At 56.8% G+C, this 141,064-nt stretch overlaps 1 protein-coding gene and 1 long non-coding RNA gene across 2 annotated transcripts; both read right to left on the reverse strand.

The window, feature by feature from the left end:
* Positions 1 to 2,995: 2,995 nt before the first annotated feature.
* ITPKB (inositol-trisphosphate 3-kinase B) lies at positions 2,996 to 92,439 on the reverse strand. The gene is made up of 8 exons (XM_058701451.1): positions 92,300 to 92,439; positions 88,924 to 91,014; positions 17,506 to 17,605; positions 16,087 to 16,300; positions 11,263 to 11,467; positions 9,017 to 9,118; positions 7,471 to 7,542; positions 2,996 to 6,072 (listed from the first exon to the last, which is right to left on the reverse strand). The coding sequence occupies exons 2-8, from the start codon at positions 90,820 to 90,822 to the stop codon at positions 5,857 to 5,859; spliced, it is 2,808 nt and encodes a 935-aa protein (XP_058557434.1). The 5' UTR covers positions 90,823 to 91,014; positions 92,300 to 92,439; the 3' UTR covers positions 2,996 to 5,856.
* A 44,073-nt stretch (positions 92,440 to 136,512) lies between these two features.
* LOC131495658 (uncharacterized) lies at positions 136,513 to 139,509 on the reverse strand. The gene is made up of 2 exons (XR_009254049.1): positions 137,975 to 139,509; positions 136,513 to 136,751 (listed from the first exon to the last, which is right to left on the reverse strand). It is a non-coding gene; the product is annotated as an uncharacterized LOC131495658 (long non-coding RNA).
* Positions 139,510 to 141,064: the final 1,555 nt, after the last annotated feature.

Below are 141,064 nucleotides of genomic sequence, written 5' to 3' on the forward strand. Positions count from 1 at the left end.
TCTGCAGAGCCCCCCTCAAGAGACCTCGTCACCCTCCCGGGTCAGGCGCCCTGCTCTGCGCCCCTCCGACCCCCACAGGACATTCGCACGGTACACTGCCCTTGCCCGCTTACCTGTTCGCCCCCACGCCCGTCTTGCCCCTGGGTTCCAGTCCTGGCTTGGGTCCTGCCCTCACTTTTCCTAACCTACACAGCACAGGTGATCCACGGACATGCCTGCCCCCCCCCCACCCCGCCCCCCTCTGGTTGTTGCAGGGGTAAGGTGGTGCGGGCCACCAACCCGAATGGACGGCCGCCACGGCCCCTGCGTCCCCTCAGGACGGAGATGCAGCGAGCTGGGGCACCTGCGTGGCTCATGGGACGCCTGGGTGGCTCTGTGAGCATCCGACTCCTGATTTGGGCTCAGGTCGTGATGTCAGTTTGTAAGATCGAGCCCCGGGTCCAGCTCTGCGCTGACAGTGTGGAGCCTGCTTGGGATTCTCTCTCTCCCCGTCTCTGCGCCCTGCCCCCCCATCCCTTCACCGTGCCCTCTCTCTCTCTCTCTCTCTCTAAATAAATAAGTAAACTTAAAAAAAAAGCAGCTGGCTGGGAGAAGCCAGGAGGGGAAGGGATCTTAGGCCCCTGGCATTTGGGGGCGCCTGTCCTGCCCAGCACCGGCCAGAGGGGGGCGGCCTCCCCTGCGGGTGGGGCAGCAGGCCGTGGGCGGCGGTAACAGGACTAAAATTGGGCGCCTCTTTTCCACCGCGGGTAAACAGGGCTGCTGTGTCGCCAGCAGGTTGCCCCGGTGAGACACTGATTGCTCAGGACTTGCAGAAACTATTTTTAAAAGAACCCAAATGCGTGTTGCCTCATCGAAACCCACAGAACTTAGCGTGGCCCTCCCCCCCCTCCATCCCCCCGCGCCGCACCCCAAAACCGCTCTAACTCATTCACAAGTTTGGGAGGTGCGGGATGAAAGGTAGAGCGGGAAACAGCCTGTGATGTTAGCAACGGGGCTGGGGACCGACGTGTGTGTCCCCCAAATTCACACGTGGGAGCCCCAACCCTCCTCGCGACTGTATTTGGAGCAGCGCGGGCAAGAACCCCTCTCAGGCTAAGGCGGGGGGCACGGCGGCGGGCCCCGCCCAGGCAGGCGCAGGGGCGCGTGGAGCCCAGCACACGGTACCTCCCCGACTGATCCAGGCTGATCCAGGCTGATCCAGGCTGCCCAGCTACCCCTGGGCTCGCAGGATTCTGCGGCCCAGCCGGCACCCCCAGGACAGGGCCACGCTTGGGACCCACATCTGCAGCGCCTAATCAGCGTCATAGCCACCAAAAAACCAGGACTCCTGGCTTGGCCCCAGGCCGCCCCCCAAATTCTGTGACGTAGCCGCACGCCCAGCGACCCCCCCCCCCCCCCCCCGGCTCGGAAGGTAGACTCAGTCACGCAGCATCACGGAAATAGCTTGAGCTGTGGTTCAAAGCCGGGGTCCGAGTTGCTTACCAGCTGCGTGATCTCGAATAAGTCGCTCACCCCCTCTGTGCCCCTGCGTTCTCAGGTACAAAATGGGGGTGAACGGGGCTCATCCCGCAGGGTTTTCGTAAGGATTGTCCTGCTTAGTCGTCAACCACCCTGTATGGTGCCTGGCAGGTGGTAACTCTTCCTCAGTGGCCCCTGTTCCTTTGAGGCAGGGACTGGCGGACTTTTCTGTAAAGGGACAGATAGTATTTTAGGCTTTGCAGCCACTGCAGCACAGGAAAGGGTTGTGATTGGAGGAGGGACGGCCGCGGGGGGCGCAGGACCCAGGGGCCAGGGAGCCCACGCCACCTGTGAGTCATTCTCCTGCCTGAGGACGAGCGTTCGTGCACCCAACGGCCGTGGTCACCGAGGGCGCTCGGGGACCGTCGGCACACGTCCACTAAGCACCTGTCACGTGCCTGGCGCCGCTAGGGGGTGAGGAAACAGCAATGAACAGGGCAAGCCCCCGCCTTCGAGGGGACATCCCAATGGAGCGGACAGAGCCTAACTCCTAACCCTAAACCCCGTCGGTGGCCGCGAACACGGAGGCGGTGTGGGTAGGACGGTTGCTGGGAGACGGGGTCTGGGGGAGCCTCGCCTTCACCCAGCGTCCACATGCCTTTCCGAGGGGCCGACCCTGGAGCCAACTCGGCTGGCGGTTCTTCTGTTCAGACTCTCCGGGAAGCAGCCTGACGTTCTGGGAGACGGTGTAGCCCCAGCCTGCGGAAGCGGGGGGCCGAGGCCAGGAAGCGCCAGGCCCCTTGCTTCCGGCCGGGGACCCCGGGAAGACAGGACAAGGCCCTCCGCCCGCAGGTGCTCCCCGGGGAGGAGGAAGACAGCACTGGATCTGAAACCGGGCAAAGCCTGCTCTCCGAATCTCTGCTCCCCATTTATTTCCCAGGTCACGATGGATCCAAGCCTCAACTTCCCCGTCTCTAAAACGGAGACCACAGAGCCCTGTTTGTGGAGGCGTCTGGGGGCAAATGGGGGGCACAGAGGCGAGCAGCCCGCACCCGACCTTGCACAGAGCTGCGCTCCATACGTGAGGACCTCGCGGAGCTGCCCCAGACCCAGGGGTGCGGGACAAGCACTTTGTAGAACTGCTACGCAAACGTTTTGTGGAGAAGGTTGAAAGGCTTAGTGTTTTGTTTTGTTTTGTTTTAATTTTTAAATGTTTATTTATTTTTGAGAGAGAGAGAGAGAGACAGAATCGGAAGCAGGCTCCAGGCTCCGAGCTGTCCGCACAGAGCCCCGATGTGGGGCTCGAACCCACAAACAGTGGGATCGTGACCTGAGCCGAAGTCGGACGCTTCACCCACTGAGCCCCCGCCAGGCGGCTCTGAAGTGCCTAGTTTTGAAAGGTGTCTTCAGTCCTTTGCAGATCGAAACATCCAATCTGACCCCCACTCCCGGGGACCCCCGCAGTCCCAGCGCGAGCCCCTGGTTCCCAAAGAGCGTCAGGACCACCCATCCCGAGGCGGAAAGACCACACTGCAGACGGCACGGTGGTCTCCAGGGCCTTTATTCGGGAAGGTACAGAGCATTGCAGTCTGTTCGACAGGCACTGTGTGTGTGTCGGGGGGGGAGAGTCTGTAACAGTTCAGTTTCCTCCAAGGTGTCGTGTTGCGGCGAAAGGGGTGCAGAGAGAGGGGGAGCCCTCTGGGGGGGGGGGTCCTGTCCTCCGGAGGAAAAGCAACGGCAGAGGGTCTCTTCCCGAGCCAGGGGCCTGGGTTGTATACACACGGGGGTGGATGGGATGCAGGAGAAACTCAAAGCTAGATACAGCTCACAGAGGCAAGAGTCCGTGGGGGGGGGGGGGGGCAGGGGGGGCGGGGAGGGGGGGCAGGGCTGTGTCCAGGCTCTTTCCGCCAAGTGGGAAAGGGAATTCAGAAAGAAGGCACAGCTTTTAAGGACACACAGAATCCCCAGCCTCCCAGTCTTAGTGTTTTGTGCAATTAAAAAACCGGAAAAAATAAATATAACTTAAAAACTTCTTACATGGCGCTAAAGGCAAGTCTGCGGGCAAGCAGTTGAGAAACTTTCCTTGAACGCTAAGCACGCTGACCACCGAGGAGCCCCCCCCCCCTCCCCGGGGGACCCGGCAAGGACGGGGCGGGAAAGGACGTGGCTTGTCCCGCCGTCCCGGCACCTGCAGCCCGAGGAGTCCCTCGGAAGGGTTCTGGTTCGGGATCCACCTATCCCTCCAGGATGGGGGGGGGGGGACAGGGAAGAGGGGAGGGAAGGTTGCGAGAGCAGGTGCGGGAGAGGAGAGCTAGCGAGTAAATACAAACCCCCCCCCCAACCCCTAAGAGAATAATCCTAAGAAAAAAATGCCGCTTTATACCACCTTCGCGGACAGAATGTCACCCCAAGCAACTGGTCGCCAGGAAGAGGCCCCACGGACCTCCTCTAATAAACACGTCGCTTTGCCTTTTTTTTAGCACGCTGTCTGCAGACAACGGGTGCCTGTTTAAAGTGCTTGGAAAATGTGTTCTCTTAGGAGATCAAGCTGGTCCCCTGCACTTTTTTGTTCAGAGCGTTCATTTGCTTTAGCAAATTTCCTTCATCGATGGACTGAGGGTGACCTGTGGTCCACCCACAGCGGTGGAATCGGGACGTCCAACTGAGCAATGTCCCCTCCCCGCGGACTGCTGATGCCCCGGTCCCCCCTGAGCCACGAGCGACTCCAGCTGCGGCCACCCAGCGCTGGCTTTGGTGCTCCCGCCTTTACAGGGTCACATGCTGTCACGAGGTCTCTCGCGCTCGGCCGGGACGGGGTGTGACCTTTGGCGAGAGCCCCCCACACAAGCTCCCCACTGTTTTGAACCAGAGCCAGGAAGTTTCAGACTGATTTCCTTTTCTAAAATCTGTACTCAGATAGCCTCATGCGTCCCACCCTCCGCCCCCACCGACTGTCACTCACCCAGCACGAAAGGGGAAATGCCGGGGTCACGTGCTGGGGTCAGAGGTCTCCCAGAGTCCCCGGGGCGATGGGGGGGGACGGGAGGGGAGAGCCCCGGAAACCCTGACTCTTGGACCGGCCCCTCTGGGCTCACGCTCCGGGGTACACGGACCTCCACCATGTCCCCGACCCGGCTGTCTGCGGATTGCTACCCCGTCAGAGCTCGGCTCTGGGCACCGGTGCGCCTCTAACGGCCCCAAAGGGCCACGGAGCTGAGAGGTTTGTTCTTAAAAAGTCATGCCAGTTCCACATTCTTCCCCGTAATACAGACTTGCCTTGCTTTAAAATGAGAACACAGCCTACTTGGCTCCCCAGTCATCTTCAAGCAATTTAGAGGCCCCAGGACTCTTCCCCCTGCCGGGAGCACCCTCCTGACACCCGGCACCCACCACCCACCCTGGGAGCTGCCCACACCGCATCCGGGGAATGTGGGTCCAAGCCCTTTGGGCTGGAAGAGTTACTTCGCGGGAGAAAAATGAGGCCAGGAAGGCCAGAAATCTGCTTCTTCCCTGCCCAGCGCTGCCCCCCGAACGTGCTGGGGACCTGACCTCGTGAAACAAGCCCAGGGATGTGGGGGGTGGGGGTGAAGGGACGTGAGACAACCGATCTTCCTCCAGGGGCCGGCTGTGCCCCGGGCCGCCCCACCCGGTGCCGCGGACCTGGTCCCAACAAGGTTGGGAGCCGGAGGAGGCACAGGTGGTTCTGGGGGTAGGGGTGGGGACGGGGCCTCCCCCAAGGTCAGGTTTGCAGAGCGTCCCTCTGAAATCCTGGGTGATAATCAGATGGAAGAGGGGGGCTCCGGCCTGCCCCCTCCCGGGAAGGTCGAGGTCAGAGAGCACAGCCAGTGGACTCCAGCATTCTCCTGGCTCCTGGGTCCGGCCCCCAGCTGGAGGGTCTCGCTGCCAGCTGGGTGGGGTCCCTGCTTTAGCAGGCCACCACACGTCTGTGGGAGCCCCTGGGCCGCTAGGCGGAGAATGCTTTACTCGTGGCCAACGTGCTCTTGCCAGTGGCTTTGTGCCCCAACCCGGAGATGCTCCAGGCCGGAAGGATGGGACCAAGACAGGCTGAGCTCGGGGGCGGCCACCAGGGGGCGGCAGGCCCCCACTGGAAGGCTGGGGCCGGCTCCTGCGTTGGGGACCTCACTGCCACCTGAGCCTGGCTCCCCCCGCCCCCCACTCCTCTTCTGCCAGCACCTGTTTATAAAGAGAAGTGGGAGCCCGGCAAGCTCTCCTCTCCTCTCCTCTGCTCTCCTCTCCGATCTCCACCTGGTCTCTTACAAAGTGTCTCACAGTGCAGTTCGGGAGGGTCGGCTCTGGGGCGGCACCAAGGGGAAATTCAGAAGGAGAAAGGAAGGGGGCGGCAGGGGGGAGGGGTGGGGGGGAGAGGCGGGCCGGCCCTCAGGCCAGCGGGGCGGCCTGGCACATCTCCGTCAGGATGTCGATGAGGTTGTTCAGGCCCGAGAGGTAGCCGTCCTCCCGGTTCCCCTCCTGCCAGGGGACGTTGTGCCGCAGGGTCTGGCCCTCGGGCAGGGGCGTGGTTTTCCCAAAGTCGATCATCCACACCTTGGCCTGCTCCTTCTGGTCGTGGATGAAGAGAAGAGAGCTGCCGATGACCTGAAGGGGAGGGGGCAGCTGAGGAGGGGGAGTGCCGGGAGGGGGTGGGGGAGGCCCGCCCCAGGGTGGCCACCCAGGGGACAGAGGACACCGGCCACCAGGGCAGCAACTGCCTGCGGGGAGGGAGGCTGGGATGACAGACCCCTGGCCGCCAGCTGCGGCTGCACACCGTCCTCTAGTTCAGGCCACGGCTGAACCTCAGGGCCTCTCCCTCCCCCCTCCCCCCCTCCCCCCACCCCCGCCACACTCCACCCTGACTTCTCCTGTCCAGGAGCCCACACTGTACCCGTGGGGCAGAGGAAAGGACCTCCCCAAATGCGCACACGGCACCCCAGGGGGGTGAGAGCGAGGCCCAGACCGGCCTCGTTCCAGCAGCAGGACCCTGGGCAGACATCCCGGGCAGGACAGGAAAGACCCTGGAAATTACCCCTTGGAAACACGGAGCCCACACAGGGGCTCCCTCCGCCCGGGCGGAAAATACCAGAAGCCCCAGCTAATCTGGCCTCTTTCTAGGCCTGAAGCTTCTTGAGCGAGACTCCAGAAAGAGTACAGCAAAACCAATTTTCCAGAAATAACAGCAAAGCCTGGGTGCTGACGGGGGTGATGGGGTCCTTCCGCCCGGTGCGGCAGGTCCTGGGGCTCGAGGCCCCCAGCCCTTCCGGGCTCGGCCTGCAGGATCACAGCCCCGTCCTCTGGAGCAAGGAGGCTGGGGGGGAAGGGAGGCTCCAGCAGGCTGCACCAAGACCTTTTATCAAGCTGAGAACACATCCTGGCCCTGCACACCCTGGGCCCCAGGGAGGTGACCGAGGAAAGAACGTCCTGAGAGACCTGGGTGCCACTGCTCAGGGCAGAGACCACCCAGTCTGCCCTCTGGGCACCCCAGTCCCTCCTCATGGGCGGTCCTGCGGTCAGAGCCACCACGTGTGGTGGGACAGGCGCCCCCGGGCCGAGGGGCAAGTCGGGGATAAAATCCAAGGGCAAGCTGGGCTGCCTGCCTGGAGGAAGGGCCAGCCAGGTCACCTGCACAAAGATGCTGTGAGGCTTAGCAGGGCCTGGCCCACCTCCCTTTGGGGGCACTCCCTCTGCCCGGAGCCCCGGGACCACCTGTCTCCTGTTCCTCGCGCTGGACCCCCAGCCCTCTCTGTGGGCAGGGCTCGGGCTGAGGCTCCCTCCACACAAGACCTCGAGAGGGGCTGCCTTCGGGACAGAGCTTCAGGCTTACAGGGGGCGGGGGACCTGATCGGAGGGGTCTGCCCGCGGTTGCACCATCCGAAAAACGCCGCTCCGGCTTCCAGAACGGGCAGGTCTACCGGCGTGGGAGGCCAGCAGGCCCGAGGGTCACGGCTGACCACACAGAGCGTGGCTCTCTGCCCAAGAGGACAAAAGCCCAGTATGTACCTCGTGGCATTTGAAGAAGGGAGAAACTTCCAGGGTGGCCCGAATGTCCTTCAGCCGGTCCCGGTAGGCGATCTGGGAACAGAAAAAGGCCAGAGCTGTAAACACATGGGGGGCGAGGTGGCCTTTAAGCCCCGTGTGGCCCAGACTCTTCAGGTGTCAGAGCGGAAGGGAGGCTACACCCTGGGCATGTATTCCAACCTCCTCCTCTCGACACGAAGGAACGGAGGCCCAGACGGGGCTGTGCGCACCTGCCCTCCTTCGAGAGCGGGAGGCGCCGGAGGGCAGCCGCTCGGGGCTCCCCCCAAGGGTGGCGGGGGTTCTGGGACGCCGGCGCAAGTGCGGGGATAGCAGCGGAGCGGGCCCGTTGCCACGGTGGCCTCCGGAACACAAACCTCCGTGCCCCTGACCTTGCGACGGGCAGAGTAAGCGGGGGAGCCGCCAGCATCTCTCCAGAGGCCTCTCCGCGGACCAGGGGTGAGCTGTGCCGGCTCTGGGGGTGCCTGCCGTCCCCAGGGGCCCCGGGGTCGCTCGACACCATCCCGCGGCAACACGGTGGCCTGGGGCTCAGCACCTCGAACAGGCCCGTGCAGGCACGGGTGTGCGAACTCCGTGGCGGGCCCGGCTAAGGAGCAGGTGACCGGAAAGCAGAGGGCTCGGGCTGTGGAGAACTCGGGTGCGTGCCCCACGACCAAAGCCTCCTTGCGGGGGGCTAAGGGAAGCCCAGCCCAGCCTGAAAAGGAGGGAGGGAGACTCAGGGCCAGCGAGGAGTCTGCCCAGAGAAAAGGCGGTCCGGGCCCACCCTTCCCTGCTCCACACCCCGGGAGGCTGTTCGCAAGGCACCTCTCCCAGGGGGTCCAGGACCCATGTCCCCGGGGCCCCTGGGTCCGTCCCAGGGTGCCTTTCCTTAGGGACCTAGAGGCTCAGCACACCCTACCTCCGCCTGGGGGTGGGGGGGGCCCTCAAGGTCCTGACCCCACAGGTCAGGTGTCTGTCCAGCCTGTCTACCGTTGCAGTGGCAAACGTGAAGTCACTTTGTCACCAACTTGTGACACTCACAGCCCCGGGCTCGGAGAGGCTCCGACCCCCGCCCCAGGCACTTCCCTCAGGTGGCCTCAGCGCCTGGGAGAGGCCCGGGAGGCCTCGGGGAGCGCGGGGACCTGCGTGTGAGGTCCGGCTCTGTCCCTGCTGTGTCCTTGACCCCTCAGTGTCTCACCCGGAAAGTGGCACAAGAGCCTACCCACCCCAGAGGGCTGCCTGCGGCTCTGATGAGCACACCATTCTCGACGGGCAGCGAGGCTACAGAAATCCACCGAGGGAACCGTCCTCAGTGCGGAGAGGCAGGCGGCCAGGGAGAGGGAGGGCAAGCCCACCGAGTGTCCCCACATATCCAGTTGGAGGCTGGCCACCAACTCCCGCTTCATCTTTTGGGGCCAGCGTTTTCCATGCGGGCAGAGTGGCCCAGTGTGGTCCCAGGCTGGACAAGAATGTCTGCAGGGCACAGGTGTCCCTGCGCGGCCGGCCCCTTCCGGGGGGCGCCCCGACTCACCAGGATGTTGCGGTTTCCTTTAGTGAACTCTCTGAAGGCCTCGGTGACCTGCTCCCTCGTTTTGGTCTTCTTGAAGTCTCGGTTCACGGAGCCGTCTTCTTTCTGAGAACGATACGCGCCCCGGAGGGGTCAGGCACGGACCCCGCCCGCCAGCAGCTCTCGGGGGCAGTGGAGGCACCACGGTGCCCGCGGGCAGTCCGAGGAGACCCGCATCTGCACCGCCAGACACAGGGCGTAGTTGGGCGGCACCGTGGAGCCTGTCCTGAGCCCCGACTGAGAACAAGGAGGGTGGCCTCAGTGTGCCAGGCAGAGGAAGGCGGTCAGGGAAGGCCTGGGGGGTGCGGGCCAGGACTGGAGGAGGGGGCTGAGGGCAGCAGGGGCTGGAGGAGACACCTATGTCTCGGCTTCCCTCGGGGCCTGGCCCTGGGAACCCCCATGAGTGCCACACGGGTCCCTGCCATCTGGGGGCGACCTCCCTCGCCAGACAGAAGAGAGGTGCTCCCACCGCAAGTTCAGTGAGGTTCCTTTTGTAGCTTAAGATCTTTTACCATATGTTCCCTGAACATAGCCAAGATGTCACTGCCTGCCCATCTCTGCTCCCTGACCCGCCTGCTGCAAGAGACTACTCATCTTCTTAGCCTGGCGCTGTGTCTGTTCCAGGCTGTTCCCGGAAAGCACATGGAGCTTAGCTCCCCCAGGAGGACACGTGTTCTTTTTTTTTTTAATTTTTTTTTCAAGTTTTATTTATTTTAGGGGCGCCTGGGTGGCGCAGTCGGTTAAGCATCCGACTTCAGCCAGGTCACGATCTCGCGGTCCGTGAGTTCGAGCCCCGCGTCAGGCTCTGGGCTGATGGCTCGGAGCCTGGAGCCTGTTTCCGATTCTGTATCTCCCTCTCTCTCTGCCCCTCCCCTGTTCATGCTCTGTCTCTCTCTGTCCCAAAAATAAATAAAAAAAAAACGTTGAAAAAAAAAAAAATTCAAGTTTTATTTATTTTCAAGAGAGAGAGCCTGAGTTGGGGAGAGGCAGAGAGAGAGGGAGGCAAAGAATCCGAAGCAGGCTCCAGGCTCTGAGCTGTCAGCCCAGAGCCCGACGCGGGGCTCGAACTCACAGACCACGAGATCATGACCTGAGCTGAAGTCAGATGCTTAACCGACTGAGCCACCCCCCGAGATCTGTTCTTAGTTAAGGACAAAGGGTGAGGAAGCAGGGCTCCACAAGGAGCCCCCAGACTTGGGTCTGTGCATCAGCAGGCCGGAGACGAGGTAAGGCAATGTGGCTGCCTCTTGAAGATTAGGACGGACCCTGGGGCGGAGGGGGAACTTGCCCACAGGGGCTCGTCGCGGGGCGTTTGCCCAGAGCAGGGGAGGGGAGACGGGCTGCTGGCTGTTCCTGCAGCCGGACAACGAACGGAGGCTTGGGCACCCAGCCTGAGAGGGAGAGGTAAGGGGAAAGCGGACTGTTTCGGAGACATGAAGGAAAACGAGCATATGAGAGGGAAGCATGAAACTTGCAACCCGTACGAGGGCTGGATGCAAAAAAGGAAAAAAAAAACTGGTTTCAGATGACAGGGGAGGGACACATGGCTTTCTCAGCCCAGAGCTCACAAAGCAGTGCTGGGGAGGGGCGGATGCCCGGAGCGCCACCCTCGGCCCAAACCCAGACGCTAGGGCTGTTCGGTGACGACCCGGAGCAGGCAGAGGACAGAAACCCAGGAAGGCCGCAGGGACCGCTGTCTGCCCGGCCGGCGGGCACCTCGCAGCCCGCTCCCCGGGGTGAAGTGCGAGCCCGCACCTGCTCATCAGATCCAGGGCGGGGACACTTGGGGACGCGGAGGAGGGGCGTTTGGTCCGGCTGCCCGGGCAGAGGGAGGGTCCTGGCAGGGAAGTCACCGCAGCCGGCACGCCCCCGCCCCTATCTCGAGGCCCATCCCCAGCTCTCAAGCCACGGGCAGAGTGAGCGGCCCCCACACCGGCACGCGGGTTCCTAGGTGGGCTCCCGGTCAGGGCTGGGCATGGTCAGGGCTAAGCGTAGGGTCCTCGGCAGAGGGCTGACTCCTGGGGCCGGCTAGAAGCCACCGTGTTCCGGGGCCCCGGTCCCGGCTAAGGAGCAGGCGGATTTCCCCAAACACGCTGGGCCTGTGAGGAAGGAGGCTCGTGGCCTCGGAAGGCCGTGCGGGCCGCCGCCGCCCCCGGGGCGGATACGGGAGCCTCCGTCCCTTCCTTCCCCAGGCACCTGGCGGGCCTCACCTTGATGCCCTCGATCCTGAAGCCGAGGGTGGCGGTGGAACTGATGGTCTCCCTCCACTGCATGTACCGAGGCTTGGTCACAGCCCGCTGGGCTTTCTCCTCCTCGGTCGGGGCCTCGGGGTCCACCTCGATCATCTTCTGGTACATGTCCTTCCGGAGGCTGGGCTTCTTCCGGGCCTTGGTGAGCTCCTCCTCCAGGTAGGTCCTGCGTGGGAAGCGGGGCGGTGATGAGAGCCGCAGGCCGCTTACGCGGGATGCGCACACGCTCTGCTCAGGCCGGGGCCGGCTCCCGACCGGCAGAACTGGGGGCGGCCCTGCGCATGGGGCGACCTCGTGCCAACACCAAGCACTAAGGCCGAGCCAGAAGGTGGCCTCGGAAGGGGCCACGGTGGCGGAGAGGGAAGCCTGTACCTGGGGTGGGGGGGAAGCCCGAGGGGGGCCACACGGCCTGCCCCGCCCAGCCCGTGCCTCCTCACACCTGCTCCCCAGCCCGAAGGCCCGAGAAGGCACTGCCAGTGGAAGTCGCTCACTGTCCCGCCGTCGAACCGGCAGGGGTCCCCCGGAAACCGGAGTAGGGGCGGGACAGGACTTCAGCAGCCTGGGGCTGAATCCCTGGCCCGCGATGCCTCCCCTACCCCCATCGCCAAACAGAGATGGGGCGTCACCCCTGCCACACACACGGGCATCCTGCACGTTGCAGACGCACCCCTGCTCCCCAGTGAACCCCCCTCTTCTCCCCTGACCCCGGGCTCCACCGCTGCCCCGGACCCTTCCTGAAACAAATCACAGGACAGAGCTGTAGCGGAGGGAAGATTTCTGTGCTGGCCCATCGTGGGCGGCGGCCGTGACGGCGGCCCAGCCCCACCCTCCCCTCACACCTGCTGCTTGGGGACCCAGGACAGACTGCGCGTCAACTCATGATGCCTTCAGAGGCCGAGTTTTCACAAACCACCGTATCAAATATAAGGAAACAACAAGTCCTGGGTTGCAAATGTGGGCCTGGTCATTTAGAACCTCCCGCAGCCCTCGCCTGTACCAGTGCACACCTCCTCCACGGGCGTGCGCACCTCCCACGCACACGTGCACGCACACAGCCATGCACACACCCACACACACGTACGTGCAGGTACACCCCCATGCACGTGTGCACGCACGCACACCCCCATGCACACGTGCACACACAGCCATGTACACCCACACCCCCACGTGCACACCCCCACACAAGTGCGTGCACACACAGCCATGTACACCCACATACCCACACGTGCACACACCCACGCACGTGTGTGCACACACAGCCATGCACACCTCTATGCACAATTATTCACACCCACAACATGCACTCATGCACACGCGTGCACACTCATGCACATACACAGTGCATGCAAACCATGCACACACACGTTCATACCCCATGCACACATACACCCACACACCCATGCACACCCCCCACACACACTCATGCACATACACCCCACACGCACGCACATCCATGCACCCCCCCACACAACATGCACACACAGCCATGTACACACCCACACATGCACACCCCCATGCACGTGCATGCACACACAGCCATGCACACTGCTACGCACACACATTCACACCCACACTGTGCACTCATGCACACGCATGCACACTCATGCACGTACGCAGTGTGTGCAAGCCATGCACGCACACGTGCACACCCCGTGGACATGTACACCCACCCATGCACACCCCCCCCACACACTCATGCACACACACCCCACACGCACGCACACCCATGCATCCCCCCACACACACATGCACACACAGCCATGTACACCCACACACACGCACACTTGCACACCCCCACACGCGCACAGAGCCATGCACACCCACGCACGGGCTTGCGCACAGCCACGCACACCCTCCATGCACATGTGCACACAGCCATGCATACCCCAAGCACACGTGCATACACACACGCACACACGCACGTGCGCACACAGCCATTAACACACACGTGCACCCACACCCCCATGCACACACTCATCCCCCACGCACACACCCCCACGCACACGTGCGCGCACACTCATGCATGCACACAGCCATGCACACCCCCCCCCCACGCACACACGCACACACCACGGTGCCCGCCGAGCCAGGTCAGGGATGGCAGGAGCTTCAAGGCAGAGGCCGAGGGGCAGGATGCTTTTGCGTGGAGTCATGTCGGGCCGGCCCGGGTGCGGCTGTGTGTGCGTGCCACGTGGCCGGGGGTGGGCTGGCCGCCCCACATGCTCCGGGGCCCACTGTGGGGGCCTGCGGGGCGGGTGGGCGGCCGCACTTCCGCAGAGAGCTTTCAGTAGCTCCTTAAACAGGAAGCAGGCCTGGGGCTTTTTCCAGGAAGGGCCCCTGCAGCCAGTCTGGGTGGGGTCGCTCACCCTCCGTCCGGGGCACCGGTCAGCAGCGACACGGCGGGGCCTGAGCTCCCCAGTGCTGGCCTGGCCGGGCCTCCCGCCTCCATCCGGCAGCGGGATGGGGGAGCAGAGGCCTCTGCGGGGGACGGGGGTGGGGGGACGGCCACTCAGGGCGAAGGGTGGGTAGGCGGCAAGCCTGTGGGCACCCACAGCTCGCGCGCCAAAGCTGGGGACGGTCCTTGTCTCCACCCCCAGCCCCGACATCAGGAAGACTCGTGTGACACACAGCACACAGGCTTACGGGGGAGAATCTAAGAAAAGTCCCTGGAACACAAGCATACATCCACGTGGAACCGCCGTCCCCGATGCCCCCGATTTAGGACACTACAGGTGCCACGTCACCTTTTCCTGAGCGCCCCCCCACCCCTCCCCCCAGCTTGTGGCTGAAGCTGGCCTGGCTGGTCAGCCGTCTACTGCTTCCCCGTGACAGGTCTCAACCCCTCATGCCTGGGACTCAGTGATGGTGGTGGCCCTGGGCTCCGGCCTCCTCCCTCTGGCAAGCACTGGGCGTGGCCATGGACTGCTGGTCTTAGGACGGGTTCTGTCTGGGGTTAAGGGTTCTGGATCGACCCAGCATGGACTTGGGGCCCCACGGAGCCCCCTCGGGGCATGGTCTGCAGCTGGAAGCCTGGCACGGACCCGGGGCCCTGCTGAGTCCGAGTCCCCGCACCTCTGTGTTTGATGTCCCCCTGCTCGGACTGGACCACGCAGGACCCATGTCTCCCGGTGGCAGTGAGGAGCGGAGGAGGGCCCATCCCTTGCATCGTGAAGCGGAGGAGAAGCTGGGGCAGGACCAGTTCTTCCCTCCCCTCCACACAGACCTCTCTCTCACCCCACAGCCTCCGCCTCGAGGCCCCTCTCCCAAGTGAGCTAACGCTGTCCCAGCCTCGCCGGTCGCTCCGGGGCGCAGTGGGACAGAAGCTGAAGACACAGGCAGGGCCTAGGGGGCGCCAGTCCCCAGAAGCCTCCCAGGGAACAGACAGCTACACGGGGCAGCCTCGTGGGACGGACTTTCCACACATCCCTCCCGCAGCGCGTGCTTTTTTGGGCCACGGTCTGAGTGAACGCTAATCGGAATATTTCTGTGTCTTCCCTTGAGAGGGCCCATCCTGGTGCACCGGGGAGGGCCTTCCGGGGACAGAAATAAGACTCTGGGGAAGGGCAGCGGCCAAGCGGTGGCTGGAGGGACATTCTGTTTCCTCCCTGTGGGCTGGAGCGGAGGGAGGGAGGAAGGGTGCGGGGGAGGGAGGTCAAGGACAGCGAGAGAGCAAATAGAAGGGCCTGTACTTCCCCATCTCCGGTCCCTGCCTGGGGGCCTCGCGACGAACATGGCCTGCAGGGTCTGACTTGAAGACACAGTCCCAGGAATGAGGAGGGAAGGAAGGGGGCTGTCGGGCCCTCTTGTCTCCTGGCCCCTGCCTGCCTTGCACACGTGTGCGCATACACACACACACACACACACACACACACACGCTTTCTCATTCTCGTAAGAATAAAAACCATCCAAAGCAAACCCAGGCCCCAGCTCTGAGCCGCTCCCCGAAGCCCGGTCTCCCCAGCGAGCCGTGGGCGGATGGACGAGCCAGGCGTCTGGCTGTGTAGCCTGGGCGGCTTCCCCCCCGAGGGGAGCACAGCACCCCAATACCACGTGGCCAACAGCCCGGGAGGACTTCACGAGCCCTGCCCGCAGCAGGAGAGAGGGAGCCGCTCGGTGACTCCTTGGGACGGAGCGGCCCAAGGCCGAGATGGAGGAGAAAACCACGCCGCCAAAGCAGGGCCCAGAGCTGCGGGCGGAGGGGTCTCGGGTCCCCTCGGCTCTGCGCATCACCCGGTCTCCTCCTGGCCATGCTGCTGGTCTCCTTCCCTCCGAGTCCTCTCCAAGCTCGGGCTTATCTCCCGGGGCAGGCGCCAGGAGTCGGATCCGAGTCCGTGCACAGGCCCGAGCACCCCCTTCCGGCCTCTGTGCCCTCTCCGGGCGCCCTGGAGCACCCCGGCCCGTCCCCCGTGAAAGCAGCTCCCGGGCTCCCCCCTCCACCGCACTCGTAGGGCAGGGGCGAACCTTCGTGGGCACCCCAACATATTCCACTGACCAGCTCCCCCTTCCCACGGGTGGGGGCGCGGGGGGGCGCTAAGACCCTCTACCCCAGTCTCCCCGTGCGGCCACCACCTTGCTGCCCGGCAATCCCACCTGCCCAGAAAGGCAGTTCTCTCTGCCCCACCCCTCCCAGGGAGGCTCAGCACGGAGCCCCTCTTCCGGCCCCACAGCTGCTGGCTCTGGAAAAGGGGGGAGGCCGTGAGGGGCAAAGCCGGGGTCCCGTCCCCTCTGCGGGATGGCGTCACCCACGCCCCGAGCCTGCCCTGCCGCACCCCAGGCCCAGCTCACCTGATGCCCATCTTGCAGTCCATCACGCAGGGCGAGTCGAAGGCGGCCAGTAGGTCGTCCATCTGGTTGTAGCGCTCTCCGTCTTTCACCACGTCGCCGTGGTAGGCAGGGACAAAGGGCTTCAGCACATCGGCCATCAGCCGGTCGAGGCAGCGCTGCTCCGACTCACAGTGCTTCTTCAGGATCCTGCCGTTGGCAGCCGCCTTGAAACTCCCTGCAGAGCAAGGTCGGGGGAGACCCTGGGTCCGTGTCCGAGACCCTCCCCGCTCTCACCTCCCCCCACCTGCCCGCCAGCCCCCGCGGTAGGTCTCCCGGGGCTGCTCGCCCAATAAGCACCGGGGCTGAAGGTGCCCCCAGGTCCCCACTCGTGGACCGAGCACTGTAAGGGGAGTGGAGGCAAGTCCTGGCTGCAAACCGGGCTGGGTCCCCAGCTTCCCTGACCCCAGGCTCTTCTTCTGCAGATGGAGGGGCACCAGCGCTCACTGCAGGGTTCACACACGCGAGACCCAGCCACTCCTCTTCCTGTGTCACTGTCACCACCCCCACCCCCTCATCGGTCCAGTCCTCGGGCAGTGACGGCGCCTCCGGTCTCAGGGCAGAAGCTCTGATGGGGCAGGTTCAGTCCCAGGGCAGGGACGCTGGCTGAGAAGCGGGGGTCCGAGGCCCGGCACAGGCCACCCGCGACGTGACCCTGAGTCACGCCGTCGGGGACGTATTTATTTAGGAAGGGTGTCCACCCAAGTGCCTTGGGCCCACGTGCGGGGGATATAAAAGAGGTGTCGGACCCTGGGCTGGTCTGTGGTCGTGAAGGTCAAGTCCGGGGCAGCCACGGAAACCTCCCAGGGGATGAGGCCCACCAAGGGGCCCCCGCACGTGGACCAGCCAGCGCTCAGGCTCTGGCTACAGATGTCCCCTCGTCCCCCGCGGGCGACGGGCGCCCTGGCCGCCTGCACCCAGGACTCTACACTGTCCTTCGCTTGTGGGGTGATCTGCCTGCACCTTCCGCCTCCTACAAGCTCCGTCGGGGCAGACCCCCACATCTCCACGAATGCCGTGACCCCTAAGACCATGGCGACGTGGGGATGCAGTGGGCGCCCAATGGCACGCTGAGCCTTGCCTCTCTGTCCAAGATGGCAGACGGTGGGCGAGCTGGAAGATGATGGTTTCGCGTATTTTGCTGAGGCGAAGCGGGAGAGAGACAGAAGGGGGAGACGGAGACACCGAAAGAGACAGAGACGAGGAAGGGGGGCTGCGTGTGCGTCTGGGGACGGGACAGGCTCCGCAGGGGGTGCTGTCCTCCCGTGTTCTCAGGGCAGTGCTCGGGCCGCAGCCGGGGAGCACGCCACTGTCCCCGAGAGATCCCGTTCCAGATGCTTCCACCTGGGTCCCGGGGGAGCTTCCACGAGGGCCTCCAGCTACCTGCGTGTCCTGCCAGCTGGATCCAGGGGTATTTCTTCTTGAAGGACATGACGAAGGGGGACCAGTGCACCATGTTTTTTATTTTCCGCCATGATTTGCTCTAGAAACAAGCGAATGAGAAAACTCTCTGTTAGCAAGGAAACCACAGGGGCGCCCGGGCGGCTCAGTCGGTTGAGCGTCCGACTCTTGGTTTCGGCTCAGATCACGATCTCGCGGTTCGTGGGCTCGAGCCCCGGGTCGGGCTCTGCGCTGACAGGGCGGAGCCTGCTTGAGGTTCTCTCTCTTCCTGTCTCTCCACCCCTCCCCCACTCACATGCCCAATTTTCTCCCCACCCCCCACATAAATAAATACACATTTTAAAAAAGGGAACTACTGCTTTCGGGCTAGGACAAATCCAAAGCCAGCGGACTCGCTGCCTGTGGCCCCAGGATGACAAATGTCAAGCCCACAGGGCTCCAAGGACGTCACCTCCGTCATCTACGCAGCAGACGGCCAGCGAGAGCTCGACAAAGTGCCCAGGTGCAAGGGGACCTTCGGGGGGACGAGGGTCTGGCAGGTGCACGTGACCCCATCCCGGGCCACTGCCCCGTCAGGGAACAATAAACCCACGCTCCCCTTCTACACGCCCCTCTCGGGCCTCAGTTTCCTCCTCTGCCTCGTGAGGGAGGGACAGCTGGGCCACCGGGCTCCTTGCACTGACTGCTGGACCCTCAGGGGCCCGGGGACACGCATCCCAACTGCAAAGCCCCTCGGAGGAAGACTAGAGCTGTCACCCGGCTGCGGTGTGTCACCTCACACTGTGTCTGCAGACGTTGCTGCACAGAGGCCCTTCTTGCCTGCGGGCGGTTTGAAGAGAGACCTTGCAGGGAGTTCCCCGGGGACAGCACCCTCCACCCCGTGGCTCGGGTGCACACAGGGGTGAGTGGGCCCGCAGTTCCCTCCTCTTCAAGGTACTTCTCCTTCTGAGGGTGTTTCTCAAGTAAGGAGAGTGTTTGTGTGTGTGTGTGTGTGTGTGTGTGTGTGTGCGTGTGTGTGCAGGAGGGCGCCCTGGCAGAAAGGAGAACGGACACTTATTTCGCACCCGACTTTATCGTCCCAACAGGCACACAGGACAGTCGCCGTCCCGTCGGCGGGGAGAGCCCGAGCCTCAGGGACACGAGCGACGGGGACGGTTCTGGAACCTTCACCCACACCACTGCTTTACAAAAATCCCCTCCTCCCCCAGCAGTCAACGTTTCTGCAGAAGCGCACAGGCCCGAGAACCCGAGCTGCAAGTCAGAGCCAGGGGACCACCACCGGTTCCTGAGAAGGCGGGTCCCTGACTGGCAAAACACAGAGCAAAGCCACGAGGCTCAGCGCCGGGAGAAGAGGCTAGAAGCTGTGCGGGAGGGGGGGGCATGAGGAGGGGCCCGCTTCGACCGGGGACCCCGAAGACCCGGGGGGCTCGCTCCCTGCCCCACGGCCGCGTCGCTGCGGAGGCTGCGGGTGCCCAAGGTGAAACCAAGGTCACATCAGCCGCCGCTGTCACCCGGCTCTCAAGTGAAAATCTGTTTAAGGAGAAGCGTCTGCTGGAACCTGGCAATCCTCCTCCGGTGCCAGAAACCCTCACCCCGCCACCGAGACCTGGTCTATTCTTGCACGAGGCCAGCCCTCGCCAGCCCACGTGACGGGAGGGCCGGGCCTCTGCTGGCAAGGTTGTTTTTCTAGATCCTTCCGATGGAGATCACCAAAGAAGGCTAAGGAAGGCCGAGGAGTTTCTTATCTAAGCCCCCAGAAGGGCGCACAAACAATGTAGGGGGAGGCACAACGGGAAAACCTCACTGCACGAGATGAGCCGGGAGGGGGGAGTGGGGAGACGTCAAGGTGGGTCCAGAGGAAACGTGCACAGCTGGCCACCACTTGCCAGCCACGTCCTGCCAGCAGAGCTCGGGGGGGGGGGGGGGGGGGGAGGGGGACGAGGGTCTGGCAGGTGCATGTGACCCCATCCCGGGCCACTGCCCCGTCAGGGAACAATAAACCCACGCTCCCCTTCTACACGCCCCTCTCGGGCCCCAGTTTCCTCCTCTGCCTCGTGAGGGAGGGACAGCTGGGCCACCGGGCTCCTTGCACTGACTGCTGGACCCTCAGGGGCCCGGGGACACGCATCCCAACTGCAAAGCCCCTCGGAGGAAGACTAGAGCTGTCACCCGGCTGCGGTGTGTGACCTCACACTGTGTCTGCAGACGCGGTGGTCCCTCGGCCAGGGAGGGGCGTGCAAAGACGGGGGAATGCTAGGAAGGAAGGCCTTCGTGTTGGCTGCGCCCGGCAGAGGCAGGGTGGGGGCAGGGGGAAGACTGTCACAGGCAGGGGCCTGTGTGACAGAGCCCCGGCCCGGGTCTGGAACGGTTGGGTCCAGGCCTGCTGGGAAGGGCAGCTGGAGGCGGTGGGGGACGAGGGTGAGCAGGTGAGGCCAGGAGGCCCGGGGCAGGGCAGCATACGCAGTGGGAAGAGGCGGGTCGGCCTGGGCCGGAGTCCTGGCTCCAGCCCCTCCTCACTGACTGACCCTGGACAGGCTCCTGACCCTCCCGGTGGCCTTATTGTCTTGCCTGTAGGATGACAGCAACCCTCGGTCCCCCCCGCCCCTATCCCAGGAGGTAAAGCCATTCAGCGATCACAGGGTACGTGGGGGAGGGTCTCAGCTCTGCGTTCAAGGAAGGGGGGGGTCTCTGAAGTTACCCCGGGGAGCAGCCCGTCTGGAGCTAAGCGCAGGCGTCACCGTGGTTACTAAGGAGTAAAGACCACCGAGCCCGGGGCTGGTCAGACCCACTCAGTGTGGTCGCGGCTCCCGGAGACGCGTTCCTTCCTCACCTCCCAGGACACCCGGGGTGGCCGCTGCCCCCAGTTATCCCATTCTCCGCTCCCGCCCACAGGCGCCGGCAGCTGCTGGCTCACCCCCGGGGACCGGGCCCCAATCCTACAGCGGCTGCGCCTGACGCCAGGCGAGGGCCCTGACCCACGGTCTCCGCCAGCCCTGAGGACGCCGCGCCAGGTAACGGCAGACGGGCTGGGAAGGGCAACAAGGAGGTTTCTTCGAGGCGGGTCCCCTGGGCAGTGGGGCTGGCAGCCTGCTCTGGGGAGTCTCCTGAATGCCCCTTTAGCAGCAGGGTCCTGAGCCCTTGGGAGACGCTCCGAGGCTGGCCACCAAAACCCCGAAAGGTCCCACCTTGGGGCTGGGCAGGGGCAACTACGGGATCACACAGGCCTCTCCCAGCAGGCAGATCTGCCCGTGGCTGGAGTCGTGCACTTGGGATGTTCTCGGGAGCACGTCAAGGGGAAGGAAAGGACCAGAAGCCAGCAGGACGGGACAGGTGAGCGGCCTGGAGATGCCGGATGTTTGGAAACCGCTCCAGGCAGCCCCCGCCCCTGACCTGACAGGAGCGGAGAGAATGTGGGCAGGGCTGTAGGGGGAGAACACCACCTGGCCGCAAGCCCCGACCCTCCTCAAGGGGACAGAAGAATCTCGGTGGGACGGGCAAACCCCAGACTGGGCTCCTCCGGCCTTGGCCAGCCAGTGACGCTCCCGAACCTGCCAGCAGGGACCGGAGGCTCAGGACACAGCACCTTCCGGCTCCCCTTGCCTCTTCAGTCTAGAGGTGCCCGGCCTCACAGCAGAAGCGACTCTGGGGGCCAGGACCCGTGTGGGGCGGACGCCTTCACTCAACGCCCAGAACCTCAGAGCGCACGGCTCCGGCCTGTGGTTCTCGGCCGCATCTCTCATCTTGGACTCAGAGATGCCAGAGGCCCTGAGAGCCTGGGCAGAAAGTATTCACTGGCCAGCGGGCTGCGGGGCCCAGGCTGAGCCCCAGGGAGGGGGCCCAGGGGGCAGGGGGTGTCTGATTGTGTGTGTGTGTGTGTGTGTGTGTGTGTGTGTGTGTTTTAAAGGTTTTATTTATTTTTGAGAGAGAGAGAGAGAGAGAGAATAAGCAGGGCAGGCGCAGAGAGAGGAGACAGAATCCCAAGCAGGCTCCAGGCCCCAAGCTGTCGGCACAGAGCCCGACGCGGGGCTCGAACTCGCAAACCGTGAGATCGTGACCTGAGCTGAAGTCTGACGCTCAACCGACTGAGCCCCCCAGGCACCCATCTGTGTGTTTTTCTAAACCAGACCCCAAGCCTCCCCGTGATGCTTGTGGCTCCTGGGAAAACGCCATCCTCCGGCTGGGTCCCCCAGACACCCTACGTCTGTTGCAGGGAAACCCCGCCTCCAATGAATGAAAGGGCTAATGACTAGGATCACCTCAGTCTTCCATAAACAGACAAGGAGAGTGGCGCGGGAAGGAGGGGGAGGAGGAGGAGGGGGAGGAGGGAATGGCGCAGGGAAGAGGGGAGGATGGTCACGAGTCAGCCCTCCCCTCGTTCACCTTCTGCCTGTTCCTTGGGTCTGGACTTGCTCTGTCTTCCCTGGTGGCCTCCTTCTTGCACATGGAGAGGACACTAGACCCCCAGGGGGGTGTCAGAGCCTAGTGCCCATTCCCCGCCCCTGCAGGAGCTGCCCAGGGCTGGCACTCTCTCTCCTCAGCTCAGCCCTCAGGGCCCTCTGGGGTCTGCCTCCTGCCTTCCTTCCAGCCACCGCCTGCCCCTCGCAGCCAATAAAAAGGGTAGTGATGCCGGGGACAGAGATCCCTCTGGTTCCAGGGCTGCCTCACGCACTATGGGACGTTTAGCCGCCTGGTGCCCCCTACCCCCATCCACAGGCGGCCGCGCGGCCGTTCACCAAACATGGTGTCCCAGGCCCGTGAGCCTGGCCCCACACACCTCCCCGCACCCACCCTGAGACACCTGCCAGGTGCCTGTCTCTGCCGTCAGGGATCTCTCCCCAGAACGGCTGCAGAGAACTTCGCTAACCCTGCGCAGCCCGGTGCCCCTTTCCCTGGAAGCCCTTCCTCTGCTTCAGCTGCCCCCTTCCCCCCGGGTGTTTCTAGAATGCTCTGGGCACGAGACACCTGCACGCCAGCTCCTACCCGGGCAAGCGTGAGCCCCCTGAGAGCCGGGCCCCCAGGACCTGGCCCCACCGCGCACTCCCTTGCAGGGGGTCCCCGAGAGGCCACCACGGCCCTCCAGGCCTGCAGGCTGAGCACAGCCCCAGCGGTTCAGGAAGAGGGAGACCAAAGCCAAGAGGCATGCGAGGGAGGCTGCATCTGCCCATTGGGACCCACTGGGAGCCTCCTGGCACAAGCTGAGGTTTCCGGACAGGTGCGGGCTCTTCGGGGCCCTGCACCCCCCACCCCACCCCCCCACTCCCATCGGCCACGGCACTGCCTGCACCGTCTGGAGAAGCAGGCCTCCTGAAGACAGCTACTCACGGCCCCATGTTTACCCCAGCGCGGCCAGCCCCTTCCTCCAGCCTCCCTTCCCTCGACGTCGCCAGGCCCGGGCTGGAAAGGCTGGCCTTCATGCTGGATTTCGCTGCCTTCTGGAAGGCAGCACAATGAAACAGAGCGCGATCATGTTTGGGAGGCAGAGGGACCCCTTGGTCTACCTCCTCTCGGCTGCAGCTGCGAGCAAGCCTTTGCACCTGTCGGTCAGCGTTGGCAACTGTAAACTGGGCTCGAGAACATCGCACATGCCCGGCCCATAAGGTCGCGGGGAGGACTGCGGAGGAAAGAATACATATGTACAGGGGCTCCGTACACGGTCACGGGGCAGGCGAACCTTAGGTGTTCAGTTTGCTTTGACTTCTGTGACTTTTTTTTTTTTTTCCTTTTTAGTTGAAACAGTTTTCACCTCCAACGCACGGAAGCCTGGCAAGGATCCATCTGGGCACTTCCAGAGGATCGGATCGTGGCTAAGTGGCAAGCAGATGAGCTCATTGTGTGGTCAGCCGCTTGCAAAGCCTCCCCGTGGGTGCTCATGTGGTGGGAGCCCGCACAGCACCTCCCGAGGCCCCAGATGCGGGGAGAGTCCGAGCCGGCCGGGCCAGGCCAGGCCAGGCACTGGCAAAATTTTCGGGTTCAGAGAATCCGTAAAGCTGCCCAAGAGAGAAAAGTTTCCCAAATAACCCCATCTGCCAAGCACCGCAGAACACGGCTATTTTGGGGGGCAAAGAGATTACGGAGCAAGTTTCATTTTATAAAGGGGATTTTATATCCTTTCCTTAACTTCTCCCCACCTAACTTTTCCCCCAATCTTCCACTTTTTCCTCCAGCACGTCCCTTTTATCTAAACAGTCTGACTACTTGGCTACCTGGTCTTTGCAGAAAATCACGAGAGTCTCCATTTTTTTCTTTTAAGTCTGAAAGAGACGAGGGCAAATCTCGAAGACATCAGAAAAGGGGAATTTTCTCTGGACCCCGCGACTCTCGAAAACACGCTGGGAACCTGGGCTCCGCTGCTCCCGTGCGCGTACGCACGAGCGTGTGTGCACGCTGGTGAGTGGCGGTGACTGGCTTGTGGGGGAGACGGGCGAAGACATCGCCCGTCACACGTCTGGCGTGTTGCCGGGCATATCAGTAACACCTCACGGTCACCCTCACGCACGACGCTGCTTCTGCGAATGATGACATGCGTCCTTCTGCGAATGATGACATGCGTCCGGAGAGGTTAAGTCACTTGCCCGAGGTCACACAGCTTCCTGGTTCACACCATTTAACTCCGAGGATGTTGTTGTATTTCAGCCAACAGGGTAACTAGCCCCCCCCAACCCCATCCTCTCTCCCCGTGCTGGGGAGACCGGCCTCGCCCCCAGTTAAAAAACAGCCTCAGGCCAACAGCAAGGGCTTTGTCCAAAGAGTGACCTTTCAGATGGGGGAGGCCTCAGTAGAGGCCTGCCCTGCCTCCTTCCAAGTCTGTTCCCAGCACTGCCTCCCCAACACACCCTTAACAAAGCCCTGCAAGTGGATGGAAAAGGTCCCGGCCGGCGGATGGCCCGCGCCGCGTCAGCGCCTTTGTTCCGATCTTGCAAAAGTCTGAACGCGACTCCTTGACTTGTCCATGTTTGGAAAAAACGCTTTTTTTCTTCCTTCTTCTTTCGGTCTAAAACAGCAGCAAGGGTTTCCCCGGTGATGGTTCTGTCTCCGGCGCTGGGGGAAAGCCTGCGCTTCTCTGAGTCCCGGGGCCGGCCAACTTTGTTCATTGTGTTCCCCCTGGCAGAGCGCTCCCGTGGGGCCAGCTAGGCGAGCCCAGGCAGGTAGGGCTCCCCACCCCCCACCCCCCCAGGCCCAGTGGTTCCCTCCTGCAACCCCGGTTAGAAACCTCGCTGGGGCCAAAATCGAAACCCGCCCCTGCCAACAGTGAGCTGTGAGCTTGGAGGGGGCGGGGGGGGGGGGGCCGCCGGGGGGTGGGAGGAGGTGAGGGAAGGCCTTTCAAAACCGAGACCCCGAGGATCGGAAAAATTAAGCCCGAGGACTTGGCAGGGCAGGTGGCTGCGGCTAGGAACAAGAGCCTGGCTTTGGAGACTAACTGTCCTCCCCCCCCCCCGCCCCCCGCTTTAACAAATAAGAACAGTCCCCTGAAAACCAAATGCAGAAACACTTTTTTTCGAGAAAGACCCGAGGAAGGTTTTCTGTCATTCCCGCCTCCCCCACGTGACGGCCCCAAAGCTGGAGGGGGTGGGGGGTTCAGAACACTTTCCACAGAGGTTAGGGCTGGGCGCGGGTCCCCTGCATTGCCCCGCACCTGTCCTCCTGGAGAGCCCAGCGACGGAGGGAGCCCCACTCTGGATCAACGGCTGGGCTAGGGCAGTGCAGCAAGGATGGGCCTTCCTCTCGAGCCTCTTGGCCACTGTGGGTGCGAGAGGCGGGCACTGCCCGGGGTCCTGGGCTTGGCGCTCTGTCCTCTCTCTCCGAAGAGGGCTGCTGCGCCCCCAGGTCCCTGCTCACACAGGTGCAGGCGCCCTGCCTGCAGTGGCCCCCTCCTCCCTCCCGCTGATCTGCGTCCTATCTGTCTCCGAAGCTGGGACCCGCAAGCCGGCCCTTCTGCTCTGAGGGGTCTCGACACCAATCCAGCCACGCGCCCGGTTCCGGGGCCCTCCGCGAGGCAGGGGAAGGTGCGAGTGCTTCTTAACTGTGTGTTCGGTGCGGTGTCTGCCCATGAAGGGTGAGCTCCTCCCGGCACCGCCGTGGGCCCCCCAGCTGCACACGCAGTGGAGGACCGCCCGCCGGCCGTCCCAGGCCCCGCACAAAGCAAGGGCTCGGGCCCTGCCACATCCCTCCTCCTGCACGACGAAATCCACCCAAGCTGGCTCACGCCTCCGTGGACTCACCTGCCGGGGCCTGGACTTTTCCAGAGACCTCTCCAGGGAGGCGGGGGGGGGAGTGGGGGGTGGCATATTCGCAGGAACTTCCTGCTCAGTCTGCCTGGTTCTCTACACCCACTAACCACCCACTGTGGTTCCTGGACAGTTGACAGCCTGGCTGGCCCCAGGGGTCTTTGACACACACGCGTGAGGGCTTGGCGGCCACCCCCCCCTCAAACTGGTCAACCGAGCAAAGAAAGCTCTCCTAGTCATGCATACTCCAGACCTCCCCCCGCCCCAATTCCTAGCTTCACAGGAGCTGGCATCCGTGGACCCACAGTCTTGCCAAATCAGCCTTTGTTTGGCTACCCAGGAACGGAGGGAGCCTTCACTCATGGAGATGTTCCCAACCCTCCCTACCAGGCGGGGCCCCACAAAGCTCCGTCTCTGGTCTAGAAGGTCCCCAAGTTGGCTCCTCCTTCCTCCTCCCTCCTGGGTTCCATCCTCTTAAGAACTAAAAATAATGGAAGGCTGGAGGAAACACAGAGGGGTGGGGGGAGGAGGGAGGGAGGGGGAGGGCAAGGAAAGCCAGAAAGAGGGGCACAGAGAGGGAGGGAGGGAGGGAGGGAGGGAGGGAAAAGTTGGTACAGGCAGAGGCCCAGTGCCTCTCCTTCCAGGAGCCAGGGGGCCTCCAGGCTGTGCCCTGCAGGCTGGAATCAACAATAGGAGGAAACCGGGGAGAGGCCAGAGGCGGGAAGAGCTGGGGCTGGGGGAGGGCAGTCTCCAGCAGCTGACTTCCCAGTGGACAAAGCTCACGGGACAGAAGGGCCCGGCTCTTCCTCTGGGAAAGGGCACCCGGGGCTCTGCCCAGCTGGAAGGGGTGGTGGGAGGGGGGGGTCCACCCCTGCAACGCACACCGGGTCCCTTCCCACCCTTCCCCAGAGACCTTATTTTCACTTTGGTAAGATGCAAAAAAAAAACACAAACCAAAGCCGAGTTACAGAGGGTGGAAATTTACTGAAGGTCCTCACTGGTCAGCGGACACGGGTGCCAAAGGGCTGGGGCCACTCGGTGCCCCCAGAGCCCCCCACCCTGGCCAGTTCCTCAGGGGGCCAGCCCTGCCCCAGCCCCGCCCCACACACCTGCTCCCCTAGCTTGGGGGAGGGGGGCCGGAGGCGCTGGACCCCTCCTTCCCAGCTCCCGGACACTAAGGGCGAGGCCGCGCAGGCAGTGTGGTGACGCCGGCAGCCCGTGGGCCATGCCAGTAACAGAAGCACCTAACCCGTATGGACGACTAGAGCCAGACACGGTGCTTGGCTAAGTACTACGTATCATGTAGGTGCCGCACGAGTGTCTCAGCCTACCCCGCGGGGGCTCTCACTGTCGCGCGTGGCAGATGGGGACACAGAGGCACAGAAGACTGGATCGCCGGCCCAAGGTTCGATAGCTGGTAAGTGGCAAAGGCAGGATTCGAACCCGGGCCGTTTGGCTCCAGGGGTGCAGACGCTTCGTCACTCTGCTGGGCTGCCCCGTTGTCATCTGAGGCAAATAAGCTCACGGCCAGATAAAAGCGGGTTTCGATCCTGTTACTCCTGGCTGGCGGTGTAGTCAAGTTATTAGCAGCCTGTCCGAGCCCCACCTTACTTGCATAAGGTGAATGCCACCCCACCGCCTACCCGGCAGGGACTGAATCCCCTTCCCGCAGCGCCTGCTGGCGGACAGAAGCATCCAGTGCGGTGAACATACCTCCTAGGGGTCCTGTCTTGCTCTGAGCCCCGAAGGGGGTGCCTCTTTGGGGGGTGAAACAATGGCAGAGGTTCCGCCTGCCACATCTCAGCAGATGTGAGCCGCAGGGTCTGGGGGCCCCCTCCTCTATCCCCGGGGCGCTGGCCTTGGGATCCCTCCTCCCAATGAGGCAAGTGCAGGGGGTGAAGCCCACAGCCTTCAGGAAGCGTGTCCCCACAAGGGTCCCATTCCTCGCCATGAAATGAACCCCGGTGGAGCCTGGGCTCACCTTAAAGAGTCTTTCTGGAAATCCAGAAGGCCCCGGAGCCGCGTTCAAGTGCGAGAGACAGCAGGTGAGAGGCAGAGGCAGCCTGGCACTCGAGCCACCGGCCTGTGTCACCAGCTGCCCGCACGACCTCCTTCCCACCCCCGTCCCGTCCTCCCCTGGGGACCTACGGTCTGAAAGAAGCCGTTCCCGGAGGCTCGACCAGGTGACGGGGCCGGGCCGGGCCGCGCACCTTGGTCCCACGCAGGGACGTGACATTGACACCGCCAGGAAAACGGAAGGCAGTTTTCTGCAAAACGGCTGAAGGATCTAAAACGTCACGGCAGAGCACAGCCCTGCTACCCAAACAAACTTCCGTGTTAGAGTTTTCACGGCCCCCCCCCCGCCCGTGTATTTCTCCCAAGATAGCCCGGGATGGAGAGTCTTGGGGTTGGTTATAAATCAGGAAGCTTAAGGACACGACTGCACACGGCAAAGGCTTCCTCGACCTCTAGCTTGCTGAAAGTTTACTTCTCCAGGCCAAGAATGTCCACGGACACAGCCCCGCCTCCTAAGTGGCTTCTGAGAACCCAGAAAGTGCTCTTAAGACATTGGCCAAGGGGGTTGCTCTGGGCGAACTCCAAAGCCAGATTTTTGGGAACTCCCACGTAAGGAATTTCCAACAAGGAAACTTTTCAGGAAGAGCCTTGCATACCCGCATGAGAACTTACAAGCAGTATCGACCACGGAGCTATATTTAGAAAATTATTTCCCAGCAAGATACGTTGGTGCAATTCGGACTTCTGACAGATTCCTCGGGCTCGCCCCTGGCTAGCTGGCACCGAGCAGAGGGCAGAGACGGTCAGAAACCCCGAGCTCGTTTCCAAAGAAGTGCCACAGCCCTGCCCCCGAGAGGCTGCCGATGCCTGGCTCTGGGTTTCGCCCGTGAGTCACCCGGCCTCCTTGTCCCGACCAGAGCCGCCCGGGACAGGGCCCGTCTCTGCTCACGTGCAGACGGCCGGGGCACAGGAAACGGGCCGCTAAGAAGACACACCCGTGGTCCCCCAAGTAGGAGCCAGACTCGGCAGCTGTCCCCCGGGTCATCCTGACGTCTGCCTCCTCGGTAACGTGTGATTTTCATAAACAGATTGACTCATCGAGCTTCCCCCAAGCATCTCTGTCAACTGGGCCCTGAGTGCTTACTTAGCACTTTCCCACGGCTCACGAGCCTCTAGGCCAGGAGGCAGGCTTGCCTCGCCTCCCAGGGGAGCGAACAGGGGCGAAGGGACTCCCCATCAGAGGACAGGCGTGGGGGCTGCACCTCCACGTACCCCTGGCATCTGTCGGGGGGTGGGGGAGGGAGGGGGCGTCCCCACCCACCGCGAGCAGAGACACCACACCTGTTGGCTTCACTTTTCGCTTTAGGCTACAATGAGTTCACACTCCGTTCATCCGTTCACCCGGAGACCCCTTCCAGAGGCTCCCGGGATGGCTCCAGGCGGGGTGGGCTTCGACAAAGCAGCACCGGCCGTCCTTCCTTAGACGGGGCGCACAGGGGCTCCACCCAGCCCCGCCGGTCTGCTCCCTCAGAAGCACCGAGAAGCCGGCCAACGGACACGCATCTCCGTACGGCAGCCGGGCTTTCTGTCCACCTGAGACACAACGCCCTCTGCCCCGAAGCCTGAGCCCCACAAAAGTCCCCTGTCGCCTGCACGGCCTGCCCGCTTGTTCTGTCCGACGCAGTTCGCCTCCTTCCCACTGAGTGAAGGGAAATAAAACACTAGTAAGAGACATGAGCGGGTTATCTGAAACATGGCAGAGGCTGAGGACCGGGCTTAATGACCTCGGGAAGTCCTCCCCGCCAAGGGCTTGGATCCTGGACAGAAGGAACTAGAGAGACACTGGGAGGTCGGGGCTGCTCCAGGCCGGCGGGGTCTCCCCACGCTCCAGCCTGCCTCCGGGCACAGGGAAGAGGCGATGACCGTCCACATGCCTCGAGCCGGGCAGTACACGTGTCCTGGAGGAAGTCACCGAGAGAGAGCCCTGAGGACGCGGTCCCGCAGAGAGGGATCCGGGATCTCACAGCGGCCGCAGCCCCCTCGCAGGCTCGGTCCCTCTGAGGCCTCTGGGGACGGCCCACATGTAGGAACTTTCTGACATCACTTCTCGGGAACAGAAACAGCTGGCTGATTTATTCCTCTTAACTTTCAATGCTATTATTAGGGCACATCTGTCTCCGAGTGAAGTCACCAAAGAAAAACCCAACTGAAGAAAACATTTTCTTTTTTTTTTTTTACGTTTCTTTATTTTTGATAAAGACAGAGCACAAGCGGGGGAGGGGCAGACAGAGAAGGAGACACAGAATCGGAAGCGGGCTCCAGGCTCTGAGCTGTCAGCACAGAGCCCGACGCGGGGCTCGAACCCACGAACCGCGAGATCGTGACCCGAGCCGAAGTCGGACGCTTAACCGACTGAGCCCCCCAGGCGCCCCCGAAGAAAACATTTTCAAGCCGCTGTCATTTCAATTTTTCGAAAAGGAAGCAAGGCGATAAACCTCCAGGGACCCCCAGATTCCAGGCTGATGGAGGGAGATGGGAGCGTATTTGCCCCGGAACGCAGGCGGCCGACCGACTCACACAGCACTTGGCCCCCAGGTCGTGACCTGACCGGCAGCTTCTCAGAGTTTCCTCTTCTCTGCCCCGAAGTAGGCTCTCTCCTTCCCCCTCCCAGCAAAGTCTGGTAAAGGTCCCCCTCGACGCTAAATCAGGCCCAGAGGAGGGCCACTTCGTGACAAGCGACCAGATAATTCAACGCACACACACTCCAGCCAGTGGCCAGCTGACTTTATTTTCTTTGTCAGAATTTTTCCTTTTTTCTAAACCAGCGGCCGACATTTACAAATCAGGGCATTTCACACAAAACTCCAGATCTCCAGCTGTCTTTGAAATAACCTGGCCCACGCTCCCGCGTGGCGTCCATCCACGGGCTGGAGCTGAGGAACTTACCTGGAGACGGGGCTTCCCTTCCGGTCACCAGGCCCTGTTCCTACACTGTCACCGGCCCAGCCGCTGACAGCATGTGGGTCCCACCCCTGGACTTAAAGAGGGCCGAACGCGAGGATGGCCTCAGGACCTCTACTGCTCTTAAGTAGTCTACTCAACTGGCCACGTGAGCGTGGACAGACTTGTCGCCCTTTTCTCGCAGCTTCTCCATCTGCGCGAGATGCCGGCCCCGCCTCGAAGACCGGAGGAAAGATTACACGGGGAGATGAGGGGGTACTCTGAACACCTGACTGGATCACACGCCGCGCGCGACACCGGCCCTTCAGGTCTGAAGGAAAAAAAATCAAATGCCCCAAGAAAGCTGGCCTCTCTGGTTAGATTCGCAGCCGGGCAGGGGGGCGCGGGGGTAGGGCACAGCCGGGCATAGAACCTGAAATAGAACCTGGGACTTCTGAACCGCCCAACCATGCGGCCGCGGCTGGCGCTCCATTGTCTGCGCCCCGGAGACGTGGGACACGGCTCGGTCACGGCCGAGCAGACAGAGCTCAGCAGATTCTAGAACCGGGGCACCTGCTATGGGGCCGCTGCCAGCGGCGGCCCAGCCTGGGGGAGGGGACACGACGGCATCCGAGGTCAGCCCGGAGGAGGCCCGACACGGGTGCTAGGGGAAAGCCAGGGGACTTCAGAGCACAGACCCCTTGCTGTTTTATTTACGTTTAATCAATCCCGAAGAAATACAGGGAAAGACAGAGTTACAATTTTTGGATTTCCTGTGAAAGGGGAAATTTGTGAATTTCTGCCAAATTTATCTTTAAGATTTTTTTTTTCCTGTTTGTATTTCTGTTGCTTCGGTTGAAAGAGACTTTTCGGGGCGCCTGGGTGGCTCAGTCGGGTAAGCGTTCGACTTCGATCTCACCGTTCGTGGGGTCAAGCCCCGCGTCAGGCTCTGTGCTGACAGCTGGGAGCTTGGAGCCTGCTTCGGATTCTGTGTCTCCCTCTCTCTCTGCGCACCCCCCGCCCCCAGGTGCGCTCTGTCTCTATCAAAAATGAATACACATGAAAAAGATTTTAAAAAAGAGACTTTTCAAAATTAAAATAAGAAGTACTCTGCAGGCCAACCAAAAAGGAAGAGAGCCAGCCAAATCTGGCTCAGCCCACGAATGTGAATAGGCAGGGACCAGTTTTTATGAAGTCTGACAAATCCATACAAGACTCAAAATAGAAACTATGATGTTATAATTCATTACCACCACCGGCAGATAGAGAAGTGTAATTTCCCCCCTTTCCCAAGCATGCATTAATGTATCCACAGGCATGACACTGGGTGACGTACAGAAGTGTTGAATCATTATATTTCATGCCAGAAAATAATATAACACTGTGTGTTAAGTATACTGAAATTAAAATTGAGTTAAAAAAATACAAAGTATTAAATCCTTTACTAACCGCCCCCGCCCCCCCCCCCCCCCCCCCACCGTTTTGTTATTGGCATGATCACATACACGAAGTTCAACAGGAGAAACTAAGTTTCACCATCTGCGATGATTTTCCGGCCATTTTCATTATTTGTTTTATTTCTTGATCATTACTGAAAATAATTTTTTCATCCAGGAGAGAGGAGTGCTAGAAAAATCATCCACACCCAGTGCCTAGTTCGGCTTCCAGACGAGGGTTCAAGCAGGGAACGGAAGGTGAGGTTTCTGGAAAGGAGAACCAGGCGATGTCCCAGGCTGACCGCAGGGCTAATGCCCTGGGGCCAGATCTCCAGGTAGGTGGGCAGACAGGGAGGACAGCACCAGAACTTTCTTGGACCCTCTAAAATGCAACACTATAAGGATCAAAGGCAAAGAAATCCCCAAACCCAAGGCCAAGTCAAATAAACTGGAGAAAATATTTTATAAAATACATTATTGTGGAAGGGTTAATTAATTTAGTGCATAAAGAACTCAACAAACAGGTAAAAAAAACAAAACAAAACAAAAGAAAACTCTAAGCGTCTGACTCTTAATTTTGGCTCAGGTCATGATCTCATAAGATCGAGCCCCACAGAGGGCTCTGCTTAGGATTCTCTCTCTCTCTCTCTCTCTCTCTGCCCCTCTCCGACTCGCTCACGCGCGCTTTCTCTCCTCTCTCAAAATAAATAAATTAACATTAAAAAAAAACAAACCTCTCAGATCCCAAGAGATAAACTTGGCACCGGGCATATAATTCAACGGACACGTAGTGAAAACAACAATGTGCTATTTCCCTATGAAATTAGCGAAAAACCAGAAAACCAGAAAAATACGAGCACAAGGGCTCATGGCGGGGAGGACCCAGAGGAACACCCAGCGACGTGGGCCTGGCGGTGCCCCAAAAGCACCCAACCCGTGGGGTGAGCAGCCCAGGGCTATGTGTCAAGGGCTGTAAAAAAACGTCTGAAACTTTCCTTAGTTATTTTACCTCTGGAAATCTACTTAAGGAAATATGGAAAAAGTTACCAGCCCAAAGATGTTAATGATGCCATTGTTTACTTAACAATAGCATTGAAAATAGCCTAACATCCAACAATAGAGGAATGATCAAGTAAATCAGAGGCACATCCTTAGGACTGATCATTAAGTCCTCAGCGGCAGAAAGACACATGGAACTTTCTGGATACTATGAAGTGGGGGGGCGGGGGCGGGGAGGAAGCAGGATAGGCTGTAAAACATGTACATACTTTATTAGTTTTTTTAATGTTTACTTTTGAGAGGGGGGTAGGGGCAGAGAGAGAGAGAGAGAGGAGGACAGATCCAAAGCGGGCTCTGGGCTGTCAGCACAGAGCCCGACGCGGGGCTCAAACTCACAAACCCGAGATCATGACCTGAGCCGAAGTCGGACGCTTAACTGACTGAACCACCCAGGCGCCCTGCCCTCCTCTTAGCTAGTTCTTACACTGCCCCGTACTGCGTGTAAGTTCCTAAGCACTCTCGAGTCCTTTCTGAAATCAGATGGAATGCCATTAGCCAGTGAACAACCAACAGAATCGTCAGGTTTAGTGACGATGACAGGGTTACGATGATGACATGCATCCTTGTCCTTTATTTTCAAAATGTCTCTCATGTGGTCAGTTTGCCGTTACAATTTAAAAAGTGTCCAGCTCCCCGCAACGCCAGGGAACGTGAACCCACCGCGGCCGTCTTTTACCCAGCACCTCCTCCCTGCTTTTGATCTGAGAACACAGTCCCCTCCCTCCAAGATGTCCCTTCATCCGAGGGAGGAACAGGGCTTCCTTCCCCTTTGTGCACGTTCCGTGAGGTCAGGACTGGACACTGGTCCCTGAAGGGGACCCCGTAGAGGTCCAGGAGCCCGAGTAACAATCGGCTAGAATCTTCCGGTGCCGGGATTCCCACTATTTGAAAAGCACCCGCAGAACAGGAGCGGTGAACGGGATGGGCAGAACCCTCCCGCCGGGAAGACAAAACCGAGCGCCCCCAGGACGGGGACTGTGGGATTCCTCTTTGTACCCTTGCTGCAAACACGAAGCCCAAGCACAAGGTCTAGAAGCCCCCTGTGCTAACGGATTCCCGTATCCCTTCACTGCTGGACCGATGCTTCCGGGGCACCCACCGTGCGCCACTGTCCTGGGCTCAGAGGACGGAGCAGCGGACACAGCAAAGTCCCCGACGGTTCTACGCGGAGAGACGCAGACGATGAACAAACATACGGTCCATCCGGAGGCAGCAAGTGCTTCGAAGAGCCTCTGCTCTTGCCTCGCAAGGAACCTTCCTGAACTCTCTGCGTGTGTGGACATCTCTGACGGGGCCTTCCAGAAGCTCAACACAGAGACACAGGGTGGCACCCCATACACGTCACACACATTAGGCACGGTGTATATTTCTATTTCTTGTTCTTTCGGCTGCGTTATCTCTCTCGGCACAAAGCAGGAGCCATGACGGGCCCGTGCGCAATTTTCGTTTCCGTCTCTGGGCTAGGCAACTGTGCCGGAGTTTTACCTTTTGATTTCTTTAGGATCCCCGTTCGCTCCCTTTCCCTCCATCCCTGCCCACCAAGCCGTGCTCTGCTCCCCCTACCGCTTCCAGAACAACTGCAGGGTCTGCTGCTTATCACTCCGGGTGACCCACCCAGTCGGTGACTCTGCTGCTCACCCACACGCCTCTGGCTGACCCCGTGGTCCCTCCCGCATTGAACGGCCTCGACAGTCCTACTGTGTGGACCCCAATCCGGTTCTCCCCAAAACGAAGCAGGAGGAGACAGCATCTCAGTTTAAACTGCACCTGACCTAGGTGGGGGTTTTCTGTTCCCAGGGGAAAAGTAAATCAGAGGGACAGGAGACGGGTCCTTCAGAACCAGGCATGTGTGTGTGTGTGTGTGTGTGTGTGTGTGTGTGTGTAGACGCGCGCAGAAGACAAGACAAAAAAAGAAAAAAAAAGAAAAAGGAACCCAGCGCAGCTCTCAGAAGGGAATACTCTGCTGTCACCGGTGTTTACCATGCACCACTGGGTGCTGAGGAGGAAGTGGTTACTCTAACCCCAGGGGGGAAATGCTCGCTTGAAACAGGAAAATGGAACTCTTACAATTTTCCACTAGCGACGCACACCGAGCCGCCACGCTTGGAAACCCTTGCACAAGCACTCTCCAGAGCTGAGTGCCTCAGACCCGGTGCTATTGCCCCAAACCCTATAAAAGCACAGATGCTCGTGCCCAGAGGCATCTCAGCCCTGGAAAAATTCCCGTGGTTGCTTCCCTTATCCTGAGCAGGTGGACCAGCTGGGAGCCCCTGGGAGCTCGGGGGAGGAGGAAGGAAGGGTCCGCAGACCTCGACTGGGGTCCCAGCCCCGCCATTTACTAGCTGTGGAAATTTGGGCAAATTACTCAACCTTCCTGCTTCTCAGTTTCTACTTCCTCTCTACGAACTGGCGATATTATTAACTGCTCTGCTCACATCCTTGCTTGTTGAGAGACTCGGGCGCCAGAAGGCCTCAAGCCGGAGGCTCCCGGGGAGCCCTAAAGCGCGTGCAAATGCAGGGGGTCACCCTCAAAGGTTGAAGTTCAGCAAGCTTTCTGCAGCGTCGACCCCCAGCGCTCCACCTGAGCACCTGAGGACGTACGTCCCCGAGCCACCCTTCTGAGCCTCAGTTATAACGCCGCCCCCAGTTCTGCGGAATCGTCCAACATCCCACGGGGTGTGTGGTCGGACCGGCTAGAAGCGGGGAGGAGTCCACGCCACGGGCTTCCCGCTCCCACAGCGCCCGACCATCCAAAGACCCAGCCTTCGCCCTCGCTGACTAATTTGCCTGCTTGGAGGGCAAGGCTGGCTCCAGTTCTGAGTCATATTTTCCATGTATTAAAATGAACATCTGGCCGCCGCCTGACGCCTCCCGTGCACGGTCTCAAGGCTCGCTCACTGCTCACTTGCAGAGGCAATCTGAGGCCTAAGGCAAGGCGGACAGAATCATCTCGGCCACCCCGTGCGTGCTGATCCGTGCCGCGTGGCCCGGCGCGGGAACCTCCAGGCAGCCACCTGGGTGGCAATCTCACAGGCACATCCTAACGAAGAGAAGCCACGGCCTGCAGGAGCACGCGCACGCGTGGAGAACCGGAGAACTGCTCTCACCCGAGCGTTCCACGGGGGCTCGGGTCTCAGGAGTCACGTGCTGCGTCAGCTCAGGGCCACACAGCACCCTCTCCGTCCCTGCTCCCGTCCCCGTGTGACCTTGAACGGGCCACCCACCCTTCCGGAACCCTGGCTTCCTCATCTGTAAAAAGGGGATAAGAGCGGGACAGGCCCTGCCCAGCTCCCAAGGTTACTGTGACAAGCGCGAGTGGAGACGGCTGGGAAAGTGCTCTGGAAACCACCGACGTGGTCTGAGTGCAGGGTACCCGCCAGAGTGCCTTGAGAATAACCCTTGAACCCGGAGATGTTTTATTTGAATCCATTAAGGGACGTAGGTCCTCCCTAGATTTGGAAAGAATTTAAGCTAGCCGCCCCGAGGCATTCACAAACAATTTCTAAGTTTGTCCAAGCGAGTCACAAAAACAACTCGCTGGAGTGGTAAGCCGGCTTTAGGTTTTGTGTGGTTGTTGTTGTTTTACGTGGGAGAACTACAATTCTCCCACTTTTCTTCCCTGGCTCTGACTTCAGCTGAAGAGCCGCGAAAGGGACAATCTTAGTGTACCGTGTTGCCTTGTAGCTACAGCCGGAACGAGGTCCCCTTGGACTCCACCCTCCGCCCTCTCTGTTCCAACCTCTTTGCCTGGAACACCTTGGCCGCTCCTGAGCCAAACCTACAAGCCCTCCCAGCCCGCCCCCCTCCCACCCCCCAGGCTGGGTTGGAAGCCCAGAGCTAAGTTTTCCTAAGGTCTCCAGGCCAAAGGCAACCCCATCAGCCTTCCAGGAGGGTGTTAACCCTCGGGGGGGGGGGGGGGGGAGAGAACAGAAGTTTCCAGGACGCACAAAAGCTTATTCTGCTCACAAAGGATATTTACCAAGTCAGCCCCACTAGAGTTTGCCAGGATCCCGGCGAAAGAGCAGAACTGGGTCGGCCTTCTGATTCACTGCCTAGCAGAGCCACCCTTGTCTATTATTAGCACCCCAGGCAAGATGCCACGGGGCTGGGGAGACCTTTGTGTCAAGGTAGAGAAGGCAGGAAGAGGTGCGTGTGCAGGAGGCAAGCAGGAGTAGCTAGCTGTTTGAGGTTTCCTCCAGGGAGGGAGGGAGGGAGGAGGAGGAGGAGGAGGAGGAGGAGGAGAAGGAGGGAGGGGAGAGAGAGCCAGAGGGGGGGGGGGGGGAGAGGTGGGGCTTCAAACAGTCTCTCCTTCCTCCTTCCTTCTCTAACCTCATTTGACCCTCAGGCAAGCCCAGCCCCAGGATCAGAAGCCCTGGACCTCAGACCCACCTTGGCTGGGGCCCCAGGTGGCCGAGGTGTGTTCCCCTTGTGCCTTCGGGGCCTGGCCCGTCACCCAGCAGCGGGCCTACTCACCCTGCTGGGCTCTGGGCTGTCCCCGAGGCTGCAAAATGGAGGCGCTCAGAGAATCGGAGCGGGAAAGTTCGAGAACCCCTCCGTCCAGAGCAAAACCCAACGTACTGCAGGCCCGATGCACAGGTGGCCTCCACGGAGCCACTGCCATTTAAAGAGCAGCTTACAGGGGCGCCTGGGTGGCTCAGTCGGTTAAGCGTCCGACTTCAGCTCAGGTCACGATCTCGCAGTCTGTGAGTTCGAGCCCCGCGTCGGGCTCTGGGCTGACGGCTCAGAGCCTGGAGCCTGCTTCCGATTCTGTGTCACCCTCTCACTCTGTCCCTCCCCCATTCATGCTCTGTCTCTCTCTGTCTCAAAAATAAACGTTAAAAAAAAAAAATTTAAAGAGCAGCTTACAGGTACACCGCCCTTGGTCCTTCATACAGGGGGGCACCATCCTTGCATTACAGACGAGACACCGGCCTTGGGGACGCTCAGCTGCCCAGGAGCTAACGCAGACTGAGGGGACAGGGTTGAGGCGATGGCTAGCATCACCCTCATACATCCACGAATGCATCATTCCACGCGTGCAGGCATTTACTTGAAATTCTAGACCAAGCCTGTGCAGGCATTACTTCTTAAATACTTTGAAGAACATAAAAAAAAAAAAATAATAATAGTGATAATAAGACGTGCTGCCAGTCGCTGGTGCTGTCTATGTTTGATCAGAGTCCTCCAATTCCAGAAGAGGCTCTCTGGCCACACCTCTACACTTGTCCCAACCCAAAGCGGGGCATGGAAGCTGACAAAGATGACTTTCCTCACATGACTCACACGAAAAATCCTTGCAAGAGCACCGACCGCTAAATGCCAGTTATTAAGAATGACAACGATGGCCAACGGAAAACAAAATGAAACGCCAGGCAGGGGCGCCGGAGTGGCTCTGTCGGTTAAGCGGCCGACTTCGGCTCAGGTCACGATCTCGCGGTCCGTGAGTTCGAGCCCCGCGTCGGGCTCTGTGCTGACAGCTCAGAGCCCAGAGCCTGCTTCGGATTCTGTGTCTCCCTTTCTCTCTCTGCCCCTCCCCCGTTCATGCTCTGTCTCTCTCTGTCTCAAAAATAAATAAACATTAAAAAAATAATAATAAAAAAAATAAATGCCATGCAGACTTAGGGCAGTGCAGAGAAATCAACCCGGTGTTGTTGCAAGACCTCAGAACTCTCACTCAGAAGGGGAGAAAGGACAAGGCCGACGCGGATGGCTGGGGATGTCACAGCCCGCTGCCACAGGGCAAGGGCCGGGTCCCCGCGGGGAACCAGCTAGCCTCGCCTCCTGGTTAGAAACACGGCGACTTTAGGCGAGCTGGTCTGTGCCCCGTATGTCTCCCCATCTGTAAAACGAGCTGGGGACACGTGCTTTCTAGATGTGCCTTTTTAAAAAAAATCAACTATCTGTCCCGGGCAGGGAGAAAAAGGAGGAGTTACCTATTCCAAAAGGAGCAAGGCTGGGCCGAGGCTTCGGTCAGGTTTTTACAAGGTCTGGACACCATAGACTTATTCCAGAAGGAGACGTCCCTGTGTGACGAGGGAGGCCTCCCGGGAAGTGACAACAAAGGAGTCAATGCTCCCAGCAAGAGAGAGAGGGCAGGTTCAGAGTGGGTGCTGGAAGGAGGCACCTCCTCGGGGGCAGGTCCCAGGCAGGTGCCATTGACAGACCAAAAGCGAAAGGTGGCTGGCCAGACGGACAGGGCACGCAGCTGTCAGGACGCGGGGCTCCCAGAGTGTCTGGGCCCACCTCTGCAAGGGCTGCTCCATGCGTCCCAGAGAAGTGGGCGCCTCTCCAAGACAGAGCCCCCGCCTCTCCACGCAGCTCCTTGCTGCTTTCTCCCAAGGGGGGGGGGGGCAGCGTCTATTTAGAATTTTACGAGATGACGCTTTGTTTCCATTTGTAAGAAGAAAACAGAAGGAAATGCTCCCTTTCTAATGTAACTGCCTGTATCCTTTGCCCTCCTCGGCCTTTCTTATCAGAAGCCTCCACCCAGAAAGGCCTGTCCCAGTCAGCAGTCCGGGAGTTTGGGGAGGAGCCCGACTCTGGACACAGAACGCCCAGGGCCTGCTGGGTCCCAGGTCCACGGCTAATTCCACCACCCCTGGCGGGTCAGGCCACTTCTGAGTGTCGGTCCACAAAACGGAAGGATTAACCACATAAGCGCAAAAATAATGGCTGGCCCTGACATCCCGTGGTTTGGGACAGTCTCAGAAAAGGCTGAACTGTGAGGACTGACCGGCCTGAACATTCTGCTTCCCTTCTGAAGTGGTTTTTAAGGGAGAAAGCACCTAAAAGAATGGAAGTTTTCTTCCTTCTCAGAACAACACAGAAGAGCATACTGAAAATTGCATTTTGACAACACGAAACAATTTTCGTCGGTGTTCAGGAAGAAGTGTAACAGGGTGCGAACAGGTGACTTTCGTGCCTTTGCAGTTTTCTGGGCGTATCCAACGGACGCACAACGTGCGTTAAATAATCAAGGGTTACTGTCTGCAGTTCTGTGTCGCGGGGCAGACGTTGAAGGGTCTCACTTCTGAAGTCCGGGTCTTCCCCAGTGTGACGAGACGCGGGAGGGGAGGAGAGAGGAGGGAGGATGCGGGAAGCACCCCACCCCCACCCGATCCCCGACCCAGATGGATGCTTCCCACTCAGATTGACACCTGGGCCCCGGGTCTGCGCCTGGGACGTGCTGGCGGGAACCAACCCCCTCCGGGCCTCACACAGGTGGCCGGGGCCGCAGGGACCGAGCCCCAGGCCGGGTCCCCAACAGCCAGCGCGGGGCGCGGAGCGCCTTTCACAGACGCGGGACCGAGCCTAGGGCAGGAGGGCGGAGGCGGAACTCAACGGGGCGGGGCGATGGGCGTGGCTCAGGGCAAGGGGGCGGAGCAGGGGCGGGGAGGAGCGCAGGGGGCGGGGCGGAAGACTAGACTAAAGGCGAAGGGCGGGGGACCCTGGGACCCTCGCACCCTCGCTCCCCCCCCCCCCCCCGTTTGGGCCCAGATCAGCTGAGACCCCCTGAGAGGCCGCTCCGCTTCTTGAGATCTAATTCGCATTTCTTATTTTTTTAATTAAAAAAATTTTTTTTCGATGTTTATTTTTGAGACAGAGAGAGAGACAGCGTAAGCAGGGGAGGGGCAGAGAGAGAGGGAGACACAGAATCCGAAGCAGGCTCCAGTCCCTGAGCTGTCAGCACAGAGGCCGACGCGGGGCTCGAAGCCACAAAGTGTGAGATCATGACCTGAGCCGAAGTCGGACGCTTAACGGACTGAGCCGCTCGGGGGCCCCAGCAAGCTCGGCTTTGTTGAGACCCAAGTCAAGCCCAAGAAAAGGCAGATGGAGGGAAGTACCGTCCAAGAGGCATCTTCCATGCCTTCCCTCACCTGAGGATTCATGCTGCCCTCTCAACTTGAAACCCACTGGGCACAAGAGCTAGCCTGTCCCTGGGAGAAACAATGTTGGGTGAATGCAAGGCCTCACCTCACCCCCAGCAGACAGAGAGACCGACACCCCTTGGGAGTAAGCTAAGTGCACGTGCTCCTTCCTTGCTCTACGAAAAAGTCCCCAAATAGAAAGTGTCTACCTGTGATTGAAGTCACGGCACCTGAGAGGCACCGCCCTCCGAAACCCAAATTCACCCAGGGTGGCCCGAACGACGCACGCCACGCCCACCTGACCCCCGGCAGCCTTTCAGCTGAGCACCTTGGTCAGACAACTGACCGTGGGCCTCCTGTCACTGTGTCACACGTAGTGGTCCAGCGAGAAGGTCTAATACTGGGCACTGCCCAGCCCAGTGGGCCGTTGTCACTTCCCCCGGGAGAAGCCACGTGGCTTTCTTCCCAGCCCGAGGATCACACTCTGGCCCAGGCCCACCCTTCTGCTCTTCGGCAGTGTCAGTGTAGTCCCCCCGGAGCTGGCTGGCAAGGGGACTGTCACAGAGCAGACGTGCCCATCTGTGAAATGGGGCAGAGAAGGAAGGGGAAAGAATTCACGAGTGCCAGGTGCACACGGGGTGCCGGCACGCTGCCGGAGCCCGTATCCGTCCTGGGTCCTCACCAGCCATGCTGGCAAGAACGCGGGGTGGAAGCGTAGAAACTGATCCCAGCGAGGCCCAGAGACATCAGGCGGCAGACCCCCGACTGCCTGCGGGCGCACAGAGGACCGCCTACCTCAAGGTCAAAGAGTTGATTTCAAAATTACAGTCTTTTCTTTTAAAGGCCAATTTGCATAGTTTTGCATCGTGCAGATGTGGATCCGGGTTTTATCCCTTGCCACCTGCAGCAATATTTAAGTGCCTCAACCCGGGCCCCCGAAAGAGGCAGACCATCCTCCTGGCGCCCGCCCCCCCGCAGAACACAGCTCTCCTGGCCACACCTCATTTCCCCCTTCAAAACAAGTGTCTGTAGTCTAGCGTCTGTCCCCGACAGGCCCGGGCTGGGAGTCCAGGTGCCGCTCGTGAGCCTCGAAGAAGAATTATAGGAAGGACGACACCATTATATAAACAGTTGGTAACCGATGTATCGGGGGGCCACCCGGAAGGCTGGCTGAAGAATCTCTCGGCCTCCTGAAGGATCCCAGCAGGTGCACGTAGCCGTCCTTGACCTCACTGTGAGCTTTGCCTGGGTCCCTCACCACCCCCCCCCCCCCCCCACCGGCTCAGGGATGCTGACTTAATCGGCTTGGAGTGCACTCTAGCACAGGCCTGGCTACGACCCCCACATTTCCACCCTCCCAAAGTTCCCACACGTTTCCTGGGCGAGCACCACGGGGCCGGTGCTGGGTCACGGTGGCCCGAAAGAACTAGGAAGAAGTGAGTAACCACACTGAGCAAGGCACGCGGGGCTCGTGAGAACAGAGAAAGCCCCGAGGGACTTCTGTGTACTGGCGGTGACAGTGAAGGCGCGGTGACAAGGTAGAGCACAGGCTGGGATCCTGGCTCTGGCACTTTGGCCAGGGTGTGACTGTGACCGAGGCCGAGCCACTCAGGGGTTCCGAGACGTAGTCTGCTCATCTGTAAAATGGGGGCAATCAGACTTCCCTCACAGGACTGTCTTAAGAACTAGCCGTACTAGGACACTGCCTGGCCCACAGTAGATCCTCAGTGGATGATGTCAATGACCGTGAACCACCAAACTGCACGGGAGCTTAGCCTGTTTGGTATGAAGAGAAGAGATGCCGTGGCCGACAGCACCCTTTGGAGGGCACCCCTGGCGAGAGTGACGTTCACGCCTCCTCGGGGAGGCCCGGCACCAACAAGACGCTGAACGTGCTGGTGTGGGAGACAGGCAGGACAGCGACAGGCTGCCCAACACTCCAGCGGTCGTTCCCCACCTCCAGCCCGCTTCCTCCACCTTCTCCGCTTCCAAGTTCAGCCTCAGGGGGCAGGTCTATTTACGGGGAGAGCCTGGGCCGCAGCTCTGCCTCCCCCAGTGGGTGGCAGGGAGACTGGATTGTGTCACCCCAAGCAGCTCTGCCCAAGACAGGTCGGTCCGCTCCAGGACCCACGCCCGTGCGCTCCCTCCTCTGAGCCTGTCACCTGTTCTGTACAAACTCGGGCAAGCCTGGTGGGAGGGCTACACTTTGGGAATCTGTGTGACAGGTGTCCCCGGGCACAGAGCACGGGGGAGCCCAGCTCTGGAGCGACAGTCCCCCAGTTGTGCTCCAAGGAGCCCCTGGAGCCCGATTTCTCCTTTTCCTTTCTCCTTTCACATACGGTATTCTCACGACGCTCAAAACAGCCCGGTGAGGCAGGGGACAGCAGGGGCTGAGATGGCCCTGACTCGCCAAACGAGAAGACAGAGGCTCAGCAGATCCTAGGACTCGCTCAGAGTCCCAGAAGTCCTCAGAAGCAAGCCCAGGACTTGAATCCAGGTCTGGGCACCTTGCTCTCTGGGTGGTATCCAAACGGGAAATGGGGGTGTGGGGCTGGCTTCTCAGTTCTAAGACCGTGCACTTGGGCCACACATCACCCCCTTTTTTCTACGCCTCTCTTATCCTGATCTGAGAAGCGGCAGAGCCACCTGTCCGGGGCCATGGTAAAGAAAATCCCACCGTCACACACCCTGCAAAGTCTGTTCCAGAGAACAGCGCTCCTCTTACATTCGTGCCGAGGCGTCTCTAAGTTGCTGGTCCAAAGTGGAAAATGTCCGATTCCGGCCAAAGAAGGCAGGTCTACCCTGCTAACGCCCTGGGGCATGGCCCGGGCAACTTGGGAGACTGCCCCGCCAGCCTGGGGACCCCACCGTCCTCTCTCCGAAGCCTGCGTGGCCTCTGCCTACATTTGGACTCACAAAACAGTCTTTATGTCCGCGCGCAGGGGAGGGGAGAACAAGAAAGAGCTGGTTTGGGTTTTTTTTTTTGTTTTTTTTTTTCCTGAGCGGGGCACCCAGATTCGGCCCATACGAACCCGAAATCATTCCGGTCCCAGGACCGGGATCTCAAAGATCAAAGAGCCCACGTCCTTGGGCAGAAAGTCCCTCCCACCATGGAGGAGGCTGGCCAGCAAGCCCCTGGGAACATGTGAGGATATCAGGCCTCGTGCTCTTCAAGTGACATCCACGGGCCCTTCGTGGGGACTCCCCACGGCAGGCAGTCGCGCACGTGTGACCGGGGATAAGAAGACCCAGGCACAGGGGGTCTAAAGGACTTGCGTGGGGACGCACAGGTGGGCTCAGAGTCCAGAGGCACCAGGGCCATCGCGCTGCCCAGCAGGGCACGCTGCCCCCCTCCCCCAACCCCGACCCTCCACAGGCAAAGGCCGGCATTGGTGGGGGCGGAAGACGGAGCTCAGGATCGGGCCGGTCCACTGGTCCTACCCAGGGACGGCATGACAGGGTCAGGAAAAACCGATTTCTGTTTCCCTCTTGAAGCCTGAGCAGACACCGACACCGAGGCGTTGGATGAAGGGGGCTGCCTTCCACGGGGCAGGGGGGAAGCAGTCCCTGGATGGCACAACGCAGCTTGAGGCGTCCCCAGGTCCCTGTGCTCAGAGGTCCTACCGTTCTCCACCTGGCTTCGCTGATGCCCCTTTCAGAACCAAACGTGTCCTCCGGTCACCCCCGGGGTCTTTTTGTTCCCCGAGGGCACGCACCCCCAAACCCAGCCCGCGCCGTGCTCCATATCCAGGACGCTTGGGACACGAGCCCAAGCGCCTCACCCCCTGCTCCCCGGGGGATCCCACTCACCATCTCCCGGTCCCGCCACATCGTCTCGGGTTTGGGCTGCGGGATCTTTCAACCCGGAATCTTTCCTCCCTCCCCGTCCCGCCACGGGAGCCCAACTGGGCGCTGACAATCTGGCCTGACCGTCCCCGCTTCTGGGAAGCCTTCCCAGCTCGTGCTGGGGAGCCTCCCCGCACGCCCAGGGCAGAGGACACCCCTCCCTGGCTGTGCCCCACCGCCCTGCCCCTGGCGCTCCCGGGCCCCGCCATCGGATGGCACATCCCTGTGACCAGCTACCCCTCCTGCGGGGCAGGTCCTGGACGGTACCAAGCATCTGGTTCAGTGTCTCCAAGACGAACTATGTAGCAGACGGGGAAAAAAAAAAAAATCCCCTTCTGGTCATGAGACTGCGGATCCGGGGAAGCCAGGGGCTCGCTTCGGAGCGTGAGGAGTGGGGGGAGAGGTTCTCCCCTGGGGCGCCAGGGAGCCGAGGACCGTGTGGGCAGCGGGCGCAGAGGCGGGGAGGAGAAAGATTAACCAAGCGGCTGCCGTGGGCGAGAGAACAGCCTGTCCGGCCTGCCGGGGAGGCCCACGTGCAGAACTCAGCAGAGAACCCTGGGAGGACCCATGGGGAAGCCAAGCGAGCAGGCCTCCTAACCGGTCTGTCTGCCATGACAGGAGGCGGCGGAGGTGGGCGGGGAGGGGCCAGATCAGCAGCAAGGCTCTGACGGTGCCCCAACCTCCTAGGGAGCCTAATTTCATTTCTGGCCCGGACGGAAAGGAGGTGATGGTTAGTTACCAAAGGACGTGGAAAAATTCCTTTCGGTCCACGACCGGCCTCGGATCCCCTTCGGGCTTGGGGGAAATGAGGACACATTCTCAAGGATCGGGCCGTTGAAGCCTCCCGAGCTCCCGCCCTGCCCCTCCTTATCCTGAGAGGCCCGAAGCCCATCCAGCTTGCCGTGTGATGCGCCCTCCACCCCAGCACTGACCGACACCAGCAGGAAACCTCATTAAAGCCACGGGCCAGTGTGCTCTCCAAACCCAGCCAGGGCTGACGGGGGATCTCTAGGCGCGTACCTCCTAACTGGGATTCCTTTCCGGAAGGTACTATGTAGCTGTGCGCGGTGTTGGACAAGAGCTTGGGTGTGTGTCCGGCCCTCCTAAGGCTTGTCCTGGGTGAGAAGTGTGCACCTGCCAGGGTGTCCTGGGGGCTCCGGGTGGGGACGGTGACCAGAGGGGCACATAGGGCAACGCTTGGCTACTCCCCGAGGCCTGGCTGTGTGCAACCCAGCCCCCTGGGGCAGCCAGCCTCGGCCGGGGGGACCCGAGTCCGAGCCTCCGGGGAGCCGCGACGGCCTGGACCGCACCTGCCTCACCGATGTGAGGCGCGGGACATTTATCGCCTTGGGTTCCTAGCACTGCAGCCAGTGAGCAAACAGAATTGGCTAAAGAAGGGATCTCTCTACGGCATCACTTACACTGGGGCTGAAGGGAGTTCAGCGCAGAGCAAACTACCCTCTGGTCAAGCCGACAGGGCAGAAACGGGGCGGGATGCTGCTGAACCACAGGCCGTCTGTGAACGCTGCTCTTTCAGAGCCACGAGGCTACGGCTCCCATCCTTGGATGAAAACGAAAAATCTCACCCACCGCCCACGCCGGGCTGTCCACGACGGGTCTAAAAGAGGGGGGCCGACGGGATGCCAGGGCCGCGTCGCCCCCAGACGCCGGGTGTCTGTTCTCCAGCTCAGGGGCCGGCCTGGGGAGCAGACCGCGTTGCGTTCCGGGAACGGCGTTCTGCACGGAGACAGGTGCACGAGGCGAGCTCAGATCTGCTCAGCGGGGGCCCGGCCTGGTGCAGAGATGGGGCCACAGTGGCCGCTCTGCTTCAAGGGCCCCCTGCGTGCGGCCCTCTGCTCAAGGCAACGCAGACCGAGGTCACAAGACACCATCCTCGAGGACCTCACCAACTGCCACAGGCCTTTGGGGAGAGGGCAGAGCTGGTCCCGCGGGCCAGGAGTCTGCAGGGCCAGCAGGCGAGTTCCTGCAGCAACTTTTCCTCCCACAACAAGAAACAGGACAGAGCCCCCAAGCTCCCTCAGCCTTCCGTAAGTGGAAGCCGATACCAAGTCTGGCCCAAGTCCAAGTCTCAATGCTTCCGACAGTCTTAACCCTCCTGACAGGGCCGAGCTAGGATTCTGAGTCCGTCTGAGAATGACACATCGGGCTGGGGACGTTCCTATAAAAGAGATCCCTGCAGGCCTCCAGGGTCCCGGGAAAGACAAACACCCCTTTGGAAGCCACGAGGGGAAGAGAGGACGGTCTCCATCACAGAAGCGAGCCCGAGAGCGTCTCACTCAGCCCGTCCAACCCAGGGCAGAGCTTTTACGCAGGAACCTGTGTTTCTCCACCGGGCGTGCAGAAACCCACCCACGACCCCTGTATTGGTCCTTCTCCCTGCCCGAGCCACAAACTACCCACGGAGGCTGGCTGGTAGGATTCACTGACCAAACCAAAGACCCATGCCCCCAGTGGGGTGGGCATGGGGTCCAGAAGGAATGGCTCGAACGCTCTCTGCTCCCATGAGCAGCCCTTTGGTGTCCCCCCCCCCCCCCCCCGATACACAAGTGCTCCCCACTCCACTGACAACCACATGCCAGGCCACCGGCTTGGGACCGGGTGAGTTCGCGCTCTGACCTCCTCGGGGTATTGTTTGGTGACTCGACCAAAACAGCCCTCTCTGAGATGTTCAGCTTTATGAAAATTCCTCAAGACATCGGGATATGCCTTCCTGCCAAGACAGCTGACAACTGGCCTATTTCTGAAGTCCCAACCAATAATCTTTTTAAAAGCACTCTACGCGCGGCCAAGGAGGCGATGACCAAAAAAGTAATGGGGCCGAAAATTAGGTTTGTGTTTCTCAAACAAGTCAGGATCTACCCCTCCAAATAAATAATGGTCCCTTTAGAAGGTCCTGCTCTCAGTCCATGGTGCTGTGTTTGCTCAGAATGTTTCTGGAAAGTCCTGCTGTGGGACAGCCTTCGTTTCAGAGCGTTGAGGACAACGTTCATAAGCATTCAGGTGGAAGCCTTACTATGTGTGGGGTTCTGTTGAGGCCCTGGGGGCCCTCGAGGTAAGTCAAGCAAGATCCTTCCTGGCAAGGGGCTCAGGGTAGAGAAGGGAGGAGAATGGAAACCAAAGATTTTCTGAACACGCACCACAAAGCAGTACTGGGCCGACAGCATCGGAGAGATTGTCTTCCTTTATTTTTTAATGTTTATTTATTTTTGAGAGGCAGAGACAGCGTGCGAACCGGGGAGGGGCAGGGAGAGAGGGAAACACAGAATCCGAACCTGGTTCCAGGTCCCGAGCTGTCAGCACAGAGCCCGACGCAGGGCTCGAACTCACAAACCGTGAGATCATGCCATGAGCCGAAGTCAGACGCTCAACTGACTGAGCCACCCAGGTGGCCCTGGGTTGTTGCCCTTAACACACACAGAGGAATTCTTTAATTCTTTTAACATTTATTTTTGAGAGTGAGCAAGTGAGCACGAGTGGGGGAGGGGAGACAGAGGGAGACACAGAATCCGAAGCAGGCTCCAGGCTCTGAGCTGTCAGCACAGAGCCCCACGCGGGGCTCGAACTCACGGACCGTGAGATCATGACCCGAGCTGAAGCCTGACGCTTAACCGACTGAGCCACCCAGGGGCTCGGAGAAATTCTCTTAAACGCAAAGGGTGAGATTGAGGGAAGCCAGGTCCTAAGCCAATGTCAGCCAACCCCCGGCTGCCTGCGGGGAACGGCTCATCCCCGTGCAGAAGGCACTGGCTGAGGCTGGGGGGGAGCAGCTGCCCCCAGTGGGGGAACTCCACCTGCGTCATCCGGGACCCGGGGCAGGAGCCCGCCACGCGTCTCTGAGACACCGAGTCCGGCCTCCGAGCACCTCTTGTTTACCCTTTCATCTAGAGTCTGTCACAAGCCAGGTGGTGGGGAGAGCTCATCCAGATAGAAAACAGGACTTGTTCTGCCCCGTTTACGCAAACACAGACAGGCACTCAAACGCGCCCGCACATACCACACTTAGTCATACGGAGGACGGGCAATTCAATTCCCTGTCGACCTCACGGGGAGGCAGGGAAAGCAGGACTTCATCTCAGCACGTCAAAACGAGCTTCTTAGGGGCGCCTGGGTGGCTCAGTCGTTGAGCGTCCAACTCTCGATTCCAGCTCAGGGCGTGGTCTTCCGTCCGGTTCATGAGTTCGAGCCCTGCACTAATAGGAAGGAGCCTGCTTGGGACTCTCTCTCGCTCTCGCTCTCTCTCGCAAAATAAACAAACTTAAAAAAAAAAAAAATGAGCTTCTTATAAGAGCCACAAGGTAGGAACAACCCAAGTGCCCGTGGATGGACGAACAGGTGAACAAAGATGGTGTATACACAGAGCAGAATATTACTCAGCCTTAAAAAAGGAGGGACACAGGGACGCCTGCTACGTCACGGACGAACCCTGCGGGCGCTGCGCTGGAAGACTCCGTGAGGAGGCGGGGGCTGTACGATTCCACCCATAGGAAGCGCGTCGAGCAGTCAGGGTCGTAGGGACAGGAAGCAGAACGGTGGCTACCAGGGCTGGGGGACGGCGGGGGCTCACGGGGACAGGGTTTCGGTTGGGGAAGAGGAAACGAGGGTCACCCAACAGTGGTGCACAGAAATGCGGTTTCTAATGGTTAAAGTGGTCAACTTTAGATTATGTGTATTTTACCACAAACTCAACACGAGCTTGTTCTCTTTCGGGGCCAGGACGCACATTCTTTCCCCCACACTAACTGTAGACGCTTGGCTAAGATCAGTGTGTTCTCATCTCTTCCCAATCTCGGGCTGTAAGGCCTCGCATGCCAGTGGGGGGCCAGGCTGTGGTGCCGAGCAGCCCCGGGGAGGGCTCTGTGCTGATGGCTCAGAGCCTGGAGCCGGTTTCAGATTCTATGTCTCCCTCTCTCTCTGCCCCTCCCCCGCTCGTGCTCTGTCTCTGTCAAAAATAAACATTAAAAAAAAGAAAAGAAAAGAAAAGAAAACTTGGTTCTCTGACCCGTTTCAGCCTTCCCGACACGTAATAATGCTGTAAGGCCAAGCATCCGTGTACGCTGCCTCTCCCCTCACGTCATTGTACTGGACAGGTTCAAGTTTAAAGGCCCCCAAACCAAAACCCAAGCCCTGGAGAGTGCTGGAATAGCACTAGATTTAACGGACCCTCATCCTGAAGGCTGGTGTGCCCAGGTCCCTGGAGGCCTCCCCGCCCCCTCCGGGCCCACCTGGCGTGCACAGCACCCTTTGTTCTGGGCTCCCAGGTACCTGTCGAAATCCCGATGGGTGATCTACCAAGAGCCAGTGATGGAAAATAAGTCTCAGGAAGAAAAAGATACAAGGCCTGGGAGCATTTGTCAAGGGCCTACTGTGCACAAGGGCCTATGCCTTCATTTTTCACTGAGCTTTTGCAATCCTATAATTATCATGTTTTTTAAATAATGTTTTAATGTTTATTTTATTTCTGAGAGAGACAGAGAGAGAGAGACAGAGACAGAGCATAAGCAGGGGAGGGGCAGAGAGAGAGGGAGACACGATCCGAAGCAGGCTCCAGGCTCTGAGCTGTCAGCACAGAGCGCGACATGGGGCTCGAACCCACAAACTGTGAGATCATGCCCTGAGCCGATGTCGGATACCTAACTGAGGCACCCAGGCAGCCCTGTCGCGGTTTTAAGAAGAAATTCAGCAATATGACCAATATGACTCCCATCATGAGTCACCTGACCCGAAGTTTACATTCTTTCTATCACACTGGACTGCCTCTCAGAATGAGGTGTTTTGTGTTTTTGTTTTGTTGTTTTGTTTGTTTGGGTTTTCTGGTGGGGGGAGGGGAATCTCGCCTGCCTGGCTTCCAAAGTTCTCCGTGTTTTCCGTAGGCCCGGCCCAGCCCAATTTTCCATTTGGGTAAAAAGAGCCTCGTCCCAGTGCTCGTCCCAAGTCACGTGAAGTGGCGAGAAGAGACTTGATAAACACAAGCCCCAAAGCCTCTTTAAATAAATAAGAAAGTGGAAATCACTTTTACAGGGTGAGCTTCCCCAGAAAGCGCTCCTGTTCTGCAGCCCTGGAATCCTTAACATAAACCAGGGCCGCTCCTCCCCCGCCCTGCACGGAGCAGCTGAGGCTGAACTCGGCCTCCTCTGAGGCCTCCTTCCTCCTTCAGAGAGCCTGGGGGTCCGGGCAGTACCTGGGCAGGCCGTCTCTGAGCAGGCCCCGGTCAGGCAGAGCCACATCAAACCACCATGGGTCCTGCTGTCGGGAAGAGAGCCTGAGGGTGCGTGTCCTTTGAGGGATTTACCCTTCGAATGCAGAATTATTAATGCCCGAAGTAGAAATACTGATCATCGAGCTTGAGGAGGATGCCAACTTCTTTTTTTTTTTTTTTTTTTTTTTTCAATGTTTTTTATTTATTTTTGGGACAGAGAGAGACAGGGCATGAACGGGGGAGGGGCAGAGAGAGAGGGAGACACAGAATCGGAAACAGGCTCCAGGCTCCGAGCCATCAGCCCGGAGCCCAACGCGGGGCTCGAACTCACGGACCGCAAGATCGTGACCTGGCTGAAGTCGGACGCTTAACCGACTGCGCCACCCAGGCGCCCCAACCAACTTCTTTAACATGAAAGGGGAGGGAGAGAGGGAGGAAGGGAGGAGAGAGACAGGGAGGGAGGAAGGAGGCAGGAGTGAGGGAGGGAGGAAGGGCGGAGAGAGAGAGAGGGAGAGAGGGAGGGAGGGAGGAAGGAAGGGAAGAGGGGAAGGAGGGAGGAAGGAAAGGAGGAAGGAGGGAAGGAGGAAGAAGGGAGATAGGGAGGAGGGAAGGAGGGAGGGAGGGAGGAAGGAGGGAAGGAGGGAAGGAGGGGGGAGGAAGGGAGGAGGGAAGGAGGGAGGAAGGGAGGAGGGAAGGAGGGAGGAAGGGAGGAGGGAGGGAGGAAGAAGAAGAAGAAAGAAAGAAAGAAAGAAAGAAAGAAAGAAAGAAAGAAAGAAAGAAAAGGAAAAACAGAGAGGGAGGGAGGAAGAAAGGAGGGAGAAAAGGAGGAGGAAGGAGGGAAGGAGGAGGAGGGAGGGAGGGAGGATGAGGGAGGAAGGGAGGAAGGGAGGAGGGAGGAAGGGAGAAGGGAGGGAGGAAGGGAGGAGGGAGGGAAGGGGGGTGGGAGGGAGACAGTCCCCACACAACACTGTTCCATGTATTTTTACCAAGGCGAACACTGTCGTTCATTCCTCCTTTTCCTCTTTTCCTAACAAGCACCAACAACCAGCAGACGACACAATCTCAACATGTGGCTCCTGAGTCCTTGGCTGTGGCCCAGTCCTGGACCTGAGGGTGCGGGCCTCGGCTGAAATCCCTGACAAGCAGACGTCTGGTCCCTGTGTGGGCGCCGCTCTCGTCCAGGGACCCGGGAGCCCCCCGAGGCAGCAGCATTGGGACAGACTCTTCTGGTGACCTCCTGTGAGCAGACGGCACCGGGCTAGCCGGCTTTCTCAGGAGGATGGAGGCGGCTGCTGGGAGGGGAGGGGGGAGGGCAGGAGCCTCCCCCCTCCCCCCAGCAGAGCTGGGGAGCCCCGGAGGCTCTGGAGGTGCGCAGGCCCCTGCAGCAACCCTTCCCCGGCTTGGTCTAAACTGATCACCTGCCAGGCAAGGCCGACAGCCACATGCAGAGATCACACAGGCTGACAGGGTGGCGGGAGAGCTTATTCTAGACCCTAGACCCACTTCCTACGTGGGTCCAGAGACCACCGCCGGCTCCCACCCAGCCTTGTCCTGTGACCCTTCGGAAGCAATCACATTTGCAGCGTGCCCCATACATTCCTCTCTCTCTCTCTCATGCACCACTGGTAACAGAACTTACACTGCTTTGAGCGATGCACTCGGAGAGGTGTTTTCTCCTCTAACTCATTAAAACTGACTGGCTGTGACCTCGACCCCCACTGGAGGTGGTTGTAAAACCGCCGTGGCTCCTGCAGCCAGCATCCTACCTTCCCGGGCAAACATCGTGGGCTGACGTCATAGGTCAGGCAGAAATTCTACACCAGGGGCTTGGTTTCTGTCTCATTGCCCTTTTCTGGAAATTTCCCCGTAGAGCCCCGCGCCGGTGCTCTGAACAGAATTCAGATAAGCCCACGGCCCCGCCCCCGCGGGTTCTCAAGGCACACCTTGCTTGCTTTCCTGGTCTTTCCAAGGAGAATCCTGTAAGATCTCCACTCCACCTTTAAGACAGCACGGAGAATGGGAGAAGGGTCAGAAGACTAAAGACGGGTAAATATTTGTCTAACGTTTTTGCCAAATTGGACTCTGGAGGCTTCTGACTGGCCGGGTGACAGAACAAGTGATTTGTGAACATTTACAGGGAAAAGCAGAAATCACTAACTGTCTAAATGGGTTCAGTAAGAAAAAAAATCTCAACAAACCAACCTCATTTCTTCTTCTAGCGCAGGCTATAAAACCCAAAAGAGTGCCACAGAGAATACGTTTGGATCTCCTTGAGTTGCATGAAAAAAAAAAAACACAAAAAAAACAAACAGAAATAAATCTGCTTCGGGGAGGGGGTGGACAATTTTGGAGGCTACTGATAACAGACCCTTAGGAACCCTGAGGAATGCTTCCAGGAAGACCCAAGTCCCTGGAGTCTGGGGACTCAGACTGGTCGAGCTGGCCGTCAACGACTTCTCTAATCTGTGAACCAATGGTAATGGCGTGGCATGCCTCTGATCGTAACTGATAAATGCATGAACCGGCCCCACACCTAGAACTTCACAGTTTTACCAAGTATGTTCACATGCCTTACCTCATTCCGGCCTCTCAAGGCAGAGGGCCAGGCATCATCAGGCTCGGCCGTCGGGGTTTCTCAAGCCCGGCCGTGCGGACACTTTGGGCGGATGGATTCCCTGCAAGGATGCCAGGAGCACTCGCCCTACAGCGGCAATGGAAAAACGTCTCCAGACCTTGTCACACGTCCCCCGGGGACCAAATTCACCCTGGTGGAAACCCACTGGCTTCAGTGGCTTGATCACGGTCCAGAATTAAGAGGGCGCTGGGTCAGCATTTGCCTTCAAGTCTCCTCAATTTAATTCCTCCTATGCTCTCTGAAAGCTGGGAGGGAGAGCGGAGATGATGGATGGTGGAGACCAAGAACCAAAACTATCCTGACTGAAGTGCTAGGCCAAAATCAATACTAGAGGAGCTCAAAGGTCCGTAATCTGGCTTTAAAGGGGTCCGTCTTTGTTCCTCCTCTGCTCCTCCCGCTCCTCACCCAGGGCACCTGCCGACCCCCAATACTCATCCACGAACGTCCCCATCTGGGAGTCTTGGGGATCCAGTACATTTGGTTAAAATCCTGGCTCTACCCATTAGTGTGATTGGGGGCCAATTAGTCAATGTCTCGAAGCCCCCCGGTTTCTGTCGCTAGGAAAGGATTACTAATATCAGCCTCCTGGTTTTGCTTCTGGGATTCAGAGAGAATCCACTCGGCACACGGCAAGTTCGCTGGGAGCCGGCGTCAGCGATGGCCGGTAAACAGGCAAACAGCGAGCACGTCTTATACCCCAAACGTCAGCCCCCACCTCGGACAAGGTGAAGGTCAGAGAAGAAACGACGGCAGGCCTGGGCCTGGACTTTCTCTCCCATTTCCTGAGAACACCGTCTTGTCCTCGGAGCGTCAATGGCTACCATTTCTCAGGGTCCCTCTGGTGACAAAGTGACCACGAAGAGGACGGACTCTCTCCAGAGAATTCGCTGCTGGCTTCGGCAACGAGAAAGGCCAACAACGCAAAGGTTAACATGCGGTGAGGGCTCTGAATAGTTTCTAAGTGTTTCATCACACTTACTAAGGTCACAGGCTCTCAGAGCTGAGACACGGCAGAGGTGGTGTGGTCTGGGCCTCCCCGGCGAGGCCGGAGTGCCACCTGCAGCCCCCTACCAGCTTCAGGGGGGCCGGTCACCACCCGTCCCCCACTCCCAGGAAAATATCCGGGCCCAGATCACCCTCAGGGATGCCAGCTTCCTACAGAAAGGACAGGCACGATATCCCGCATTAAAAAGAGGGCATATCCTGATGTTCACTCGTCCAGGCCTCCCGGGAACAAACCATACCAGCACCCACTGAGCAAACTGGCTCAATCGAATTTGGAGGTGTTATCATCTGAGAGTAACAAAATACAGTTCATTGAACCAGAACACGTGCGCAAGCATCAACGAAAAGCCGGTAGGTCCAGGAAGAAATCCACGGATTCAGGCTACGTGCCTGTCACAACTCGGTTAACCTTCTGGAATCTGTTTCCTCGTCTGAAAGGTGACGGAAATGGACGTAAGGTGTGATGCGCTCAAGGGCACGGTACAGCGTTTGGCTAACAGTCAACAAATGCAAGTTTCTTTCCCCTTCCTCCGCCAACAGGCGCATCTGAGACTATCACAAACACGCAGTGCAGAAAGTACAAGAAACAGAATTTCCCCCTTTCAGACAAGCAAGCGTCGCCAAGTCGAGCCTGGGCACAAGCAATGGGGTGGGGGTGGGGGGGCTTGTTTCCTCCTCTCGTCACCCCTGTCGTCTGGAGTCACGTGGGGGATCTCTCTGCATCCGAGCCTCCAACTCAGCAAACTGTAGCTGGAGCACTCTGAGGGAGAAGCTGAGATCGAACACTGGGTTTGCGGGGGGAGAGCTGGGCTTTCTGCAGTGGCCAGTGCGCGGATCGGCACGGCACAGAGACACAGTCAGAGAGGGGAGGCGGCGGGAGTCAGAGAGGGGAGGCGGCGGGAGTCAGAGAGGGGAGGCGGCGGGAGTCAGAGAGGGGAGGCGGTGGGAGTCAGAGAGGGGAGGCGGCGGGAGTCAGGGAGGGGAGGCGGCGGGAGTCAGCGAGGGGAGGCGGCGGGAGTCAGAGAGGGGAGGCGGCGGGAGTCAGAGAGGGGAGGCGGCGGGAGTCAGCGAGGGGAGGCGGCGGGAGTCAGGGAGCAGAGGTGGCAGGAGTCAGGGGAGTGGTGGGTGTCTCCTGGAAGACCTCACACACATGGGTGCAGGTCTGTGGGGCAACAGGCTCCGGAGCCTTCCCTCCCCATGCTGAGCGCACAACGGGGAGAGTAACGGCCAAAGCCCAGTCCTAAAGGGAAGGTGGAATCTGGCAATGCGGCCAGTCCCCTGCTACACGGTACCCCCCAGAGGGCCTTTTGCACGCCCATGAGAGCCGAATCGTCTCTTCAGAGATCACTCCGGGAGGGCGAACAAGAGCAGCAGGCAAAACGGGTGCCTTCACCCCTGTGCGGGAAGGGGTCTCAGAGAGGAGCTCACACCCTCTTGGGGCAGCCCGGGTCACAGCCACCAGACCCCAAGGCAGGGTCTCGCGCAGACACCGGGAGCACGATGCCACCCCCGGGGAAGGCCAGCATTGTGGGCTGGAAGGCGGCTCCGGGTTTGCCGGTCTGCCCGACCGGTTCAAACCTTGTTTTCTGTCCCCTAAATGTCACGGGTGTAACTGTCAAGGAGCCAGAGGGCTCGCCCACATTGGACAGTTCCTTTAAGGGCAGAAGCTTGGCTGGATTTCTGTTTCCACAGCACGCAGCGAGGTGCCTGGCATAGGGCGGATGCCTGGGAAATAAATGTCGTGTGAAGATTTCCTCCGGGGCCCTCAAGGGGCAGGTGCAGGGCACGGGGCTCCAGGGCGGGCCTTGATGCTGAGGCACAGGGGACGGGAGCCTCTCCCCAAGGAGGGTACCGGTGCCCGTGACCGCCAGGCTGGAAAGCGTGTGCCCTTCCCCTTCCTTTTGTCTCTCCTGGACGCAGTGTGGGGCCTAGCTCAACCACACCTGGAAAAGACAGAGAGGCCCAGGGGACAGGCAGTGTTCACTCACAAGTGAACGGGTCACGACCCAACCCACCAGCAGCTGGAGGATGGAAAGGAAACTCTTCTCCTGGGCGGCCAATCCCGAAGCGAAGGCGCTGACGACTGAGGTCAGAGCAGGAAGAGGGAAGGCATCATCCGCAGGAGGTTCTGGAAGGCAGCCCCCCCCCCCCCCCCCGACGAGGCAACCTCTCCCCGCTCAGCTCAGGCCCTGGCTTCTCCTCCTGCTGACTCAGGACTCACTCGGATGCCGACGGGTCTCCAGCGAGAGCCCTGAGAGGCGCCGGCTCTGTCACCCTGCTCGGATCTCAGGCTGCGGCACGGATGTGCTTAAAATTAAGAAGTCCGACCTTGGCGCCAATCTGGAGTCGGCTGCACCCTGCGACAACCGCCGGGGAGGGCTCAGGGAAGAGCCGCGGGGAAGGAAGAGTGCCCTCAATCCTCCTCGAGCTTCTCTCCCTCCTTCCATCCCCCCCCCCCCCCCCCCCCCCCCGTGAAGACCGGCCTTGGCTTTCTAACAAGCAGATGATAAGGGCCCATCAGGCCAGGAGGGCGGGAAGGTCTCAGCCGAAAGGAAAGCACTCGGTGGCCCATTTGCCCAGAAGGAAATCTAACAGCCTGCACGGAGAGGGCCCAGATGCCTGCCGGGCTGCCTGCGTTCACGTCCTGGAATTTTCTCTGACGCCTGAGAAGTTACGCAGCCGCTCTGGGCCTCAGGTGACCCGCCTGCAGAAGAGCCACATTAACGGAGCTTCCCTCAGAGGGCCACCGCAAGGACTGCGTGGGCCAAAGTATTTAAAGCACTGCAGCGCCAGACCTGGCCTGTAACAGAGTTCAACAGTTAGCCATTAACATCGTCACTGCCGGGGGGCTCTCGGAGTGCCGCCCTTGCTGGGATCCTTCCCCCCCGCCCCCCGCAGCCCCCCGCCACCGCCCAGCCTCAGTAACTGAAAATCAGGACAATCAGTAGCACTTACTGTGCAGAACGGGGGGCCCAGACGACAGTCAAGCGAGAAGAGGAAGAGAGCGACAAAGGGAAAAGCTGGAGATGTCAGAAGCCATTCACTATCTCGTAGAGATCCGTGTCTCGTCTCCTGGATCTCGGTTGGCCATCACCTAACAGCTTTTCCTTGGCCTCTGGGTGTTTAGATTACACGGGGCATTCATTGCACGGTAGCACGTAGCGCCTTGGGTAAGAAACCGAGGCGGGCAGTGTGGAAACAGGCTGTGTGGACGCAGATGGGGACAAGAGCTCTCGACAGGACCCAGCTGCTCAATCACACGGATTCTCCATGGAAATGCGGATCCTGCACGAATCTCACGTGCTCCTAATAACCCTCTTGCTCCGAAGCCAGCCACGCGGGGTCTGGGAGCTGCAGGCGAGGCGCCCTGTTAGATAAGCCCGAGCTCCTGCTTTTGGAGGAACAGAACAGAATGCACAGACCCAAGAGAATTCCTACAGGAACTGTGCAGGCTCGCACATCTTACTGACAATGGCTGTGCTTCAAGAAGTTGATTTTCGGGGCCCCTGGGTGGCTCAGTCGGTTAAGCGGCCGACTTCGGCTCAGGTCATGATCTCACAGTCTGTGAGTTCGAGCCCCGCGTCGGGCTCTGTGCTGACAGCTCGGAGCCTGGAGCCTGCTTCGGATTCTGTGTCTCCCTCTCTCTCTCTCTTCCCCTCCCCCACCTGCACCCTGTCTCTTTCTCAAGAAAAGTAAATAAAGAAAAATTTTAAATAGGAGGTATGGGGAGCCTTCCCCAAGCCTGCTGCTGATTGGGCCCAGAATGAACACACCTCAGGGGGTCCTTGCTAACCCACCCGGTCGGGATGACAGGGCTCAGTGTCACCACCATCCACTGAACAGCTTCGGCACCGAAACACTCCCCAGTTCTGTAGACCGGTCAGTACCAAGAGCCATTCCGCTCACTGAGCGCTCCTTTATCAGAAACCCTCCTCTACCACTCCCTGCACACAGGGAGAGTCAGAAAAGGCAGCAAATGCTTCCCTAAACCCAGAGGACACGGACAGACAAGAACGGTGCATCAGCTATGCCGGACAGCGCAACTTCTTCCCCCACAGAAAGATCCACGCACGGCCCCCCTGTTTCACCCTGGCGAGGCCCCTCCAAGGACCACCTTCAGCTGGCCGCCTGTGTGCTTCCCGGGGCCTCGCTGGATCCGCCTGTCCGGGTCCCGGAGCCCAGCGGCGCTGGCTACACTCGCACCGAGAACACAAGACACTCATGAACCCACGCGCGCGCCCGGCAGCGGTTGCAAAGACCCCGGAGCCGGGCCCCGCTCTCTGAGCCTGGACAGGATGGGCCCGGACGGGGAAGGTCGGTCCCAGCGGCCGCTGCGGCACTTTTCTGGGACTGTCCCTGACCCCAGCCTCAAAGGAACGCTTTTACTCCTTCCGAATCTCACACCTCCCCCTCCGGTGCACGATCCACACGGACGCTGTCGAGGGAAACACCTCAGCTGGTGCCCCTGCGGGAGGTGACTTATTTTTACAGCAGTTAAGATACCGCAGCCAAACATGCCCTGTGTTTCTGCGAGAAGAGACAGAGGTCCGGGCAAGGGAGGGAGGCAGGTGCGCGCACTGCGCGAGGACACGCTGCGCGCGGAGCCTGAACTGTGCGCCGGGTCCCCAGCCCCACAGCGGCGGCCCTCAGCACTCCCGGTGGCCGGGAACTGCAGGTCCGGGACCGCCGGCGTCCGGAAGGGCCTCTTCCCCGCGCGGCCACCGCCCGCGCCCACGCGTCTTAGACCCGCGCGCGGGGGGCCGCCTCCCGGCATGCTCGGCGGCAGCGCGCGCGCCCGCGCTGTCACGTGACGAGCGGCGGGGGCGGGGCGGTCACGTGACGGGGCGGGCCGCCACCGCCCGCCCGGAGGGGTCCCCGAGTCTCAGCCCCGGCCTGGCCTGTGCACCCGGCGGCGCGGCTCCCCGCGGGGGGCTCACCGAGGGCGCGCGACGGGGGTGGTGGCCGGCGGCGAGGGCCCCGCGTGTCACCCCGCCACGTGGGCTGCCCGCCTGGGGCCCAGGGCTGACCTCTCAACCCGTCAGCTTGGGGGTCTTTCTCGGACCCCGCGGCTGCAGGCGCTGCTGCGCCCTAGCGTACGGCCCGATGCGCGCGCGCACCCCAGTGCCCGGTCCCTTCGGCTCGCACTGCCCTGCAGAGGGGGCCGGGTCTGCGCCCCAGTGTCAGGCTGCAGACCCGGAGGGGCCCAGGCCCCATGCTGTCTGTCCAGATCCCAGGCTGCAGACGGTCCGTCCAGACCCCAGACTGCGGACCATGGAAGGGCCAGGCCCCATACTGTCTGTCCAGACCCCAGGCTGCAAACTGCGGGAGGGCCAAGCCCTAGGCTGTCTGTCCAGACTCAGTGCTGCACTCTGTCCGTCTAGATCCCAGACTGCAGACCACGGGAGGCCCAGGCCCGCAGGCTGTCTGTCCAGACCCCAGGCTGCAGACCAGGGAGGGCTAGGCCACATGCTGTCTGTCCAGACCCTGCTGTCTGTCCAGACTCCTGGCTGCAGACTGTGGGAAGGCCGGACTCCAGTGCTGTCTGTCCAGACCACTGGGAACAGGAATGTCTGATAATTCAGGCTTAGCCTGAAGTCAGCATTGTTTGCAGTATAATAAAAAGGGCGTGCTCAATGAATGAATAGAATAAACATGAACAGGGGCACCTGGGTGGCTCGGTTGGCTGAGTGTCTGGCTCTTGATTTCGGCTCAGGTTACGATCTCAGTTTGTGGGACTGAACCCCAAGTTGGGCTGTGGGCTGACAGCATGGAGCCTGCTTGGGATTGTCTCTTCCTCTCTCTTGGTGCCCTTCCCCTGCTCACGTGTGCGCGTGCACACGTGCGCACTCTCTCTCTCTGAAAATAAACGTTTTTTAAAAAGCGTCTAATGTTCTGAGAAGCAGAACAGCTCCAGTGACTCCGGTAAAATCAGACCCAGAGGTTCCCTGCGCTCAGGTCACTGTCCACACGGCAGAATCATCCCAGAATCTCATAGAAGATTGAGGAGCTAATTCATTGATCGCTCACTCACCTCACATTTTACAGAAACACTCTGGCGGCGAGGAGGGAAGAGATTGGGGAAACGTAAAACTGGGGTTCACGACGCTGGTTCTCTCCCTCCCGCCTCCCGTGTCCTGCCACCTTCCTGGGTCACGTCGCTATTCAGAAGCACCTGAGTGCACATGGGCACCCATTCCTTCAGCCACCAACTAGAAGGACTTGGGTCTGTGACGGCCTCCACCCCATCCCACGAGGCTGGGCTGGACGACGCTGGAGGCTGCGGGCATCTCCCCGCCAGCTACCGTGAAACCACGCTGGGAGCGTTCTCCTGCCCCTGAGAACAGATCTTGGAGCAGCTCCCTCTCAAACAGGTCACTTGAGGCTTTGAGGCACACCTGGGGGGCTCAGTCAGTCGAGCGTCTGACTCTTGATTTCGGCTCAGGACGTGATCTTGCAGTTCATGGGATCGAGTCCCGCGTCGGGCTCTGCACTGATGGCACAGAGACTGCTTGGGATTCGCTCACTCTCTTCACTCTCTGCCCCTCCCCAGCTTGTGCACGCATGCTCTCTATCTCTCTCTGTCTCTCAGAATAAATAAACATTTAAAAAAAAACAAAAAAACAGGTCATTTGAGGAATTTGAAAAGTCCCTGGGACTGAAGCAAATCGTCTTAAGCAAGCGCAGAGGTGCTGGGAAGGCACTGTGATCAACCAGAAGAGATCTTCCGCCCTGTCTCCCAACTCCAGGAGCCCACCGACTCGCAAAACATCACCCCACCAGCCCGCTCTCTCTCCTTCCAAGCAGCTGAGGGCTAAGGGTGCCACCCGCGGGGAGTTGCCGGGAACATCTGGGCAGATGGTCCCCCTTGCCCTTCCTGGGCTGTGAAGGTCAAATGCATTCAGAAGCCCCCCACCCCACTAACCAGAAAGATTTCAAGAGTTTCAGGCAGAGGCAAGTACAAATATTTTTTAGCTTTATTTCCAGAAAGAGAGAGAGAGAGAGAGAGAGAGAGAGAGAGAATCCCAAGCAGGCTCTGTGCCATCAGCCCAGAGCCCGATGCGGGGCTTGAACTCATGAACGGTGAGATCATGACCTGAGCCCCGAAGCTGGATGGTCAACCAGCTGAGCCCCCCAGGTGCCCCAAGGCAGTATAAAATTTCTACCGAGTCAGGTGAAGGGGACGAACAGGGTGTCCGGAAATTGAATTCAACCCCGCAAAATAACAAATAATAGAAAACAAGTAACAAATACCTGACAGTGAACCATTTGGGGCTGGACAGCTGTTTCCTCCGAGTAACTACATAGGCAGCTTCCTTTCGCAGCTCCCTTTCGCCTACTTCCATCCCCAGCTTCCTTGACGGGGAACTTTCTAGAACTTGCTGAAAGGGAGCTCAGGAGATCAACAAGGCTTTGGGTTCTAAACCTCCAGACTGCAGCTGAGGCTGGCTTCCAGCCATGGATGTTCTAAAGGGGCGTGCACAAGGGTTTGGGAAGTATGCATTTCCCCAGCGGGGAAGGAACACCACTTTCGACCGCTTTCCAAAATGACACGAGACTCCAAAGGGGTTAAAATCCACCGGTCTGGCCTAGCTCACAGAGGAGCCCCAGAAAACTCAACTGAGTGCTCCAGGTGACAGAGCAAATTATATGTCACCTTCTAAAGCTGGTTGGGGTCCGTGGGAGGAGGAAGGCACCACATGAGCTAACAGGCCTTTTCCCTTACTAATTACAAGGATTCCGTGAAGTTTCCAGCCGCCACTCTGTCTGGCTTTCTGGGCCTGGGTGTGTCGGTCGCCACTCTGTTGCCAAGGTGTGCAGATGGCCAGGAGACTGGGGGTGGCTGGGTCTGGCCAGGGGCCAGCTAGCTAACACCCAGGCACCTGCTCTCAGCCGAATGCTATCTGGGAATTCAAAAAGGGGTTTAAAAAAAAAACCCCTTCTTAGGGCGAGGCACAGTTCAGTCCTCTAAGAACCCATCACAAAGGTCGGCCGCGTAAGAAAAATTAGTGAAAAACCATCTCCCGCGAGGACCGGATTGTCCCCGTGTTCAGGCCAGGATGATTACGAACAATCTCGAAAAGGGGAAAAGGAAAATTCTACCAGGATAAGTCAGAAGGGCAGCATGGCTGCAAATAAAGTCGGATTTGAAGAGCAAACCACAGAAGAGAAAAATATTTGTAAATAGCCACTGAGAGCTCACCATATAAAAACGCTATCAACACGGGCCATCACTTCTGCAGGGCATTTATACACTTGCTCCGTGGGGATAAAGCAGGAGTTTACAGAGGAGTAATTAAGGGCCATCATCACAAGGAAACATGGAGAGCCCCACTTGAAAACTAAAGGATCACAAATTTCAAACTTTAAGGCACGAGCCGTACCAAAAACAAAGCAAACCCAGTGGTGGCGGAGAAACCCAAGCACTCAGGCTTTGCGGGTGGCTCTGTAATGGGTTCTGCTTACGCTCCTGGACCCCCGTCCGCCTCATCTGAAGAGGGATTGCTCAGCCCGAAGAGAAATCATTCACAGAAAACACCCAGAGCTGTGCCCGGTTCAGTGAGCGGCTATTACTATTACGTAATACTGTACCCACTGAAAATCACAAGCAGAGGACCTAGGTCAACTCACGAAACAGAATATGTGAGAGGTCATCACCACGATGAAATCAAAAGGTAAAAACGAGCACGATCGGATTGCAGTTAATGCGAAACAAAATGACGCAGCTTATCAAAGACCCGAGTACACTTGGAAGGAGTTAAATCGGCCCCTTGGCCGTGGGTATCGTTAGATTCTTTCTCAGTAATATTTAAGTTTACGTTAAAAAAAAAATCACAAAGAACAGGGGCGCCTGGGAGGCTCAGTTGGTTAAGTGTCCGACTCCGGCTCAGGTCGTGATCTCACGGTTGGTGAGTTCGAGCCCCGCGTGGGGCTGTGGGTCGACGGCGCGAGCCTGCTTGGGATTCTCTCTGTTTCCCATTTTGTGCAGCTGAGGGCTCCTTAACTAACAAGGCAAGGGTCCCAGGCAGGCCCCTCGGGTCTCTGAGCCTTATGGGTTGTGCCAGGACGTGTCACCGTGTCCCAGCCGTGGAGAGAGCCCAGGGGCGGGGGCACAGGCCTAAGGACGGCTCCAGGTGACACGGCGAGCCGGTGACAGCACTGGGCAGCAGGGCGCCAGACGTCTAGCCCCTTAATAGGGGACCCCCTGGCCACCAGCACTCCCATTTCCGGAGTGCCACGTCTCACAAAGGCTGTGACAGAACTGCCCTCTGGAGCAGGCTTCCAGAAGAGGTACAGGACAGCAGGCTCAGTCTGAGTTGCAGATAAACAACGAGTCACGTTTTGGTATAGACATGTCCCATACAGGAGGCTTTCTGTGCTTCTGGTCCAGCTGTCTCTCCTCTCTGCCAGGTACCAGACCAGGGACAAGGGCCTCTCTGCCCCCTCGGCATCCAGGCTGCCCTGGGTGTGTCTGGCCCCACGAGGTCTCCGAGGATTCTGGAAAGGTCTAGCATGAGTTTTACAGCCATAAACAGGATGTGGCCGATACTGGAAATGCAGAGGGGGAGTGGGCATCCCTGGGGCCCTGGGAGGGTTGGGAACGATTCACGGTGGCCCCTGACATCCAGTGTCCCCCAAGGAATGTCTCAGATGGAGCAGAGGATATGATGTCTACCCTGTCTCGGAATGAAACCCCCAAGACCGTCAACAAGCCATAGAAAGCAGCAGTGAGGGACGGGCCCTAGCCCTCGTCTGTCCACCGTCTACAGCCACCTTATGTGAGGTCACGCTGGGCTCAGTCTTCCTCCAGCAGGCCACGCATGGTCCCCCAGACTGAGACCAAGGCCAAGGCCAAGGCCAAGGTCTGTTGAAGGTGCTTGGTGTGGCACCATCCACCTGCTCACAAACGACCCTTTAGTGAGCTTGGCCCGTGATATGGGTCTCATTTCCTGGAAATGTCCCATCTGCTGTCCCTCCAGTGTCCTGCCCAGAGCTGGTCCCTGTGAAGAAACAGCTCACCGACCGTGGAAGACTCATGACCGACCGGCCACAACCTTCAGCCAAGTCCCAGCGAAAGACAGACTTCCCTCCCCCTCTCACCCCCGTCTGCTGCCTCCTGTCAAAGGTGCTGTGCTAACAGGTGATGCTAGAAAAGCAGCTTGGGTTGGGTGGGGGGAGGGGGGTGGGCTGGTGACCTCGGTCCTCCTGGGAGGACCGCAGGGAGGGGACACACAGAAACTCCGATGGCGGCTGTGATCCCTTTTGGTCAGTTGCCTTTGTTCTTTGCAGAGACGCGGAGAAAACTAACCAGAAGCAGCAGGAAAGAAGGAAGCGAGCAGAGCCCACGACACGATCCACAGGGCTTTGTGTGAAAGCGACACAGTGCGGCACCCCAAAAAGGAGGGGGAAAACAAGGCGAGAGGGCCACGAAAGGTAATGAAATATAAATCTCTCTTCTGCAGTCGCTCTCCCAACCTGATCTACTCGCTTCTTTACTCTCTGATGTCTCTGGGGGAATCAGACCCTCCGGGGACCCAGGGGCCTCCTCCCTGCGACTCTGGCCAGGGGTGGGGCGTCTCCCCTTTCCCTCTCAGAACCGGCTCATTGTGTGGCTCCGCCAGCCTGGGGTGTGGACGGAAGTCACATCCCGGCTGGGGACACCAGCACACCAGCAGCAGGGACTCTGGGCCCACGTGAGCAGTTGCTGGGGGGCAGGGAGAGGGAGGCCGGCTGGGGCCTGATCCCCCAGGGGACTCAGGCACCATTGTGTCACTGGGCTTCATTTACAAAACACACACTCAAAGAGAGAATGATTAAGAATTTCAAGAGGGGAGGGTGGGGGGAGCCTGGGTGGCTCAGTAGGTTAAGCATCTGACTTGGGCTCAGGTCATGATCTCCCGGCTCATGAGTTCGAGCCCTGCACGGGTCTCAGTGCTGACAGCTCGGAGCCTGGAGCCTGCCTCCTATCCGCTGTCCCCCTCTCTCACTGCCCCTCCTCTGCTCATTCTCTCTCTCTCTCTCTCAAAAATAAACATAAAAAAAAGAATTTCAAGACCATGGTTTCAGAGCATTAAATCCCAAGGGCACGACCCAAGGGCACGACTGTGGGAGCGAAGGGCCCCGGGCTGTGCTGGTCACATGCCCAGGACACAGTCCTGAGGTAACTAACGGTGCTCATTAAGAGAGAAGGAGGAATGAAAAAAAAAAAAAAGCACAAAAGTTCCTCCTGTTAAGTGAGGGTGCCCGGGGGCTCATTAACATAGGATGAAATATTTAACTTTTGTCACTTAAAAAAATTAGGCCCAGGGGCGCCTGAGTGGCTCAGTCAGTTAAAGCTTCCGACTTCAGCTCAGGTCACGATCTCGTGGTCCGTGAGTTCGAGCCCCGCGTCGGTCTCTGGGCTGACGGCTCAGAGCCTGGAGCCTGCTTCCGATTCTGTGTCTCCCTCTCTCTCTGCCCCTGCCCCGTTCATGCTCTGTCTCTCTCTGTGTCAAAAATAAATAAAACGTTAAAAAAAATTAAAAAAAAAAAAATTAGGCCCACACTCTCTCCGAGCTGACAAGACAGTTCTCAGTGGGACATGCACCGTCTGCCCCCCCAGTACCCCCCCAGAATCCCTGAACTCGGCTTGACATCCTCTCGAGATTCTGCCAAAGTAAAACGTTTCTCGCAGCGGTTCCCCAACCGGAAACAGTCACCTGCTCGGACCCTGGAGTGTGTCTGGAAGTGGGGGGAGGGGGCCGCACAGTGGCGGCAGGGGGCGGGGGGTTCCCACTGGCAAAGGACACCCCAGGGCCAGAGAGGCTGAATGACCTGAGGGCACTGGGCAGCCCCAAATAAAGAAGGTAAAGCCCCAAATGCCAATCATGCCACTTGGAAAAACTGCACAGCGAAGTTACCAGTAACCAGATTAAATGGAAACCTACCATCTAGACCCACTCTCACTTGTCACGTCCCTCAACAACAGAAATCCCTCGTGACTGCTGTCCGTGGTCCCTTCGAGGTCTGAGCCGAACCTACTAGGGTATCTGCCCCACCACCATTTCCCCCTCACCCAGAGGCGAGAAGGGGAAGGAGGGGCTTTCCCTGCATTCTGGGACACCGCTGTTCCCCCCACCGTCGGTTAGGGCGACCCCACTTATGGGAGGGGGATGTCTGTCGAGACATCCTTATTTCTCCTCCCTCTGCCCAAGCGGGCCTACAACAGACTTTCCTGCGGGGGGGGGGGGGGGGGGATGTTCAGTCTCCCACAGAGAGTCGTCGTCTTCCCCCCGGCCCCCCCCCCCATCGGCCTGGCCCCAGGGGTCTGGGAGGAGGGCTCCAGGAAATCTCACGGTGGCACGCAGTGAAGCTGCCAGGGTGGAAACTTAGCAAGAGTGAGATAATGGCCTTGGTTTTATATATAGCACCTGTGTCTTCCGGAGACCTCAGAGCACAGGGTAAGACCAGGGTGAACCTTCTACCGCCCCGAGGGGTAGGCCGCCCTTCTGGGAGCCCGGGGCCTCTTGCGGGGAACTGTCCGGTCGCGGTGAGGTCCACACCAGTCTGGAGTCCTGCCCTCCCGGCCACCGTGGGCACGGACCCGAAGCCGGGGCGAGCGAGGGGGAAGCAGGTGTTTAGGGCAGCCCCACGCTCGGGGTGCGGTGGGGAAAGGCAGCGGAGAGGGCCCGGCCACAATGCCACCGCTGGGGCCTCCTTTACCGAAACAAATTCCCAGAGCGGGCACATGTGCGAGGCTTCCTGCTCAGCTGAATGCAGCATGCCCATTCTGCAGCTGAGAAAGTAAAGGTGTTGCAGGCACCGGGGTCACGGTCAAGGGAGCGCTGGGCTGGGGGGGAAGGGCAGCTGGCCTTCTGGTCTTACGTGCGCTGGTCCTGCACGGCCTGCCGAAGCTTCTAGAAGGACCACATCGCTTTGTTGCCCTCAGAGTGAGAAGAGAACAACGGCACGGGCTGGGGCGGGGGGGGGGGGGGGGGGGGGGGCGGTGAAAAATGTTAAAGAGCCACCGGTGCATCACAGGTGCCCCTGAGAACCCGACGGAGGAGGGGGACATACACACAACCGGCTGAGGCGCCCGGCAGCAAACCGCGGGCTGCTGGTGACACTCCCCTGTCTGCACACCCTTCGGCGGCAGCCCCCCCCGGGGGGGGGGGCACATGCGTGCACACTCCACCCACCACACGTATGCACACACTCACACACGTGCATGCACACTCATGCACATGACCGCACACACACCCATGCACACCTACACCCACACCTGTGCACACACTCATACACGCGCGCGTGAACACACACACGCCCACACCCATACACACACGCACACACTCATACACATGTGTGCATACCCCATACACATGCGGGTGCACATATTCATACATCCGTGCATGCACACACATGTGTGCATGTACACACACCCACACACATGCATGCACACTCACACATGGACGCACACACCTACACCCACTCATACATGCACACACACGAATGCACACCATGCACACACTCATACACACACATATACACCCATGCACACGCACACACCTACACCCACACACATGCATACGTTCATACACACATGCATGCACACACGCATGAACGCACACACCTGCACACCCTCATACACATGCGGATACACACACCTACACCCACCCATCCCATGTGCACACATTCATACACATGTACATGTACACACACACATACACACCCACACACGCATGCACACTCATACACACGTGTGCACACACGCATGAGCACGGACATATGCACGCTCACACCTACATCCACACCCATACACAGACCCACACACACCCATACACACCCACACCCACGTGTGCACACACTCATACACGTGCGCACACACACCCACGTACATGCAGGCATATGCCTACACCCACACCCATACATACGCGTGTGTGCTCCAGCAAGACCCCAGGGGTGATGGGACTCTGGACTTAGCCGGCTGTACTGGGCTCTTCCCGTCTCTGGAATGCCCCCTACCTCCCCGTTCCCAGACGGTGACTAATCTTGTCTCCCTTTGAGTCCACCCGTACCCTCCCCCCGACACACACTTCTGTCCACCTCACTTGCCCCGGCTCCCTACACACCAGGGCGAAAAACAATTCAGAAATAGAGTGGAAACCAGGTTTGGAGAGAGCACGTCACCGGAGAGGGACGTGGCCACCGGCTGCTATTTTTATTTCTATTTTTCCAAGACCTCTGTGCCCCCTGTCGAGGGGTGACAAGGGCTGAATCCTCCCCACAGGTTTCCGGTTTTCTCCCAGTTTAGAGTCACCGCAGCCAGGCTCTGTGTCTATCTCCCCTCTCCAGGGCCTGGGACACAGTCGCGGTCTGAATGAGTTCCTAACAAGGAAAACACTCCTGGTTTTATCGAGCATTTGTTCAGGCTTTTGGAGAGCACCCGGGACGCCCTCGGTCAGGACTGCTCACACCCAGCGTGATCACACTCTTCCATCTCAAAAATCTATGGTTCGCAAAGGCTATCATCTTGCTCGACACTTGACTTGGGCTCGAAAGCTGTTCTGTTTCCTCCAGTAACGGTGGGAGAAAGCCTCCCGGGGTCCAGATAAACACCCGTATCCCGATCAACCGCTCCCCCCTCACGGACGCTAGCCACTGGATCCAGGTCGTGTCGACACGAACGCTCTCTCCCACGCCCAACGTTGTAACTCTAAAAATGAGGGCCCGTGACCCGATCCTAACCCGATGAGGGCCTCCTTGACTTTTTCGGGCAACTAAAATTTTGTGGCATCCTGATGGTCAAATTCTCTCTTTTCGTTCAACGGTCTCTCACTGAGCTTGGCAATAGGCCATTCCCTGAAGCCAAGCTAGGAGGCCGTCAGAGACACGGCAAGGTGCCCACGCTCACACGGCTCAGGTACCCGTCTTGGACATCAGCACCGTCCCCCAGGTCTTTCCAGTTCTTGTCCTGGACCCGTGGTAGGACTCGATGCCCTGCCCCCTTCACATTAGGGGAGGACACCACACTTGCTTGGCCAACGAAGTATGAGCAAAAGTGACGCGTGCTACTGCTCTGAGCCAGAACGTGACTCGCCATAGTCTCGTTCTCTCTGCCGCGGTGACTGGCCACGCTCCGGAGAGTGGCTGCGCCAATGGCCTGGGGCTCAGAGTGAGGACACCACGCAGCAGAGCCCACGGCTGACCCAGACCGGGTGTGCAGGAGGCACAAGAAAGAAACCTTGGCGGTTTCACACTGCAGCTTGTGGGGCTGTTTGTTACGCCCGCAGAGCCTCACCCGTCCTGACCGATGCAAACCGGTGCTTGAAAACGTTCCATAGCTGCTGTGAACCTGCTTGCTGCTTGACAGGAAGGAACGAGAAAACAGCAAGAGGGACGGAAGCGGAGGGTCCACAGCAAACTAACTATCTGTCCGTCATTCCTTAAATCTGCCTTGTCTTCTCACGCTCTCCTGCTTGTAGGCCTGTGTCCTGCTCCGGAGATGGTTCCCTTTCTCTGCCTGGGTGAACTCCCTCAAACTGCCACCAAATCCCAGAGCGCCGTCTCTGGGGGTTCTCTTCCCGACAAACTCTGCTTCCAGCAGGACTGTGGATGGACTCGCCCTCGGCGCACAAGGACACAGTAAGGCGGCACGTAGCGTCGGGAAGGCGCCTCGAAGGACAACCTCTAGAGCACCGACTTTCCCCCCGACGGAGCACATCCGTCAGATGCGCACAACAGCTCCCCCCAAACCAAAACTTATCGGGCCCCAGACAGCAGGGGTGCCGCATCTGAGACACCCTTTTCCACAGCTCGAAGGCCTGGCTTCACATCCTGAGGCTTCTATGACTGTGATCTGGGGCACGTTCAATGCGTAGCCATAGCAAATACAGGCCCCAGCCGCTGCCACTTAACTAAGGTTCCCAGAAGGTAGGATCTACGCTTGACGTACACACAGATCCCTCCCTGTCAGCACAACGTGGATACACTCAGCACCCAGTAAGTGTCTGTGGGCTGTGTCAGGAAAGAGCGGACCCTTTCTGGAAACCCACCCGTTTATAAGTAGTGCACAAAGCCCTCTGCCTGGTCCCCCAAGGACCAGGGTCTGTGCGTGTAGCCAACCTTCGCGGGTTTGCGCGTCGGGTATCCTATCACTTCCAGTTGACCGCAAAGTACGAGCACCGTTACGGTAACTCTCAGTGAACCAGACTATTTCAGCAACGAGACCAACGCGCAGCACCCTGGAAGAATGCAGGTTCACGGGAAATAAATGTTATGACCGCGACGCTATCTGGAGAAGCGACTTGAAGCCGAATGAACCAGTCACCGAGAGCCATAACACATTTTATTTATTCAACCTCAACCCGAGCACAGATAGCAAGTTTTAACTGGAACCAGGAGTGTAACAAGAGGGTTCCCCCCCCTTCTTTCCTCGCCTCTATTGAACAAGTTCAAACGGGAATCAAACCTATTGGTTTATTTTAAGTTTATTTATTTAATTTTGAAAGAGAGAGAGGCGAGGAGGGGCAGAGAGAGACGGGGAGAGAGAAGCCCGAGCAGGCTCCGCACCGTCAGTGCAGAGCTCTCCGCGGGGCTCGAACTCACGAACCGTGAGATCGTGACCTGGGCCGAAATCAAGAGGCGGGCGCTCGACCAACTGAGCCACCCAGGAGCCCACCCCCACCCTCTCAAACGGAGGCTTTGAAAAAGTACCAAACCAGAAAAATATTCTGAACCAAACCGTCATGTGATTCAGCTACCTCTTTGATCTTGGGCCTCATCAAATGACGGCTGAGAGGGGCCGGAATATTCTAGTAGGGCCACAGGGACTGTGTGGAAAGTCTGCGATCGTCCACCCCCATGACACTATCTCCACTAGCCGGGCTCAGGGGACTCCTGTCAGAGTGCTCTGTTCATTCTCCGAGAACCCCCTGAGCCACACAGAAAACAATCCCTTCTTTGTGGGAGACTGTTTGTACAAATTCACCAAAGGAGGTTTGGCAAATATTATACTTCATTATACCGAGGAAGAAACAGTCACGCCTTTTCATTTCTTATGACTCATTGAAACAGACGAAGGATGCGTATTTCACACGCACTGTGAAGTCCCAGGTACATCACGAGGCGGAAAAACAAAAGTAAACACATTCTTTTTTTTTTTTTTTTTTTTCTTCAACGTTTTTTATTTATTTTTTTGGGACAGAGAGAGACACAGCATGAACGGGGGAGGGGCAGAGAGAGAGGGAGACACAGAATCGGAAACAGGCTCCAGGCTCCGAGCCGTCAGCCCAGAGCCCGACGCGGGGCTCGAACTCACGGACCGCGAGATCGTGACCTGAGCCGAAGTCGGACGCTTAACCAACTGAGCCACCCAGGCGCCCCTTAACGTTTTTATTTTTGAGACAGAGAGAGACAGAGCATGAACGGGGGAGGGGCAGAGAGAGAGGGAGACACAGAATCGGAAACAGGCTCCAGGCTCCGAGCCGTCAGCCCAGAGCCCGACGCGGGGCTCGAACTCACGGACCGTGAGATCGCGACCTGGCTGAAGTCGGACGCTTAACCGACTGCGCCACCCAGGCGCCCCAAAAGTAAACACATTCTTAAGCCGAGGACATCCGCGGGACCTCACCCCATTAACACCCAAGGCCACTTCCTGCTGCCCCTCCTGGGACAGGGGGCAAGAGGCAAAAAACCATCAACAACGCGGCCCACCGGCCCGCCATGCGAGGTGCCACCTCGGTGCTGCTTTTCGAGAGAAAAAAAGGACCCCGGTCGCCACTGCTTCGAGCAGTTTTAAATTCTACGCTCGCTTTTTCTTTCGTGTGTAACCAACACAAAAAGGGAAGCGTTTCTGGGACCTTCAGCACGACCCTGTTGCAAAACTAAACCCCAAAGCGCAGGCCGGGCTGAAGAGGTGCAAAGGGAAGCTGGCTGGGGGGCCTGCTCCTTAGCCGGGGTCCTCAGGGAGGCCTGGAGGGAGGCCCACTGAGGGGCCAAGGAGACACTACGGGCTCGTGCCTTTGGTTTTCTCCTTATTTCCGGGCCCAACAATCAATAGACAACTTGCCTTAACTACAGCCCCCCCCCCTCCCCCCCCCCCACCGCATGAGTCAGCCTTGATGGGATCCCATGGCCACAGATGGGTGGGTGATGGTGTGGGTGGGGGCCACGTCAGCGGGGAGGCTGCTCTGGGTCACGGTCACCACTCTATTTGGGAGTCAGAGAAGGTAGGGGCGGGACGGGACCTCAGGGGTGACCAAGTACCCTCCCTGGAGCGCAGAGAGGCACAGCCCCGCGATGGGACACACGGCGGGTAGGGGGACCAATGCACAAGGCTTTTGACACCCTGCCCGCATCTTCCAGCACCCCTGGGGAATGTTTTTTTAAAGCCAGATCGGGGGCGCCTGGGTGGCTCAGTGGGTTAAGCGTCCGACTTCGGCTCAGGTCATGATCTCACCGTCTGTGAGTCCAAGCCCCGTGTCGGGCTCTGTGCTGACAGCTCAGAGCCTGGAGCCTGCTTCGGAGTCTGTGTCCCCTCTCTCTCTTCTCCTCCCTGCCCGTGCTCCATCTCTCTCTCTCTCTCTCTCTCTCTCTCTCTCTCTCTCTCTCTCTGTGTCTCTCAAAAAATAAATAAACATTACAAAAAATTTTTAAGCCAGATCACTTCACCAAAAAGGATATACCGATGGCCAAGAAGCACATGAAAAGATGTTGAACGCCATGAGCCATTCAGGAAAAAGAGATTCGAACCGCAGTGAGCCAGCCCCGAACAGCTAGAGAGTGGCTAACGTAAAAAACAGTATCCACACCACAGGCTGGCAAGGATGCGGAAAAACCGGATCACTCACACACTGCTGGTGCGGTCACTCTGGAAGACAGCGTGGCAACTTCTCAAAAACCGACACGAGTGTGGGACTCCCCTAGGACCCGGCACGGGCCCGGGGCACTTCTCACAGACAAGGGAAAGCTCCCGGGCACACAGAAAAAACCTGTACTTGAGTGTTCACGGCAGCTTCCTTCGTCACCGCCTAACGCTGCCCACGTGGATGTCCCCTTCCTCGAGGGACAGTGCAATCGCATCTCAGATGGAGGCGAGGCCAGGCCGAGGAGGCCCTCGTCCTCGGGTGGAACGAACCCTCTCCCTTGACCGTGCGCAGTCTCCTAACTCAACCCAAGTCTGCAGGAGGCAGTGCGATACGATGCGTTCAATTCCGGCTTCGGCCCACCCCGTACGTCTGAAAACACAAACACACGACAGGTTTCCACCCGTGTCACTGGACAGGATCCGCAACGTCTGGGTGCCGCGCCCGACAGCCAGCGAGCCCCGGGACACGCGTGGACGTGAGCTCCGAACGTGTGAAGGTGTTCCTGCAGGAGGCGGCGGGCTGGGTCCCTGGGGAGCAGGCCCGTCGGGCATGCGTTCCTTGTCCTCACAGTCCGGGGCTCACCGCCCGGCCTCGTGGGCGGCGGCGAGGGGCTCGGACTTCTCTGCTTCCCTCCCCACCGGGCCTGGGAGCTTCGACGCCGCGCCGGCAGCTCCCTTTTCGCTGCGGCTGCACCGACTGAGTCTGCGCGTTCGTACAAAGGCCCATTCATTTCCAGGGGAAAGAATCCTCTCCCGGGTGCACCTTGGAGAGTCGAAAATTGATCTCGAACCAGACTGAAGCGTGACTCCAGGGCAAGTAGATGATAGGCGACTCTCCGACCCCCCACCCCGACCCCCAGATGACAGAGCATGTCCAAGGCACGGCGACCCGGATGCCCTCGACCATCTGTCTCCACGGCTTCTGCTCAGACCCTTTCGCCAGCAAACCCCTTTCTCACTGCCCTCAGTACAGCCAGCCCCCAGCCCCCTGAAGCCCAGGGCCCAGAACTGAAGCGAGCGCTCCCTGCGCAGAGGACCACCTTCCTCCCAGGTGACATACTACGGACGGCCGTTTACAGGCTGTGCAGCTGGACGACAACCTCGTCCATCAGATCCTCAGTCCGTTTGCTGTGGAAGAAGGAAAACACACACCTCGCAAAAGTTAAAACGAAGTCGTTCAGGGAACGCGCCTGGCACACAACAGACACGCCAGAAATCGTAGCTGCTCTCGTTTCATTACTGCTGTTTATCGTTTATTCATATTGCTGCACCCCACGGTTAACTCGTGTTTAATTTTTAGTAACGTAACCCCCGGGGAATGTCAGAAGAAGCACTGATGAGCCAGGTCCTCTCCATCCTATCCTTCGTGCCCCTGCGTGTTCGAAACCTCTATTCAGGACTCACGTTCTCTTCTAGAATACTGGGTCGTGCGGTCACAGTGAACTGTTTCCTTTTTTTTTTTTTTTAAGTTTATCATTTTTTTTTAAACTTATTTTGAGAGAGAAGGCGTGCACGCGATCGGGGGAGAAGCAGAGAGAGGGAGAGAGAGAATCCCAAGCAGGCTCCGTGCTGTCAGTGCAGAACCCGACGCGGGGCTCGAACTCACGAACCGTGAGATCCTGACCCGAGTTGAAACCAAGACTCGAGACGCGCAGGCCGACTGAGCCACCCGGGGCCCCGCACGGTGAACTGTTTTCTGAAGTTCTTGAAATCTTCTTTCCAAAGGCAGTGTCACATGTCCCCAAAGTACAGTGGGGGGCCAGGCTGACAGTCCCCAGTGATGCGCCATCTGGGACGCTCAGGACCCTTCCTGTAGGCCCCAGGGCTCCCGGCCACTGCAGCTCCTGGGTGAGACTCTCCTGGGGATGTGGTATCTGAGGCCCGTGGCTGAAAATGGGAAACCCAGGCCAGGCCAGAAGGGACGCCACGGAGAGCCTCGGGACCTGCAGGACGGTGTTCAGCTTCTCCGTGCGGACCGGCAGCCTTCAGTGAGGCGGGAGCGGCTCTCCCCAGGGAGCAGGATGATTTTTGAATGTATAGTGTGATGCCGCAAGGCAAACAGTGTCCCAGACGCTGCTCCTATGGCTTTGGCCTGGGCTCGAAATTAATTACGGTGCTGTGTGTATTTCCAGACTGGGGCAAAATAAGGCAGCCTCTGTCCAGCTCGGCCTCTCACACCGCCCCTGAGGTCAAGGCTGCCACAGACTAACGAGCTCTTTTAGTGGTTTTGTTCCTCCCAGACGCCAGCCTCTGGGTCCCTGCAAATGGCAGGAGTCTGGGGCTCAGGGAAGACGTACCCCCAGGCCGGGCCGGGGACACATCTCTCCGGAAAGGGGCACGGCCCACAAACGTCAGACGAAGGAGCCGACCGTTCAGGGCCTGGACACTCTGCCCAGAGGTCTCGCCGCCGTCCTGGGACACACGTGGGCTCATGTGGACCAGCCGCAGGCAGGAAAGGTGGGGAGCCCGAGGGTTAAGGCAGCAGGCCGCCCGCCCCACTTTACAGCCAGGAGGAAAGAAGGGTTTCCACACCCGTGTTAAAGGGGTGGTGATGCAGACGCCGGGATTCGGCAGGCGGGGGCCCGGGGCTATGTCGACGTCAGCCCTGGTGGGGACCAGTCACCCCACAGCTCCAGCTCCCGCCGGCGTCTGCACAGGGTCCCATGGGCCTTGCTGGGGCTCCGACGCTCACCATCCACCTGACTGGGTCTTCCCTTCACACCCCCGGCTACCATCCCGGCCCTGAGGAACAGTCCAGCAGCCAGGTCTGGACAATGGCAAAGAGCAGCCATGCGACCAGGAGGTGCTGGGAAGGCTCCCCTCTGCTCGCGTCGGAGGAGGAGCCGGGGGGTGGGGGGGGGACGTGCAAAGCGGCCCGCGGAGACCCCCCAGCCTGGTCCCCAAGGCCTCCGTGGGGCCTGCAGTGAAAGCAAGCATCTCTTGAAGCGGAGAAAGAGCCTGCTTTAGTAAGCATGCGCCCAGCCCGCCAGCAGCTAGGGCCCAGGGAAGGCCAATGAAGTCACACATCCGAGGCGTCCCTGGTCCCAGATGATCCACAGCTAGACAAAGTGGTGGGGTTTCTTAGATACACGCATGTACCCCTCCTGTCTCCCGTGAGCCGCGCTGAGCGGGCAGCGGGGGGGAGGGGCGAGAAGGGATGGGGCCTTCCACCCCTCTGCCTGGATGACCCGGGCCGGTTTCCACCTCCAAAACATTATCAGGAGGGACTGGTCTCAGGTGAGTAACCAGACACCCCCTGGCCGGCAACTGAATACAGCGCATTGTTTTCGACACTTCAGGGCTGTGCCCTGGTACCAGAGTGAGGCCCTCTCCTGCAACAGAGAAACCTCTTTGAGAAAGTCAGTCCTCCCTGGTTTGTCATCCTGGGCCACGAGCTGCACTTGGCATGGGGACCTCTCCCCACGCCCGTCCTGGGCTGCACGGCCCACTTCGTCTCCCCAACGGCCCAGGAGGGCGAGACGAGGAAACCGAGGCACAGAGGAGTGCAGTCCCCACAAGGGACAGACTCCGGGACAGAATGTGGGTGCGAATTCGGGCCCGAAGGCCTGAGCCCCCCACTCTCCAGTGCCCGTCTTACTTCCGTGCTCCCCGGGAGCAGCACAGCCCCTCCTCCAAAGCCCCTGTGCCTCCTTCCAGGGGAAAAAGGGTCCCTCGGGAACCTGCTTCTCACCCAAGCAGACAACGATGACCAGGGACCCCACAGCCGCATCCAAGGCACGTGGTTACGGTCTGCTGTGCATTTCGAGAGCACGAGCCGCTCCAGACCCGGTACGAGGCACCGCAAAATGTACGAGGCCTCACCTAAGGCCCACGACCTGAAGGCGGAGTTATCAGTCCCGTTTGACAGATGTTGAAACGGAGGGGCAGAAAGGAAAAGGAGGGGCGCCTGGGTGGCTCAGCCGGTTGAGCTTTATGATCTCGCGATTCATGATCTCGCGGTCTTCGACTTCGACTCATGATCTCGCGGTCTGTGAGTTCGAGCCCCGTGTTGGGCTCTGTGCTGACAGCTGGGAGCCCGGAGGCTGCTTCGTATTCCGTATTCTGTGTCTCCCTCTCTCCACGCCCCCTGCCCCTGCCCCGCTGCCCCAGGGCCCTTACTCAGCAAACACTTACTGAACAGAAGTCCATCCCAGCTTTCCCGACCACGTTCCTCTGGTCAACCGGGGTGGGGGGGGGTGGGGGATCTCCCGAGGCCCCGTTTTGGCCTCTCACTCACGCACCGCTCACTCACGGCATCTTTTATCAGCTGACCGTCAATCTGCATGGAGTCCGGTGCGTGGCGTTAAGGCGAGGGGAGGGGGTGCAGGGGACGAGCTGTGCTGCCCCCTTTCTTTCCAACCTCCTGGAGCCTTCGGATCCAGAACAGTCCCTCTGGCTTGGCCACCTCTAGCAGAAGTAGCAACCTCAAGGCCTCACCCAGACTCCCTTCCCAGGGGCCAGTGCCCAAATTCAGTCCCGCGTCACCTGTTTGTTGTTCTACAACACGCACTGGGGCTGCCTGTGTTTCGCCCGCCAACTCGCTACTTATTAGCTCCCGTCTAAGGGGCATGCCTGTCCTCACGGCCACACAACCTGTTCTTGAGTTTCGCAAATCTCAAGCATGTCTGTTGGCACCGGCTCTGCCTTCAGAGGGCAGATGTCCAAGGACGGGCATCAGTTAAGACGTTGTCTTCCGCACAGGTATCTGCAGACACGGCCGGCAGGTACACGCCAGCTGTCTGGGCAGCCACTGGGCCGCAACGTCCGCCCGTCACCGTGGGCGGCCACCAGATGGGAGGTCCAGCTCTGTGCCGAGGTTTCCGGGTCCAGCCCAGGGCCCAGACACGCTTAGGAAGTGCCCAGTTGATAGCTGCTGCATGTAACGTCCGCTCTAAACATTCAAGACCTTGCTGGAGTCTCCTCTTGCACAGTGCGGGACCCAGGAGAGAAAATCACGACGTGGTATTGGAAAAATCAATGCTCCCGTTAGATATCCTCAAACCCTAGACGGAGCACGGTCTCCTTCTCAATTATGCACGAGCCCACAGGCCTGTTCCAGGAACACCGGACCCCTGCCTCGTGGCCCCCTCCTTGTCCTTCGCAGCTGCCCGAATGTCCATCACATCTGCTTCCCGACCTATGCACAGAGGCAGCAAAGCACAGGGCAGGAAGCTTCGTCCACGGTCCACACGGGCCGAGGGGGTGGCTCAGGCAGGGGGCGGCTGTACTGACAGCAGGATGCGGACCCCAGAATCGCCTACTCACCGCCGCTCCCTGCCCGCGCGGCAATGTCCCCAGCAGGAGCTGCTCTGCTGTGCGTGTGACGGCTGCTTTTGACACCGTCCTCGGCCCATTCTCTTCCAGCAACACAGGCGTGGGACCACCTTGCACGAGCACAGCGACTGTCTTTGTCCGTCTTCTTTTAGGAAAGCTTTCAAAGCAGTGTCACGGTGCTCGTAAATAAGACGTTTAGGCAGGTGCCCGGGTGGCTCAGTGGGTTAAGCGTCTGACTCCGGCTCAGGTTATGATTTCGCAATTTGTGGGTTCGAGCCCCACATCGGACTCTCTGCTGTCAGCGGACCTTGGGATTCTCTGTCTCCCTCTCTCTCTCTGCCCCTCCCCTGCTTTTGTGCTGGTGATCTCTCTCTCTCTCTCTCAAAAATAAATAAACATTAAAAAAAAAAAAACAAACTAGTGGGGCGCCTGGGTGGCTCAGTTGGTTGGGTGACCGACTTCGGCTCAGGGCACGATCTCGCAGTTTGTGAGTTCGAGCCTCGCGTCGGGCTCTGTGCTGACTGCTCAGAGCCTGGAGCCTGCTTCGGATTCTACCCCTCTCTACCCCTCCCCTGCTCACGCTCTGTGTCTCTCTGTATCTCAATAATAAATAAATGTTAAAAAAAAAATTAAAAAAAAAAACTAGTTTAGGCAGGAAAGACTCACACTCTCTCAAAAGGACTCTACAGACGCGATCTCACTAGAGACTCACAAAGACCACACGAAGTAGAAAGGCTTTATCAATATACCCATTTCACAGATGAGGATCCCACGGCCCAAAGATGCCAGGTGCGGATCCAAGAGGCACTGGCCTTTCCAGCACACTGCACTCTGGGAGTACGCCCAGCAGAGTCCCCAGAGGACTCCTAAATGACTTGAAAATAGCAAGATGCTCCATGCTATGGGTCCTTAATGCTGGAGCCACAGTGATGATGGTCGGGCGACAGGGCAGGGCGAAGAGGTTTCCAAGAACCTCATTTTGACTCAAATATCCACTACAAGGCGTGTGAAATGCCCCCCGCCGCCCCCCCCCCCATTAGCCGATTCTGCATCTGTAAGGATTTTTCAGCACTTTCTCAGACCCAGACAGTGTCTCCCAACCTCCCAGCTTGAACACTCAGCAACCTGGAATTTGCCGCCCCTACAAAACGTCCCAGCCATTTCTTGCGCTACTGGCTGCGGCTGGATTTTCCACTTGACGTCGTTAAGAGATTCAACTGTTTATGTCATTGTCATACACAGGCCTTTTCAGTTTCCTGCTGCCAGATTCAGGTTAGATAAGGATGACAGAAGTGATACACTCCCAAGTTCCCCTCGACACCCCAGCCAGTACGAGCTCCCCGGAGTGGAGAGGCGAACTGTATTATGTATCGCATCTACCCTTCAGGTCCCTCACTTGTAAAAACCAGTACGCACCCCTGCACCGCGGGGGACTAGCCACACACCAGCTCCTATATTAACTCTGGAAGCAGCCCTCGCAGGAGATTATGCAGAATCATACACTTTATGACCCAGTCATCAATTGCCATAGAGAAGAGGAAAACAAATTGAGCTGAGCCTGGAAAGAATGTCAGGGAAATTGGAAAAACACGTGCTGGAAACGGCCTGGGGGCGCAGTGACCTCCCCTGTAACCACCCAGGCCCCGCCAGCTTGCAGCATTACCAAGAGAGATTGCAGACTGAGCTGGTGGATGGCCCGTCCCCAAATCCCTCCGTCCCGCGGAGTCAAGCCTGGTAATATACAATCTATTACAGCTTCTTCTTGCAAAACAGTCCAGTTTATTCATTCTGATTACATGGCGGGGGGGGGGGGGGGGGGGGGGGGAGGCGGGACGCAGAGGCCCCTTGAGCCGGGTGTCTGTGCTCTCAGTGCCCCAAAAGCCCAAGGCCAAAGTCCCTCATTCTTGCCCTCGGATGCCCACAGGGTCGCTTTGTGACCGGGGCCAAGAAAGGGTTCCTTTGGGGAGAGCCCGCTGGCGGAGGGGGGATCCTCAGCCGGCGTCAGCACCTTCTGAGTTAGGCAAACCCGAACTGAATCGTTACCACAAAAGTACAAAATGCTGGATTCACAGGATGAACCGCGAGCTTCATGAGGGAGGATCTTCTTTAGATGAAAAGTCACCACCACCCCCCTGCCCCGCCTCAAGGTGGAGTGAGAATTTTTCCTGCTTATTCCGAGGTGGGGAGTAAAAACGTATCCCCCCAATTACATTATACGTGAATATGAACGGCAGAGACAGTCTGCTCGCTTACCGGCTGTATGAAGCTCCTGCTTTTTGGTTAACTCATAAAACTGAGCCGGTTTGGTGCAAAAGAGAAGTAAAAATTCCTGGGGGGGGGGGGGCGGGGAGGGAGTATTGACTGCAGACGCGGCAAAGTTACCTTCCATTGAATGGGTTTCCATTAAGTGATAACAAGTCAATAAAATGCCTAAGTAAAGCTCAACGGAGGGGAAAGATCTGATTTCTAACAGGGAATTCTTAACGCAGTTGTTGAGAAACATGCCGGACCAGTTAGTCAAAGCCGGTGTGTTGACTTAGCCCAAGCCACTCCTCACCAGAGAAGGCCTGCAAGGTCCCGCCAGCACACCAGCGTGGTCGCCCTGTACGCACTCTGCCCCGAGGGTCTCCTGGACGCCCCGTCCCAACGGAATCCCATCCCCGAGACCACACAAAAGGAAACCACTCTAGGAAAACGGCAACAGAAGGGCCGGCCGCCCTTGCTCTCGACGTCCCGCGACCACCGCAGCACGAAACGCCTGTGTTTCCACGACGGCCTGCGAACTGTGGTCTCTGAGAAATTCATTTCATCCCAGCCCTTGTGGCGGAGGGAGATTCACCACGAGGAAACGCCATCCCAGGATTGCCACAGGGCATTTCTTGCAAGGGGCCCAAGGAATTTTCCAGATGCGGCCCCGACACTCAGAATGTCTCCCGACCCCACCTCGACTGACACCCGCTGGAGCCTCTCCTGGGAGCCAGGCGCGGCGCTAGGCACTCTCACAAACCCACCTTCACTCAGCTCGCAGCAGCCCGGGGGGTCACCCCTGCTCTCGCCATGTTCCGCAGGGCCAGGGGCACACTGGGATCTCACCAAGTCGCCTACACCCCGGTCGGGCACCCTGAACCGTGTGGCCGTAAGGTCACAGAAGAAGAAGTGAGCTGGTCTTCATTGTTCTTTTTTCCCCTTTCATCGTTCTCCATCTTCTAGAAGATTCTATATTTCCTTCATGCGCAGATAACACAGCAGAGATACTGTCTCTCATTCATTCATTCATTCATTCATTCATTCATTCCCCCAACCGTTTCACAAAGGTTTTGAAAACATGCACTATATTTATTTATTTATTTATTTATTTTTATTTTTGGGACAGAGAGAGACAGAGCATGAACGGGGGAGGGGCAGAGAGAGAGGGAGACACAGAATCGGAAACAGGCTCCAGGCTCCGAGCCGTCAGCCCAGAGCCTGACGCGGGGCTCGAACTCATGGACCGCAAGATCGTGACCTGGCTGAAGTCGGACGCTTAACCGACTGCGCCACCCAGGCGCCCCAAAAACATGCACTATATTTAAAGCCAAGGAGGATCTCCCAGGGGGAATAAGGAGCTTATCCACTAGCCACGTTTTTAAAGCAAAAAGAAGAATGTAAAGGTAGGTCTGGCCACTGTACTGAATATTCTTCGGCTTTGCTGTTCTCACCAGTAAAATGTGGGTATTGGAGGAATCGAGCTCTAGGATTTATATTATGCTAACTACATACACTATAGTAAAGTCCTTCTTCTTCTTTTTTTTTAATGTTTATTTATTTTTGAGAGAGAGACAGAGCGCGAGCAGGGGAGGGGCAGAGAGAGCCGGAGACACAGAATCCGAAGCAGGCTCCAGGCTCTGAGCTGTCCGCACAGAGCCCGATGCGGGGCTCAAACTCATGAGCTGTGAGAGCATGACCTGAGCCAAAATCAAGAGTCGGACGCTTAACCGATGGAGCCACCCGGGCGCCCCAGTGTGGTTGCTATTTTGTTAATATCAAGAACAGAGGCTCAACATCCTCGTGAGATCAAACACATTTAGGGTGCCTTCCAGCCACGGAGACCCGCACCGTCTTTAAAATAATAGCTCCCTCCTGGAAAAATGAACCACCAGATGTCTGGCAGGACCGCAGTGAGACTCAGGCTGGTGGCAGAACCCCCGCAAGCTGACTGTGACTGCAGGGTCACGGGACCAGGACAGCGGGTTCCTCCAGACCTCCACGGTGGCCTCCACGGCCAGGTGCGCCGGACCCGCCGGTCGGAGGGAGTGCCACAATGCTGGGTGTTCCTGCTCCAGGTGTTGAGACCGCCTATAGCGCCAATGACCTCAAGTCACCAAGCTCACGGCATGCCGGCCGTCACAGGAAGGCCGCACGGTCTCGGGAGAATCGGACATACAAAATCCCAAACGTCCACATGTTAAAATGGCAGTCGGGCAGGTGCCTGGGCGGCTCAGTCAGTGAAGCGTCCGACTCTTGATTTCGGCTCAGGTCATGATCTCACGGTTCGTGAGTTCGAGCCCCGCATGGGGCTCTGAGCTGACAGTGCGGAGCCTGCTTGGGATTCTCTCTCTCCCCCTGTCTGCCCCTCCCCCCATCGCACGCACACTCTCTCTCTCTCTCTCTCTCTCTCTCGCTCACTCTCAAAATAAATATACTTTACAAAAATGGCAGTTGGACCTCTAAATGGCTTTTCATATTATGAAAGAGTCCACATTTGCATTTGGTTTGATTTCCTAAACAGTGTGCTCCCGGATTCGTGAAAAAGCCATCTTTTCCAGGGTCAATTCTACCTGGTCAGGAGAAAAAAAATATCACTGCAAATCATGGATGTGAGGGCCTGGAACGCAGAACTTCGCTGCCCCTCAAAACCCGTAGCACTTTCCATGCTGGAGGTGCGACGACGACACCACGCAGGACGTCCCGAATTAATCTCGAGTCACCGGCGGAGGACCTCAAAGTCTTTTCCACCAAGATAGAAAATTCTTCCCATTAAGTACTTTCACATTCTGCCTTCGGGTAAGTTAAGTCGCAACCCGGCAGAATAGAATAAGCCTCGGCGATGTTACCAATCCTCCTAGGAGCTTGCACAGAACTACATCGCATCTGTAACTACACTTGGCAGGCGTGTGCCAACAAAAATCAGAAAAGTGACGGCAGCGCGTAAAGAACAAAAGTTCTGGAAATGATTCACGGGACACCTGAAAGGCCTTTCTCTAAAAGCAGCAACTGACTAGTGCAATACGTTTTTCTTGTCAAACCTGAAGGCCAGGTACAGCTTGAGCTGCGTTTCTGCAACGCCTCACCGTTCGGCTCGCTTTTTCTCGATACCTCGTCGCCTCTGGTAACATGATCGTCGGAAGGGATGTTCTGGCTCTGTGCAGTCCAAGTCTGTTTCCAAACTCAAATATCTGCGGGAGTCAAAGCCCTCAGATAACAGAATGTCTCTTTGACTTCTCAGGTTCACGTTCTGGCCTCCGATCAGAACTGCCTCTAAATAGCAGTCTGATTATTAATGAGAATCTTGGGTATGGTACTGACGACGTGTGACGCTTTTTCAATGCGATATTACAAAGAACCAGTCTTCCGGTAAAGAGAGGAAGAGAGGCGGATCAACTGATGGGTCTTCAGCAAAAGCACGAAATTAAACGTGCCCGGTTTGGGCCTCGGCATCCGAGGGCCACGCTTCCAGACACACTGACGCATTCTTCGCCTATGCCAGGTTTGCTGCAAAAGTCTAGAATTATATCGTCACAGAGACAGCCCTAGACGGAGATCGAGTATCTCCACGAGAGCATCTTCACACAATACGTACATTTCAAAAGGAGGAAACTGAGTCAGGGAGGTGGACCTTGGGCCTCCTTCTCTCTCTGAGTCTCGGTTTCCTCATCCCTAAACAGATCAGGCTAACACCTGAGCCTTACATAAATGACTCGGGGGGCTGAGGCCTCACCAGAAAGATCTTCCCCGAGAGAAAAAAGGGGGGCCCCATCTCCAGAAAATAGCACGTGCAGCCTGGACCCCGAACCCCACAGATCTGAGACTTCAGTATTCTCATCCAGAAAAGAAGTTTCTCTCTAAGAGTACTCACCATTAGATTGATTTTTTTCTAAGTACCCCTGGAAACGTTTCTAAATTTTAACTTGGTTTACCCAAAATAAAGGTTTTACATTTTTCAAAACCACAAAAAACCATTTTAAACAGTTTGAATTTTTACCGCATGTCAGAGTTAGTTTTTCACTAAAAAACAAAAACAAAAACACAGAACTACTCAATATTAAAAAAGAAAAAGAAACAAATTTCCAGTGGCCCTTAAAAAACAGTAAGCACAAAGAAGGCAAGGATTTTGGAAGGATTTTAGAAGATACTTCTTTATGTATTCCCCGGGTCTGTAGCCAGTGTTTTGTTTTGTTTCAGGCACACGTCACTGATAATACAATTTTGGAATAAATCAATAAAATCCACTTTTTAAAGTCAGCCGCGTGTATGGTTTTTTTTTTAATTTTTAAAAAATCTTTATTGATTTTTGAGAGAGAGACAGAGTGTGAGCCGGGGAGGAGCAGAGAGAGAGGGAGACACAGAATCCGAAGCAGGCTCCAGGCCCCGAGCTGTCAGCACAGAGCCCGACGCGGGGCGCGAACCCACAAACCGCAAGATCATGACCTGAGCCGAAGTTGGATGCTCAACCGCCTGAGCCACCCAGGCGCCCCAAGCTGCATGCATATTTTAACATACCCTTTAAGCCTGGCGTTTCAATGGCCCAGATACTTTTAATGTAAAGACAGAGGAAAGTAAGGAATTGCTGATTAATTTGTAGTCGTCTCACAGGACAAGAGCAAGGACACCATCCTCGCTGGTGCAATTCGCTTCCCTTCAGATGGCAGAGAACAGTAGTGGGGATGGGCCTGAATGCAAGCCCTCGGAACACGAGGCAGGCGATGCTGTCACCTCTGAGCACATTTCAAGCCTCTGATCTTTCACGAACAGACAGGCAGGTGCAAAACCTTGGAACCTTCCAGGGCAGGGGCAGGCACCTGTCAGGTTCATCAGAAGCAAAGCCCACGCTGCAGGAAAGGCCTGAGGCACTCTGCACGTTTCTGAGGATGTCTGCGCAGCTCCCACCCCCGGAAGCAAAGGAGAGACCGGCCTGCTGCCCACATTCCCTTCCAGTAAAAAGGCCCCTGCCATCGTGCGTCATCTGAATGGCCACGCAACTTTCAGAGCGTGCTTCCAAACAACCTGCTCTTCGCTTTGTTTTGAACCACAGGGAGGGCTCGTGGATTTCGTGCACTGGCCCCAGGGTGGCGGGAGACGCCGCGGGAGCTAACAAAGCCACCAGCTTCAGCATCCCCCCCCCCCCGCCCCGCCACCGCCCGCACAGCGTCACAAACCCACTCCTCCGCACAAGTAAGGCACCTGCTGCACGAGGCTGAAAAGGCTTCACTCCGGGGAGAGGCAGAGCAGCATAAAACATTCTCAGTGTGGGTCCGAGGGCCGGCTGAACGTGCAATTTTAAGCCTGTGTGTACGGGTGGGTGTGAGCGAGCAGGTGTGAGGGTGTGTGTGAGGGTGAACATGAGAGGGCAAGGGTGAGCATGCGTGGGTGTGAGCAGGGGTGAGTGTGAACGTGCGAGGGTGTGTGCACCGGGGGGGCAGGGCAGCCCTACAGACAGGAGCAGCGGAGCCGGGAGGGGAGAGAGGACCCCGGTCCTTGGCCCCTCAGAAGACGGCGACACGCAGGTTTCCCCGCAAAGCCCTGAGGGCCCCGCCAGAAGGCCCAGCCCATCAAGCCGTCTGGCCTCCTGTGGACAAAATATCAATCTCGGATAATCAAGTGATGTTTGACCCAAGAAGGTGTTTTGGGGCCCCAGATGAGGCTCCACCAAAAGTCTGTACAAGAGAAAGAAAACTTGGCTTAGCGCGCAAGCACTCAACCAGAAGCTGAAAAGTCCCTAGGATCCCATAATTTCCAGTTGGTTACCCGCCCTGCCCCCTCCCCCACGCACGCCCCGTCGGCCCCACGTGACTCAGAGTGAAGCCGGCAGGGGATTTTTCCCTGGCTCCGCTCCGTGGGTGTCTGAAAACCTTGCAGAGGTGGGAGGCAGGCTGGCCCACCCAACCCTAACCCACCCGCAGGCCTCACTCCCGCCTCTGGACCTGTGAGCTCACGCAACGCCACTCAAACGTCCGCTCCCTCGGTTGGCAAATGAACAAAAAGAGTCAGCACCTGTCGTGCCTCATCTCGCCTTTAACTCGCTTCCCGGACGAGAGTCCTCCGCAGACACTGGGACACGGAGGCTGTTTTGAGAACTAGCCAACAGGAGCCGCTAATCCATCACGAGAGAGGCCGAATGCAAGGCTGGAGAAGAAGTCGAAGCAGCTCTGGACGTGCGGGGAGGGTGGCGGTGGGGGGGGGGGTTGAAAAGCAAATGGCAAAAGAACCGAGGACCGTCTCTCCTCCACCAGGCCTGCGACTGTGGGCAGGAAGGCAGAGAAATGCGAACTGCGCCCGCAGTGAGAGGCAGTCCCTTCACCCGCCTGTCTCGCTCCTTCCAGGCACACCATGCCTCCCCTCCAAAATGGTACGGGTGTGCCCCGTGCCCGCAGCCCCCTCCCGCCACAAAACGCCAGGCTGATCGGGGCCAGACTTTGCACAGACATTTGCCCCCGCCTCATCAGCAGAAAGTGGAACTTCAAGAAAAGAAATGCCCACAACTGTGATTTCTCCAGCGGGAGTCACAGAGGAACGTGCGTTAAGGTCCAAAATGCCTTAGAGAAGGATGCGAGGTGCAAATCCGCGGTTCTCGGTAGCCGTGGCCGAAGTGAACTGCGGTACAATGAACGGTCCATGCTATTTAAAATGAAATCGGGGGGCGCCTGGATGGCGCAGTCGGTTAAGCGTCCGACTTCAGCCAGGTCACGATCTCGCGGTCCGTGAGTTCGAGCCCCGCGTCAGGCTCTGGGCTGATGGCTCGGAGCCTGGAGCCTGTTTCCGATTCTGTGTCTCCCTCTCTCTCTGCCCCTCCCCCGTTCATGCTCTGTCCCTCTCTGTCCCAAAAATAAAATAAAAAAAAAAAAAATAAAAAAAATAAAAAAAAAAAAAAAAATAAAATGAAATCGGAAAGCTACCTGCTACAAGAAAATGCAGACTTCCTTCCCCCCCCCCCCCCCCGGGGTTGCACAAGACCTAGGAAATTCCCCATACTCTGGAAAAGCTAAGAGAAAGTCCAGACCTTTTCAGAAGTGCTAGCGTCGACTCTTAACATCTTCTGTGAGATGCTCTGATCCTAAGAGTGAAAACAGCCTAGGCCTGAGATTCACTATGTCATAGAAATAAAACTCCCGTCTGTCCACCGCCACAGCCAGAACAGGATGTCAGTATGATGAAACGCAGTTGAAAACGGATCTGAAATGCACCTACACCAGCCACCAGGCACATCTATTAGGAGTTATCAACCCCAGAGGTAACACCCAGTGCCTGTCTCGGGCAGTTCAACCGAACATAACATTCTGGTATTTTAAAAACTGTCTGCTTAGCTCAAAGCATGGTTTTGTTTTTAATTCACACACCAAACCTGTATCTCAGTTACACTGGTCCCACCAACACTGCAGTGTCCTGACTTTACTACCTGAGGCTAGGTCGTTCTGCACCCAACAGACCGGTCACAAGCACACCCACAGCTTTCGGGGCCCCAGCAGAGAATCCCATCGCTCATTTGCCTTGGCCTGTCCCTAGAAGCTGGGTTAATTCCATGACCTGCTCAGTCTCCCTCCGCCGAAAGGTATCGCAGAATTAAGTGGTTCACCCATTCACTGTCCAAGCTGCAAAGTGCACAGTCAGTGCCTAGCACTCCGCGCCCCCCCCCACCCGCCCCCAGCAAATGCACCTGCAGAGGACTGTAAGTTGTGACTGCCCCAGGGCATGGATCAAGAGTCTCCAAGAGAGACTCAGTAGAAAGGAAGAAAAACAGGGGGGTAAAAACTAGTTAAAGGAAAATCTCTGAACAAGACTTACCACTCTGGGCTTCTGCTGGTCCAGGGTATGCAGGAAGGCGGAGTTGGGGTCCAGGCAGCGCTCAGGGTCACTGGAGATGTCCTCCTCCGAGTCCTCATAGGAAGAGGAGAAGCCAGTGGAGGAGGCAGACGAAGAGGACAGTTTCCTCAGGGGCAAGGTGCCCCGGGGACTTCCCTGCACCTCCTCCACGGTCTGGTCCTCCTGGGCACCCATGTCAGTAATGATGACGGCAGGTATATTGCTGGGGCTGCGGGCCTCTCTCGGGGAGGGCTTGTCCTTCGGATCCGGGGACAGCAGCTCTGGGCTGGGGTGGGCGTCTCCGTCAGGCGGCTGGCTTCCCCAAGTCCCCTGTGGCTGTACTCCTGTGCCACACGTCCAGGCCCGGGCTTCCTCCATGGGGCCCAGCCAAGCCCTGGAGCTCCCAGGCTGCACACCCACCCTGTCTCCAGGAAGGCACTGAGGTTTCTTCAGATCTTTCGCGGCTGTCCAGCAGGGCAAAGGCTCCAGCATCGCGCCAGAGGGAATTCCTGCCTCCACCTCCCGGGTCGCTGGCTGGGCTGAGCGGCTGCCCCCAAGCAGGCCGGGCATCAGAGACCCTTCATCCACTCCGCTGGAGCGCCGCCGAGGCTCCCCGACCACCGGGGCCCCACCCTGGGTCGCAGCAGGGCCTACTGAACCCAGGTCTGGAGATGGCTTGACCCGGCTCGGGGATTCAGAAAGCTCCGAGCTTTGCGCGTTCACAGTCCCGTCCTCTGGCCTTCGGGGTTCAGGCGCCCCAGAGCCCCGCACGCTGCCACCGGGCGGATCTCCGTCCTCCACCTTCCCAGGGGGCTCTCGGCTGCAGGGCCCACCCCTCTCTGGGGCTGGGCTCTTCTCTCCGCTCAGAGGCTGCCCGAGACATTGCGCCAGAGACCCCCGGGGGCGCACACCCCCAAGCTCGCGGGGCCTCTCAGCCGGCTCAGTGAGGCCAGGGTCGTGTGGCTGGTGGGGCCCACTGGATGTGGTTCTCGCTGCCACTTCTGTGGAGGTCACCACGTTCACGCGGATCAGCCCCGCCGGGGGAACTTGGCCGCTGCGCGCTCCCAAAGGCGGAGAGACCCTCTGGTCAGTTTGCATAGCTCTGGGTGAGCCACAGTGGGGTCTGGCAGGGATCCCCTTCTCCACCGCAGAAGCCGCTGGGCCCTGAGCCCCTGATCCTGGGGGGACGGCCGCGCCGGGGAAGGGCGCCACCCACTCCTCGCCCTCGGAGAGGCACTGGCCCGGCGCCCTTCCTCTCCGGCCGGAGGCGGCCTCCGCCGTCTCTGGACATTGCTCCCCCAACGACTTTGTCCTCCGTTCCTCGCTCTGAGCCGGCACCCTTCCCGGGGGCTGGCTGCTGCTGCGGAAGGGGCACGGCGAGGGCGAGCGAGCCCTGCCCAAACGCGGGCTGCGGGGCGCTTGACCGGCGGAGCTCTGCGCCTGGATGTGCGCCTCGAACAGGCCCACTTTCTGGTTCACCTGCACGTTCTGCAACTCGCGCTGCAGGATTCGCGGCTTCCTCTTGGCCTCCTCCGGCCCGGGAGGGGAGAGGGAGCCGGCGCTCACCACCTGCCGCCCGTCCCCTCTGGGGCGGCCCGCCCAACTCGGGCTGCCCACGCCGCCGCCACCGCCGCCGCTCAGCCTGCGCCGGCCGCCCCGCCAGCCCCCGGGGCTCCCGGGCTCCTCGGGCGACAGCGGCTCGGCTGGGGGGAAGAGGAAGGAGGCGCCTCTCCCGGGGCTGAAGACGCTGCCGGGGCTCAGCGCCGCCCTGCCCGGCGGCGGGGGCGTCTCGCTGCTGCTGGGCCCGGGGCCGCCGCTCTTCACCTGGTCGGCGCTATTCATGATCACCAGGCTGTTGAGTGCATAGCAGTATACAGCCATAGTACTGGGGCCGCCGCGGCTCCGGCCCGGGCTCCGCCGCCGGCGCCTCCTCCTCGCGCGGCCCCCGGCTCAGCCCCGCAGGCCCGGCGGCCGCGGCTCGGCGCGCGCAGGCGGGGGCATGGCCCGGGCTGCGGGCGGGGGGCAACACCGAGGGCTCAGCCCCCGCCCAGAGCTCCATACACGACCGCGCCGCTGTGGAGACACAAGGAAGAGAGTCAGACCCCGGAGGGCAGGGGCCGGGGGAGGGGGAGGGGGTTCGCGATCGCCACCGCGGAAGCCCAGTCTGTCGGGGATGGGGTGCCACCGGACGTGTCAGCTCCCGGGAGTGCGCGGCGCGGCGCGGACTAGAGCCCGGCCGCGGGCGTGGGTCTCCCGAGGGCGCTTCCACCTCTCCCCCCACCCCTTGCTGCGACGCGCTCGGGGGTCGCTACAAATTCCACCTTCTAAGATTCCTCCCCGGAGCCACGCGGACCGGCGGCCACTGGGTCCCCAAGCGAACTGCGAGCGGGGCGCGGCTGGCTCGGATCTCCCCGAGGGTGCGGACGCCCCGTCCGCGTCCGCGGGGCTCCTCGCCCCCAGCAAACGCGGCTCAGGTCGGGTGGAAGGGAAGCCCGCCCCTGGGCTGCAGCCTCCGCCGCTCCACCCTCTCTGGCCTCGGGGACCCGCTCGGGAGGGAACCTGCCTCCCCAGCCGCTACCTGCTCGGGGCTCGGGGTGGGGGTGGGGAGAACTCCCGCGCGCCGGCCGCTCGCCTCCCGGACCCCGGGCTTGGGGCCGGATCCCTCGGCCTACGAAGGCCCGGGCGCGCGGCGGGGCCGCAGCCGAGGCATTTTCCAGCACCGGCCTTGTCGCCGGTCCCCCAAACAAGTGTGTTTTGTGAGTGTGGGCGCGCCTGCGCGCGCCCGGGGCCGAGGCGCTGCCGGTCCCCTGTACCGGAACCACTACTCGCCGCCCCCTGTCGTCGCCCCCTGCGGAGGGGTGTGTGTGTGTCTGTGTGTGTGTGTGTGTGTGTGCAGCCCTCCGCACGCCCTGTGCCGCAGGACGCGGCTACCTCTGCGGCTCCGGGACCCGCGCCCACTCGGAGGAACCCCGGGGCCCGCGCGCCTGCAGCCCGGAGGGAGCCCCGGCTCCGCTCCCCACGCCGCGCCGCGCGGCCGAGGGCCGGGCTCGTCCGCATCCTGGGCAGCCGCGCCCGGCGCCGGCCCAGCGGCCCGGCCGCCCAGTGCAGAGGACGCCCCGAGCGCGCGGGGAGGGCGGCGAGGGGCCAGCGGCCCGGAAGGCGAGCGCGAGACACGGCCCGACCCCGTCCCGCCTCCCCTGCCCGCGCCCCTGCCCCTGCCCCCGCCGCCCTCCCAGTCCGCGCCCCCCGCAGCCCATCTCTGCGCCTTCTTCCAGAACGCCCGGGCTCGCTCGCTCCGGGGCAGGGGAGGGGAGAGAGGGCTCGGAGGCGAGAGCCGGGAAAAAGCCGCCAAACTTACCTGCGATTCCTCAGCTGCCCGGGCCCGTGCGGGCGGTATGGCCCAGGGACGCAGACCTCGTAGGAACAAGATGGCTCGAAAAGTGAAAAAGCTGAGGATCGACGTCCGCGGCTGGCTACGGAAGACAAACACCGGGAGCCCGAGCGCGGGGAGAGAGAGCTTCTGGGCAGGGGCCGGCGATGGCGCGGAGGATCCGCCGGGCCGGCCCCGCACGCCCTTCTCGGCCGTGCAGATACTAGCCCTGTCAGTGTTTGCTAGGCTACTTCAGTGTTTGTTCAATGTGCGATTTAAAAAAAAAAAAAAAAAATGTGGGGGGGAGTGGGGAGGAGGCAGGGAGGAGGAGGGAGGGGGAGGAGGGAGAAAGGCGGGGGCTTGGGGGAGGAAAGCAGGAAGGAAGTTGTGAGCCCGTCTGGGGTTGAACTCAGCGGAACAAGTTTTTCTTTTCTTCTTCTTTTTTTTTTTTTTTTCTATTGCTTGGCAAGACCGAGGGAGGGAAACACTTAAAAAAAAAAAAAAAGTTTCCATTGTTAGCTGACAACAAAAAAAATAAAAGCCTTTTAACTTCTGCGGGTTAAAGATATACGATCCATTTTCCACCCCTCCACCGAGCCTTACTGATGCATTGCTTATTTTTGAAAAATGTTTTTAATAAAGTTTTGAGTGTGCATTTGAGCAAAGCAACTCAGGGGGACCTTTTGAGCACTTAAAACTAGTTAGATCCTCTATCAACGGTGTGTGTTCTCTACACAAATATGCAAATTCAAAGAAGGTACTTTGTGGGCGCCTCCTTGCAAAGCTGCAGATCTTTTAAATGCATCGCATCGTGTTTTGGAAGATTGTTGGGCTGTGAGCTGTTCATGGTTTTGCAGAGCGCTTGCTGGCTGTATAAACATGCCTGGACGCTGCACACTTATCTGTCACAGTAGATGTGACATGGGCATAGTTTTGCACTTCATTCTCAAAGTTATTTTAAGAAAAAGGATAGTCCTGAAAGGAAGAAACCTGAGACCGCCCCCCCCCCCCCCCTTGCTCGGGCTCTCCTAGCTGGATCATTTTCAGGATCCCTTTCCCCCCACCATCAGCAAAAAAAAAAAAGGTATGGATGCAACGGTCAATACCCACCCCCACCCCCCAACCCCCCACCCCCACCCCCACCCCCAGGTAGAGAATCCTACCCCATTTGAGTTCTGGTGCTGCAAGAGATTTTGGTTTTTTGGTGTTTTGGTGTTGGTTTTTTTTTTTTTTTTTTTTCATAATTCCCTAAATCCTAAACGACAGCATTTAGTAGAAAGAATGAAAACACAGCTGCCAGGCTGGGGAGATTTAAAAATTGAAAGCCTGAATCAGTCCTTCTATTCCTATTAGCTACCATTTTGATGGAAATTTTGACTCTGTTTGTCCCAAATACATCTCTTGCTTGTTTATGGAACAATACTGTTCAAGTGAACAGAGCAGTCTGTTGGCTCCGCCAGGAAGACGCTCACGTTAAATCTGAAACCAAGAGATCCTTTAGCTAAGACTTTCTGGGAATCAGACACTTTGGGTCCTTTCTAATTTTTTTTTTTCTTCCAAATATGCCATGAAAGGATTGAGCCTAGTCAGTCTCCCACCCACAATGGGGCTAAATAAAAAGGGCCCAGACTTTATTCAGGTGTTGAGTCGGGATCTGGGCAGTCACTAAGGCCTATCCTTGACCCTAATTCGGTTCCCTAGTGGCGAAAAAGGGGAATTGCCCGTTCCCGGGCGACCCATTCTGTGGACTTTCTGGCTCTTCTAGGAGATGCAAAGACCCATGGCAGATGTCACGGCGAAAGCGACTGGAAGGCGCAGCAATGCATACGGTGAACGTGGAAATTTCGCTCGCTAGTCCCTGGGAAATCTCACTGTCACCTCATGAATAGACATCACCGGCCTTTCCCAGAACGGAGGCATTCCGGCTTCTGCAATGGACAATTAGGCTGAAGAATTTTTGCTCAGAAGGCAGCCAGCAGCTGGTCAGGGGTGGGCATTAGGAAAAAATTTCTGGGGCCCCTGGGTGGCTCAGTCGGTTGAGCGTCTGACTTCGGCTCAGGTCATGATCTCACGGTTCATGAGTTTGAGCCCCGCGTCGGGCTCTGTGCTGCTAGCTCAGAGCCTGGAGCCTGCTTCTGCTTCTGCTTCTGTGTCTCCCTCTCTCTCTGCCCCTAACCCACTCGCATTCTGTCTCTGTCTCTCTCAAAAATAAATAAAAATTAAAAAAAAAAAAAAAAAAGGAAAGAAAACATTTCTGCCATGGGCTGGAGGTAGGGTTGGATGATAATCCCACCAGTCTAAAATTCTAACTGGAACAGAATCCAGTTGTCTTCTACGATTCTAAATGAACAGAGGGGATCAAAATTATACAGCACTTCATATTAGCCAGGCACTGTTCTGAGTACATGCTAAATATTTATCCATTTTAATCTTCATAGCAACCCGATGAGATAGATACTATTATTACCCCCTTTCACAGAGGAAGAAATCAAAACACAAGTCATTTACCCCCAAATCCCACAGCTGGCGAGTCGCGAGGCTCGGGTTTGAACCTGCACAGCCTGGGGCCAGGTTCTTTCTTCCTCCATATTCTAGACTAGAGACCGGCAACCAGAGGAGACGGTAGGGAAAGTTGGCCTAACTCTCAGGGTTTCCATTTTCCCACTTTTGAAACGGAATTTTAAAAATCATAGCTATGAAACTGGGGCGCCTGGGTGGCCTCAGTTGGTGAAGCGGCCGACTTCGGCTCAGGTCACGATCTCGAAGTTTGTGGGTTCCAGCCCCGCATCGGGCTCAGTGCTGACAGCTCAGAGCCCGGAGCCGGATTCGGATTCTGTGTCTCCGGCTCTCTCTGCCCCTCCCCCACTCCTGCTCTGTCTCAAAATTAAATAAACATTAAAAAAATTTTTAAACATCATAGCTATGAAACTAAGAACAGAAAGGGAGTTTCCTCAACTCGACAAAGGGCATTTATGAGAAAAACTACAGCTAACTTCATACTTACTGGTGAAGGGCTGAATATCCACCCCCTTAGGTCAGGAGCAGGTAAGGCTGTCTCTTACCGCTCCCACTCGATACGGTACTGGGAGTTCTGGGCAGAGGAGTTAGATGACGAACATACATAAAAGGTGTCCAGATTGGAAAGAAAGAAGTAAAACTATATTTACAGTCAATATGATTGTCTCTGTGGGGGCGCCTGGGTGGCTCAGTCAGTTGAGCGTCCGACTTTGGCTCGGGTCATGATCTCGCGATTCATGAGTTCAAGTCCCGCGTCTGGGTCTGTGCCGACAGCTCGGAGCCTGGAGGCTGCTTCGGATTCTGTGTCTCCCTCTCTCTCTGCCCCGCCTCTGCTCACGCTCTCTCTCTCTCAAAAATAAATAGACATTAAAAAATAATAAGATAAAGAATAATAACTTCTAATAGCATCACAAACTATGAACTACATAGGAATGGACATGACAGAAAGTGTGTAAGACGATACCATGGAAACTACCGAGCACTATTGATGGAATTTGAAGGCCTAGGTACAAGGACAGAAGATCCTCGGCGTGCACAAACTGGAAAATTCGGTATTGTTCAGATGTCCAGTCTCCGCAATTCCAATCGATGTCCCAGAAAGTTTTTGCTTTTGTAGACACTGACAAGCTGATTGTAAATTTCACAGGGATATACGAAGGATCTGGACTCACGGGAAGAGCTTTGAAAAAAGGACAAAGTAAAAGGACCACCACTCTCTGAGTTCAGGACTTATTGTACATTTTTAAGTTTTTTATTTTATTTTTTAGAGAGAGACAGAGTGTGAGCAGGGCAGGGGCAGAGAGAGAGGGAGACACAGAATCCGAAGCAGGCTCCAGGCTCCGAGCTGTTGGCACAGAGCCCGACGCCGGGTTTAAACCCGCGAACCGTGAGATCATCACGACTGAGCCGAAGTCGTATGCTCAACTGACTGAGCCCCCCCCAGGCACCCCAGGACTTATTTTAAAGCTATAACTACCAAAAAAAAAAAAAAAAAAAAAAAAAAAAGAAAAAGGGGCCCCTGGGTGGCGCAGTCGGTTAAGCGTCCGACTTCAGCCAGGTCACGATCTCGCGGTCCGTGAGTTCGAGCCCCGCGTCAGGCTCTGGGCTGACGGCTCGGAGCCTGGAGCCTGTTTCCGATTCTGTGTCTCCCTCTCTCTCTGCCCCTCCCCCGTTCATGCTCTGTCTCTCTCTGTCCCAAAAATAAATAAAAAACCGTTGAAAAAAAAAAAAAAAAAAAAAAAAAAAAAAAAAAAAAGCTATAACTACCAACGCATAATGGTATTGGCATAAAGTTAGACAAATAGACGATCATGACGGAATAGAGTCCGGAAATAGACCAGTATGTATGGAGACAACTGATTTTTGACACGGTGCAGAAGAATGGGGAAAGACTTCTTTTGACAAATAACGAAGGAACAACTGGATATTCATATATATGTAAAAAAAAGAACTTCAATCCACCTTATGTACCACATACAAAAATTAACTCAAAATGACTCACAAACCGGGGTGCCTGCGTGGCTCAGTTGGTTAAGCGTCTGACTCTTGATTTCGGCTCAGGTCATGATCCCAGAGTCAAGGGACCAAGTCCTGTGTTGGCTCTGTGCTGGGCATGGGGCCTGCTTAAGAATCTCAATCTCTCGGGGCGCCTGGGTGGCTCAGTCGGTTAAGCGGCCGACTTCGGCTCAGGTCATGATCTCACAGTCCGTGAGTTCAAGCCCCGCGTCGGGCTCTGTGCTGACAGCTCAGAGCCTGGAGCCTGTTTCAGATTCTGTGTGTCTCTCTCTCTGACCCTCCCCCGTTCATGCTCTGTCTCTCCCTGTCTCAAAAATAAATAAGACGTTAAAAAAAAATTTAAAAAAAAAAAAAAAAAGAATCTCAATCTCTCTCTCTCTGTCTCTCTCTCTCTCTCACCTTAAAAGAAAAGACTCGGGGCACCTGGGTGGCTCAGTCGGTTAAGCGTCCGACTTCGGCTCAGGTCACAATCTCACGGTCTGTGAGTTCGAGCCCCACATCGGGCTCTGTGCTGGCAGCTCAGAGCCTGGAGCCTGTTTCAGATTCTGTGTCTCCCTCTCTCTCTCTGACCCTCCCCTGTTCATGCTCTGTCTCTCTCTGTCTCAAAAATAAATAAACATTAAAAAAAAATTTAAAAAAAAAAAGAAAAGACTCATACATCTAAGTGTAAAACCTAACTACAAAACTTTTAGAAGGAAACGTAAGGAAAAATCTTTTGGACCTTCAGTTGAGCGAACATTTGTTAGATATGACACCAAAAGCATGATCTGCAAAATAAATAAAATTGACAAATTGGGCTACATTAAAATTAAATGCTCTTCTTAAAAAAATGAAAAGACAAGGTACAGACTGAGATAAAATGTAGGTAAAGTGTGTATATATTTTTAAATGTTTATTTATTTATTTTGAGAGAGAGAGAGAGAGAGAGAGAGGGAGAGCCTGTGCAGGAGCAGGGGCGGGGCAAAGAGAGAGGGAGAGAGAATCCCAAGCAGGCTCCGGATGACAGTACAGAGTCCCATGTAGGGCCTGAGCTCACAAACTGTGAGATCATGACCTGAGCCGAAATCAAGAGTCATGGACACTTAACTGACTGAGCCACCCAGGCTCCCCACACAGTGTATATTTGATTAAAGACTTGTATCTAGAATACATAAAGAAATCTCACAACTCGATAATCAGAGAACATAAAAACCCGCGAAAATTTGGGCTGACACCTCATCCAAGGAGTCACGCTCGTGGCGAAGACGCATTGAAAAGATTCTCGCCATCAGCAGTCCACGGGGAAACGTGAGTTGAACCACAGTGAAACACAATTTTAAAAGCGTACTTGGCGAGGATGTGGCGGGAGTCAGCTCTCGCGCTCCGCCAGTGGGAACATCAGTGATCTGACCACTTTGGAAAACAGTTTGACAGTTTCTTAAAAAGCTAAACATACACCATTCCACTCTAGGTGTTGACCCAAGACAAGCGAAAGCAGATGTCCGTATGAAGATTTGTACACAAATGTGCATAGCAGCTTTATCTGAATTGACCACAAAATGAGAGACAGTCCAAATACCCTTCAACACGCGAATGGATAAAGAGATCGCAGTCTATCTATGCAGTAGAATATTGCCCATCAATGAAAAGAAATAAACTATTGATAAACACACAGCACAGATACCTCTCAACGGGATTATACCGAGTGAAAGAAGCCAGACAGGGCAGAGTACCCACGTAAAATTCCATTTGTAGAAAATTCTAGAACACTGGCAAGTCTGTAACAGAAAACTGATTGTTGGCTGCCGGAATATGGAGGGTGGTAGGGAGGGGCAGGAGACAAGGAAGACAAAACGGCACTGGGGCACTTTGGGACGTGATGGATCTGTTCACCGCCTTGATTGAGGGGCTGACTTCACAAGTGAAAACAGACCAACGTATAAAGTGTCAAATATGTGCACTTTATTGCATACGGACTATAAGTCCATAAATGTGGTTTTTAAAAAACACGGGTGCCTTGGGGCGCCTTGGGTGGCTCAGTCGGTTAAGCGTCCGACTCTTGATTTCGGCTCAGGTCAAGATCTCTTGGTTCATGGGTTCGAGCCCCACATCACGCCCTGTGCTGACAGTGAGGATCCTGCTTGGGATTCTCTCTCTCTGTCCTTCTCTCTCTTCCTTTTCCCCCGCTCTCTCACTCTAAATAAGTAAATAAACAAACTTTTAAAAAATGTTTGAAAAAACGAGGGCGCCTGGGTGGCTCAGTCGGTTAAGTGTCTGACCCATGATCTCAGCTCAGGTCATGATCTCCCGGTTCATGAATTTGAGCTCTGCATCGGGCTCTGCACGGACAGCACAGAGCCTGCTTGGGATTCTGTGTGTGTGTCTCTCTCTCTGCCCCTTTCCTGCTTGCACTTTCTCTCCCTCTCTCTCTCTCAAAATAAATAAACTTCAAAAAAAATTTTTTAAGTGTTTATTTATTTTTGAGAGAGAGAGACAGGCAGACAGAATCCCAAGCAAGCTCCAGGCTCTGAGCTGTCAGCACAGAGCCCAATGTGGGGCTCAAACTCGTGAGCCGTGAGATCACGAACCGAGCCAAAGTCGATGGTTTAACCAACTGAGCCACCCAGGCGCCCCAGAATAATTTTTTAAATAAATAAAAAAATAGCTGTGGATGGATGACGATGTTACGGGCCCTGTTCTACGGCAAAGCCCAGTGCCCGACACCGAACATCCCTTTGGGTAGAATATTAAGTCCTTTCTCGGTGATGCACTCGTGTATATTTCATGGAATGACTCTGTGTTCCACTTTCCCGCCATCTCTAACTCTAGAAAATTATTTGATGCCATATGTGGTCATCTTCAGTCTCCCTGCCTTTCTTTGTTCCCTACCGGATAGTGAGCTCTTCAAGGAGAGGGCCCCCCGATCTATAGATCTCTCCCGCTTTCGGTGTTAGCCCCCCACACAGTATATCTATCTATACGTGTTTATTAAATCAAAACAATAGATGAGTCAAACAACCTCATCACTATGGGGGGAAGAAAAGAGGCCTGGGCACCACCAGGAAACCTGCCCCCTCCCATGTCCCAGACAGCAGGAGGGTGGAGCCTGGCTGGGGGGTGTGGGGTGGGCGGGAGAGGGATTGGATGAGGCCTCCATCATTCTTCCCTTTGCCTCTACTCCTGGAGTGAAATAAATCTTCCTTCCAAAGTTCCCCAAACACCAACAGCCCGAGGCATGGCTGAGGCCGAGTTGGGTCCCTAAGGGAAGTTACCGGCACCTTCTCCCATCCTGCTCGGGCCAAGGCTGCAAACAAGGAAGGATCTTCATACCGCCTTTCACCTCTGCCCTGGCCTTCTGGGAACTTCTTCACTTGTCCCTCACCTTCCCCTTGATCTGGGTAATGCAGCAGACCATTCATCCGTTTCTTCATGTCCTGGGCTGTTGGGTGTGAACTGGGCACCAGGCCGGTGGGGGCTCCCAGGGTAGGAGCCGAGGCCCGTGTGCCCATCAGGAACATTGTGTGGTCCCGAGGCAAGTAACTGAAACTCTCTGAGCCTCAGTTTTGAGCTCCGGAAAATGGGAAGGATTATAACACCGGGTCCTGGACAGGGGCAGCCGGGCTGATTGGGAATGTTCCCGTAGCAGAGCATGACATCCCTCCAGGTATCTACCCCATCGCGGACCCCGAGACAACCCTCTGCTTTCAAACTGACTCCTCAACCACTCGAGTAACTGATTTCCGCACGGTTGGGCTGGCCCTGACCCAAGGACAGAGACCCAAAAGCCATGGATTGGCCGTTATCTGAACCAGTGGTTTTTGCACATATGTTTTTTTTTGTTTTTTTTTTTTGTTTTTTTTTTTTTGCTGTCTGGAATCAGCCATGCCCTGATAAGAGTCAGATTGAAAAGATGTACCCCTGACTCTCATATCTGCTTGTGAACTTGGCCGAGGTAAACCCTCATGTTGAAATGTGGTGTCAGCACTTCATTTACATCTAAACTGAGTCATTTGCTGCTGGTTTCAGATATTGGCTCTATGGTTTTGTAGCCCCTACGACCCCTCTCCAGGGAGCCCCCCCAGCGCACAGGGCCTGTCTGTGCCCCAGCCTCTCCGCTCCTGTGACAAAAATCAGTGCTGAGAAAAGGCATCCAGGGTGTGAAAGTTATCTGCATAATTGTTTTAAAATTTTAGTTTTGGGGCGTCCGGGGGGGCTCAGTGGGTTAAGCGTCCGACTTCAGCTCAGGTCATGATCTCGCGGTTGGTGAGTTTGAGCCCCGCGTCGGGCTTTGAGCCGACAGCTCGGAGCCTGAAGCCTGCTTCAGATTCTGTCTCCCTCTCTCTCTGTCCCTCCCCCACTCACCTCTCTCTCTTTCTCTCTCTCTCTCTCTCTCTCAAAAAATAAATATACATTAAGAAAAATTTTTTTATAGATTTTAGTTTTAAGTAATCTCTACACTCAACGTGGGGCTCGAACTCACGACCCTGAGATCAAGAATCACACGTTCCCCCAAAGGAGCCAGCAGGGTACCCCCCTGCCATGAAATTTATAAGACAATTTTCTTTTTTCTTTGCGGTTTGGATATCAGCGGCCACAATCAGCAAGCCCAGGAGAGCCCGGGAGAGTCTTCGAGTGAAGCCTGTCCCATCATTTGATACTTTAGGAACAGGGAGGAAGTTCAGTTTACACACTGGGGCTTGAAGAACCACGTCTCGGGACAGGTCACCCTGTAATGTTCTAACACAAAATCGACGGCCATCTCCAGCAGAAGGAGGAAGTCCTTGAGCCCTGCTTATCCCCCACAGTGAAGGGACAGTACCAGTGACACGAGATTCTATCTCTAGTGCTTGCGGACGTCCCTCGGTCAATGCTCCACGTGTCTCTGGAGCTTGTCCTTCGCCACCGCCACCGCAGCCAACTTAGCCCTCCTCTGACCTGCGCCTGGCTCGTTTCAGCCTTGGCTGCTGCTGGGAATGCCATTCATATACCCAGCGAGCCACTTGTGCATTTTCCAGGCAGGAGGAGGGGGAGACGGGGACATGAAGGAGTATAGAGGGGTAGCAAGTTCAGCAGAGGGAACTGAGACTCAGAAGGGAGCCGAGCCTTGAAATGATTACAGTTCAGGGGCGCCTGGGTGGCTCAGTGGGTTAAGCGTCTGACTTCGGCTCAGGTCATGATCTCGTGGTTCGTGAGTTCGAGCCTCGCGTCGGGTTCTGTGCTGACAGCTCGGAGCCTGGAGCCTGCTTCGGATTCTGTGTCTCCCTCTCTCTGCCCCTCCCCTGCTCATGCTCTGTCTCTCAAAAATGAATAAACATTAAAAAAAATTTTTTTAAATGCTAGGGAGTTGGGGCGCCTGGTGGTTCAGTCGGTTATACATCATGAGATCGAGCCCTGTGTCGGGCTCTGGCTGACAGCTCAGAGCCTGCTTGGGATTCTCTCTCTCTCCCTCTCTCTCTGCCCCTCCCCTACTCACACATTCTCACTCTCTCAAAATCAATAAACTTAAAAAAAAACAACCCACCGATTTGTCATCTAACACTTGACGTGAGGCTCATTGTGGCCTCGCTGGGCCCCCTGCTTCAGGCCACGGTCGAGGGATTGGCTGAGCCGGGGTTTCGAATGGGGAAGGGTCCACTTCCAAGCTCACAGGGCTGTCGGCGGGGCTCGGCCGATCTGGGGCTCTGGCCAGAGGCCGCCCTCCGCCCCCTTTGACGCGCTTCGTCAAAGCGTGTGAGCCCAGAAGGCAGTCGAGGGAGGCAGCTGACAAGACAGAAGTCACAGCCTCACATAACACAGTGGCAGGAGTGACCGGCAGCCTCCTTTGCTCTTCTCTCGTGGGGACGTCAAGGCCCAAGGCCCAGCCACACCCGCGGGGAGAGGCTAACACGTGAACAGCTGCAGGCGTCAGGGTCCTTCTCCGTGGAAGGAGTCGGATCTCGGACCGTCTCAGAATAATCAGGGAAAAATCAGACAGGGGTATTCCCAGCGGGCTATGAGATCTGAGCTTCTCGGGACCAATCCAGCGGGGAGGGGATGTCTCCTCCTCCAGGCAGTCCACTTATGAGGTTATCGCTGTGGCCCTGGGAGAGGTCCAACAGCTGAACTTGCCCTGTTCACTCTACTCCTACAATCTCTACGGTCCTTTGGCTGAAAGGTCTGTGACGAGGGCGCCCGGAGGGCTCAGTCGGTTGAGCGTCTGACTCTCGACCTCAGCTCAGGCCGTGATCTCGCCATTCGTGGGTTCGAGCCCCGCGTCGGGGTCTGCGCTGGCAGAGGGATTCTGTCTCTCCCTCTCTCTGCCCCTCTCCTGCTCTCTCTCTCTCAAAATAAATTAATTAATTAAAAAAAAAGTCTGTGATAGAGACACAGGCTTGGCCCCAGATCTGACATCCACAGCGGTGTGGATTCGGAAGCTGCCTGAGCATCCGCGCCCTAACCTGCAGAGAAAGGGTGCTGTCGCTCACCCCGCGGGGCCGAGAGGGCAGATGGAAAAGAACCCAGCACCGCCCGGGGCCACGTAGGAGCTCGGCCAGTAACTCAGGCCACGCTGGAACTCGGGCAAAATGGTGCAGACCACAGCGGCCTTTAAGGCCCTGTTCAGGGTCACCCACAAAGCAAGCCCTGGCTGTCACACGGCCTGGACTCCAGGCTTCTCCTCGGCGGGCCGTGAGCCAGACTCTCACAGACACACCCAACATCAAGACTGCCTCGGTGGTACCAGCAGGACGCCCCCGCCTCTCCATGGTGTGGACACTCCAGGACCGGGCTCTGGGGCCACACCCTCCTCCAGAAGGTCTGCCAGGCCCCGAAAACAGGCTGGTCCCCTCCAGATCCAGTGTTCACGAGACGGTTCACACACGGCACTGGGCACCGGGGGAGACGTGAAGCCTCATTCCCCATGGTTGACATCTCAAGTCCAACCCAGCGGACTCAGAGGTGGGAATTCCTCCCGAGGTCATTCCCTGACCCCTGACTTGACTCTCCGTCCATACGTCTCTCACTTATTCCGTTGTCCCTCGGGCCGAGAGCTTCCTGTCCAGAGTCCGTCTCCCTGTGGTGAAAACGCCACCAGCCTGGATGGCTCACATCACGTGGAGGGCGGAGACCCGTCGGAAGGAGATGCCTGAATGTCCAGATGCACAATCGCGTCTGGAACAGACACCTTCTCCAAAGAGCAGGGACGCTGCGAAAAACCCAAAGGTGACACATTTCCCGCTGTGGGTTCTGGGGACACCGGCCTGCTCCCGTCAAGGGAGATGCTGAGAGGCCAAGGTTTTGGCGAGCCCGTCGCTTGTCCTGTGGCTCCCTGCCCAGCTGGCCTTGCACACCCCCACGTGCCACGGGTGCTGGGGCTCCTGGCGGTGAGTGCCGAGCCGCAGAGCCCAGTACTGGCCGGGGCTCCCGGTGGCAGGCAGCAGAAAATGGGGCAGGACATGGGGACGCTCCTGAGCCCAAGCAGTCTGGTTCCATCCACGCCTGGGCCCTGGAGGCTGGTCGTGGCCTCCGCTGCAGCTGCCTCCCCTCCCCCCTGCCATCACCACCAATGTTCTCTGTGGCCCGTGCGTCCGCGACCGTGCACGTATCCAGTTGGCTTTTTGTATGTCGATTACAACTCGATAAAGTGGTTTTTCTTTTCAGTGCTTTTTTTTTTTTTTAATTTGAGAGAGAAAGACAGAGTGCAAGTGGGAGAGGAACAGAGAGAGAGGGAGACCCAGAATCCGAGGCAGGCTCCAGGCTCTGAGCCGTCAGCACAGAGCCCGACGCAGGGCTCGAACCCACGAACCAGGAGATCATGACCTGAGCCGAAGTCAGACGCTTAACCGACGGAGCCACCCAGGCGCCCCAAGGGTTTAAGAGTAATTTTACTACTAGAACCCGAAGTTTACCAGCTCATTATCCCATTTTTTAAGGGAAAAGAGTTCTCAAATACCTCTAAGTGCTGACAGCCTTTTTTTTAGTATAAAGTTCCTTAGATGTGTGCACACATCAAATTGTGTGTAAACCCCGCATCGTTAAAGTCTTACATCACTAGAACACCAAATGAATTTTGAAATCAAACACCCCCTCCGCCACCACTTTCCACTGCCTTAGACAAGCAGCTTTCAAACCATTTTTAATGGGCAGCCAGCAAGAGATACATTTTATCCAAGGAATAAATAGCGAACGTGTTTCTTCAGCAATTAAATGCCGATGATAACAACGTATACTCAAGGAGTTGTCATGAAGAGGGGGTGAGATCACATGTAGAAAGAAGTTAGTCTATCACAGGGACACCTGGTGTCTCTGTCGGTTGAGTCAATGACTTCGGCTCAGGTCATATCTCACGGTTCATGGGTTCGAGCCCCGCGTCGGGCTCTGTGCTGACAGCTCAGAGCCTGGAGCCTGCTTTGGATTCTGTGTCTCCCTCTCTCTCTGCCTCTCCCCTGCTTGTGCTCTGTGTGTGTGTCTCTCTCTCAAAAATTAAAACTTTTTTTTAGAAAAGAAAACTTGGTATTAGTTTAGCAGTAACTAGCTATCCTTGTTAGTGGTGATGATAATTGTAATTTCCTTGACAATTAATTTCCTCTGAAGCCTTGGCTAGCTGACTGGAGAAGGCTAAGGGTTCCTAAAGCAGGAACGCGCACCCAATGCTTTCTGGTTCAGATCTGCACGTGGCAATTTGGTACCAAAAGCCCCTCTGGGTCCAACCAACTCCACTTGGACCCGAATCCCCAGTGTCCCCTTCCCGTGATGACACCTAGGATGCAAAGGTCACACGCCCCCCCCCCCGGGGTGGGGGAGGGCAGCTCACAGAGACTGGATTCAGATTTAGGATGAAATCGTCAACCCAGCCCTGAAATAAGTCCCAGGCTGTAGGACAAAGGGAGTGGGGTGGGGGGCGGGGGGGCTGGGAGATTCTGGGAAGTGTCCCCATGCTGGGTCTCTGTCCCCAGCAAGAAGAGAGCTGGCTCGGTCTCAGAGTCACAAATTGTGCTGACGTCACTGTTTCCAGAGCCTGAATTGTAAGCCTTCCCGGGATCTTCCCCTGTCTGACACTCAGCATTTCCTGCTTGGTGCTCATCTACCGACACCTCCCTTCACTTCACCAAGTAGGGTATTGAAATGCCTCGTTCCTGCTGAATTTTCAGAACTTCAGATGACTCATACTGTGCACTTGAGAATATGCAAAAAGAATCGAACCATCCCTGTTGTTAAAGGCGGTGGTTTCACATTTTTGAGATTGTATAAATCTGCATTTTCTTCTTGTACTTTGGAAACCCTTGCAGGGGCGGGGGGGGGGGGGGTGGGTGATGGCAGAATCAGGAAGGAGGTGGACCTGGAGGAAGTCAAACCGGACACAAACGTGACGTTCATCTGCATGGCCGCTTTTTCTATTTCTGGAAACATTTTCTGGGATATGGAGCTTGATGGAATCCGATTTCTTTGCCTCTGATCCCTCCCTCACCTTAAATGCAGGTAAGTGGTTCATTCCTCTGCCCCACTGTCTTGTCTAACCCCAGAGCCTTCACCTTCACCCTTGCTGATGACGCCCCAGATTCTGTCCAGCCCCGTTCTTTCATGAACATCAGTCCCAGGGCCAAGGCAGTCCAGTGATATCAGACCCAGAAAGTTCAAGGTGAACAACCCAGCATCTTCTGCAATATTTGTGTTCCTTCTTTGCATTAAGAACCTAATGACACCACGCATTCATCTAAGCTGGAAACCCTAGGGTCTTCAGTTTCCCTTGAGGAGCAGTCTGGGCTTCTGTTTCACTGCCCTTCACCCACCTGTATCTACTACAGTTTCAGTATCTCTCAAATCCACCCCCTTCTCCCCATTTCTGCTGCCATCGTTCAAGCTCACAGCATTTTTGTGTGAAGCTATGGTGATGGCCTTCTAATTGATTTCCTTGTTTCTCCATCCAACCATCCATCCATCCAACCATCCACCCATCCATCCATCCAACCATCCATCCATCCATCCGTCCATCCATCCGTCCATCCAACCAACCATCCGTCCGTCCAACCATCCGTCCGTCCATCCAACCATCCGTCCATCCAACCATCCATCCAACCATCCATTCATCCATCCATCCATCCATCCATCCATCCATCCACCCGTCCATCCAACCATCCATCCATCCATCCAACCATCCATCCATCCATCCATCTGTCCATCCAACCATCCATCCATCCATCCATCCATCCATCCATCCGCCCGTCCATCCAACCATCCATCCATCCATCCAACCATCCATCCATCCATCCATCTGTCCATCCAACCATCCATCCATCCAACCATCCATCTATCCTACAAATATTTATTGAGCCCCTACTATACATCAAGCACTGTTGTAGGACTCAGGGATACAGATAAACCAAATAAGATTCCTGCCTTTATGGAATTTACATTCTCATGGTGTAGCCAGATAACGTGCAACAAATAAAGGGCTTCTGGATGGGACAGTAGATTGGAACTTTCCTGTAGAGTCTTGTACTGCCGACGCCTCAAAAAAATAAAGGATATGCAGGGTGCCTGGGCGCTTGGGTGGCTCAGTTGGTTAAGCATCTGACTTTGGCTCAGGTCATGATCTCGCTGTTTGTGAGTTCGAGCCCCACGTCAGGCTCTGTGCTGACAGCTCAGAGCCTGGAGTCTGCTTCGGATTCTGTCTCTCTGTCTCTCTTTCTGACACTCCCTAACTTGTGCTCTGTTTCCCTTTCTCTCTCAAAAATAATAACAGTTTAAAAATTTCTTAAAAGAATAAGCAAAAAAATTCATCAACAACAATCATATCAGGAATGAGGGACAGCTAGGACAATAAACTTCAAAAGCTGTTAACTGAGACAAGAAACAAGATGCTGGGTGGATTAGGGAAGCTGGAGAGGGCTGGTCGTTGACTCCTAGCCTTGGTCCCTGCTCCCCTGGAAACTGCAGAGAGAATCTACAAGGTCCTGAGGATTCTAATGCCCCCAAAGCCCAGAGAGGCTGAGCATGTAGGTATCTGTACGCATTTACTCCACTAAGAAGTAGAAGAAAGTGCTAAGAAGTAGAAGAAAGGGGTACAATGTGGGGAGTGGGAAGCAGGACTGATTCTGACCAAAGAGAAGGTTCCAGGGCAACCGGCTAAGCCTGGCGACAATGAAAGCTTTCTGTGTTCTGCCTGGCGGGGAGGAGATTCTGACTCCACAGTCTCACAGAGGGAGCAGAACCCCGGCTTTCTACCGCCAACACTCTATCCACTGAGCTCCCTGTGCCCCCAGATCCCCCGACCCCCACAACGACATGCAGAGAGAGGAAGGCAAACCAATCACAGTTACCAGAGGGAAGAGTCAAGGAGTCACCTGCAGCCCATCAGAGCAAAGAAAACCAACGGATGCACTTCGAAGAGCAGGAGCAGGATGGGGAGAACATTGCAGCTACGAAAGCAGGAGATGGAGGGAGGGGGGAAATGTAGCAGGCAAAAGTCAGGCCCGCATGAGAAGAAGTCAGAACGCAGACAACAGAAGAAAGTTCCAGAAGACGGGAATCTCTTCCTGTTCTGCAGCTTGACAAAACAATGAATCCAGCGGAACAAGGACTCAAAGATGAGACGGTAAAACAGGAACGAGAGAAGGGAGATTTCAGATTTAAGGGAACGAATAAATTAAGGGCCGCATCATTACAGAATTAAAGTATGAACTAGAAATAAGAAGAGGGGCCCCTGGGGGGGGGTGGGGCTCAGTCGGCTGAGTGTCCGACTTTGGCTCAGGTCGCGATCTCACGGTTTGTGGGTTCGAGCCCTGCGTGACCGAGGATATAATAGCCAGACCAGATGCCGCTTCAGTAGGAAGACAAAAGGCAGATATTCACAAAGAGGTCAAGGAATAGAGCATCCAAAGTCTTTCTTTTTTTTTTTTTTTTCAACGTTTTTTATTTATTTTTGGGACAGAGAGAGACAGAGCATGAACGGGGGAGGGGCAGAGAGAGAGGGAGACACAGAATCGGAAGCAGGCTCCAGGCTCCGAGCCATCAGCCCAGAGCCCGACGCGGGGCTCGAACTCACGGACCGCGAGATCGTGACCTGGCTGAAGTTGGACGCTTAACCGACTGCGCCACCCAGGCGCCCCCAAAGTCTTTCTTGAAAACAAAACAAAACAAAACAAAAAAAACAAAACAAAAAACCCACTGCTTGTTATAAAATCAAACCTGAAGGGGAACGAATCGAATGAAGAACGCAAGAATGGAGATATCCACTTTTGCAAAACAAAAGACGTGGGGAGGATATTGAATCCATTTAAACACAGAATTGTTGCTGAAATAAAAAGGGGGGCGGGTAGAGGATGGAATCATGGCCACCAGCCAGAACATACTCGGTATAAACCTGGACCGTGTGTAGCAAGAATACTAGAAGACTTCCGCGGCCACCAGGGATGGGCTTTCACATCTGGTCGTGTTGGAGTGACAGGTACTGGATGTAGTTTCCTGTGAAACCACTACTTAAGTGGGCAGAGGAGACACCTATATCCGGGAACCGGCAGCGCAGGGCTGAGGTCCTGCAATACCGATGTCAAAGGCATAACGTAAATCAGGGCAAGGAGACAAAAACGCTTTCATCATTAGAGAGGAAATGCGACTCGAGGATGGATTTGGATGCCCTCTGGGTGGCCCACGTCGTGTCTTTTTCCTCCTCTGGAATATGTGTCGTGAGAGATGAGGTCTATTCTTTAGGGCAATTAGTGCTTTTCTCTGTTTGAGTGGCTCGTGTTTGGTATTTCGTATTAATTTTCCGTCCTTTTGATGTGTTTTATTCAAATGTCTACATCAGGGCCAGCTGTTTTCCATTGTTGAAATCTACAATCTAAGGGGCGCCCGGGTGGTTCACTCGGTTGAGCGTGCGACTTCGGCTCAGGTCATGATGTCACGGTTCGTGAGTTCGAGCCCCGCGTCGGGCTCCGTGCTGACGGCTCGGAGCCTGGAGCCTGCTTCCGATTCTGTGTCTCCCTCTCTCTCTGCCCCTCCCCTGCTCACACTCTGTCTCTCTCTGTCTCTCAAAAATGAATAAACGTTAAAAAAAAATAATTTAGAAATACATAACCTACGAGCACTACATATTTCCTCATAACAACAATAAACTGTACATTTGTTATTATATCTTATTTTAAAATCAGGAAGCCTCTGAAACATCTACTATATAACCCTACCACAGAAACACGACTCGTTGTCTGTTCTTATGTCATTAGCACTTAAGAACAAGAATTGTAAGAGGCACTTGGATGGCTCAGTCGGTTAAGTGTCCAACCCTTGATTTAGGCTCAGGTCCTGATCTCATGGTTCATGGGTTCGAGCCCCACGTCAGACTCTGCACCATCACCATGGACCCTGCTTGGGATTCTTTCTCTGCCCCTACACTGTGCTCGCACGTATGCTCTCTCTCTGTCTCTCTCACAAAAATAAATAAATAGGGGCGCTGGGTTGGCTCAGTCGGTTAAGCGTCCGACTTTGGCTCAGGTCACGATCTCGCGGTCCGTGAGTTCGAGCCCCGCGTCGGGCTCCGTGCTGACAGCTCAGAGCCTGGAGCCTGTTTCGGATTCTGTGTCTCCCTCTCTCTCTGCCCCTCCCCTGTTCATGCTCTGTCTCTCTCTGTCTCAAAAATAAAATAAATGTTAAAAAAAAAAAATTTTAAATAAATAAATAAATAAATAAATATTAAAAAAAAAAAAGAACAAGTGTCATACAAATACAGAATATGATTTTGGGGAAATCCCAAGAATTCCTGGGAATTATGATTTGTGCCTGGATCCCAAGGATTAATGTTACTTTGTTATCGGATGAAATCTGCATGTTCCTCAAATTTCAGCTCACATGTTCCCTCTTCTTTAAAATATCCTGTGTTTAAAATAAGCCCCAAACATCTGTATTAGCCAAGGCTGATTACTGGAAATGTCTTGAATCCAATATAATCTAGTCTAGGCAAAGGAATGCTTTACTGGCTGATGTAGCTGGGCGTGGTTGTGGCTTGAGGCACAGCTGGATCCAGGAGTTTATTTATTTATTTATTTAAGAAAAATTTTTAAATGTTTTTTTTATTTATTTTTGAGACAGAGAGACACAGAGCATGAGCAGGGGAGGGGCAGAGAGAGAGGGAGACACAGAATCCGAAGCAGGCTCCAGGTTCTGAGTTGTCAGCACGGAGCCCGACGCGGGGCTCGAACTCACGAACCATGAGATCGTGACCTGAGCCAAAGTCAGACGCTCAACCGACTGAGCCACCCAGGTGCCCCGTGGATCCAGGAGTTTAGAATGCCATGATTCTTCTCTCTGTCTCTCTCCCTCCCTCCCGGCTTTTCCTCTGACGTAAGGGTAGTTTCTCTCCACGTACAGTTAAAGATAGTCACTCGGAGCTCCAGACATGCATTTTCCGTAAAACTCATGACCCTAGCCCAAGAGAGAGCGAATGCTTTTCTAGTAGGTTTGATGAAAGTCCTCAGTAGCGTTCTGAGTGTCCCCGTGAGCACACATGCTCATCCCTGCACCCGGCAATTGGCATCTAGGATGTGGATATTCTGATTGGCCAGACTTGGGTCACCTGCCCTCATCTGGGATCAGCCCTACCTGAGTACATGGAAGGGATACAGCTGGGTGTGCGGGAGCCACGGATGCCACTGGACCTCCATTCTTCTCTCCTGCCCCAGTGGGGATCAGTACCTCTCTGTCTACACCGCCATAACTGCTATTTCTTCCCGTGTTGCGTTACCTCCCACAGGGCGCTCTTGCCTGCCTCCCCCCTGCCACGTGCCCCCGTGTGCTTCCCAAGAGGCTCCCCTTCCTCTTTGTGGCATTTTAGCGACCAGCACGTGCCTGGCACGTAGTAGGTACTCAATAGCTGAAGTGTATTGGCATTTTTTACGTGTTAGACACTGTCCAAAGTTCCGTAGGAGACTGTTTTCACAGCCATACTATGAGGCAGGTGATATTATCCCCCATTTCGATATTTATGGAACAAGTTAATAAAAATAAGTCATGGCTGTAAGAAGGTGTAAATGGAACCCCATCATACAACCCAAGGGCTGTCTGTCTCAGCGGACCACACCTGGTGCCATCAAAGGGAGCTCTTGTCTTGTGGGCGCTTCCCCGAAGGGAGCTGGTCTGACCACAGAAAAGGCTGGAGGTCACCTCCAGCAGAGAGGCTGGGTCGGTGCCAATGACGTCACCTCTGCTCCCCTTAACATCGTAAGATATCTGGGCTCCCCCCGAGGCCGGCAAACAAAAGAACAACTGCCTTTTGGAGTAAGTAATCCTGATGCTGGACGTAGTCTGAGACACACAAAAGGAATCCCTCTGGCGGATCAGTCGTGGACTACAAAGCAGGAGGGACCTTAAAAATCATCCAAGACTGTGCTTTTGTTCTCAAGATGAGGAAACAGAGGCCTGGAGAGGTTAAAGAAATCACCCAAGGTTGCACCGCTAGTGAGAAATGAGAACCTGGAGGGAGATCCCGGGTCCCTTTCTGAGTCTCCCGTGCCCCAAGGAGTCACACACCCTAAATTTTTACTCAGAGGTTCATGGCCCTAGCTTCAAGCCGTCATTATTGGGCAGGTGGCCTCCACGCGCTGTCCTTAGTTTCTTGTACACACCCTCTGGAGGCGCCTTGGTTTGGGGAAGTCAGAGGTGGGAGCCCCAGGACACAACGCTGTTGCCTAGAACCTTCCGTGCTTAGAGTGGTAGAACAGTGTTGCCACGACCTGGATGCCAGGATGTCGGGAGGTCTGTCTCGTGTCCTCGGGGGTGGGACGGCGGAGGCCGTTCTTTTAATGATCGGATCGGCCGACCAAAGACCCTCTGATCCCGCCAGCCTCCTGCAACCCTCTCCCTGCCACGGCCATCACCTCAGGATGCCCTACATCTCTTAACACCTCCACGGCCGCTCCCAGCCTAACCCGGGGTAGCTTTTTCTAGCCCTGGGACGACATGTGGCATGCTTACTGGGCTTCCTCACTTGATTCGATGCTGTTATCGACGTGTCTCCCGGGCTGGCCACTGCTCTTCATGGATGCAGAGTCCGGAACACCCCCAAACCCTCAGTCTCCCCAGGAACAGACCCTCACCCAATACGTGCGGACCCCAGGGCAAGGACGCAAGTGAGGCCCCACACGCCGCCCATCTAAATAGCGAGATGTGATACATCACACCCATAAACTGCCCCCACTCCTGATAAATCCATTTTTTATAGCAGCGAAATTTTAAGATATGTGTAAAGCGATGAGTTTCATGTGACTACAAGTCAGTGTAATAACAAAGACACACATAATCCACATGTTATTGGGGGATTTGTTCCATGTAACTTGTCTTCATTTTGGCAATGTTATATTCATCATAATAGTTATTAGGTATTCGCATAATTTGTTTTCCAAACAGTAATGATCTACAAAGTAAATAATAGGGGCGCCTGGGTGGCTCAGTCAGTTGAGCGTCCGACTTTGGCTCAGGTCATGATCTCACGGTTCGTGGGTTCGAGCCCCACGTGGGGCTTTGTGCCGACGGCTCGGAGCCCGGAGCCTGCTTCGGATTCTGTGTCTCCCTCTCTCTCTGCCCCTCCCCCACTTGTGTTCTGTCTCTCAAAAATGAAAAACACTAAAAATAATTATCTTTTAAAGTAGTGTCTGATTTCACTCCAGTTACATGGGGATCGCATACATAAACTCACGACTCTATGTTTACACATTCACCTCTTTGCTGAAATTTTTTGTAACCCAAGATCAATGCTTGTGGCACTTACCGGGTCATTGCAGACATACCCAGGGTGCAGAACACTTTGAGCCACGTGACGCAGCCGTTCCAAGCTGAGGCTGAACAGGGCAAAGCTCTGCCTCCTGTGTTCACCTGTCCTATCGTGAAAACAAGTGTCTTTTCTGCTGTCCATTTAGTACCACAGATTTCACATTTTTGTGCTTTTTGGGGGTGACTTTGCTGTTTTAAATGGCCTCCAAGGCTGTCCTGTGTTCCTGAGCCCAAGAAGACTGAGAGGTACCTTACGGAGCGAGTACGTGTTCAGATGTGAGTTATGTGCTTTCAGCCGTGAGCTCGATGTTAATGAATCAACAATATCTATTGAATAAGGCATCTTTTAAAAAAAAAATTTTAATGTTTATTTATTTTTGAGAGAGAGAGGGAGAGAGAATGTAAACAGGGGAGGGACAGAGAGAGAGGGAGACGCAGAATCGGAAGCAGGCTCCAGGCCCTGAGCCGTCAGCACAGAACCCGACGCGAGGCTCGAACCCACGAACCGCGAGATCGTGACCTGAGCCGAAGTCAGACGCTTAACCAACTGAGCCACCCAGGCGCCCCAAATTCTGTATTGAAACAGAAGCACCCATAAAGCAAGATCATGTGTGGATCCGATGACAAAAATGCTGTCACCGGAGGCACACAGGAAAGTGATCCCGTATCTCGGTTCAGTGTTCACTAGCCCAGTGCTGGTGGTGATTTCACAGGCCGTGATCACTGCAGAGAATGAGAATGGACTGTATATACGAATGTGAGAGTTGAGTTTAAGATTGCAAAACACTCCACGGCGGGCTTGTGTGGCTATGGCCAGTCCCGCTCCCCGAGAGCCTCCAGAACCCCAAACGGGAACCCACGGAGGAACGAGAAGGTAGACGCTGGCATCGTGCCACCTGAGCCCCTCACAGCCACGCTGAGAAGAGGGCTTGGCCAGTTACCCGATTGGTCTTTTTTACCTGCCCCCTTCCACTCTTCCGACGGGCCCGCGCTCTGAAAACAGCGCCCGTCCCCGGTGTTGGCAGTGACCCAGCCCACAGACTCATGGCGTCCAGACGTAGTCACCATGCATTTTGAAAACACAGGGCGAGAGGAGTGGAGAGAGGCCCTTCTCTGGGGCCCGACCCCTGTTACTCAACAGAACGGAAGTTTGGGGTTACAGACCCCACAGTGCCATCACTGAGCCCCGGAGCCCAGCAACAAAGCCTTCCACGTGTTATCTGACTCATCACACTTTGTGTGCACACACATGTTCGAGGGACAAAGCGGGGTGTGGTCTGAGGACAGTCCTCCGACACTGCCCGGGAGGCATCCAGACCAGATATCGTACCGACGTGGGTCTTCAAGAGGATAGTTTGGCTCAAGAATTTCACTGAACCTCTTTTACCACAGCCCAGCGTCACTGGCTCTGAGGCTCCAGCCAGAGAGTGAGACGATGCCTGTGAGTTTTTCCGGAATAGTGTGTTTGTGTTACGTCGTCATTGTGATCTCCTTCTGGTGAGAGGACATTTGTTTATGGTTTTGGAGAAGGGACAGCAGATAGTTCTGTCTGGTCACCCAGCCCGTGTGTGTTTTTTTTATTTATTTATTTTAATTTTTTTAACGTGTATTTTTGAGAGAGAGAGAGAGAGAGACAGAGTGCGAGCATGGGGGAGGGGCAGAGAGCGAGGGAGACACAGAATCTGAAGCAGGCTCCAGGCTCCGAGCTGTCAGCACAGAGCCCGACACGGGACTCGAACCCATGAGTAGTGAGATCATGACCTGAGCCAAAGTCAGACATTTAACTGACTGAGCCCCCAGAGGCCACATCTTTCTCCCTTTCTTTCTTTCTTTTTCTTTCTTTCTTCTTCTTCTTTCTTTCTTTCTTTCTTTCTTTCTTTCTTCTTTCTTTCTTTCTTTTGAAGAAAATGTGCCTTGCTTGGTTCACAGTCCCTCGAACTTAACACTTTGCCCCAGATTCTAGCTCAGGATTGTCAGGAAATCTAACTTTTTCCCGCGAGGTGTTACTCTGCCGCTGTATGTCATTTTCTCCTTGTCCCCTCATCGGCCTTTTTGCTTATTTCTATCTTTCGGGGCTTAGCATCCAAGGCTGCTGGTCGCTAGCTATGTGACCTTTGCAAAGTCCCTCGGTGCCTCCGTTCTGCATTTACAGCGTGGGGATGCTTGCACCCACCACGCGGCTCTGTGACAGTGACACCTTCTCTTGTCCCCCTTCGATGAGGGCCGAGCCGAACACAGACTAGTACCTTCTCAGCACACATCCGGGGGGCCCCCTGTGGCAGGAGGACTTAACTATTCTGTTTTCCTCTGTCACAAGGATTTCACTGAACCTAGAGCCTTCCCAGGGTCACACAGCAAGGGATCACCAAAGACGAAGGCCGCTTTTGTCGGACCCAGGGAGGCCTGGGCAGAGCAGGAAGAAACCAAATCCTTGACAGCGAGGGCTGGCAGGGCTCCTGCCGAACTAAGGGAACAAGCGCGCGTTACATGGGGTGTTAACGCAGTAGAGATGAAACCCCGAGCAGGTGAACAAAGGGATCTTGGTCTTGACCTAGTAGCTTCTCCAGAGTCGGGAGCAGCCTCGCTCAAATCCCAACAAGGGGATTCCGTCTGGGGCGCCCAGGTCAGCTCACGCCAGGCGGGGGGGCGGCTCGCCTGTTCCTAGCCTGAGAGCGAGGGCAGCGTCCTGGGGCCACCAGGACTTGGGCAGGGGGTGGGGGAGGGGCTGAGACTGATGGGGGCGGAGCAGGAGGGGGGCGGAGCCAGGTGGATTCCATGAAGGGGGAGGGAGGAGGGAGGTTGAGGTTTGGTGGGAGCAACAGGGAAGAAGGAAGCTGTTGGGGGGGCTGGGGGTTCACAGACGGGTAGGCGGGCTCGGACCAGCCGGGAGGATTGGCCACCGCGGCCGTCATCACCGTGCCCGGTGGCGATGTCTCCGCAGACCCTGACACCCACCCACCTCCTCCAGGAAGCCGGCAGCCCACCACCACGACAGCGGCTGCTGATCCGTCGTCTCTGACTGACCTGTGACTTGGGGGCCCCCGCCCCCGCCCCTAAGTCCCGAGGAAGACCCCGCGGATCCCAAGTAGGCCCAGCTTTCCCACAAAGTGACAGAAATCATTAGCGCATCTAAATTAAAAGTCACCAGTCAGAAGGGCGTGGTAAGTCTCCCAAGCGCGGGAAAGAGGCAATCTGCAAGGCAAGCATTGGCTCCTTTTCAGGCCCGGCTTTATCAAAGATTTGCTGAGATCTTACTCCTACCAAGTGACAGACAGGTCACAGCTCCTGTTCTCAAGAAGCTTGCTTTCAGGGACACCTGGGTGGCTCAGTCGGTTAAGGGTCTGACTTGATTTCGGCTCAGGTCGCGATCTCACCGTTTGTGCGTTCGGCCCGCGTCAGGCTCTGCACTGACAGCTGGAAGCTTGGAGCCTGCTTGGGATTCTGTGTCTCCTTCTCTCTCTCTGCCCCTCCCCTGCTCGTTCCCTGTCTCTCTCCCCAAAAGAAATAAACATTAAAAAAGGCAAAGCAAAACGTGGGGGATACCTTTATATATATATATATATATCTTTATATATACCTTTATATATATATATATCTTTATATATCTTTATATATATCTTTATATACCTATATATACCTTTATATACCTATATATCTTTATATACCTATATATCTTTATATACCTATATATACCTTTATATCTGAAGGCCTGAGAGGCAGGAGAGCCTATCGTATATGTTTCAGTGAGAATCCAAATCCAAAGGCAGCAGAAGACCAATGCCCCAGCTCGAAGACAGAGAGAGCTGGACACAACCAACTCAGCCTTTTATTCTATTTGGGTCTTCCACTGATTAGATGAGACCCACCCACGCTGGGGAGAGCAATCTGCTTCATGCAGTCTACCGATTCGAATGTCAGTCTCATCCAGAAGCACCTTCACAGACACGCTTAGAACAATGTTTAGCCAAATAGCTGGGTACTCGATGGCCCAGTCAACTGACATAAAGTTTGCCATCGAATTCTCTCTGCTTCCTAAAATCACCTCCTAAATAAGCCACACATAAGCCTATATGTTGAGCTCGGCTTTGGGGGCAGTCCAAACTAAAACGAAAGGATTTCCAGCAGCACTGATGTCAAATAAGACGTACGTAAGTCTTGCAAATAAGACAAACATACAGAGAGATCTCTGCCGTGCAAAAAGGTCTGCACGGGACAGAATATCCATCGTTCCTAGCACCTGCAAACTAAACGCCAGGAACGTGCACCATCCCCAGTCACTGTGACAACCAAAAGGGCCCCCTACATTTCCAGAATGCCCCAAGGAGCAGTACCACCCAAGCTATCCCCCGGATCGGAAACCATTTGTCTGGAGGAAGTGAGCTTCAGGCACGGCTTAATCAGGGCTCCACTCCTCAGCCTGCCCTTCTTCTTGCGGGCAAGTCGGCTGCAGCTGTTTTAGGAGCGTATCCGCATATGACAGAGGCCAGAAGAAGTGGGAGCAGTCTGTGCCCGCATTTCCAGCAAGATTCCTGAGACCCACCCTAACGGGGTCGGACAAAGTCTCGTATCTGCCTCTACGGATGGCTTACCTGGAGCATGGAATTTTCTATGGGTTTTGGGCAGCCATTCACGGTCCGGTCTGGTGGAGGGGGTGGGGGTGGGGTCACCTTCTCCGAAGCCCTTGGCGTCCGGTGGCCGATGCCTGGATAAAAGCCTGAGCATTGTCAGGAGGGATAGGATGCCGGGTGGAGAGCCACTGGCTATGCACGACAGAGAATGGAAACCACGCTGTCTGTGCGTCTGTGGTGTGGGGGACAGGGGTGAGCCCATACGAGACTCCTTCATTTAATGGATTTCACGGGTTCCCCTTGCTCCTCAGCCACGGTCCCAGTGACACGTTCGTGTCCCACACCACTCAGCATCGACGGGAACGTCTGACCGGTCCTTCCAGGGACTGTTTCTCGTTCTGAATCAACAATGGGGCGCTCTGGTCTATACATCAGTCTCTGCGAGACAGGTTAGTGTTAATCGGCCCCTGGAAAAATGGGCCCCCTCGTGGCAAGCGACATTAGATTCCTGAGCCTGCATGACGGAACCTGACCTGTGACCAATTTGCCCGGTTGGCTGTGACCTCAGGAGGCCTCGCGCCCGCTGCCCAGCTCCACACGGCCGTGCTCCACTGGGCACCCGCCTTCGGCAGAGTTCTTAGTCCGATTTTGCAAATGAAGAAACTGAGCCTCAGAGAGGCTACGTGATTGGCCCGGGGCCCCCGGCCAGTAGGCGAGCAGCCAAGAGTGGGACCCAAGCGCCCCTGACCACACGGCGCCCGCCTCGCCTCCCATTAGCGACCTCTAACGGGCTGAAGTCGGTCCGAGGCTGCACAGTTCCCTCCTCGTCCAGGAAATAGTCAACTATGTTCACGCAAGCGACCGCGCGCTTCGTAAGACTTAATAAGACCAGGATGCACGCCTTTGCCCTCTCATTGGAGTCGTTCGTCCCTCCGGCAAGGCCCCCTTGTGCCCTTCTGTCCCTCAAGTGCCAGCACCATAGGGCTCTGACTCAGCGGGGAAGTAGCCTCTTGCAAAGACCAAATAAGGGGCGGATGCCAAGAACAGCAGTAAACCCCACAAGGTGTTGGGAATTTAAACAAAGTGTAATCCGGGGTAGGGAGGGTGTCTGTGCCCGGCTGGAGCCCGTGTGACTCCCAAAGGAAAGCTGCCCACCTCCGATGGTCGGGAAGGCGCTCCCCGACCGGGCGGCATCTCCTTAATAGGGAAGAGCCTGCGGCCTCTCGGGGAGCTTTTATTCCTGGGGCCGGAAAAGAGCCAACGGTGTTTCTTTGCTCTGCAACGTGTCGGCCTCAGTCGGACTGGGCTTTTCGTTCCCTTCTCCCGTCCCCCTGCCCCACCCCCAGCCCCGGTGTTGCCGGCCTTCCGCTCCCATGTGAACATTTCTCTTGGGTCTTGACACCTGCTGAGACGACACTCAGCCTCTCCCTGGGGCCACAGGGATCGGAATCGAAACGTCCGCTGTCTGGGCAGCTGGACTTCGGGAGAACAAAATGGAGAAATCTGGCCCTTGTTTTGTGGGCGCCCGAGGCCTGGAGGGGCTCTGCTGCAGGGGTCAGCGCGCAGGCCGCCCGGGAGCTGGAGGCAGGGAGGCCACCCAGGGAGGCTCTTATTGTGGGGAGGCTCAGAGATCTGAGAGCACGGGTTCTGGCTTAGCTGAAGGGTTCCCTGCAGGTGGCTGTGACGGGCACGGATGCCGTTTGACGAAGACCGGATCCTCTCGGGCCGGCTTGCGCCGTGTGGTCAGGGCTGGGTCAGCCTCCCCCCCCTCCCCACCAGGAGGGGGCTGGGTGGTGTGCGTGTGTGTATGTGTGTGTGTGTTCGGGGAAGCACTAACAACCTCCCTGAGGTCAGGCTGGAAGTTTACGTAAATCCCTGTATTGTCGGAAACCTTTTTTAATGTTTTTATTTATTTTTGAGAGAGACAGAACACAAGTGGGTGAGGGGCACAGAAAGGGACACAGAATCCGAAGCAGGCTCCGGGCTCCGAGCCGTCAGCACAGTGCCCGACGCGGGGCTCGAACTCATGAACCCCGAGATCATGACCTGAGCCGAAGTCGGATGTTTCAACTGACTGAGCCCCCCAGGTGCCCCCAGGAGAAGGATTTAAACACCTGTGTTCTCAAGCCACCGACATCTTGGGGTCCCTTTGCTATAGCAAAGGTCTGGTCACCACCCCGCTAATGCGCAGAGACCCTGCCCCCCCTCCCTCTCCTAGAGGAGGGTGCGAGGCACAGGCTGGGAGCCGTGGAAAGCCGCTGTTTGGTAGAGATTTTCACTTTTGTTTTCAGCGCAGAATGAGCTGCTTGGCAGGGAAGGTTGCAAAGGATTCAAAAGCGTCTGAACCGCGTCCCATTCATTCATTCGTTCATCCCACAAACGTGGCCTAAGCACCTTTCTGTGACAGGCAGCGGGCGGCCAGCCTCCTATTCCCAACATTCTCCGCCCTCCCTACGCCCACCACGTCCAGGAACCCGCCCGCCTGGGCCTTCAGGAAGGGGGCCCGCAGACACGCGCTGTGGATTCCCGGTCAGATGCTTTGCTGTGTGGGCAGTACACGGAGGACGAGAATGGCCTGCTTGGGTCAAGAAAAATATTCTCGGGGGCGCCTGGGTGGCGCAGTCGGTTAAGCATCCGATTTCAGCCAGGTCACGATCTCACGGTCCGTGAGTTCGAGCCCCACGTCGGGCTCTGGGCTGATGGCTCAGAGCCTGGAGCCTGTTTCCGATTCTGTGTCTCCCTCTCTCTCTGTCCCTCCCCCGTTCATGCTCTGTCTCTCTCTGTCCCAAAAATAAATAAAAAAACGTGGAAAAAAAAAAAAAGAAAAAGAAAAATATTCTCAGTTCTTGGGGACCGGTCTCATTCTAGCTCTCACAGACTTGTAATTGTTCGTTTCCATCTATTCGTCACCAGATTTATTCCTGACACACAAACCTCCCTCCTCCCTGGCCCCTGCCCTGCCCTGTGGCTGTTGTCCCTGGTAAGCGTTTAAAGGAGGTGGGGGCCAGATTTGGGCCGAAGGCCCGGCTCGCGCCCCGACTCTTACTGCTTGCCAGCCGGACCACCTGACTTTTAAGTCTCTGGCGTCCAGGTTCCTCATCTACAAAACGGGGATAAGCTTTTCCATCCTGATTGTAGCGCGTAGTTGCTGTAAAGTTGACGGGCCAAGTGGGAGTGTCATTACGAGTTTTTCCAAATCCCACTACGCAAGGCGTGGGGGTGGAGTGAGCTCTCAAACCGAGGGTGACATGGGCTGATGCGGTGACCCCAAATGAACCCTCTGCCCCTATCTGTGAGACCCGCCTGTAAATTTCCAGATGGTCAAATATTTCCTTTCATAGGGACCTTGCTAGGGGCGTCTGGGTGGCTCAGTCGGTTAAGCGTCCGACTTCGGCTCATGTCATGATCTTGTGGTTTGTGGGTTCGAGCCCTGCATCGGGCTCTGTGCTGACAGCTCGGAGCCTGGAGCCTGCTTCGGATTCTGGGTCTCCCTCTCTCTCTGCCCCCCCTCAAAAATAAATAAACTTTAAAATACATTTTTTTTAATATGGGGACCTTGCTAAAAGCAAAGGGCCCGGCCCAAAGGTCCATCAACAACAGATGACTGGATAAACAAATTGTGTTACGTACACAGGATGGAATATTTTTCAGCCATACGACGGAATTACTAATACACACGACCATGTGGGTGAAACTCGAACTCATTATGGTAAGTTGAGGAAGCCAAACACAAAAGGTCACATGTTGTTTAATTCCATTTACGTAAAATATTCAGAAGAGATAAATCCAAACACGCATAACACAGATTGGTGATTGCCAGGGTCTGAGGTGGGGGAGAAGAAATGCGGAAAAGCTGCTTAATGGGTTTGGAGATTCACCTTGGCGTGATGGAAATATTCTGGAACGAGAGAGAGGAGTGGTGGTTGCACAGCATCATGAATGCACTAAACGCCACTGAATCGGTCACCTTCAAATGGCTAATTTTACACTGCGTGAGTTTCACCTTAATAATTTTTTTTTTAATGAAGAGAACTAATGAATCGAATTGGTAATGTTTCACGATGAAACTTCGGTAATGGCTGCCTACGAACCTTGGGATGAGTTATTTTTTTTTTAATGTGTATTTATTTTTGAGGAGGGGAGGAGCAGAGAGAGAGGGAGACACAGAATCCGAAGCAGGCTCCAGGCTCTGAGCTGTCAGCACAGAGCCCAACGCGGGACTTGAACTCTTGAGCCGTGAGACCGTGACCTGAGCCGAAGTTGGACGCTTAACCGACTGAGCCACCTAGGCGCCCAGAATGAGTTATTCTTTAAGCTCTCGGAGGAGGTATCTTTGGTTCTTTCCACTCAGAACCCTTCAGGCACCAGGAACCCACAAAATAATCTTGTGGGTACCATTCTTTCATGCAACCGAAGCCTGTACCGGGGTCTGGCTAACTTCACCAAGTGGCTTCTGACTCAGCTTCTGGGTCTCTGCTCAGGGAGGCTTCAATCAGATATTCTGAAATTTATATTTATTCCTTACCTCCTACAAGTACTGGGACAGTTGTGCGAGAGAAATTAGACCCAAGTTTCTGGGCCAGATCAAGAAAGCGAAGCCTGTGCGTGTGACCGTGTGAGAATATACACTGAAATGTTAGCAGTGGTTATGTCTGATCTTTGGGGGGGGGGGGGTAAGGAATGGGAATTTCCTTTTTTTTTAATGTTTACCTAGGTATTTTATTTTATTTATTTATGTATTTTTATTTATTGAGAGAGATAGAGAGAAGTGTGAGATGGGGAGGGGCAGAGGGAGAGAGAGAGAGAGAGAGAGAGAGAGAGAGAGAGAGAGAATCTTAAGTAGGCTCCAGGGCTGAGCCCAGCGCAGGGCTCGATCTTAGGATCAAGCATGTGGGATCATGCCCTGAGCCGAAGTTGAGTTAGATGCTTAACTGAGCCCCCCAGGCACCCCTACCTAGGTATTTTAAAATGAGCCTACAATAAACATGATTTGTTTATGTAATTTTAAAGAAAACATTAGGTGGGGATGGTCCATTGAAAGATGTAGGGGCGCCCGGGTGGCTCAGTCGGTTAAGCACCCGACTTCAGTTCAGATCATGATCTCATGGCTCAAGAGTTTGAGCCTCGCGTCGGGCTCTGTGCTGTCAGCTCAGAGCCTGGAGCCTGCTTCGGATTCTGTGTCTCCTTCTCTCTCTGCCCCTACCCCGCTTACACTGTGTCTCTCTCAAAAATGAACAAACGGTAGGGGCGCCTGGGTGGCTCAGTCAGTTAAGTGTCCGACTTCGGCTCAGGTCACGATCTCAAGGTGTGTGAGTTCGAGCCCCACGTCGGGCTCTGTACTGATGGCTCAGAGCCTGGAGCCTGCTTCCCAGTCTGTGTCTCCCGCTCTCTCTCTGCTCCTCCCCTGCTCATGCTCTGTCTCTCTCTGCCTCAAAAATAAATAAAAACATTTAAAAAAAATTTTTTTAAATGAACAAAGGGTAAAAAAAATTTTTTAAATATATGGTATAAATACATAGGCAGTAAATATATAAATAAAACAAATGGCTCGTTGGGGCACCTGGGTGGCTCGGTCGATTGAGCATCGACTTCAGCTCAGGTCATGATCTCAGGTTCGTGAATTCGAGCCCCGCGTCGGGCTCTGTGCTGCCAGCTCAGAGCCTGGAGCCCGCTTTGCATTCGGTGTCTCCCTGTCTCTCTGCCCCTCCCCGACTTACTCACACACGCGCGTGTGCTCTCTCTCTCAAAAATAAACAAACACTAAAACAATTTACAAAAAAAGATGTAGTACATACACTGATAAGAAAGTATACTCTTTCATGAGAACTTTAGAAGCCCGTGTAGGGGTGGTGCTTATAAAAATGAGGATGGCCCTTCCCCGAGAAGGCTCACGGTGACAATCACCCTCCTGTGATATTAGAGGGCTTCACAGAGCCATATGGAGACACAGCTCCCTGGAAAGTAGGCAGATTCTACCCGGAGGACAAGGCGTTGGCACTAGACTCTGTTCCAGCCAACTGGTCTACCCATTTCCTTCATTTCTCTAGTCCTTGTTATCCCCTTTTTTCCCTTTTATCAGAATTGTGCCCTCCTTCTGAGGACTGTCCTTGCTCCCTCTTCGGAGTCACCTTATCCCTTGCCGATGGCACCGTCCTTGTGGCACCTGTTGCATGCTGCTCACCTTTTCCTGTCTATTGCCCCAATTACATCATCGCCTTTCCTGAGGACACGCTCAACTATTCTTACCGTTCAGTAACCCCAGCGTCCTAAAAAAAAAGGAAAAAAAAGCGTGAGAGTTGCGGAGAGTTGTGATATGGTGCATATATTCTGACTCCATCAAGAATACAACGGATGAACCAGAAGAGTCTTCGTGGTTCGGTGTTAAAAGTTCTGGGGATGCAAGTGGGACTGTCATAAATTAGGAGTTGGTGAGCACAAAGCCAGGCTGCTCGAAAACGCTCTTGGAGGGAGACCAAAGAAGTCTGCAAAATTAGTTTCAGAGGCAATCAATTTAGTATGCTGTGTCAAAAGCGGAAACTCTGAATACAATGTGTTTCCACGGTTGCCATCTCGTTCAAATACCCGATGTAAGATTAGGTGCCGGGGTCTGAAATGATTCTGCCTCTGGAACGAGAGTGACTTCTGAAAACGCCTCAGATAAACAACGCCCTTGTCGATGTATGGTCAGAAAGCCTTGCTTCGTTAGTTTGGTGGAGGCCTGGCAGTGAGTACCAGAAGCCTAGAGTCAAAGCGGCTTCTGTAAATCCAGAAGCTCGCTCCCTTCTCACGTTGTGAAGGCTGGAGGTAGTCAGCGTGGGGCTGGTGCAGCCCTCCCCCCTGTCACTGTCAGGGAGCCAGGCCTCCCATCTTGCTGTGCAGCCATCTGTGGCTCCCATTCCCAAGGCCCAACATGGCCGCCGGAACTCTAGCCATCACATCTGCAATCCCGGAAGCGGAAAGAAGGAAAGAGAAAGAAAGATAGATTCCCTCCTTTTGAGGGTTCTTGGCAAACACCAGTTCTTTTTTTGTTATTTTTTTATAATTTTTTTAATGTTTGTTTATTTTTGAGACGGGGGGGAGGGGCAGAGAAAGGGAGACAGAATCTGAAACACATCTGAGCTGTCAGCACAGAGCCTGATGCGGGCACAGACTCACGAGCAGTGAGATCATGACCTGAGCTGAAGTCGGACGCTTAACCCACTGAGCCACCCGGGCGCCCCCAGAATAATGTTTTTAAATGAATAAAATAAAATATGAAAGATTACAAAGTTATCCAATTACTGATATACGGTCCCAGGGACAAACTCTGAGGTCTGTAGCCCCCGAGACGAGGATGTCTTCCATAACAGAGAAGAAGGGAGCCGGTGGTCGGCCCCCGACGCCCAGTGCAGAAAACTACGGAATGGCTTCATTCGCTCCGTCGCCAATCTCCAAGGCCCCAGGTTGAGCCCCGTATTGTGTCGTAGAGTGGGACGCACACAGAGAAGGTTTGGGTCCTCCTCTTAGTCATGCCCTAACTCATCGTGCCAACACCTGCCTCCTGGAAGCGTTCGTCCTCCCAGAGTGGGGAGTCGCATGGGCCAGGTTTTACGGATCAGCATTAGGGGGTTCAAAATAAGGGGAAAATCACATAGCATGGGCCTGGAGGGGGGAAGAAAGACCAGCACGAGGTGTGTTCTGAAAGGGAGAGGCAGTGTGTTTGGGGCCGGTGGGAGGGGGGGGGAGAGGGGCGTCGATGGGAGACCAGGAGGGCCCTGAGAGGCTCTGGAGAAAATCATGCAGGGGAAGAGCTTGGCCAGGGGTGGGGGGACTTGGGTCTGAGCTGATAGAAGCAGAGAATCGCTATTAGTTCTCGGAACCAAAGGGATTAAAAGGAATCGAGAAATGTCTCTGTGTGTAGGTTGTGTGTAAAAATACCTAAAATGGTCTTCACATTTCTTTTCCTTTTTCATTTTTTTTTAACATTTATTTATTATTGAGAGAAAGAGACAGAACACGAGCAGGGGAGGGGCAGAGAGAGAGGGGGAGACACAGAATCCAAAGCAGGCTCTGGGCTCCGAGCCGTCAGCACGGAACCCGACGCGGGGCTCGAACCCACGAACCGTGAGATCATGTCCTCAGCCAAAGTCCGACGCTCAACCGACGGAGCCATCCAGGCGCCCCGGTCTTCACATTTCTGACGATGGTTGTCGCTTCTGGGGCGTCGAATGGGCGATAGTTTGAGGGACTGAAGTTTTGTGTGTAATATTTTCTGTCTTTAAAAATAAAAAGAGGCTGGAGGGCCACCGGGGTGGCTCTCAGTTAAGCTCCCAACTCTTGATTTCAGCTCAGATCATGATCTCAGGGGTCTCAGCCACGCGTGCAGCTCTGTTTTGACATCTCAGAGCCTGCTTGGGATTCTCTCTCTCTCTCTCTCTCTCTCTCTCTCTCTCTCTCTCAAAATAAATAAATAAACATTAGAAAAATAAAAATAAAAAGAGGCTGGAGTCAAATAGGACAAAATGGAAACAATTAAGAGTAAGTTTGTCTTACTTCATTCTTTGGGTTTTTTCCCCCCATCTCTGTGTTTTTAAGCATTTCACTGGTTCTTAAATGTACGTTTACTCTGATCTAGATGTGATTGCACTGACTCACTACGTTCTGGCCACACCTGCTGGAAAGTTCTATACTTACTGCGTCCGGGCTGCTTTCTCCACATCCCCCCGAGCGTCCCACGGTGGTGACTGCCTCAGGTTGTTTCCACAGTCTGGAGCCTGCCCTGGTGTCTTCCCCACCCAGCCGTTGTCCCGCTTCCTTCAGGACCTTCCAGCCCATTTTCTTTCTCCCTCCTGGGAATTCCGGTAATATCAGTCACGTTAGCGTCTACCACTGGACTCTGACTCTAACTCTCAGGGCAGACAGAGCTTCCCACTGAGCGTGGACGCGGCCTAAAATTCCCACAAAGTAGTCGAGTTGTGGGGCGCCTGGGCGGCTCAGTCGGCTGAGCGTCCAACTTAGGCTCAGGTCACGATCTCGCGGTTTGTGAGTTCGAGCCCCGTGTCGGGCTCCCTGTGGTCAGCGCAGAGCCCCCCTCAGATCCTCTGTCCCCCTCTCTCTCTGCGCCTCCCCTCCCCTTGCACACTCTCAAAAATAAATAAAAACATTAAAAAAAGGAAGAAAAAAAAAGAAGCCAGGTTGTGAACGTTGGGGCCGCAGACAAAACCCCTTTCCGTGCCTGCCTATGCATCTTTTAGAGGTTCCAAAGTGCCTGAACTGTTCCCAGGGGAGACTCAGAAGGAAGCAGCAACCTCCGAGGACCCGGAAATTATAGAAACTTTAGGCGAGTGGTTTTGAAGAAACCTCCTATCTCGCTTTGGCGATACACCCGTGGCTGATTCAGCGGTTTAGATGCGTCAAGGCCCGGTCCAGAAGGGCCTCGGCCAAGCTGGGAAAGGATAGTAGGGCAAGAGGCGAACAGAGCCCCAGACCCCTGTACCGCGGCCGACCAGGACCTCTTGGCCGCCAGGCTGCGGGTGACAAGCTCCGGCCCAACGATGTGCCATCGTGCCCGCTCTTGAGCGACACGAAAAGCCCACCCAGAGCTCTGGAAGGCCTCGGAAAGCCCTCGGACAAGGGGAGGGGACGAGCGAGGAGAGAGGAATGGGTCCTCAGTGAGTCTGAGAGAGGCCTGTAAGTCAGACAGCAGGGACACGGGCCTGAGAACAAGGCCCTTGAAATCTGCTCTCGGAGACACCAGAGCCCTGAAGAAAAGATGCCAACGAGCTGTGTTGAACCCTTTTCACGATGAGGTCTTGAGTTATTTATTTTTTTTCCCCAGCTTCTTTAGGCTTCTTTTCCTACTTTTCTTTTAAAGTTTATTTTTATTTTTGAGAGCAAGAGAGACAGAGCACAAGCTGGGGAGGGAGGCAGAGAGAGAGGGAAACACAGAATCCGAAGCAGGCTCCAGGCTCTGGGCTGTCGGCACAGAGCCCCACGTGGGGCTCGAACCCACGAACTGTGAGACCATGACCTGAGCCGAAGTCAGATGCCTAACAGATGGAGCCACCCAGCCGCCCCTTCTTTTCCTACTTTTTAAAACTCCTGTGGGGGCATCTCAGTGGCTCAGTGGGTTGAGTCAATTGACTTCAGATCAGATCATGATCCAAGGGTCATGAGATCAAGCCCTTGCTGGGCTCTGTGCTGACAGCACAAAGCCTGCTTGGGATTATCTTTCTCCTTCTGCCCCTCCCCTGCTTTCTCTCTCTAATGATAATGGTAATAATAATTAAAATTCCTGTAATACCATGTTTATTTCCATGGTCAGAAACTGAAAGAGAGAAAGAGAGAGAGAGAGAGAGAGAAAAAGGAAAGAAAGAAAAAAAGAAAGAAAAGAAAAGAAAGAAGGAAAGAAAGAAGGGGGGAAAAAAAAGCCTAGAGGAACATGGGTCTTTTTTTAGAGTAGTGCTAAGCTGACCTTTGGAATCAGAGGAGAAAACTGTATCATTTCTCCCAAGAAAGTGGGGATTGGAAAACTGGAAGCAAACAGAAAACCGCTCTCTCAAAGTGCCGGGTGTGCTGACCGGCCATCCTCTCGTTTATGAGTTGTTCATTCGCTCACTCATTCGTTCAGTCATCATTCGCAGAGTCTTCCAAGAGCTGGGGACACAGGACAGCGGTAGACACACTCTCACCCTCCTGGCGGGGTTGGGGCTGGGCTGGGGGTCACAGACCTTCATCAAGGGCCCTGTAAGTGGCCCTGCCCGGGTGCATGACAGCCGGGTGGGGGTGAGGGAACCCCGTGGTCAGCTAGCTCCTCCTCAGCCAGTTCCTGCAGGCCCGTGGGCGGTGACAAGCCCTCCTCCCAGCCTCGCCCTGCCCAGGCCCTGCCGGAGCACCGCCCAATGCCACGCCCCCACGACACGAGCACCGCCCACCGTCCCGCCCCTGCAGCCAGAGCACCGCCTACTTCCCCGCCCCCATGGCCCGAGCACCTCCCACTGCCCCGCCCCCACGGCCTGCCTTTGGTACCCAGGAGCTCCCCAACAGACTGTCCCCATTTCCGGCTGTCTCAACGTTAGGGAACTCTGTCCAGCTTGCCTGGTCCTGGGGACGCTCACCTCCCAGGGTCTTTCCACTCACCCGCATGTCACCCACATGACACCAGCTTTAAGAGGTGGCTCTTCTGACCCCTCCCAGGGCACACAGCTTGCACAGCAGAGCTCAGAGTTCGGTCCCCAGTCTGCTTTCCTGTGTTATCTCTACAGGCAGACCACATACCTCTTTTTTTTTTTTCTTTCTTAATATTTATTTATTTTGGGGAGCGCACAAGCAGGGGAGGGGCACAGAGAGGGAGACGGAGGATCCAAAGCGGGCTGTGCACGGGCAGTCTGACGGTAGTGAACCCCACGCGGGGGCTCGAACTCACAAACTGCGAGATCGTGACCTGGGCTGAAGTCGGACGCCCAACCGACTGAGCCCCTCAGGCACCCCGAGCCCACATGCCCCTTGAGCTGGCGTTTTAAGCTTTTTGTTTGTTAACTGGCACGGAGCCGGCGCCGGGCTGGGCACTGGGTACACCACCTTGTGGGGGCTCGATCGGATTGACAAATTGAGTCTTGGGTGACAGGAACGCGTGGGCTAACCGTGGTTACCCTCCTAATTTGCTGTATGATCTTGGAAAGAGTCCTTCCTTTCCGAAGGCCCCCATTGCCTCATCCGCAAAATGGGACAGCCGGGCACTCGATGCACCTGGCGGGACCTTCCTTCCTTGATCTTCAGGAGACCTGAGAAGCAGTTGGGGCCTGCTGCTCTGGGGAGAGTGCCTCTCACAAGGGCGGCTTTTTTTTTTTTTTTTTTTTTTTTTTTTAAGAGCCACCTCCTTCCTGGGCCCCAGCCACCTGTGGTTAACTGAAGCTCGCAAATGAAGTTTGACCCAACCGCACACCCCCAAGCTGAACACCACAAGCGGTACTGGATTTTCCAGGGCAGCCCTGATTTCGAATCGTTTGTGTCACTGTCTACCTAGGACATGCCTCACCCCCATGCTGCAGTTTGGGGCTCAAAACCTGATCAGTTGCAGATCGGGGGGGGGGGGGCCCAAGGTGGAAGGTTAAAGTGGAGGCTGGCGCGCACGTCGCCCTCTGTGCCCTGCAGCCGCACGGGGCCACCCTGCCTGCCGACCCCCCTTTCCTTAGCTCCGCCTTGGTGCCAGCAGCCTGGCCTTAGGTCAAACCATCCCAAGAGTCATCTGGCCACCGTGCTAACGGCGGGTGCCCCGGGGGCTCTGGACACCAGGACCCTCACTGTCTCATTCCTTAGGGACTCTGGCAGGGGGATCTTCGGGTCTTGGCCAACTGAGGGGAAGCAGAGCTGGGGGGCGGTTTTGGGGGCTGATGAATCTTTTGAGGGGTGCACTCAGGTCGTCAGGACGGGGGCTGAGAGCAGGCAGAAGTCAGGAGAAGCCCCTTTCCTTCCGATTGTGCGTGGGCGAACAGAGGGAGGAAGAAGAGGTGTGACAGGTTTGGGGACGCCAGCTGCCTGCACTCTGATGGCTCTTCCCAGGGCTCTTTTCTCATCTCTGAAAGAGGCTGGCAGCTGACCAGGTTACGGTGCAGAGTAGCAGCCGGCCACGACCGACACCGGCAGCCCCTGGCCCTTCCTGAGCTCTGGTGGCCCGGGTCTGCATGCGACACCCTCCCCCCCCCACACACACCGGGCCTGGGAGCCTTGTCCCTACGAGGCAGCCCCTGCACTCAGGGTGGCCCCGCAGAAGGGAAGGACCGAGGTCGCTGCACCAGAGATGGGTGGGAGGGGCCTCCAGGGCTGGCCTCCGCATTGAGGTGGGGGGGCGGGGCGCAGAGAGAGGTGTGTGCAGGGGATGGGGCCTGGAGGGGCAAGAGATACAGCCACAGGCACAGCAGAGTCACCCCAGGAGGGACCGAGCACGTGCACACCCGCCACTGGGTGATCCTGAACAACACCCCTATTCCCCTCGAGGCCCCGACGTCCAACACCGCAGACCCTGGGGTTCTTTATCTCTGGCCTCCCTGGCCGGGGGCAAACAGCATTTGTCTCTACCCCTCACAATCTGGAAAAGTCGAAGCAAGGGCCCACCTTGCAGGATTATTATGGGAATCGATCAAAACCGTACACAGAAAACGGCCTGTGAGCGGCCGTGTACGAGGCAGGTGGTCGGCCAAGGGCAACCCAGGCCCCTGCGGTGCACACAGACCGACCCCACGGCCCCGAGCAAAGCACGGTTTCTCACCAGCGACGAGCCATGTGGACCCCGGAGACATCTCAGCTTTACTCACCATGCTTCAGGAACGAAATATGGACTTATGCCGGAGCAGGTGGCACTGTGCCCGTCCCAGCATGCGGGGCAGTGTCCGGCCCTGACAGAGGCCGTCACGTCGGATTTGTTGGCCCTTTTGAGGAGGACGTGTGCAGAGAATACTTGAAAAGGAATTAGGGCAGTCCTGAAGTCCCCAACACACACAGTATACAGTCGTCTGGATCGTCCCTGACCTTGGCCTCCCTGAGGAGGATGGATGCGGTGGGAAGAAGGGACAGCCGTGGCCCAGGGGGACCAGGACCGTGCAGGTGGATGAAGGACTGCATTGACGGCCGATCGTCTCGAGGCCGGACGGGTTCCCTGTGTCCCTTTCTGTCCAGCAGATTTTCACGGCAGCCCCCGTTCCCGTGCTGAACATCTGCCACTGTCTCTTCCGACCCTAAAAAAGTCAACCCAGGGCTCGGTGTTTCAGCTCAACCGGACGGAGGAGCAAACAGGGTCAGGATGAGCCGTAGGCACAGGGGGCCGGGTTCAAATTCGGATCTGCTTGATTCTGCCCCACCACGCCCAGACACGACTGCTGGAAGAATGTGACAGCGACCCGGGGCAGAGGGGAGTCCCAGGCACCATCCGGTTTGCCCATCACCCAGACTGCCTTTGATCCTGAAGGTGGAAAATGGAAAAATGCCAAATTGGTTTGGGAAGAGGTGGGGAGAGGAAGCGGGGAAGGGGGGGGCGGAGGGGTGTCAGGTTGAAAATATTCTCTGCTGCGTCATTAGGAGAAAGGAAAGGGGTGAGCCTCTCGTCTTTCTCAACAAAGACAACACAGGAAGAAAACAGTTCACAAAGACGCTGCATACTTGAGCAAGTGAGCGGAGACACTTTACTGCAGTTCTCGAGAAGAAATCTTTGCAAAGGAAAGAAAAAGAGAGTCAATAGCCTTTTTTTTTTTTTTTTTTTTTTTAAGAAATCCTAAATGAGCTCCGATGAGCGGAAGCACGTTTGGGGGACTTTGTTTTACTGGGGACCGTCCTCCAAAGTGCCCATAATAAGTTGTCAGCTTCTCGGGGCCGAGGCTTTGGCGGGTTCATACACGGATCCCACTGCCCCGGGGAGGGCTCCGCATACAGTGGGTGTACAATACGTGCTCGGTGTGCAAAAAGTGCCATCTGATTACCCACAGGGCCCCACCCACTTGTAGGGGCATCGAGGTCACAAAAAGATAAACCCAGTGTCCCCTGGCCCAAAAGCCCCTCTCCAAGGCTAGCAGTCCTGGAAACGACCTGGCTCAGAATGGTCTTAAAATAGGCCTCAGGGGTACCCAGTGAGGAGGGACATAACATGGGGGGGGGGGAGTCTTTAAAGGGCCTCATGACCCTTTCTGCCCTCCGTGTCTCTAGCTGGCTCTATTCTTGCCCATCTTTCTTGGGTAGGACCTCCGACCTAAGGGACCCGTTTCAGTGGTTAGATGTCAAAGGTGAGAGGCAGACCCATTTTCACTCACCTTTCGAAATTGGGTCCCACTGCCTCCTCCTCCGGGAAGTCTTCCTTGACGCTCTGTCTCCTCCCCCAGGTCTTGCCATTCTGGATTTAATCCACATCCTCTGTGTCCCCAGCTGTCCCTGTATGCCCATCCTGGTATTCATCGTGCCAGGTTACGATACTCGAGTCACTTATCGCTGTACAATCAGGTCCTCCAGGACTTCATATCCCTAACGCTTAGCCAAGGGCCTGGCATATAGTAAGTGCCCAGTAAATTTTGTTTCATGGGTACAAGGAAGGGAAGCAGGGAGAGAGAATACTCTGGAAAATATGAAAGTTTCTTTTCGAATCTCCTCTCATAATTACCTGCCCAATACTTGGCTACCAGGGGCATTTAAAGTCCGGGTTCTCTTTTCCGCAAAAGGCTGGGCACCTCTGCTCTCCACGGGTGTCGTGGACGCCCGAGGCAGGAGGAACTCGGGGTGGATTCAGAGGTATTTGGGAGCACGGGTGTCCAAGCAGTACGTGTGTCCTAACACAGCTGTGAACTAAATGCATGGCTCTGAGCCACGTGCAGAGGCGCACAGCCACGTTTTGTCCACCTGGAACTTCGTTGCTCAACAATGTCACCTTTCAGACTACAGACGCCGCTAGTAAGCAAGCTGGGGGTGGGCGGGCAGGGAACGTGCTCTCGAGTTCGAGGCTGCAGCCACGTTGCAGGGAAGAGGGCTGGCAGTCGGTAGGCACTCCAGAGATGCCTGTGGAATGATTGTACCAGCAAGAAAAGGACGGAAGGGCAGCTTAAATGGTACACAAATTACTGCAAATATCCTGAACTTCTCTCACAGCAAAGCCCCTTCGATTCTCACTCCAGTCCCAATGACACCTACTTTACAAACAGTTCTGCCGGCCTTCATGATCTTGTTCGACATCCGCTACAGGCTAAAACCTGGGAGAGAAGAATTTTCATTCTACATTTTCTTTACCATCAGGGAAGAGGTAAGAAAAGTAGGTGCCAGACTTCAAAACACGCAGCCGATCGGGACCCGCTGGGTAGCTGTGGATGGCTTTCCACGGCGTCGAGGTGCCCGAGGACATCCCCGTACATCACAGAATGTGGCCAGTGCTCAAAGTGATAACTGAGTCGTGACAAGTGGGTAAAATTAATTCCAACGCAGCCTTCTAACAAGACAGGCGATCGAATAAAACCTTTGTAAAAGATCCTTGTTCCTTTGGGGGCCACTGAAAGAAGTGAAGGAATCCCAAAGCATTGTCATTACCTGAGACATCGTGGACTCTTTGAAGTTTTCTGCTTCTCGAGCCTGTCGCTGCTGTCCGTGGTCCCCATCTGCGTGGCGGTCACAGGGTGCCTCTGTCTCGCCCTCAGGGCCCTGCTTGTCCTAGGTGTGTGTGCCCTGGGCACAGCCCTGCGGAGACCCCCAAGTTAGAGCCCGTGCTCTGAAGCTGTCCTTTAACAGACCCCTTCCTGGTTTTCTTGGGGGCGGGAGTAGGAACAGGGTTCTCTAGGAAGTGTGGGATACTATGCTGATTGAACAGAAATCTTGTTTAAAAGTAAAATTAGGGGTAGGGCTCCTGGCTGGCTCAGTGGGTTGAGCCTCCCACTCTTGATTTTGTCCCAGGTCATGACCCCCCCCCCAGGGTGGTGGGATCAAGCCCCAGGGTCAGGCTCCACCCTCAACATCTCTCTCCCTCTCCTTCTGCCCCTCTCTCCCGCTCACACTCCCTCTCTCTCAAATAAAATTTTAAAAAAGTAAACTTAGTAGCAACCTGGGAGGTAAATCAAGGTAGTGAAAGCCGCGTGCAGCGGAGGATAGGAGCGGGGCCTTGGATTCCTGCCCCCTGCTTGTGGGGCTGTGGCGTGGGGGGCATGCAGGTACTGGTCCCATCACCCCCCACCTCCGGGATGGCACTGACCCCAGGTCAGTGAGCAAGTGAGTCCAGTTGGGGGCGTGGCGGGGCCAAGTGGAAGCTCAGGAAGAGGTGCAGAAGGCGGCACCCGGCGAGGCGAGTCAGTGAGCGACCCGGGGCGCACACCAGCAGCGGAGCGCTGGGGGGGGCGGGGGGGGGGGGGGAACTCCAGGGAAGGCTAGGCCACGCCCACAGGCTGCTCTCCCCGGTAGACTGGGCCACACCCACAGGCTGGACCACGCCCACACGCAGGGCCTCGCCCACAGGCTGCACTCTCAGGTATGCTGGACCACGCCCACAGTCTGGACCACGCCCACACGCCGGGCCTCGCCCACACCTCTCCTCTGGTGCCAGATTCCGGGACCCTCCGCGGATTCCCGCCTCCGTCCCAAGACTGACAGATCCTGGGGGCCTCGGGCGGGCGGGGGGGGGGGGGGGGGCTGGGACAGAGCTGCCCCTCTAGGAACGCCCACCAGGACCAGCAACGCAAAAAGTCCACCTAGTTATCTCACCCAGTACCTCAGGCTTTGACTATTTTAACCAGAACAACATAGCTACTAATTAACACGTGTTAGCCGAGAAGAAAGGCGTGCCCTGTGGCAGCCGCTGCTGTCCCTTCAGAGGTAAATAAAGCTGGGTCTGACGGCCTGCTTGTTGTCAACCATGGTTCGTGGAAGGAGCCAGCCCACACATGCTTTCAAAATAAGAAGTTTTCTATTAAAACCTGGATTACACTGGTTCCTTTTAAAAACCAGAAGGTCCTGGGGATCATGTGTTGGAAGGAGGGAAGGCAGGCCCTCGGCTCCCCTGCTGCTGCCCTTCACCAGCACCCAGCACCCAGTACCTGGCATTGGACAGTCATGAGGCCCACCTGGCCCAGCAGGTGCTACCCCCACGACTTCCCAGAGACGTGTCCCCGAAATCTCACTGCTGAGTCAGGAGTGACCTACCCCCAAGCAAGAGTGGGCAGAGAACCGGGTCTGACTTCTGGAGCAGCCTCCCCGTCACTGGCTCCAGGAGGTTAGTGGGGGCAGCACACAGAGCACAGGCCCAGAGTCCCCGAGAGGAGGGCAGGGTGACCTGCCTGTTCGTGCTCTGCTCTCGCTGCCTTGAAGTCCCCGATACATTTTGAACAAGAGACCTCACATGTGCACTTGGCATCAGGCCCTGCAAACTACACAGGCCTAATCTGGAGAGTGGACGGGTCTCCTGAGAGCCTCCTGGGGAGGCGGTGGGGGGCGGTGTCCATGGCAACAGACACAGCTGGCCGGGGCAGAGGGCACCCCAGTGTCTCCAGGGCTGGATGCGGGTTTGATGGGAACGTCCTTCAAAAACCGTAAAGAACGTGGAAGTCAGGCATTGGACTTATTACTGGTCCCTGAGCCACGTTATGGTCAATTCGCTGAACTACAGGCACGGTTTTAGGCGTCGAGGACACAGTGGTGGGCAAAGTCCCAGCCATTCGTTCCAGTAAGGAGGCAGAAAGCCAGCAAGGAGAACGTAGGGGCCCCCATCTCAGGACCCTCTTTCTCATCCTTGACTGTGTATATACAAGTCCAGCCAGATCAGGCCTTGACCACTCAACAGAACCACTGTGGGAGTATTCTGGGAAGATATATTCATGGCAAAATCTTGCTTCCTTCTGGTTTATGTACGACATGTCCCCCAAAGGAAAAAACAAAAAGTTAGCATAACTAGTGTCATCATTCTTTTCTTGCTTTTATTTTCCACTCCAGAACCATCTGTCATCACAAAGCGGTTTACTTTACACATCCAGAGGACACTGGACAGGGGACAGCGGTGACCCCTGGACGCCCCACCGCAAGGGGCCGGGAGAGGCGGGAGGGCAGTGAATCATCATCCGAGGTTGCTCAGGAGAGAGCCGAGCTGAGTGCTCGCTGAGGCAGGCGCAAGAGTCTGGACACGACGTCGGACGGCCCTTGGGATGGTGAGACATCCCCTCCTGCGTCCCCTCCTGCGGGCCCCCCCCCCCCGCCGCTGCTCCAATCCAATCAATTGGGGGAAAATGCAATGAAGTTCTGCCATTGTGGGTGTCTCAGCTGTGACACGGGGGCGGGGGAAGGGTCTGTGATGAAAGATAGTGCAGAATGCTTTAAATTGAGATTCTTCATCCTAAAGTCTGTGGGGTCCATATTGGCCCAGAGACAAGATTTGCAGTGATTTGTTATCAAATTCCGACCAGCCACGGCTGCACACGAGGACCAGGTGAGACCTCACACCCACGCTGCTCCTGGAGACCTGGAGGGTTCGAAGGACCGGAAAAATCCACAGTGTCCTAATAGGCTGGCTATGCCTGTGCTGGCCCAGCCACCTGTGCTGGCGGATGTCACACGTTTCTGGGCTGATGCTGAGCTAAGGAACCTGAACTTGGTTCTTCGCTTAAGCTTAGATGAACTTTACCACAAATTGTTGAGTTACATTTTCAGGAAAACCCAAGACTGAGGAAATTTCAGTCCTGGCGACTGGAATCCACACGGTCCTCATACTGTCCCCTTGCCCGGAAGGCCCCGACTCTTCCCTGGCAGGGGACACTTTTGGCCAGAGCTGTATTTTATAACTGCCAAGGAGCCCCCTGGGGGCTTTAGAAGCAGAGTCGCATGGCCAGATGTGTGCTCTGGATGTGTGGGGGACAGCCAGGGGGGTCCACCTGGGACCCGGCTCAGGGACACCAGTGAGGAGCCACTGTGGTCTGAATATAGTGTCCCCCCCCCCATTCATAGGTGGAAACCTCACCCCATCATGTGATGGTGTTAGGAGGTGGGGCCTTTGGGAGGTGATGAGTCACGAGGCTGGTGGGTTAGTGCCCTCATCACAGAGACCCTAGAGAGCCCCTCGCCCTTCCCGCCAGGTGCGGACACAGGGAAAAGAGGACGGTCTATGAACCCGGAAGCGGGCTGGCACCAGACTCCAGATCTGCTAGCACCTTGATTTGGGACTCCAGCTTCCAGAACTGTGAGAAGTGAGTTTCTCCTGTGTTATACCGTAAGCCACTCTGTCTACGGTATTCTGTTATAGCAGCCCGAACGGACTAAGGCAGGGGCCCGCTGGAGTGCCCCGGAGGGGAGGTGAGTGGCCTGGGCGCTGTGTGCAATGATCCCAGGGCACCCAGGAACGTCTAATCCCAGGGCACTACCCACCTACCCACGGATCTCCTGGGGAAACGTGCGGGGATAGAGGCAAGGAAGGGACGGAGGGTATGACTTCTGTGAGGTCGCCGTGTTAATTCCCTCTCTTCGTGTTTCCTTCCAAGTGTGGGAAGAACTGGTCCTCCATGTGGCATGAGTGCGATGCCCTGGTCCCTCTCCACCCTTCCGTGACGCCTCCCCCTGAGACAGTGCAGGCTGGGCTCCGCTCGTCCGTGTTCCAAGTCTTAGGGGAGACCCATCTGCCAGTCTCCCAGTCCGGAGGCTGACCGTGGCTGGGAACTCCTTGCTTCCGGAATAAGCCACATTCTCCAATATCTGCTTTGTCTGTAACAGACATGGTGGTTTGGCATCCGTACGCCTTATCCCTCCTTTTTCATCTCTCGACTAGTTCAGAGGTTGGAGGAGGAAAGCAAGCTTGTAATTTATGCCCCCTGCCCCGCCAAGACCTCGGCCCTAAATCCCAGCCAGTGTTAAACCGGGTTGGACCACGTGCAGTATTTCTTCGGCCTAGGCTGGAGACCAACGCGCGTTATTTCCCCTGGATCCCAAATTAAAAGGGCAACCTTAAACGTGACGAGAAACCTCAGGGCAGCCGCAGGAGGCAAAGAGAGGTAGAATGCGTTTGCCCCATGAAGGATCAAGGACTTCAAGATGGCACCCGTGTTCCTGATGGTCACCAACAGGGATCTGTATCACGTGACCACACGAGGGGTCTTGTCTGGGGATTCACCTTATGTGGGGAGGAAGGCAGCCAGCCACCAGGCCACTAAACGCCGAGTGGCCTTGGCAAGACACCTTACCTTTCCGGGGCCTGCTTCCACCTCTGGAATAGATGGGTCAGCCTGGCTCAGTGGTCCCCACCCTGGGCTGTGCAACAGAATTCCTGGGGTGGGGTGGGGTGGGGGGGGGGCTTTAAAAACACAGAGTTGAGGGGCGCCTGGGTGGCTCAGAAGGGGTCAGGCCTCCGACTTCAGCTCAGGTCATGATCTCACAGTCCGTGGGTTCAAGCCCCCCATTGGGCTCTCTGTTGTCAGCACAGAGCCCGCTTCGGATCCTCTGTCCCCCCCACCTCCACCCCTCCCCTGCTTGAGTTCTCTCTCTCTCTCTCTCTCAAAAATAAATAAACAAAAAATTTTTTTAAAAAAAATAGCACCGAGTTGAGGCTCTAGGTCTGGAGATTCTGATTCACGGAGTCTGGGCTGAGACCCAGGGGTCTGTCTTATGAATAAATAGCCTCTCTCCTCTGGTGATCCCAGTGCAGCAGGGACCCTGGGCGAAGCTGGGTGGAAACGGTCCATCCATGGTGCGCAGAGCAGGTGGGCTTGTGAGAGCGAGCCTCCGGACACAGCTGTGGCATGCAGCGAGGGTGTCAGGGTGGCTGTGGGCTTTTGGCCTTGGAGAAGGCCCGGTGGGCCCTCAAGGGCCTGCGAGAGAACAAGAGTGAGACAACAGGAAACACCGGCTTCCTCCTTCTGGTGTCTGAGGAAATAAGTCAGACCCACCCACTGGGGATGCTCCCGGTCCCGTGCGCCCGAGGGCCCCACTGAGGATCAGACGCGTGCGTCTGGGCGACAGGGTCTCTAGCTGGGGATCTCCCTGGTTGGGAGCCTTGCAATAAGGCTCGTCGTGAAGATTCAGGACAGTAGTCACTCCAGGGGGCTTGTAGGGAAATTTCTTCTCCCGCCCCTGACTGTGCCTTGGCGGGGACCCAGGTGCTTCCTACAAAGGCTCTCGGCCCTTTCTACAGCCTTCCCTCCGCCAGCTCATCCTTCTGGCCCTCTGGACTCGCGGCCAGGGCCGCATTCCCTGATTCATTCCGAGTCAGGAGAGAAACCCGATCAGCTCTCTGCCTGGAGCTCCAGCCACGGCTCACTGGTCAACCAACTGGTCAGGTGACCCCACCCACCCCAAGAGCCGGGCCCGGGGATCCGCATTGGGATCGAAGCCAGATCCGCGCAGCAAGGATCGCCGTGGTGGTGGGGGCGGGCAGTGGGGTGTCAAGCGGCCAGGATCTCTGCGGCCTGTCCCTCACTGGCTGTCGCAGCAAGGTGGGGACGGAGCAGCGCGGTGGTCCAAGTGTTCAAAATCCACGTCAGGGAAATTCTTACACAGTGACCCAACACTTCCTCGGCACTTGGAGGCCAGCACGTCCTGGGTAAGGGCACAGTTGTGTGACCACGGGGGGGCGGGGGTAGGGGTCTGTCTGGGAGACCAAACCTGGGGAGAGATGAACACAGAAAACGCTGGATGCCCAGCGGGTTAGCAGAGGCTGGCGGGGGCGCTTTGGGTGCTCTGTCCCCCCTGCTGTCCCCTGGAGCTCCTCCATGGAGGCCCTCCCCTCCCCCCATAGCAGCGTCTCCCAGGGGGTCATGGGAAGGAGCATGAACTGATTCCGGATCCCCGGTTTTCCGTAATGTGAGGGGGGCGTTCCTCTGAGCCCCCTTCTTGGCCACGTTCTCTGGTCCCCTTTCCTTGCTGGGGCCATTTTTCAAGTGTCCTTGGCTAGAGCTGCTCTGAGGGGTCATGAGGCTCTCCGGGAGGCGGGCGCTAAGGTGGAAACATTGGGAGGTCATCTGACTCCTGCAGAACTGCCCCCCCCCCCGCCCCCCCAGACCGCTGATTTCCAGCTAACCACTAAAGGCCAGAACGCATTCCAGGCCAGCTTTAGCGGTCGCCTCGGAAACTGCCTAGTAACCGTGTCAGCAACTGAGGGTGTGCTAACACCACACATCTGAACGGCTTCTGAGTCCTGAACGGGAGATGACCTTGAGCCGCTGCACTCGGGATTTCAAGGGTCCCCAAGACAAAGCCCAGGCAGAGTGGGGGCGGTGAAGTGTGGGCAGCATCTGGACGAGGTCCCCGCAGGCACCCGGGCTGCGGGGACCAGGCCCGCAGCCCAGCAGGGGCCCAAGGCAAGCTATGGCCTCCCCACCTCCTCTGCTTCCCTGGAATCAACTTGGCCGCCAGGAGGAACCTCCCCCACCCCTCACCCGCGGAAACCCACCACTGTGGATGGAGGCCGCCCGTCTCCCTCCTGTTGGCCGCTTTGTTGGTGGGTTCAAATTGTCACCCGTGGCAGACAGCA

Source organism: Neofelis nebulosa, chromosome 15 (assembly GCF_028018385.1).
Source record: "Neofelis nebulosa isolate mNeoNeb1 chromosome 15, mNeoNeb1.pri, whole genome shotgun sequence".
Taxonomy (NCBI): domain Eukaryota; kingdom Metazoa; phylum Chordata; class Mammalia; order Carnivora; family Felidae; genus Neofelis; species Neofelis nebulosa.

What these genes read in the sequence shown, in the direction of transcription:
- ITPKB (XM_058701451.1), bottom strand. Translation starts at nt 90,822, where the DNA reads ATGGCTGTATACTGCTATGCACTCAACAGCCTGGTGATCATGAATAGC. An exon ending in AAGGAAACCGCAACATCCTG is followed by an intron (nt 7,543 to 9,016) that starts GTGAGTCGGGGC and finishes TTCTGTTCCCAG; the next exon opens with ATCGCCTACCGGGACCGGCT. An exon ending in CCTTCTTCAAATGCCACGAG is followed by an intron (nt 6,073 to 7,470) that starts GTACATACTGGG and finishes CCTCCCCTTCAG; the next exon opens with GTCATCGGCAGCTCTCTTCT.